At 43.4% G+C, this 121896-nt stretch overlaps 4 protein-coding genes across 4 annotated transcripts; all 4 read right to left on the reverse strand.

Moving 5' to 3' along the window:
* Positions 1-31093: 31093 nt before the first annotated feature.
* Positions 31094-45442, reverse strand: LOC136044279 (transmembrane protein 182-like). Its single transcript, XM_065729514.1, has 5 exons — positions 45248-45442; positions 42501-42618; positions 40848-40946; positions 38788-38925; positions 31094-33855 (listed from the first exon to the last, which is right to left on the reverse strand). The coding sequence occupies exons 1-5, from the start codon at positions 45398-45400 to the stop codon at positions 33626-33628; spliced, it is 738 nt and encodes a 245-aa protein (XP_065585586.1). The 5' UTR covers positions 45401-45442; the 3' UTR covers positions 31094-33625.
* A 5963-nt stretch (positions 45443-51405) lies between these two features.
* On the reverse strand, positions 51406-77038 carry LOC136044446 (sodium/hydrogen exchanger 2-like). Its single transcript, XM_065729773.1, has 12 exons — positions 76765-77038; positions 75110-75573; positions 74761-75011; positions 70987-71204; positions 68194-68390; positions 63581-63670; positions 61583-61653; positions 60470-60634; positions 59086-59200; positions 57797-57931; positions 53015-53081; positions 51406-51521 (listed from the first exon to the last, which is right to left on the reverse strand). Exons 1-12 carry the CDS (start codon positions 77036-77038, stop codon positions 51406-51408), a joined length of 2163 nt encoding a protein of 720 aa, XP_065585845.1.
* Positions 77039-86463: 9425 nt separating this feature from the next.
* Positions 86464-89750, reverse strand: LOC136044447 (TLR adapter interacting with SLC15A4 on the lysosome-like). The gene is made up of 2 exons (XM_065729774.1): positions 89249-89750; positions 86464-87976 (listed from the first exon to the last, which is right to left on the reverse strand). The coding sequence occupies exon 2, from the start codon at positions 87921-87923 to the stop codon at positions 86937-86939; it is 987 nt and encodes a 328-aa protein (XP_065585846.1). The 5' UTR covers positions 87924-87976; positions 89249-89750; the 3' UTR covers positions 86464-86936.
* Positions 89751-91037: 1287 nt separating this feature from the next.
* On the reverse strand, positions 91038-120939 carry SH3BGRL (SH3 domain binding glutamate rich protein like). The gene is made up of 4 exons (XM_065729515.1): positions 120787-120939; positions 99984-100169; positions 97233-97313; positions 91038-93863 (listed from the first exon to the last, which is right to left on the reverse strand). The coding sequence occupies exons 1-4, from the start codon at positions 120829-120831 to the stop codon at positions 93831-93833; spliced, it is 345 nt and encodes a 114-aa protein (XP_065585587.1). The 5' UTR covers positions 120832-120939; the 3' UTR covers positions 91038-93830.
* Between the last annotated feature and the right edge of the window lie 957 nt (positions 120940-121896).

Genomic DNA, 121896 nt, shown 5'->3' on the forward strand with positions numbered 1-121896 from the left:
AAAGCAGGTGAAGCCATTATAGAGTGGCATGCCTTGATCTAATCTTCTACTCCCTCTGAGCATTATCTAATCTCTAGCAGCAAATATAGGTTAACTTCAATATGCAAATCAGCTTTCTCATCCGCTAGCCAAAGCATGCTTTGGGCTAAATGTTGCTACTAGGTTGTGCCATTTTCTTGTTCAGAAAGGCTCTACCATCATTGGCAAGATAATCTCACTACAGGCTACTGCACTCTTCTTTGGGACTTCCAACAAAAAGAATCCTCTGCTTCTCCTTTGTTCTCCTTGCTGTAGCCGTTCAGGTTTTATCCAGGTACTTGTTGCTCTCTGTTGACCATGAAATCAATACACTTTTAGCAGGGCAAGGAGCATGTCTCAGGCGTGATACGTGCTCTGCAGTCACTCCCAGTCTTGTGCTACATCTGCTTCCTGAAGTCATCTAGGATAGCAGGCTCTCAAACACTAACCATTTTCAGGTGGCATGGCAATGTGTTCTGCACATGGTCTAAATTGGGGCTTTTCTCATAGCCATCACATTTGCTTAGGGAGAAAGTTCCTTTCCAGAGCAGAAACAAAACATTGCCCTTTCCAGTTCCATCTGGTAAGAATAAACTGCTGCAGAGAAAAACTATTGTCCCTCCATGTCCAAGCAAAAGTTCCCACCTTATTGCGCCTGAAAACATGTCTCCTGTAATGGCCATCAAATAGATTTCAAACACGTGAGGACAAGCCAGTAAGTGTTATTTTGATTCCATGGTAACTTGAGAAAAGAGTAAAGGAATTGGACAAAGAGGGAAGATGATCTTACTAGCAACATGCATATTGGAAAGGAGGGTAAATATATCCCATAAAGCAGATGGAGGTGGACTGTGAAAATACTGGACTTGAATCTGCATCCATGGCTTTTCAGCCTTGTGGTTTGGTGGATAAGAAACATTTCTGCTCCTCCCCCAGTATTTTTACTCCCAAAATAAAATTATTTCTCAGTATTATTGCATCTAAGATAATCATATTCCTGTCCCCAGGTACTTAGCACTGCAGTCTCAAATGATTGTGACCGAACCTTAAACATTTTTTGGTTAAACTCTTCTAAACATCTTCCATCCTAGATGGTATTCTTAGCTGGAATTCCTGATGTCGAAATTTAATCATATTTAATCATATTTACACCTGGTAGTCTCAATGTTCAACCTGCAAGAGTCCAGCAGTGATGCTGAATCCCCAGATGTTCTGCTTCTGACAGCAATGGAGAGGGATTCATACAGCAAGCTGGGTCTCACACAGCGTCCCATCCCCAGTACCTGCAGAATGCCAGGGAGAAATGCAGCCCTTCCCTTGCCAGCACCATGCAGCCCTAGAGAGGTGTGGAGAAACGCCCCAGGTACTGCTGCATCATTAAGACAGAGAACAGAATAATGCTAGCAGCAAATGCCTGAAAGTTAGAATTAGAAATGGAATTAAAGAATGCGTGTTTATTAATCCCAGTTGTTCAAATGAAAGTCCAGCTCAGATAACGTCTCTTCCTATGAGCTAGGATTTTAAAGCTAAAACTCCTCTTTCAGAATATTTTTCTATTACTTAGTTGCTCATGCTGAGCTATTGATTTGTTTTCTTGGCTGTAATCAAATGTTATTGCTTTCTCTTAATTTAGTTTTATAGCTGTTTAATGAATGCTGTTCCCAAATGGAGGGAAAAATTCAGAGGATTTAGGGAGCTAGATAGCCCCTGGAAATTGATTTGTTGTGTATTTTGGATAGGAGGAGGCCCTGTTGCTCACTCCCCCTCCTTGATAAACCTATGCAGAACCACAGACGAGATCATTTAGTCAGTTAAAAATCATTCTGAAGTGAAACAACTTCCAGATGTTTCTCTAATTTTGTGGGACATGGAACTTCGAACAGTCGTTAAACTTTATCCCTTTTGCTTCCTGAGTTTTCAGAGAGAGAAACAGATAAAAGAATGTGGAGAAAAAGAAAAAATTGTTCCACTGCTGAGCAATGCTTGTGTAAGGGAAGACTCTGGACTAAATATGCTTATTGTGGGTATTGCCAAAAAGCACAGGAGTTTGCAAATGGAAGTTTTCGGTTGTGAAGGATGAAATTAGCACAAAGTGGGGGAGTATGGGAAAAGTTCCACTTTTCCCCATGAAAAAACAGTGAAACCTGTTAGCTGAAAGGCTGTGGCTCAAAGCTCTGAAGAGACCTGCACAGCACTGCAGGTCATTGATGCACCTCAGGCATGGGGCCCTGTTTGCCAGGCTCAGTGCAAGAGCAAATCCTTCTGATACTTGAAGGGAGCTTATAAGCATGAGAGGGAGTGACATTTAACATGGCCTGACAGAGACTGAAAAAGGGGGAATGGCTTCAAACTAAAAACCAGGAAAATTAGATTAGGTGTTCAGAATACATTCTTTACTTAGGAAGTGGTGAGGCCGTGGTACTGCTGCCCAGTGAGCTGTGAGATCCCCACTCCTGGAGGTGCTCGAGGCCAGGTGGGATGCAGCCCTGGGCAGTCTGGGCTGGTGGAGGCAGCCAGCCCACAGCAGGGGCTGAGGCTAGGGAGGCTGTAAGGTCTCTTGCTACCTGTTATGGTTTTGTGATTTTTGTTGTATTGTTGATATTCCACATCATAACATCATGTGGTGTATTGGGAGTTAAGTAGAGGGAGATAAGGTCCCTGTAGTACATGTGAAGAACATGTTGGGAAAAGCGGTTTGGGTTCTTCCAGCTTCTGGAGAGGGCAAACCTCTCTGTGGAACTGTTTTTGCTCAGGGACCTGGGTCTACCTGGTGGGTGATGCAGAAGAATGGGGATGTTCAATGTGTACCACAAGGGAATTTGATGTGGGGAGAGCATCCTCAGTTAATGCTGTGCTGTAGTGGTTAGGAGCTGGTGCTTGCACGGCCGCAGCCCGGTTCGATTCCCGGTCAGGTATACCCAGAACAGAGCTAGAGCATTAACTCTTTAACTCCCAATATACCACATGATGTTATGATGTGGAATATCAACAATACAACAAAAATCACAAAACCATAACACTACCCAACTGTTCTCTGATTCTATGAAATCCTGGGAGTCACAGCACTGCATTGAAGAGCAACACTGGATGTGTGTCTTACAGAAGCTTGGTACTGGTAAAGTTAACCATTAGGAGCCTTCCTGGACAGATGCATTTATTAAATGACTATTCCTTTCCCTATGGCTGGCTCTGGTTGAGATTGTGAGACAGAGATCATAAGAAATATTTTCAGCAGAACATTTTTTTGCTTTTAAAATCAAATTTTACTTGCTGAAGAACAAGCTTCTGAGTAGCATTTCTTTCTAACCCTGCATATCTACAGTGATACTTGAGTGTATTTTCTGCAGTTGTCAAGACTATGAATTAAATCTTCCATAAAATTTTTATAAAGATCTTGAAGCTTCAACTTCAAGTATGTACTTATTAAAACTCCTCTTACTAGCTGTTTAATATAATATTGACATCCAGTAATTAATTTATCCATGATAGCATTCAGTTTTTTTCTGCCAATTAATGCTGCAGTATTCACTTTCGCCTGTCTTAGAAATAAATGAAGATACTATTAGATCTCTTACTCTCTTACTTTTTATGTGGCTTTCACTTTTCCATTCATTCAGTGCTGGATGTTGTACTAAGCTGTGGAAATTCACCATTTGCCACAGCAAATGCCCTGCAACAGCCTTTATGTGAGTGCTGCATCACAGGTGGCTTATGAGATGTGTTCCTCTCATCTCACCCACTCTTCCCATTCACCAGCGCACTTGTCTGGGACAAGGAATGGGGACATGCACAAGCCTCCAGAACCTCCAGTGCTGGGAAATGCAGGTTCTGCAGTGCCACTTCTCTGGTGTTGCCGTGTATTTGGTGGTGCCGGGTATTTCAGTGCCCCCTGTTCCCATAGCTGGGATGGATGCAGCACTTGGGAGAACTGTTCTCTCACCTACCCAGATGGTGCTGCCTGAAAATCGTGTGTGCTCAGTTCAAGAAACTCGCTGTTCAATTCTTTTCACTGCTTGGATTTCTCATGTGATTGTTGAATAGAAAACCAAGTAGATTTTTACCATCTCTAATTTGTATTTAGCAATTAAACACCAACACGATCTGTTCATGTGGTTGCAATACTGCTTGGAAAAGACCCAGTGCAGCCTTTTTCTATACTTTCCCTGTAAATGGTGTCATTTTGCATTAACACGGGCTCTGTTTCTGTTGAAGCAGCTCCTGTGCTTTTTGTTGGTTCTTTGGATTAGACTGGCTGTTATGAATTTGACAACAGTTATCAAATCTCCCCTGCAGCGGACTGACTGTCAAGGATATGATGGTCAAATGTTTCACATATTGCAATCAAACCATTTCTGTTTGGTTTGAAGAATTCCAAAAGAAAGCTGTCAGCTAAGAAATGAAGTCGAAGTAGCCTGAAGCTTTTGGAGCATGTTGATCCAATTATGATGATCCACTCATATCCTTCAGCTTTTTTCAAAATCAATTTTCATTTTAGCTCAGGGACGGGGTTTTTTGTTAGTAGTGCAGGGAAACATCTGTAAGGGTATTTCAGATGTGTTGTTTCAGGAAATTTCTTTTTTTGTGCAAGAGAGCATTGAACTCTACATGTATTTTGTAAGTGTCTTTTGTCTCCAGTGCACAAATATACACTTGTATTGTATGTTGTCTGCCTGTGCATTTGCCTGTCTGTATATATACACACAAAAAATGAATAATAATCTGAAAATGAATTTTAAATTTATTTACAAGTGTCTGATCCAGTTGCTTGAACCTGATGGGAGAAAACCACAGCAAAATCCCGAAGGAAGAGAAGTGTATAGAAAATAGGATGTAAAGAAACATCAGCCGTAGGTGTTGTGGACCAGATGCTCAGCTGTTTTTTAACATCATACCTGTTTGTCACCAGCAGGGTTGTATCCTGCCGGGACACTGCTGCATGATGTTGACATAAGTGAGTGGTCAGCTCCTTCCTTTCTTTCCTTTAGCTCTCAGATAATGTGTGAAGGTGCCTAATATTTATTATTCTGCTGCCACAGTGTTGTTGATGTCTCTGTACCCAATGCAAACTGAGACTGAAGCCAGTGAGGGATGTGGTTGAGTACCAAAGCCCACACTCACCCACCAGGGATCATCAAGCATACAGCATTTATGAGTTAGGACAGCAGATTTGATCCAAGATCTGTGTGCTGTTCTCATTCTGAATAATGCATTGTCGTCATGTTGTTTATGTACTAGATATGTGGCAAGAATTCAATAAATTTAATTAGATGAGGAGACATTTTAAGCCTTTTACCGTGGTAATAAGAACTAGAAATTTGGGTTCCTCACTCTAGATGCCACTCTTGGGAAGGCGAACTCTCCAGTGTCCAAAACAAAAAAATCTAGTCTCCATGGCTGTGAGGGGAGTGAGAAGCAAAGCTCTGTCCTGTCGCTAACATTCCTGTTAGCCCCAGTTCTGCTAATGGTGCCCATGGCTGGGTATAACACCAGCACCTCCAGTCTGGCTCTTTCCTGATCAGGAGATTTTTGTATTCTTCTAACAATTATTTCCCAAATGGTCCAGACACCCAGTAAGCTGTGAGTCCAGTTACCTTTCAGAGATCCATAAATGCTACTTGGAAACCACCTGTATAGTATTTTGATCATAACCCTACAGTAAGAAATATATAAGTTCCCAAATTCTCTAGGAAGTGAGATTTGACCTTTTTTCTATGATTCATCTTCAGCCTTTAATGACAATTCTCCTGTTAGAATACAGGACAGCGAGGGGAGGAGCGGGAGCCTGTCTGTAGCAGCAAGAAATGTTTCCAAATTCAGCATTCGTATGCTTAGAGGAGAAGTCAGTCACAGATAGGAGTGGAGGTAGTAGCTTTCAGTTGTACCAGGGGAGGCTCAAGTTGACTATTATGAAAAATTTATTCTCTGAAAGACTAGTGAGACGCTGGCACAGGCTGACCAGGGAGGTGGGGGGAGTCACCATCCCTGGAGGTGTTCAAGGCCCGTGGAGATGTGGCACTGAGGGACATGGGTTAGAGCAGTCACAGGTATGGGTTGATGACTGGATGATCTTGGTGGTCTTTCAAACCTTAATAATTCTGTGATGTAGTAGGCCTGGTAAAGGCTTGGTAGGGCCCGATTTGCCAAAGAACAAAGAAAACTATTCAGTACAATTTGGTTTATTAAGGATTTTAATTTCTTAAATGAGACATTTATAAAGAAATTCATCTTCTTGGCCTTATGCCAACATACCTAGAGCTGAAGTATATATACAACCTCTTTTTCAGCAGTATTTTCAGGTTAAATCAAGATAGTAACTGAATTGCTTATATTTTCTGTGGCATGGTATAAGCCAAGACATAGCTGATGATACTTAAGTGTCTTTGCACCTTGCAATGCAGAGTTTTAAGAATGATTTTGACAAATGTTGGCTTTCAGTAGGAACCAGATTTATTTTTATTTGGCTTGAAGTCTTGGCATTTCTCAAGGAAATGAAGAGTTTATTTAAAAAACTCCCCAAACCCAAGAACAAATTACAAGCACTGACTTTGGTGGAATGATGCTGGTTTGCACCACTTGGAACTCTCACCTCTTTCTGTCCTACTTCATCCACAAATTTGCAGTAAGACAGCACTAACTTCACTTACGATTTTACTAAAAGTGCATCAGCCCCATCAAGGCAGTTTTCTAGGAAGGAACAGACTGAGATACCGAATACCTTGCCGAGTAGTTTTATGAACTCATGGTGGAGAACTACACTAAGATCAGAGATCACTTTTCAAACGTTTTGGCTGAATGGACTTTATCTTGGACAGAAAATACAGCTGAGAAACACTGAAGTTAGAAAACGAAGGAGTTAGTTAAATTTTGGAGTCCACTCATCACACAGTAGAGCTGCTGTTCAAAAGCACTATTCAAAAAGCATTTAAGGTTTTATTTAACTGTAAATATTTATTGTTCATCAAAGGAAGGAAGCCCCAGAGATAGGCTTGAAATCCAGCTGGCAGGTTTTCAACAGAATGTTAAATTTTGTACACTCATCTCCAAGCTGTGCAGTTAGTAAGTGTCAGGAGATGTTGAAGACAGGGTCTACAGCAAAGGCCAAGAGTAAGGGCAAGCTTCTCAAAGATAAAACACAATGGGCTATATTCTGCTCACAGATGGATTTATCCTGTCTTTTCTCCTCCCCCACCCCCAAACCAAAGGACTGATTTAATTATGAGCATTTTTCTCTATTCAGAGCAAAGCATTTTGCTTCATTTTCAACTCCTGCATCTTTCATTATAAAATCTTTCACTAATCTATGTAATCTTAAAAAATATTTTATTTTTATTTTATAATAGGAATGGAAGTCAGCATTTCACACTCCTTGAGGAGTTACCTTTGTGTTTGCCAATGTGATGACAGAACTGCACAGATGTTTCAGACAACCCTGGGCCTGCATAAACACTGCAAAAAGCCTGTCCAATCTCTCCAGATACTGAATTGTACAAGGAGTAAAGCATGCAAAATTAATACAGCTCATGATATTGAAATAAGGAAAATGCCAATCAAAATCCCCAAGTGCTGATATGAAGTATCCTAGGAAGACAGGATTTCAACTAAAACCTGTGTCAGCCCCTGACTCCCTTACAGAATGGTGCTATTAGTTATTTTGTAGTATGACATCATGAGGAGCACTGGCTATGGCCTGGGTCAGATCTGTGTAACTGCTGCACGAAAGCCAGATTCAGTATGAGATGGAACGCAGGGCTGCAGATGGCATGGTGGTATTTTGCACGGTGACCTGGTACTCATGTATCAGGTTGGAGAAGAAATGATCCCAGGGACTGAATGCCCCCCTGGAAGGACAGAAGGACAGAATGAGAGAGATGGGGCTGTTCAGCTTGCAGAAGGGAAGGCTCCTTGGAGGTCTGAGAGCGGCCTGTCAGTGAGGGGCTGTGGGAAAGAAGGGGACAGACGCCTTAGCAGGGTCTGTGGTGTTAGGACAAGGGGAAATGGTTTCAAACTGAAAGAGAGGAGATTTACACTGGACATAAGGAAGGTTTTTTCAACCAGAGTGGTGACACGCTGTCACAGGTTGCTCGGGTGCTCCATCTATGGAGACACTCAAGGTCCGACTGGATCGGGCTGTAAGCATGTGATGGGGCTGAAGGTGTGTGTGCTCATTGCAGGGGAGTTGGATGAGGTGATCTTTAAAAGGGCCCTTTCCAACTCAAACGGATGATTTTTTGAAAAGATCTACAGGAGGGCAATGAGGGGAAGGAAGGGAAGAAAAACTGAGATTGCGGTGGTCCTACCTTTACCCGCACCACCTGAGGCTCAGCCTCTGGGTGCGTGTTTTGCACTGCACCATGGAGTATTAGAGCAAATGCTGTGGGGCTATATTGTTGTCTGTTTTAACAGTGCAGGAAGATCTCTAATATCACCAATACCCTTGACCCTTTGTACTTTCTGCTTTGAGCACAAAGCACATATCAAATTCATGCATAAATGCTGTAAAATTTCTGGAGTTGTCTTTAGCTGCTTAAATTTCAAACATGAGCAAACAGAATAATTTTATTTATTTTTTCTTTTTTACCATGAGCTGCTGCTCAGGGGCAAATACATGAAGATGATGCATTTCAAAATTGAAGCTTTAGACTCAAAGTTTAGCAGAGTCATTAGTCATGTCATACATGCCAAGTCTGGTGGAATTTGGCATAGCTGTTTAAATTTTAACAAGGGGTAAATTAAATGAACCTTTACCTAAGATATACTGCTGAGGACAGAATGCCTACGGTTATGATACAGATGCTAATTTATCAAGAACTGTTGAGTTCTCAGCTTCATATTAAAATACAAGTGTCAGGCAGGACCAATCCCTACAAATCAGCCAAGAAAGATACAATTTGGATCAAATAATAACATTTTTAGTTAGGCTGCATAGACACAGTTTGGCTCTGATGTATTTTCCTGGGTGAATTATAAAAGCAGGATTTGGAGATTCTTCCATCTCGGGAATTAAATGCTCAGAACTATTGGCTGTCAACTTGAAAAATGTTAGATCTGCATCTCTCCACAATTGTCTTAAGTTCCTTGGAATTCAGCCCAGCTATTAGCAGGGGGTAAATAAGACAAAAATTGACAACAATGTGCATTATAGGGTGAAGCGTTGAAGGATGAGTTTTCGATGTGAACAGTTAATGGATTTCTTAGAAGTGCAGTATTTGATTTGAGGCTTACTATGTTTTTGAAGCAGGTTCACCTCACTTGCTCTCTAAAAAATTCAAAAATATATCTTCATTCCTTTTGAAGCACCACAAAAATGTGGAATAGTGTTTATTAGAAACGTAGTTTAAATATGCAGCATTGGAAGTTTGAAGTCTGCTGGATTGAGTTCAGCTGTTGGTATAAATCACTGCAGTAAAACAGAAACTACTCTAAGAAATGAGGGTGAAGTGGCTATTATTTCCAAGTGCATTCACATTGCTTCCAAACTCCTCATGTTGTTTTCACAGTGTATGGTGCCAGTCTGACTCAGGGCAGTACTGTCAGGCTCGGAGTGATTCTGCTGTTTCATAGAAATGTTTTTTCTACTTAATTTTTGCTAATTTTGTGTCTCAGATCATAAGAATACTTATTCTCTTCTATGGTCTAGGCTTTCCATCCTACATCACCATGACTCGGAGTGAAAAGTCCCATGAAATAAGTGATGATTTTACCACAGTGAATGCTGTTCACTGTGTGTAGTGCAATTAATACATGCGATCATGTAAAACATTTCATTTCAACAGGGTTTTTGCTCTGTGTGATGAGCAATAATACCACAAAACCTGATACAAGTCCCAAGCAGTGTGAACAAATACATGTTAAATCTTAGTTCAGCAAGGTGTTTGTGCCTGACGTTATTTTAACATGATGCCATCCTACTACAGTTAATGGCAATACTACGCCAAGGTGACCATTGGTAAGCAAAACTAAGCCTTGATTCTCTCTATTTCACTGTTGAAAAGAATGAGTGATTTTTCTTTGTCTCTATGGACTTCCTTTCTTAGTAAAATATTTCCAATAACAATTTTCTTTAGTTTCTGGACGTGGTTCTGGAGAATAGTGAGTTCCTATGTCCTGCCCCAACTTGTGTCCACAAAATTTCTCTTCATTTCAGATAAATTCTGAGTAGAAATCTAACTAAATCTGTGGGCAGTAATGATGAAAAACACAGAATGGACATAGTGCCTTTAAAATTGAAAATCACCCCAGCCCTGTCCTGTCTTTGTTGCTGCGTCCCTTGAACCACATTTTGTATCTAGAATTTTTTTAATTTCCCATATATGTAAGCAACTCTTTATTTTCTAAGGAAGGAGAGGAAAGTTTCTTTTTTTATGGTTTTTATGTCCATGATTACATGCTATATGGAATTTGGCAGGTCACAACTTCTGTTTACATATCATTGATGTCTGTAGGTCATGATGTGCCACAGAGAAACTTCCAAATAATTAGTCACAGCATGGCTTTAGTGAGAAACAGGAGCACAAGCCTGAGGTGTTCCATTTGGTGAGACCATACAACTAAAAAGAGTGACTTGGTGTATTTATCGAGACACCACCCACTTGGGACTAATAAGTTCAAGAAATGCAAGGCAATAGCCCATACTTGGTAGCTGCAATATCATTAGGTCTCCAGGTTAAAGAAAATACCATAAAATGGGAATTATTCAGAGTGTCATAGAATAATTAAGGTTGGAAAAGACTGCTCAGATCATCTAGACCAACTATCAAGCCACAAAACCACGTCCCTCATTGCCGCAGTGTCCCTCTGAGTTCCTATAGGGCACAGAAAGGAACAGCTCAGGTGCAGCGTTCCAGCTTTGGCAGGGTTCCTGTGAATTAGGAGTTCATAAGCTCCCATTGATCATTCCTTTTTGCAACATGTGTATAAAAGAGCAACCTGAAGTTCCAGGAGTGTCATGTCAGGATGATGAGTCCATCAATTTTCTTTGGTTGTAGGTTTCCCTTCAGTGGCTGGAACGTAAATTATGAGAAGCTGAAGGAGAAAGCTGCAAATTATTGGGCACTGTCAACTTCAATATCCTCAGTCTGATGGATCTGTGCTTTGACAACAATCTGCTTGTCAGTCACTCTTGCAAAATATTAACACGCTCGATTATCAGATGTGTTAGCCAACTGTTCACTCTTTAACAGTGAGCGCAGTCAGAAGTCCAGGGACACCGTGGCTCGCTAAGGCTGCTCACACTCGTGTTGCAGAGCATCTGCCAGAACTCAGGGGCTGCTCAGCTGCTCATTGCTGGCCTGTGACAGCTGAGTTGTTTAGAGGTTTGGTGCTCTCTAGGAAATCCTCGCTGAGAGACTTGTCTGTTTTTATGAGAGAAGCAGAAAGTAGAGAATTGTTGTCTAACTGGAAGGAGATGGGACCATAGGGAAGAGACTACCAGGCAGTGGTAGCATCCCTTGGCAATGGGAACAGGCTCTTGGCATTGGGAAGAAATCTGCAGTGCAGTAAGGGAGGGTTGTCCATTCTCTCTTCCAAACAAAACAAAAATAATTTTAAGAATATTTTTTGTTAATGATGGAGGATAACACCTCTAGCATTACAGCATAAAATGAAAGAGGTATGTGATGACACCTCTGCTTGTAGAGCTGCAGTAGCTAGGTGGGTGGAAATACCTACTAACAGGAGCGCCTATCCTTAATAACCACTGTTAGCTTAATTGCCCCCATTACAGACGTTAGCAGCAGCAGGAAGAAGAAAGGGATCACCTGTCAAGTGGAGTGGGAGCACCAGGACAGCCACCGATGCAGACTGCTGCACTCTGCTGAATGCATAATGAAACTGCCAACCAGCACAGGCAAGAAATTATGAACTTAAGCTGTAAAGCCTCTTCAGAAATTCTTGTGGCTTTTTTTTTTTTGTGTGTGTGTGTGTGTGTGCGTGTGACTGGTATGCAAGTCTTCATAATAAATAAATAAAACATGCCTGCAGAGCTGGCACCAGCTGTTGGCTTAGAAATCTGCAAGGTACTTTCCTACCAATTGGTCTTGGCAAGCTTTTATAGATGAAGTATTGATCAATTATTAGGTTTAATTGCTTGTATGGATTTTTTTTTAAGTTGTAGCTTTAAGCACACTGGTCTGCCTTAGAAAATGATGATAAGCATTCATCTGTGTGATGCTGTAAGTTGGGATGGGCTGCTCTGTGTATGAACGTTGTGCTGAACATTAAGAACAGTCACCTGGAAACAAATGAAAGTATGAGTACCAACCAAATGTAAATATATCCCCCATACATAATGTGCTAGTAAATGCTGACATTCGTGGGCAGAGAAGTACAGGAAGAGGGTGCTGGTTTTTGCAATTACAGTCACAATCCATTCTAAAAGATTAAAGTTTTACACAGTGGTTGTTCTCAGGAAATTTGCTGAATCCTAATATTTGAGATGAAAGCATAATAAAGGGTGGGTTTTTTTTTTAAAGAATTGGCTGATAGATTTGATTTGCCAGTTCTCACTGAAGCAAAACTTTCTACTGACTTCAATTATCAGTAAATTGTGTTGACCTCAATAAGGATTTTTGCAGAACTGGGCCCATAGCATGAATAGGCTGTTCTGTGCAGAAAAGGGACTGCATGAAAATGGCATCTTCTTACTCATCAGTTCTGCCTCCTGGGGGCATACTGAGCTGCAGCATCTGACTTTAATGATAAAAATGAGGTTATGCTGCTCTTTCCTCCTGCAAAACCAGACTGAGAGTTTGTATGAGAGCAACAGGATTTGAAGCTGGAGTTGCAGCATGCAAAAGAGTGGTGAGGCACTGGTGTGGGCTGCCGAGGGTGGTGGGGCAATCACCATTCCTGGAAGTGTTTAAGAATCGTGGTGACGAGACTAAGGGACGTGGTATAGTGGGCAGTGTTTTTTTGATAGTTGGATGGTTGGACTAGATGATCTTAGAGGTCTTTTCCAGCCTTAATGATTCTGTGATTCTATGATTCTACACTGCTTCTTGGTGACTGTGCCCCAGTATCAGGGAACACAAAACTGCTTGCTTTCAGGTGCTAGGTTGCATCTGTGTAGTAACACTTGAAAAAAAAAAATCCTTTGGTTTAAAAGACAAGAAAATATGGTATGACAACACTGAGAGAGGACAAACAGAGAATTCCAACCCCCTGATAGCTTGGTTGCCCTCCTTTGATAGTTCAACCTGTCTGTGATTTGTGTTACTCAATGTTGTCCTGTCCAAAGGACAAGGGGAAATGGTTTTAAACTAAAGGATGGGAGCTTTAGATTAAATGTCAGGAGGAATTTCTTCACAGAGGGCAATGAGGCCTTGACTCAGGCTGACCAGAGAGGTAGTGGGTCCCCATCTCTGACCCCATCCCAAGGCCTGGCTAGATGGGGTTCTGGGCAGCCTGAGCTGGTAAGGGGCAGCCAGCCCACAGAATAACACTGCCTTTGAGGTCACTTCCCACCCAAGCCATTCTATGATTTCAGACCCCCCTTATTTCAACAGCAGGCTCTGGGTGGTGGTGTTAGCTTGGCTGGAGGGGTGGACAGTGGTGGTCCCTAGCCCTGCTTTGCATGCAACAATGAATCACACTGTTGTTTTCCCACTGGTCTATTCCAGTCAGGGAGCTTTAAATGCTCTCTGTTTGACATCCTCCTGATTTATTGCATTTGTAAAGGTGACCTTAAATATTTTAATGGTAATAATTCTTTCAAGGGCTTGAATCTGTAAATGTGCTATGTTCATATTTTGGCATTATATACTGTAGGCAATTTAATCCATATAAGCAGTTTCAGTGATATTAACACTGTAGGCAAACTGATACTAAAGTTTAAATGTCAGAGAGAGTTTCATATTAGATCTAGTGCAAACAAAGCATTTTTTCTTCAAGTACTGAGGCATAAAATACCAGGAGATAGTAAAGACAGAGAGCACCAATGAATCTGAAATAAAATGGTGGTGAAATTTATAGTATTTTCAAATATGTGCCCTATCCAAGGACTACTGCAGCTGCACAGATCTATAAAATTGGAGATAAGAGAAAAACCTTGTAGTGCTTCACAATAAATGCACCTCCACTGGGGTATCTATCTGGGTTCCTGTAACTCCTTGGAGATTTACTATTTTACCTTGGATTTATTACCCCACTGTGCATGCTGCGGATGGCATTTTATGTTTCCTTCACCGCCCTGTTCATTATGTGATGGCAGGTCCCAGCTATAATCACGGTGAGGAACACACTGCTGAACCCTCGCCTGCCCGTTGCCAATGGGGGTGGTGAGCACAGAAACTCCTGGATTAGGCTGTCATTATTCATCCAGTGATGCTATAGGAACTGTGGGACTGGGAATGTTCCCAGTCCATGTTTCTGAGGTGCCCTCTTGCACACATGATGGTCAGCATCTAATTTAATGGGGGGAAAAAAGCATGGGCTGGAGAACAGAGGGATGTTTTAGTGTTTCTAGGCTAGCAATGAGGTGCCGGGTGTTACCCCCACTGAGGTGCTTGAGCTGACATAACACTTGATGGTACTAGTCCATAAAATCTGTGAGAAATGGTCAAAAGTTTATTGTCCATGTACAGTTGCCTACCACCACATAAAGCACCAATGGTAACAGGTGTGAAAGTACGGGCTGTTGGTTAGGGTGTTTTCTTGTTTAATAACCTGACCCACTCTGAAATCTCATAGTTGGCATCCTGTGGCCAAAAAGAGGAGTCTGTAGGGAGCATGACCCTAAATATAAGCAGCCAATGTGCATACTCTTCTTTCTTTTATATTAGGATATATAAAAGATATATTCTAAAGACCAAGGAAAACCTTACCTTGACTTCAAGCCCTGTTTTTCATGCAGATTATTAAGATGACTTAATCTTAACAGAGATTGTTAAGATGACTGTCTGATGTCCATAGGACATCATGCTAGTGTTATCTTCCATGAGCCATGGACGTCTCCCTTTTGTCACATAAGGCTCTTCTAGCTTTATCTGCCCTGGGCTGATCATCCTTGTTGCTTCAGCCTTGGAAAGGCCTTAATCTTCATCTTTCTCCTACGTTTTCCTGCAGAAGAATTGTACATACAAGCACAAGGGGACTAATGGAAAAATCTTATCCCTCTAGCAGTGCTGACTGGCATCATTTGCTTCACTCTGCTAACACCAAGGAGATGGGCTCCTTCTCCAGGTTTCCAGTCAAGGAGTAGAACATGTACTTTGAAACAATTTATACATCTTTCTGAAGCTTAATCATATTTCAATACAATGCATCACAATTTCCTGAACTGTAACTACAGGAGTTCCTGAGCTCAGACTGACACACAATGCAAGATGGTGGCTGAATAACAAAATTTGGGTGCGTGGTGTAAATGTTTGTTCATAATCAGCCTGCATTGTGAAGGGTGTATTTTTCTCCTTTCTTCAACACTTTGCCAATCACCATTATGACACTTGGCACAATTGTTAATCAGATTCTTTAGAAATGGGACAAAGCTGGCAATCTTTCTCCATCACTAAGTACACAAAGTGGTGTGGAGAAAATGTGGGTTTTGTTGGAGAACAACAGGAGGACTCAGGAAAGACAGTTTTTGAACCATTTCTCTGGGCTACCCAAGGTCACAAAATCACAGGAGAAGGAAGCATGAGTGCTGTTACACGAGGGATGAGGGCAGGAAGGGAGAGACCAGTGGGAATTAAAATATATGAGCTGATGATGTTCCTTTATTTGAGGATTATGTCCTTTCTGTTGAACATGGAAGGTTTAAACCCACTGAAGGTTCAGCACAGCTGTGCTACCCACTGGCATGTTCACTGCTGTTGCTTAATTACATGGGACCACATCATTGGACATGGCAGTACCCCTTTCCTTTTGGGATAGCGAAGTTCCTGGGATGACTTTAGACATGTATACTCAAGGAGTCCAGCCAGCCTATTCTGGGGCAGGAAAAATGCTCCACAGCCTCTGTTCTTCTGTCCCTTACAGTCTCCCAAGCCCTGCTTGACCCTGCTGATTTTTCCCAGACCAGAAACAAAAGGAGCTCAAAAATCCTCAAAATGCCACGAGTGAGAAGGAGTAGACCGCATCTGCCATAAGCAGTTTCTTTAACTTCTCAGAAAACTGGGGCATAAATAAGGTTATCTCAGCACTGTAACTGTGTCAAGGTGAACTTATCATTTGTTCCTTAGCAATTGTAAGCTGAAGGACTCATCTGGAACAGTGCTTCCTTCAGGAGCTCCCGACAGCAGATGTGGCTGTCGCCTTTTCTTGCCACAGCACTTGGTTAAACAAGCGACCCGTGCACAGCTTGCAATCAACAAAGCCTCAAAAATCAATGAGAAAATGAATGTGCTCAAAAGCTGGTTATGAATTTCAGTCTCTTGCTGAATCAGAGCCAAGATCTTTAATTAATATTCAGATCTCTAATCAATATTTAAAGAAAATCAAATTATAAAGATCAACCTGTGTATTTGTGCTTTTGTTCTAATTGCAGTGTTCAAGTGCTGACAAGTTCAGGCTTCTTTAATTTTATGTTCTAATGAGTGTTAGAGGAACCCAATTTTAGTTGCCTCTCTGCACCTTTTATAGCCAAACGCAATTCCTTAGCTTTATTTATCCTCTTTAAATTGACAAACTGTAAATAAGGTGTTATCATGGCTTGTTTCTCCACAGAAGACGTTATCGTCATGTTTAAAAACATATATAGAGTGACTTGTGATAATTGCTACTGCATCAATAGATGATAAACCAATAAATTAAAGTAATGATGCATAAAGTGATGAATTCTGATAGACTTAAGGCAGTATAAAATAATTGGAGACTTTATTGCTCTTTCCATTTTTAATGGGGTGCTAAGGCAGTACATTCTTGCAGTGGGGGCGGAGAGGTAAATTAATCTTTATGCATCATCATCAAGCAGTGTAAACATGGCCAAACTTAATTACGATATAATAGATTGTTAAGTGTCTGCCCCACAGAGGTGTGATTGCTCTCATGCAAGTGATTACAGCGGAGATGTCTACCAGACAAGGTCCTCTTTCCAGGGCTGCTGGTAGCTTTTGCCTCTGACAATAAATCCAATTGGAAAGCCATGCCAGCAAGGCAGCTTTCCATGGTGCCAGCTGTGGCAGAGCTGTGTGTGGGAGACAAACACAAATTTACAGCAGAGTGTTAATGACACATGGTCTGAAATTGCGGTACTTTGCCAAGAAAAACTCTTGTTTTGCTACAAAAACATGATGGGCATTTTCCCAGCAGGGCTGTGGCACTGGACACCCCTTTGTGTGCTCAACATGCTGAGCTGGTGTACTGTCCCAGTGCACATAGGGATGGCAAAACATGGAGGACCTCTGGCCCCATGTTCTTGCACAGCAAAAAATAATCTTGACATATTGTCTTCTGGAAATTATAGCACATTAAGGAGAAAAATGCAACACAACATGCATTTTCTGCTTCTGTCTCCAATATTGTTTTCTGTCATTAGCAGCACAGTTCATGACACAGATGTGTGATTTTATGAGCCCATTGTACTATTACTTTTCTTTCCTTGGTAGCAATTTAATTTACACTTACATATATAAGTATATATTTATCCATAGTAGACATACTCTGCAGTGAACTTGCTTCCTTAATGGACTAAGTTCATTGAAAGAACACAGGGTAATGATTTATACTTTAAATGTAGCTGCAAAATGTAGTTCATAAATCTCACATTACAGAATATTTGTGAAAAATTGCTGGGAACTAATTCTGAGAAAGGAATATGTTTTACTGAATTCTTGCAAGCAGTCTGGATCTGATGTCTGTAAAATGTGTTTAGCAGAAAATTCAGGTTAGAGAATATCTGCTGAATACATCTGCTTTAAAACTCATGGTGTCAATTAAGTAGTTGTGTTTCATGTTTGAACGTCGGGATGCTGACACTGGCATGAACTGGTCAGGTGTGGAGTGGCAGGTTTCTTCCATGATGCCAGGTACTGAAAGATGCATTAGTAAGTGAAAATCAAGCAAAAGTGTGTAATCCCTTCATTACTTCGAATGGTTTTTAATGATTTTAAATGATTACTTTAAATGATTTTTTGGACTTCGAAATACTTGTGTTTGTTCTCTGATGGTTGTGCTTAGTTCACTGTTGCTAAACTGCTTCAGGAGTTCACACAAATGTGCATGGGAACCTCTTCACAGTGCAGTGATGGAGCACTGGCACAGGCTGCACGGAGAGGTGGTGGAGTCTCCTCTGGAGACGTTCAGGACCCACCTGGGCACCTACCTGTGCAACCTGGGCTAGGGAGCTGCTTTGGCAGGGGGGTTGGACTAGATGATCTCTAGAGGTCTCTTCCTACCCCTACAATTCTGTGAATTAGGGTCTGCTTTGAAGAAGGACTTCCCTGCTAGAACATCTCACACATCTCCAGAACTGAGAGTATCTCTTGTGATGGAAATTGTTGTAGCTGGTGTGTGAGAAGGGCAAAAAATGTTGCAGAGCCATGGCAGTGGTCCCCTTCAGTTAATCAAGGAGGCCAGCTGGATTCTTTTTGGCAATCAGAGAAAAACAGCAGGGAAAACACAAAATCTTAAGATCCCAAGTGTATGAGGTAACTAGTGTACTTTGCAGAGAGCCTCTCTCTACTTTAATTTTTATTTTAATTCTTTAATTCTCAGTTATTATGCAACTTTGCTCATTGTTTGCACCATCTAAATCTAATCCAGTGTTATCCAGTGTGGGCCTTCACAAACACCCCAAAGTCAATCGCATCTCTGAATCTTGCTTTTACATTCCCACTCTTTGATAATGGCTTTTACTAACAGCCCAGTTTAAATTCTTAATTTTTATCTAATTCCTCTAAATGCACAATGATTCTTCAACTGGAAAGGAAACGGAGTAGCTCTGAATGATCCATATGTTGAAGTACTGTATTTTCATCATTTAAATGATAAACTTCCCATCAAATATCCACAAACGTACATTCATGGTTCCCATCCAATGATCTATTGGCCAGAGGCACATACATTGTTTTAATTTATTTTGGAGTAAAGGTGCTTTCCTGCCGAGTTTGAATAAGCTTGCTATGTACAAAACAGATGTTCAATAAAAGAGACTTTACTGAATATGACATATAAACACAGGGAAAGAGGATGAAGAAAGGAAAATAACAGGAAGTGTGGATTCCTGGTTCATCAAACAATAGGCCACAGTTCTAATCAGGATCCTTTTAGAGATGGAGCAGTAATGAAACAGGAGTGGGGATGTCTTGGGAGAAGGTAACATCTATGCAGTGCTTTTGGTGGAATTGGTTTCCTTTGCAGTAGTGTGATGGCTTCTGTAGTTGCTGAGCTTTTTCCTCATATCATGAAATATAATTTTTTTTTTTTAATAAAAATCAGTTGCATTATCTGGGTGAGTTGCAGTGCCCAGAGGTGGGCACCTGAGGGTTTCTCCCACTTGCATGAAATACCTAATGTTGCTCTTGCCAGGGAAACTCTTGCATCTATTCAAACCTTCTCATCATGGTGAGAGTGAGGTTGGCCTGATACAGCACCACTGATGGGAGATCAGAGAGGGAATGCTGCCTTTGAGATAAGCAGGCTTGGCTTTGAAGGGCTTCTCCTTTGTACAAGAGTTGTGTGGTGGGATATCCACCTGCTGGGGGATGTATCCCTGGTGTGTCACCTCCCAAGAGGGACACCAAAGGGAAAAGCCCCCACTGTCTGCTCTCAGAGAGTTTTGTGGGGAAATGGCTGCATCTGTGGATGCATGTGTCAGTGTGAAACTTTGTGCCAGATCTGTCATGTCTGGATCTGGCACAGAAGAAATTTGCTGTGTTTGTCCACAGGCAGTCCATAAACAGTTTCTCTCACTCTGCTTTCCAGTACTTAGGAGTCAAGGTGGAAAAATCTTTTCATACTTTAATACAGTTGTGGGACTTCAGTAAAATCTGATGATACAGAAGGCAGACTGGCTTCTGGAGATCAGCTCTCCCCATTTGCATCATTTAATACAATCAAAATCAATCCTAAGAACAGGGGTGATGTCCTGGCACACAGAGAAGGCTGCTTTAGGCTGCTGAGGGTTTCCACAGAAGGATAACAAAATCAGTTTGTGCTGGAACTTCAGAACTCTCAGAACAAACCATAAATTTACAGCATCCCGAAGGCAAAAGGAAGGCTGTGATGAATATCTTGGTAGGTTTCTTCTGTTTTGGCTTTTTAGCGTAGCCTTCTTGCAAGTCTCATTAGCAGTTCAAGGCACAGAATATATTTTCTGATTTTCTGGTGTCTTAGGTGTACAAATGAATGCAACTGCATCCCAAGGAGAAGAAGCATGTACATGGTGCAAGCTGTTTTGGTGGGGTCTGTAAACCAGTGCTGGCAAATAGATTTCCATTTGGGATCACAAGTGTCAAGCCTAAAATTGCACTGATGACACCAATCAGCCTCACCAAAGATATTTTAATTCCATCTTACATGACAAAGAGGAGTATATTTCAAACAGCTGGTGCTGAGAAGCACCCAACAATTCCTGAGATTCTCAAGAGCATTATTGAAGTTTGGTGGCTTGCTGCTGCTTCTTCCCAAAGGTCAAGTTGCTATCAGTAGTTATTAAGGTGAATCTTCTTATGTGTTACTCAGATGGGAACATACAGCCACTTTCAATGGCAAACTTTCTTTCAGCAAGTTCTCAGTTATAAAAGGAAAGTTTCCATCTCTCCCACAGGCAGAGTATTCTGAGCCTTTCTTAACACTCCCACATTCACTTAAAAAAAATACCTTTCCGCTACCTACAAAAAGTGCATTTTCATTTTGACACGTGCAAAATGATTATTGCATATGGAGGCTCTGCACCTCTCAGCTTATCAGCTGCAGGTATGAAAATCCATGGATTTCAAGGAACTGAGCATAAAATGAAACATCTTCATTTGTAAGCAGACTAAATGCATTTCTTCTTTCGCCTTTATTTCACATGCCTCTCTAGAACAAAAAAGAAAAATGCTATTTCAGGCAAAATGTCATTGCATGTGCACGTGTTGGTCCCAGCCATTACCACAGAGGGCTTGGGGCCTGGTTGCTACAGGGCAAATATATCATTGCTACAGGGCAAACTTCGCAGTGTAATGGGGTTGGGTAGAGTGCTGGGAAATCAGTATTGTGGGATCCAGCACAAACTTCAAGTTCAGCCACTGAGAAACACATTCGCTTTTCCATTCCGCTCAGGAAAGCTCTTGAGTTACTTATCATGAAGGTCAAACAATGCAAATGTTGGAGCACTGTCTAGGTGTGAATTCAGGACACAAAATAAGTGAATCATAGAGTCATTAAGGTTGGAAAAGACCACTGAGATCCTCTAGTCCAACCACTGACTCATCAACACTAAACCATGTTGCTGCAGATCTCAGCACACTGCAGTGCTCTATGAGTTGGCAGTCCCACTTGGAGTCGTGTTCAGGTGATGAGCAGAGGAGGAACTGCACCAAGCCTATCCCAAAAACTGAGCCAGACTGTTAGGCTGTAGTGCTAGGAGGGCAAAACACGGCAAAAGTGGAAAAACACCAAACCTGGGTGATATTTTGTACAAGATGCTCTGGTGGTCTTAGTAGTTCCCCAATTACAAACACATGTAATGAGCCCTTGATGAGAAAGGTCTGATTACAAATAACCTGCATAGAGATGAAAGTTCGCTTTTAATATGGTTTGTTTGGTTTTTCTTAAATCTGTTTTAGACTTTAAAGAGGCTTCAAAAGAAGGCAAAGGCTTGAAAACAGTTTGATTTAATACTGTTAGATGTGTGAAATAAAATGCTGGACAATAAGAGATGTAAAACAGTCAACAAGTGCAAATGACTTGAATCAAATTAAAGAGCTAATTGAAAATAATGGAATTAAAACCTTTTTTTGTTGTTTTTAGTCATTTGCTTTACATCCCTTTTTGCAACAGCATTTTTTTTTAATCTTTTTTACTTTGAAGAACAAACTTTTCTCACTATAAAAGGCAGTGATTTTAATCAGTATATGAAGTGTCATTCCATGGGGATGAAGATGCTACGTGCCAGGCAGAATTACAAACCAGCAGGGCCATCAGGCAGCCATAGGCTTTTGTCTGTGGTGCTCTCTGAGACAACATCATGGTACCAGGTTGTTTTATCTTTCATTGCCTCATTGGCACTTCTTTACTTCCATTCTCTACCCTAGATGAAGAACATAGTTCTGAGAAGGGTCTTTGCTCAAATCACCCAATACGTATTTCTGATCTTAAAAAAGGCTATCAGGACCTTTTAGTACAATCTTCTATTAAGAAGAATGAGGGAAAAGCCAATGGAGGAACCATGAGAACTATTTCCCTGTCCACGGGAACGCTATTTTTTAAACAGAATTGTTTCCCTTATGTACTGATTTCACTACAGGCAGAGGGAAAGTGAATGTCTGCTCTGTGCCAGAGATGGCATAAAGAAATCACATACGAGACTGAAACACAAACCATCACTACTCATGACTCTCTAAGTTTGGTAAAATAACCAATCAGTCTCAGTGGGATTTTTCAGGAAAAGGAGTTAAGACCAAAAAAAAAAAAAGGAAAAAGGAAAAGTCAAGAGAGAAAGCCTTCTAACCCCAATGCGTTCCCATAATGATGGGTCTAAAAATGCCCCACTCATTGATGCAAAATTACAGTTATTGTTTATCCTCCGTCTACTTCACACAGTTTTATACAATACACACCAGGAAAAATACAAGCAAACAACCACCACATTAGTTAAGAGACCTTCCATTTTACTTTGGCAGTTCACGATAATGGAATTTAATTGTGGAAAAAGCTGAATAATTTTAGCTGAATGTCATTTGGTTCATTCAAACTGGGAATCAGGGACATTTTTAACAAAGGTTTTCAAACTTCTTTTGAAATCAGGAAGCTGCTGTGCACAGATAAGGGGAGAGGTTTGAGGATTCTCTATCAGAAATTTCAAGGTTTTTTCCATCTGCTTTTTCACATTAACTGGTAATTATCCAGAAAGGCACATAATAGTGCAGAAATGACAGAAGCTGACAAAGGTTTTCCTAAGATATGTAAATTGTCAGTGATAGGCAAGGTGCAACAGAAAGGCTTTCTACAGCACAATTATTTATGCCAGTTTCATTTGCTTTTAGGTAGCACTGATGGCATACTGCACGGCCACGCTTATCGCACATGCTGCACATTCCCTCCACCACCAGCAGCCGCACGTACCGCGCTCCCAGCATGTTGGGCTCCTCTGGCTCCAGCGTTTCACGCCATGCCCACCTGCATGCAGATGTTGCTGAGAACTCTCCTCCTCGTTAGAATTCCCACCTTCATTTCTTGCAAATAAACAGGTGACACCCTTCCCGTCGGAGCAGCCTCATTGGTGGTAGGGCTGTCATACACAACGCTAGCGCACGTGGCACAGCACTGTCCCAGCAGTCACCAGGGCTGTGTAGGGCTTCGCAGGGTGAGCTAGGTCTGTGCCATACAAGCACAAGGACATAGAGTGGACAGTTGATTAATATCCCCTTTCAAAATTAGAATGTGAGATTCCTAGTCCTCCTTGGAGGTCAGTCCTTGGTTTAAGCAAAGCTTAAGAGGATGCACCGTGCTTTGCACAGGAGAAATTCCTGCCTGACCCCAGCCATGTTTAACTCACACCAGAGTTATGGGCTTTAATTAACCTTTTCTGGGAACAGGACTTTATGTGTAACTACATATTTAATGAGAGAAGTTCCGTAGTGGATGAGAGAACTTTACCTCCTGGGCCCTGATGTAGCAGTACCAGAGGTATTATGGTGGTATAACTACTTTACATAACTGTGTGAGTGATGGCAAATTACACTGATGAGGGCGTTGCTATGAGGTGGGGAGAGGGGTGGGATTAATTTCCTTGAAGGTAATAGTAAATTAATGGGAGCTGTGAGAAGGTAAACAGGAAAGCAGCACAAGAGATTTATATATATTAAGAAGTCTGATACGTTGCGTTTGAAAGTCAATGGGTTTAGCTATCAGCTGTGAGGATCTTGTCTCCTTGCTCAAGTTTTGTGTCTGCAAGTCAGGAGACCAGTGCTTTTGTAAGGGGCTTTGCATCTTCATTGCAGGTTTGGCTAAGCAGTCACACCAACATAAACCAAACATACTCATTTTTTTAAGGGAAAGCTGATATATTTTTAACTGCAATTAGTGGTCTGGTGCCTCAGGGAGAAGCTTAGGCACACACCTGCCAGCAAAGAATGCAGTCTGGAAAGTGCCCTCCATGCACTCATAAGTGAAAAGCTTGGTACTGATGGCCGTTCTGTTGACTTGGAGTCAGCCATCATTTGATCGACTCAGAAGTCACTGAATCCCTTGATTCTGCTCAGGTATCAGCCCCAGCAATGCTGCTAATGGGGCTTTCCCCCACATTTAAATTAGAGAAAACCCTTGTGTCTGTCAGGACTGTGAAAAGGACTTTTGGTGGTCTGTGCATGGTGGGGCTAATGACTTCATTTTCTTCTCAAGGATAGACATGAGGTTAGGGGTGCAACTTGTGGGCAGTCGTACTTACCAGAAAAGCTTACATTAAATAATTGTGGCAAAATGCTCAACACCTATGTACAGCCAGAGAACTGTTTACTGAAGCTATTCAGTAAATAGTTGTGAACAATGGTTCTGTCACAGCAAATTGTGTGCTGAAAACAAGGTGAAATCCAGTGGATGAATTATTCCCTTCAATTTATTTGTTCATCCAATGTAGTAAAGAGTTGAAATATAAACTTCAAAAGGCCTGAGCAGACACAGGGGCTGTGTGAAATGACAGAAGGGAAAGTGGCCCCAGGGCTGGGGAGGAACTTGCTTACTTGTGATGCCTCCAAGAGCCAGGCTGAACTTTTGGTTGTAGGTATGCATGTGTTCCATGACGTACAGCTTATGTGCCTTTTATGTACTTTCTGGTGCTTGGTAATGAGATGGGGAGGCCAGCATGTTTCCAAGTCATCTCCTTGAAGCCATGTTACATTGTAAGCATGTAAGTCTGTTTGGCTCAACTACATCAGTTTTGTTTTCAGTGAGCAAAGTGACCCAAAGAGGTGTGTGGTGTTGGTTTCTCTGTTATGGGATTTCACTCCTCAGACCTCCAGTTTCATGTATCTGATGAGCTTCATGTTAAAAGAGGATGAATTTAAAGAACATGAAAAGCTTTGATGAAGTAATGAGCAAGAGAAACAGCTGTCCTTTTTGGAGACAATGTCGCTTTGCTAAAGCACTGTCACCTATAAAATACCCACTCAGAATCCCTTGCTTCTGCTGAAATCAGAAGCTCTGAATTTTATAAATATTTCTGATTTATCCAGTGGGACAGTGAAATGTTCAAAGTCAGAAGGGATCTCTCATGCTACCGTATTTTGCTTGCAAGTCCTTCGCTGTAAAATTTGGATGTGCTCACGTTCCTGATACATCTCTCTTAGGGATGCTGAAAATCATTTATAACTGGTCACTGGGAACAGTAGCTTAGATATGAGGGAAAAATCTATTCTCCAAAAGAATGGTTGGGCACTGAATAGTCTGCCCAGGAAGGTGGTGGAGTCACCATCCCTAGGGATCTTCAAGAAGTGTGGAGTTATGGTGCTTAGGGACAAGGTTTAGTGGGCAATATTGGTGATAGGTGGATGGTTGGATCAGATGATCTTAGAAGTCTTTTCCAACCTTAATAATTCTATGATTCTTTCTCTCTAGGTCATAAAAAAAATCTAAACGGAGCATTGTAGAGAAAAATATTTAAAGCAAATTTTCATTGACCAAAGCCAGCTTAAGTGAAGACAAAGCTTCCAAATGCAATACCCAGCATTTTGGGGGCAAGAATCAGAATGGGAAACTGTGGGGTTCTAAGTGCACAGAGATGGTCTGAATTATACTGTCCAGATTATCTGTTTGGTTTTTTGTTGTTTCGTTGTTTTTTTTCCTGCTGCCTCTTGCCACACTTCGTAAGAAAAAAAAAATTAAACATATTTCAGAGTCATTGAACTGTGCTCACATTAACTTACACTAAAATTATTTTTAATTAAATGAACTTCCCCTGTTTGTAGCTGGAAGGTACTTATGTGAGATAAAAACTCCATTCTAATAAGGCTGAGCCTCACTGCCACTTAATTAGTGCCAGGACTGATGGCAGAGGCAGCGGGCGGGGGCTGCCAGGTCTGGGGGAGCTGCCCCCTCCCCAGCAGCCCCGGCCGCGCGGCACGCCGGGAGCGGAGCGCGACCAGTGTTTGACACAGTTTATGGCAAAAGCAATTATAATTAACATTATATTAAATATTAAGTCAAGATCATAAAATGTTGATTGGTGCTGATTAGCTGTATAATCCATAATTAGAAATCACTGCACCCTTCACCAGGTAGTGTAGTGCTTCGCTTATGATTTCACTGCTAAATTAAATGTCTGATTCAGCTTTTGCACTGAGTTTTATTATAATTTAGGTCAGAACCACATTCCAGTGAAGCAAGACACAAGCCCTCTTCCTGCTGAAGATGCTCCCAGCACTCCACCCCAAGCTCAGCTCCCCATTTTATGTCTTTGCAGCTGTTTTTTCAATGATGGCCTTGGCTGGAGACTTGTCCACAAGTTTCCACATAATTTTTGAATGAATTTTTTGTATTTCCATAGAATGTTCTTTGCCAAAATCTGCTGTAGCCTGGCCATTGGCAGAATGTGAAGCACAGCAGCTCCCTGCAGCACTGCAGGCACAGCTTTTCCAGGTGGACTTTCACAGGCTGAATTCCTGCTGCCAAACCCAGGGCAAGGAGGAGGAAGCACCTAGAATGTTTTTCCTTTTCTGGGGGCACTTCTAGGAGCCCTGTCAAAGAAACCTTTTCGTTCTCCCAACAGTGAAAGCTTTTGTAGTTATCTTTTCTAGATATTAACATTGCCCAGGGGTTCAGACTTGAGTCTGGGCAGAGCCCAGCACTCGCAATCAATGAAATCAATGCAGTTGTGATGCTCCACTGATTCAAACTAACCAATGATTTGGTTAAATGACAGAGTAAGCAGCCTTGCAAAGGGCGTGGAGCTAGGAGGTAACAGGGCTGCCAGCCAGGCCTAGAGAAATGCAAGATTCCCTGCAGCTGGCATCACAGGATGCCCCCACCAGCTCAGGCTGCTCAGGGCCCCATCCAATCTGGCCTTGAGCACCTCCAGGGATGGGGCACCCATACTGCTCTATATCAGTGGTTATATTTTGATGTAAATCATAGTGTTAAACTTGAATTGCTTTTCTGCTCCTTTTATAGGCTGGGATGGGGCAGTTTGACTCTAGTGTGAAAAAAGAAAAGCAGAATTTCCTCCCTGTGTATTGCCATTACGTAGGCATCATGGGATGCTGCATCCCAGTATAAAACTGCATTCATATCCATAGCTCAGCTCTCTTCTGCCTCTGATGTGCAGAGGATCCTTCCATCCAGCAGACAGCTTTGTGGCTCATCTCAGAGCAGAGCTGTCTATTTTTGCCTGCAGAACCAATGCATTAGCATGGAGGAGTGGCATCAACAGGAATGGTTGGAGCTGCTGCCCAGCGCCCAGTCCCCTATTTCTCCTTCAAATCTTTTCTTTCTTTATTTTTTTTTCCCAATTAAATTAATTTAAAATGAATGAAAAAATGCGTCATGCCCTAAGATCCTGAAAGCTCTGGTGTCAGCTGAAAGCAGCATTCCTGCTCCCAGCCGCAGCCCTCGCTGCAGGCACCTCTGCTTTGAAGCCTTTGAAGTGGCTGTGGCACAGGCAAGGCTCTCTGCTGAGGAAGACAGCCATTTTATATATATTTAATGTGTAAAGTGCGGGTGTTTGTGTTAGCATAACCAATTCTCACAATGCACAGAGAATGCTGTGGAAGAGTTCTTGACCTGCAGAACCAAATTGCAAGAAAATCCCCCAAGGGTCATGGTAGGATGGGTTCTTTCCACTCCAGGGTGTGTAAATTGGGTGAGTGATGCCAGACAGCTGCAGATGAAAGCATGAAAAGTGCTTCTTTGGTGCTCATTTTATAGATGAATTTATTGTTTATAAGAGTGAGAGACTGAAACATTTCTCCCAGCGTTGGGATTTATTCCTAGTGGAAAGAGCGCTGTTGGGATGTGATGCAAGAACAGTGCAATAAATGTGATTAACGGTTGGGTTTTGGAGCTAATTACTGGGCTCACTTGGTAATGACCTTGATCCTAGGAGCGCTGTGTGTGGTTTGGGAGGCAGACTCTGTGTGAGAGATAATCTGATATATTGTATGTGAGTGAAGGATCCACCTCAGCAATCACTGGGACTAATTCAGTGGGTGATTTGTCTAAATTGATGGATTTCCCTACTTTTTTTTCTTTTCTTTTCCAAGGAGAGATTCAAAATTGATGCTTCAGGTTCAGAATAAACCCCATTTATTCACCACACACCACAATCATTCCAGCCTGTAAATGACCAGGTTTCAGCTCCAGCTCCTCAGGCAGCTCACTGCATACCATCTGAGCAGCAGTGTCATGTGCTCTGGTGAATGACTTCTGCCACAGTCTGTTTTTTAACCCAGAGATAAGTACAAAAGATTACTAAAAGCATCTGAAATTGAGAAACAGTTGTGTTCTGTAAAAAGACTTCTAAGAACGGGAAATATATTTTCCAGGGTAATGTCCCTATTCTGGGGGTGGCTCTTTCTTCTCAGCATTTGTTGAGAAGTGAAATATTGGAAAATGGATAAGGAAAATATAATTAACCCTGTGTCTTTCACACAGATGCTCTTTATGCTCTTTTATTTTTATTTTTTTTCTTGCTTTCATGAAGCCATTATTAATCTGCTCAGCAGAGATCAGGCAAGAATACTTTTTCTTCTTCACAGACCCTAACGCTTACCAAACTTCAGTCTACTCTTCCATAACCAAATGTTCCATATCTACTGTTGGGTTAATTAGAGTGCATCCTTTACAGCTCTGATAACAATCGCTCTTGCACCATCACAGCATCTTTTGGATTCAGGCAAGAGTTCATGCAACTAAGAAATTCCAAGTTCTAGAAGATGAGAGCATCACATGCACTAATTACAACTCCCAAGCTAAATGCAGCACCTTGGATACACCTTAAAATAGATAATTGTTTTGAAGAGGTGGATAAAGTATTCATGGGAAAGAGATGAGAAGATCCTCTCAATACACAGTGTTGATGTGGAGAAAGGCTCAGCCAAGCAGGGTGGAAAGGAGCCTTCCCTGATCCTTTCATTGCATGGTGACTGGGCTCTGTGTCCCAAGAGAAAGAGTGGTGAGTGAATGAAGAAACAAATACATTTCTGTAAGTAAAGTATTTTTTTCAATTCAGATGTTTTTAAGGAAGTAGGGGAAAAAAAAAAAGTACTTCTCAAATGTCAAGTACTTGAAAGACTAAAAATAGATCACCGGAATAAATAAATTAACCCAGAAGAGAGGACTGACGCTCTGCAGGCATCAGGGATTAAATAAATTCACTAAATTCAAAGTGGTATTCCAGATAAGAGCCCTTTGTGCTGAAGCATGTACAGCTTATTGATTATAGGATTGAGGTGCTGTGCACTCTTGTAAAATGTACTCTGGCTGATACAACTTAATCCTGTGGTAATGTACAGCTCTGCTCACCAAGCATGGAGCTAGCTTATATTTTCTTGTTTATTTTAATTTTGTTCCTGCCTTCATTTGCCACACCACATCTGTGCCCTCTTCCACCTGCATCACACCAGCACGTTCCCAGGCAGTGCTCAGTGGGAGTGCTAAGGTGCCTCCAAACATGCTGACTCAGCAGGATGAGAGCTGTGCTGCCAAGCAGGAGCTGGTGGGGCAGTGTCTGTGGAAACCTCCTCCTGTCACATCCCCAACCAGAGGGAGATAAAGCCCAAGCACCTTGTTCTTCCCTTGCGTGCCATGGGCTGGCTGCAAGGTTCGGTCCCCGAGCACTGGTGATGCCCAGTTGATGCCATTGGTCTCATCTTGCATCACATCCCCTGCTGAGACCACAAACCCCAACCCTGGCAGTTGGGCAGAACAGGAGAGGAAAGGAAGGATGCAGCATAGCATTGCCTGTGATGGGCCCTAGCTCATAGGGGAACTTGTGGTTGATGTCAAAGCCCCACACCCTCACTCTCAGAATGGAGACTCTCTTGATGGGAAATTGTCCACGTTCATATCTGTTTTCAAAAGAAGACAACAGCTGTTTCTGAAGGAGAGAAACCACTCTCACCTTCTTGTCCAGATGTGGAACATCCAAGAAAGATGTCCTGCCTCTGCTGCTCAGACCAGATCTTTGCAGGTTGCCCAAAGAGCTGCAGACCTCTCTGTACGTGGAGTTTACACAGAATTTGTCAAGAGAGATTAAACAATACCAGTTATGTCAAAAAGGAGCAGGGCACAGCAGTGCTATTGTCATGCTGCAGAGATCTCCTGACTCATCCCTTCTTGAGGTCATGGCCCCTCACCGAACACCTTACCTTAGGGAATCCCTGGATGCTAGTTTTCTTAGTCCTCAGTAGAAGTGTGGATCTGACCAAGAAAAAAACCTATTATCATTATTTTTTTGCCTCCCCTGGGAGAAAGTGATGCAGAGGAACAATTTGAATGAGAGAGCTGCAGAGACTTCATCTTTGGGTAGCATCCCAAATCTCCATGTCTCCCACCTACTTGACAAATCTGCCATTATCTTACTTCACCAAAGTCAAGTCTCTTAATCTCAAGGCATATAGTGTCTACTGTGTAACACTGCCTGTGTGCATGATCCACAAGGCCTGCACTTTAACACCCAAGATTCATTAATATTTCCTGCAGAGTGCTCAGTAAGTAGCAAATAAAGCAGGAAGTGTCCCAGATGTTGGAAAGAAAAAATGGAATAATTCATTGCTTACTAACGTCAAATGCTAATGTGAGAAAAGCATCCTTGAAGAAATCCTTGACTAAAATTCATCAGTGATGTGAAATCACTGTTTTAATTATGCATTTTTGAATGTATTTATTAGTCTCAGTACTGATCTGACTTACAGATGTTTAACAGTGATAAGAGTCTACTGCAGTCTCTGGAATTACTCATGATTTATAATGACAAAACTTGGATCAGAATTAGGTCCTTGTCAGTACTCTATAATATCCTTTCATCAGACTTCTTCACATTCAACAGATGAAAGAGGCTGTGGTTTCCACAATTTCAAGCCTTGCTGCTGAGTCCATCAAATTATTTTTTTAAACTTCTCCAGAAATAATGATTCTCACACAAAATTTTGTCTGTGTAAGGTATACTTGCCACAAGAAAAACATGGGTCCAAAGGAATCGGATGTTTTAGTCCGCCAGCATGGTGTATCTGGTTCACGCTTGTGCTGACTATAATCTTGCATTTTATTGTAGGTGCTAATTAATTGTGCCAGTCTACAGTCTCATTTTCTGTATCCTCTCTGTTGTGATTATTACAATCTGCTCAATGCTTGAGTTTAAACAAAAAACACACCCTTCATTCAGGAATGATTCAAAGTCATGATTTCGAAAAGAATGATTGAGTTTTAAACTATTGCTTGTTCTAGAGCTGATCCAGAAGGAGCAAGTCTCCAGGGATGGTTTACTCCCTAAGGCATGAATGCATGATTAAGCTAAATGTATTCCATAAATGCCTTGATGACATTAAACTAAATTTTTTAAAGAACAGATGGAGAAAGTTAATAAATATTTCATTCTGTAATATAAAACTCACTTCTATATTCACAACTTCAGGGATCCTCAGCTTCACAGATATCAATAAGTCTGATGGATTTCTTGCTGCATTCTCATACTTCTGCCCTGGTGTCTCTTATGGGATCATCATTCCTGCATGCTTGGATTGTTTTATGGGATCAGTGAAAGGCAAGTGACTGTAAATCTTGACCTCTTCTGCTGCTGGATTATATACTTTTATTCTTTGTGACCGTAAGTGTTCATCTCTACACTGAATAGATAATTACATGACAAAAATTATTCAAAGAGAATTTATAGTGAGAAATTATCACTGGAAGTACTGATGGGGCACAGGCATAACCCAAAGAGACAGAATGATTTTTTTTTTAAATAAAACAGTTTAAAAATTCCAGCTAAAACACTGAAATATCAGTGTGTTTGTAAATGTCATGAAACATCTATTCACTGGGGAAAAAATGCATGATTTTTACCTGTTTATAACAATTCTAGTCAAATGAAATTTCCATTAATGGAAATTAGTGTGAATTTTACTTAAGAACCATAGAACAAGCCTGTTATTCATATGAAAGAACTAATCATTACATGTGGGAATTACAATTTCTCACTCTATGTATGCCGTGTATCTTGTAAAAGAGTAATTAGAAGTTGCTCCAAAAGGAAAGAAATGCCAGACTTGAATAATATTTTAGGAAGAGCATTAACAAACATTTTTATACTGCCAACAGTCTTCGCTGCTTTCTAGAAGAGGTTTACATTACATTACTAATTAAACATACTGAGTCAACAGTATGACATAAAGCTTTGGAAATATATGTTTACCATAAACTTTGACATCCATGAGAAGAGCATGTATTTTTAGTAAGTTTAATTTAAAATTTATGCAGATGAATTCAGCAAGCAGGGGCCCAACAAACTACTTCAAAGTAGCAAGATCTTGACTGAGAAACACAAGATCAACTCTTTGTCATTTCTCAAGTGTCTACAAACCTTCACGTACACAGGATAAATGACATCACCTCCTGAATTTAGATCATTTTGTATAGCATTAGCATGCATTACTCTTACTGGGACCACTTTAACCTGTCAGACAATGTACACTTGAGCTATTGCAAGAATTAAAAAATATATAAATTGTATATAATGAGTCTTTTCAGAGTTGGCTCTTTTGCTAGGTGGAATACAACAGGGTCCCATGCTGAGCTGGCTGACAGGATCTACCATAAAAACAAGCAAACAAAAAGATCATAGTATCATTGTTCCCATTTTCTTTCCCTCTGCTCCAATTTTCAGTTTTGTATTGCATGTTTCCACAACTCTCTGTCCAGGGAAAATGTTAAATTGCATAGTAGCACAGTGCTTTAAAGAAATACTAATTAATACATCTCATGTTGAATACCATAGAAATCAGTTTAGTCATTATTACGAGTTAGGTTAGGTGCAGGTACATTTGTATCTTCAGAACTGGGGCTTTTAATGAAAAAAAAAAACTCGATGTTTCCCGACATTCCATTAAAACAGTTGTCCTTTGACGTCAATTAGAGCTAGATAAAAAAAAAAATCATCCTTAATTGCTTTTCAGAAAAAGACATCAGAGTGTACACCCTCACAACCACATTCAATTACCCCTTACAGAAAACGAGGATGCTGGGAACCTCCAGTGCTTCTGAACACGGATGGGGCCATGCTGGCAGCCATGGGGGCTGCCTGCCTCAGCAAAGACTGGTCCTCCCACCTCAAACTGCTGCACAGTCCAGAGAGATGCCAACAGGACTGAGAGCATTTGTATGCTCAGTGCTCCATGCCTGCCTCCACACAACACTGACTTTAATCATGCACCTACGCCAATAATTACAGCTACAAAAATGACATAATCTTCAAAACTTGTGTGCTCCTCACTGTAAGGAGCATCGACAGTTTTCTCCAAGGGTTTCTCAGCACCTTTTCTTACTCAAGGGACTCTGTCATTTCTCTGCCGATCAGGAAGAAAAGGAGCCCAGAGAGCAGTGAGAGGGGCACGCCGGCAGCAGCAAGGAAGAAGGACCAGCCATAGAACACGTGTACAGGAGTCCCCTGCAGGCACACCTCGCTCCGCTCCAGGAGGATGTACTTTTGGAAATCGGCCACCAACTCCTTCCACAGCACAAAGAGGAAAATGAGCAGGAGAAATAAACTTCCTGAGAAGAGAGACAAAGGTGGTTATTCTCCAATTATAGCCAGTGTGTGAAATACAGAAAGGTTAAAAGTGAGAAAAGATTGCAACAGGTTCCCATATATTTTTGCAGGCTAATGTTGCAGAACGGCAACATTTGTCAGGTTTTCCCTTACAAAGGAGGCAGGAAAAGAGGAAAAGAAAGATGCTTTTCCAATATCAGATCCTATTTCCAGCAGAAATACCAAGATCTGTGGACTGGTCCTACTGGTGACAAGCACTACCTGGTGCTGGACCCTTCTGCAAGCAGCCACTGCCCCAGAACTGCAAGCAGAGCCCTGCTGACTTTGGATGGTTATCCCAGCTCACAAAAGCACCTTTCCATATGGCCATGATATATCAACCTCAGGTGAATATCTCCATAGCAAAGTCAAACAGCTCATTTAATGAGGCCATGGAGTCTTTTTATGACCGAACATTGGCACGTGAGATCCTCCATGAACCAAGTGGTAAAGGACAGAGGGCACTCCAGACCTCAAGGTCAGCATTTCCCTCAGCAGCTCTCCCAGCAGTTCCAGTGCCTTGTATTTCTGTACGTATCTCTGCAGAAGGCTTTGGAGGTCAGTCCTCACATGTCTGAAAAGCACACAGAGAGCAGATACCTCGCCTGGCTGTCCCAACTGCAACACCCCAGAACTCACAGTGATGGGGATCTGCATGAAGCAGACAACAAAAAAGCAGAGTGGTTCCAGTGTTACTTGTTCCACTGTATTAAATAATATATATATAATACATTTAAAAGGCAACACTTAAATAACACTTAAATAACACTTAAATGGTGATGGCATGATGACAGATCAGAAGCTAGATCAGTAATATCACACCACTTCACAGCTAGAAGCCATTTTTAAATGGTGTTATATAACATATAGACAGATACATACACACACACGCATACATATATGAAAGAAAGACATCACAGATGATGGCATTTTCATAATAGAAGTGAACAGTTTGAAATGAATACAGTTGACAAGTCATTGCACAGTTCTGTGGATGTGCTTTGGCTTCTGCTGGATTTCATTCCTCCCCTCGCAATTTTTAAACCAAAGGTAGCTTGTACTATATTTAATTATTCCCCCCAGGAGCTTATGCACTACAAAATCCAGCTTTCATGCTAGGCAAAAGCTGCAGGTATGGCTTGACATTGATCTATCTCCTTAGCAATGAAGCTTAGTGAAACTTTGCTTGGAGGATACACAGCAGGGCTGTGTTCCTGCTCATCATGATACAAGCATGTATTGTTCCTATAACACCCTGCTTCACGTCTTGTAGCTTAGAATGAGGGTCCAAAACATTCCTCAATCCTCACTAGGCATTGTATAGAAGTTGAAGCTACTCAACCAAAGCTGTCATGTTTATTAAGCTGCCTCCTATCCATTTGTGTAACCATATCAATACACATCGCCACACTCTGCTATCTCAGACCATTCTGCCTCCCATAGAAAAGTCCTCACTGCAAAGGCAGGCTAGGAGTTAAACAGCAGCTGGTGTAACATTTGCATGTTCATTGAGATTGTGATACCACTTGAAATTACGTGCACAAATAAATATTTTACACTTAATATGATAGTTGTATGTTTAAAATACCAATTATTCTACTTTAAGAAAATGATTGAATGTTTAAATAGTCACATGTTCTTTACAAAATACAATATATTGATAAGAAGGCAATTAAGTCTTTATCGCTGATGTAATTTAAAATTAAATTAATTAGATAGCAACTGAACCTTGAAAAGTGCTCTTTTAAAGATCAATTTATATTTCATTAGCTTATAATACCTACCATAAGAGACACAAATAAAAAAGTAGTCCCAGAGGGACAGGGGACATGGGTATGGTAGTGTGTTTTGTTTTTTTTTTTCCAGAATTTTCTGTTTTTCTGTAAGTAACATTTTTGTTGTTGTTGTTGCTGCTTTATCCCTGGAAAAACCAGATTGTCTGAAGCTCATTTACTGGGGAAAGCAGACCAAATCCTACCTGCCCCTGTGCAGCTTGTGGGGAACCTTCAAAGAATGTCATTGCTTTGTCATTAAACAGGTGGTAGAGGTGATGGCATGGCCTCAGCCTTGGCACCAAAATTCAGAACATCAAGACAAGAAAATGCAAGGAAAGTGATTTCTTTCCTAGAATAATCACACTGGAGTTTCAAGGGGTCCCTGCAATTTATACAGTCTCTGTAGTGAGAAAGAGAAATCAAAAGCCACCACCATTGGATGCTTTTTGTAGCAGCTGTAGCAGAAAGACATTTTTGTTTCACACTGGCCCCAGATGGCTTCCTAAATGCAGAAAGTGATTTCTTGGAGTCTTGGTCAGCAAACTGAAAGAAAAACCTTTTTTTTTCGGTAAAGCAACAAACCCTGGCTCTGTTCATTAAGCAGGTACAGAAAAAATTAACTGCAAAACTCGGTCTCAAGGCTAATGGGGTCAGTAACATCTTGCAGAGAGGGGCAAATTGCAGGAAGACTGGAATGGGGCATTCAGTCTTCCTCCTCCACCCAGGGCTAACTACAAGCTCTCTGAGCCTGGGAGATCTGCACCCTAATGGTGGGTGAATGGGAGTCTGCCTCCTGCTTTCTTTCACTTCTCATCCTTGTGATACCATTATAGCTCTTAATTGTAGAGACAGGTGAGTGAACTCAGTCTTTAACTCTTATTCCATGGAAGCTCCTGAACTTGCATGTAATCTCTTAATTGCAAGAAAAATGAACTTTCACAGTAAGCAACTCATTTGCCTCCTCAGGATGTTCATAATAAGGGAATGGAGGGGTGACCTTCAGCTTCCTTTCCCCAGCCATCAGCTTCAGCTGCTCATGGGGAGCCTGAGACTTTTGGGGCAGGGGGTGCTGACGAACCAGCATGGGGACCACAGTGGCTGGAAGAGGCATAGATTGCATATTTACTGGTGTTTCTGCTTTTCCAGGGGAGCTGGTAAGGAGCTCCTGTTTGTGTTCCTTCACATCACCCAGGACACAGCAGTACAGTTCCTCCCTCCAGCAGCTGAGCTGCCCCAGAGTTGAGTGAAGCCTACACTTGCTTGTTAAGTGTGGCTGCTAAAACACCCAAAGGAAACTAAGGAGCACAAGGGAATGCAGCCCAGGAATTTCAGTACAGCTTCCAGAAGATGCAATGCAGTGTTCTCCAACGCCATCATGATGCTAGTTAGGAATATTGTCACCTGACAGTTTTTAGAAGGGGTGATGAGGAAATAATGAGGGGTGCATCCTGCATCCACTTGGATGTTGTTTTCTGACAGGATTCATAAGTTTGAGTTCAGGATCCAAAAAAAAATAATAAGTAAATCAACTGAAACCCTAAGCAAACTCTCCTCAAAAGACATTGCATTCTTCTAGCTTTCATTTAGATCAAAAACATATCTTGGGGAGGATTTGGGTGCTTGGGCCCCCTCTCAGCCACTTCAGCTCATGCACACATCAGATTGCCAGCACTGATGACCAGTCTAAGGCACTGGTACCTAACAGAGGTCTGAGGGCAAGATATCTTGCATTCCCAAATGAAATTTCTATGTGTACAACCGCATAAAATTTACCTTTAGAAAAAAAATTAAACCCAACTGAGCATTTATTAAACTGTATAAGAGAAAGATAAGCAGATACCCGCAGGTATGCTGGGCTTACTTCAGTAACCAAAGACCTGGAGGCAAATGGAAAATTGGACAAAACGCAAAGCAAATCAGCAGAGGCGGGTAGGGCCACATTGATTTACTGCCTTCCATATTTTTAGACAAATAGATGCCAACTAGCTTCATGTCAACAATCATCTCAGCTGGAATCACATGGTTAATTATTAGCACATCTGGAGGAGATGGGAGACTAGGAAAGAGCCTGTGAAGTGGAAAGGAAGCTAAATAACAGGGAGGGGAAAAAAGTAAAAGATTAATAAAGGGGAAGACACAATGAGATTGGAAGGAATTTGGGTGGAGTTCATCCAGGCTTCCTTTTGAGACCTCTCTTGTTAAGTTATTTTCATGAATGTTTTTTAATCCAAAAAGCCCAAAATGGGAGGAAAGACGCTGGCTTGTGTTTGATTCATTCAGTGCTTGAGGAATCAGAACCTGGTGTAGGGTCCATAATTAAACAAAATTAATTTCAGAGGAAGGCTTGAGTTCATTACAAAGTTCTTCACTTGACATGGCTCATCAGAGCTCCAACCTTTAACTGCTTCCATTACAGGAAAAAAAAAAAAGGTTTTTTTTCCAAGTTTGAGTCACAGTTATAAATTAAGGACTTCTCCAGTTATTCCCTCTCAAATACAGCAAAGGCCCAAGTGATAATTCAGTGGACTAATTTGTAACAGTAGTAGGAATAATGAATCAATGCCTATTTTTAATTCATTTTCCTGCTGTGACACTGCTTTATCTTTTCAGATTTTATTAAAAACTAGCCCTCCAGTTTTGAATTGCTGGGTATGCCTTTGATTGCATGGTGCTTTTCCAGGTTCTAGCAGAGCAAAGACAGAAGAGGCTCAAATATGAAGGCTGACAACTGAACAGTGTGGCTGATCACTGTCTGGGATTAATCAGCTACAGATGTTGCTAAAATAAAAAGGGTCTGGATATTGTGCAAGGCTGTAGAAGACAAATAGTATGTTTCCCAATTCCCAATTTCTCCTTAGGTTTAAGGACCATCTTTCTAAAGCTCGGCTGAACATAGAAGTTTATTTCTACCTGGGGAAAGGGAACATTTATTCAAATTCACCACTGCTCCCATCAGAAAACCAATCCCTCCCCAGCATCCCTGGGGACCACTGCCATCACTGTGTGCCAGCCATCACTGTGTGCCTCCCCATCATCAAGTATCACTCCATTCCCTCAAATGCAGTAGGCTGCGCACACTCCTTTCTGCCCTGTTGTGCCTAATTACCACTGTTCACTTACCTGAGGCTATCAGGAACCCTCCACCCACTTTGTAGGACCTGGCACTGACGAAGGGCACACCACACACCAGCAGTAGTCCTCCCACCAGGCCAGCAGCCACGGCCAGTATGATGAACGCCGTCCAGAAGCCTCTGTACACTGCACAGAAGCCAAAAAGAGGGAGTCAGAGGAAAAGGAGGGAGGGGAAGCCCAGCTAGGTCTTCAGAAGGCCATGTAGAACTCTTGCATCAATGGCAGACCAACAAAACAATGGAGAGCACTGGGGTCATGAGCCACTTCTCCAGCAGAGAGCTGCTGCTGGTGTTGAGCAGAGCTGTAGGCAGTATTAAGTTGTGTGGCTGCAGAATTCACCAACGGGTGCAAGTTCAAGCTGCATGTCATGATCTAAAACTGAGACTGGAATCAGAATATACAGTTGAAAGTGTTTGCAGGAAAACCACACCGTATGTGTGTGAGAGTATGTGAGAAGGGATGACAGCCCAGGTGTGGGTAATGAGGGGTGTTCAGGTAGAAACCCTCCAAACCTCCTCCCAGTTCCCCCAGTCTATATGGTCTGCTTAGTCCACCACCTCCACTGCTTCCATTGCCTTTTGTTGCTCAGAAGCACGGATAGAGAGATTTGATCTGAGCATGAGCAAACTGCAGTGCTGAAATGACTCACACTTGAAAGAAAAATGATACAGAGAAGATGTGTTTTGCTCATTTTAAGCCATTTTGTCAGGAGAGCCACTTAGGGAGAGATAAGTATCTTGAACTCTCCAAAACCACAGAATTCATTTTAATGTTTAACCTCCCATCACCCATTTCTCTCAGGGAGCCTAAGAGGATGCAGATAAGGCAGAATTATCTCTGGCACAGGTAATAGCTGGAGGACCCACTTATTGGTCAGCGTCCTGTTCTGTCATAATTGAGGCATTTGAGTATGGACTGGTTGGGAATAAAATAGAAGTGTATGGCAGAAAAGCCTGCTCCATGCAGATTTCCCAACGCTTTGTAGTGGGGTTGGTGCAGATCCCAATTGTAGAATGTGGGTGCCGAGATATCCCCATCTCCATACCAACACATCCCCATGTCCGTGCTGTCAGGTCCCCATCTTGTGCCAACGTGTCCCCATCTCCCTGGGGATGACGTCATCATGACCAGCTCAGCAGCAGGGCAGCAGCCCCAGCACCAGGGCTGTCCCCAAAAGGCATTTTGGAGGCAGCTGCAGTGGCTGCATAGCGCAGGCTGATGGGCAGCGACAGATGGCTCAAGGGCCCTTTATTTAGCACGGAAAAATCCGTGTGTTTACCATCGAGATCATTCAGAAACTGGAGTTGTACCACCCTCTCCTAAGCAGAAAAATAAGCTGACATTAGCCCGTGTGCCTGCCACACGCAGCCCATGATGGGCTTCTCATTCTGCCATCCATTTCACACTGCAGCTTGCTCCCCTAGGCGGGGATCCGACACAGCAAAAGGAGCTAGATGCTCTCCCTCGCATGCTCCTACAAATATATATTTTTTTAATTAATTTCTCATACAAAAAAGTATATAAAAAAAAAAAGGTACTGCTAAAGGCTAAGGAAAAGGTCAAGATGTTTGTTTGTGCAGTATGCCTGCCCCGGATCCCCAGAGGCAACGCAGAGTGATGCACACTATTTAAAGAAATCAATTCATTTCCAAAAAGATCATGGAATTAATTCTAGCTGCTGCCACCAATTTAGCAAATTAAAATTCCTAGCAGCAGCTGATTCATTAAAGGACTCTGAAAATACAGAGAAACATAAATAAAAAGGGAACCAGTTGAAAGGAGAGCTCTCCAACTGTGTCGTATTGGAGGTATTAAAAATAAGTGCGATGGATCTTCTGACAATTTGGTCTTTAACTGATTTTGCAGTGTTTGTTTATTTTGTCTTGCAACAAATCAGTGCTGGCACTCTCCCAGGAAGCCACGCGAGGCCACTTTGCAAGGAGCTTCTCTGGTCATGCTTGGCCACGAGGATTTACAATAGGGCACACATAGCACACAACGTGCTTCCCAGCCCTACGGCTTGGAAAAGGAGCTGGGAAGGGACCTACCTGCAGTTGTGTCATAGGAGGGATGTGGGAAAGGCCCCAGGACGATGGGCATGGGGAACAGGTAGCCATGCACGCAGTGCTTGGGGTGTGCTTGGCTGGCTGCAAAAGAAGGACAAAAAGTTTGCTTTACTTTCATTCAAATACATAGTTACAATGTTCAGATGGCAAATTGACACCAGTACTCCCATTGCTATTTTGTTCCAGAAACCGTCTGCAAGGGGCAAAGGGTTTGGGTACCAGAACCCTCCTGTTGGTGAGAAAGGAAAGCACAATTAGAGTGGACGTGCCCCATCAATATTAATACCACCGAGACTTATCGTGATTAACGGTAATAGAATGAACGTTAAATGAATTAATTAATGATTGGACACTTATTTAAATATGTTCCCCAGCTCAAAGGAACACTTTATAATAGGTGGACATTAGTTCATGCTAAATTGACTATGGAATACCTATTGAATTAATTATTACATCCATGAGAGCAGCAAATTAATTTGCCATGATCAATCCTATTATAATAAATACCTAAAGAAGTAATAAAAATTTGCCAGCTATCAGAAAGAGTCATTTTACTTCAGGTAACACTGCATTGTATAATGTATTCCTGTTTAATATAATTAGATAGCAAGCTCCCTCTCTCCAGTCTTTTTCATCAAAAAAATTCCATGTGAAAAACTCCACGCTGTTCTGCTGAACAGTGGCAGTAACTGTTTTAACAGAAAACAGAGGTCAGGGACTGAAGGACAGCAAAACCATCTGAAATTTTAACCACCGAGGAATAAACAGATTGTGGTAACCTGCATTATTTTCAGACATATCCCTCAGTAGGGCCATCCTGCTGTTCCATGAGCCTTTAAGCATCTCTGAGCAGAGCGAGCAGAGGGTCAGGGCCTTTGTGATGTTGAAAACCTTTGCAGAACTTAATATTTTTTTTCTTGATCTCTGAACATATTTCACCTCCTTTGATTTTTTTTAAACATGAACATGCTTTCAGAAAATAATGATTTTGCATCACTCTGCTTCTTTACAGTGAAATCCTCACACTTGTGACTTCTATGACCTTAAAAAGCAAAACAGGCAAGATCTGTAAGCAAAGGCCTCATGTGCCCAGGAGCACAATCCCACTTGGTTCCAGCTCTGTGTGGGCTACCCCTGCCCACTGCTAGGCACATCCTGACTTCCTCTGGCTTGAAAGCAGTGGAAGATGGAATGCCCAGCCAAAAGAGGAGCACCTGGAGGTGCTCGTGGTTGGATGGGGGCCTGGGCAGCCTGATCTTGTAGGGGCAACCAATTTTCTATGCAAAACAGGAATTGAAAAGCAGTGTTACAGGCAAGATGGGCATGGGTTCAAATTCATCACACCTTAGCTGGATACAAATATCATGGTGCACAGGGGCAAAGTTGAGCCTGCTGGTAGATGTCACCATCCTGTTTTCATAGATGGTATTTTAATTGGCACCAAGGGGTTCCTAAGTGATGATGTCCAATGAGAGCAAAATCCAAGCCCAAAAAAAAGAACCCAGGAAGAGTGCTTTAAGTTAGCTGTTAAGTAGAGAGATGAGGATGAGAATGAAAAAAAAATGGAACAAAACAGAGTGCAGAGGCATGAGTCTGGCAGCAGCACCAAGAGGCGCAGCATGGCCGGGTACTCACTGTACCAGAAGGTCCAGATGGTTGCAGAATGGCCCTCTCCAAAGAACCAGCACCGCCAGAAGAAGCCCTCGTGATGGAAAGTGAGGACCTGTGTCCCAGCCTCTGCCAGCCTTTCTGCCTGTGGGGAAAGAAGGACAAGCTGGTATGAGGATGGTCACAGCAATGGTAAGAAACATGTATGTTTAGCTCTGTTGGTTGTGTGTCCATTGCTGCTGTTTGAGTTGGTTTTGGAGGGGTCAAGGCACAGCTGCTGCCCTCAATTTTCTGACATACCACAGCTACAAAACAAATATCGTAGTCCCTTGAAGGGAGTACTATCATCACAGCTATCCTGATCAAAAAGATCCCACAGATTCTCAGACCACCTTCTCATCTCTCTTTAAAGCACTGATTGCCAGAGCTGGAAAGGCATGCCAGGGATACAGCTTCTTAAATAATTTCCCTCAGTAAGCAGTATTGCTGTTGTAACCAGTTGGAAGCAGGTGGATTACCAGGTAAGCAGTTTCAGAGGAGGCCAACACAACAGGTCAGATGCCCTTGCACTCTGCAGGATCCACACAAGGTGTCACCTAACCCCAGCAGGCAGCCCAGTGCTGTCACTCACACTGAGCCCCTACTCACCATCCCAAAAGTTTCCTGCTTTCTTCCTGCTGCTGAGCCTGCAGAGGTTATGTTAACCTGCTGTGAGATGGGAATTACTCTTTGACCCCCCCAGATTTCCCATGGCCCAGTTCAGGATGCTGACAAATGTTCCAGTTTTGGTCTAACTGCAACTCACAGACCAGACTGCAAGTGTAAGGTCTAGGTCTTCCCAGAAGGGAGACTATTGCAGTGCTGAGTCATAGACTAATTACTAAAAATCTTATTGAAACCGTATCTAAAATCCATGTTATCTTTCCCACACTCAGTTTGGTTAAGGAGACATGACTGTTAGAAAGTTCTATTTTGTGGAGGATGAAGAAACTCTGCAGAGGAATGGCTGTGCACTGGAAAAAGGAGATTGGACTCCGCAAGGAGGTGTTGGGAGGTGCCCCCTCACCTTGAGGTCCTTATACTCCACTTTCAGAGTTCTGATTCTCCTTTTGTTTTCAGGATAAAATGCCAGCTATGGCAGTGGTGCCATGCAGGCTGCACTGGCTCCCTAGCTGCTGACTTGGTGCACATTTAACTGCTACATGGCAATTAACCATCCTTATCCATCAGCAGTTGCCAATTTAGGAAAAGGCAGATAAGGTAAAACACACTGTAGGCAAACAGAGCCTGAACTAAGAATCATAGAAATTGTACCTGAAATAAAAATAAAAGAGCTCAGAGGGAAGAAGAAGAGCAGTACTTCTTCCTAGCACTACTGAAATCACCCTGCCTCAGCAACCAGAAAACCAACACACAGCCAAGAGTGTCCCCAACTCCTCTGAGGTGCCTGTGTCATGCTGCATGCCATCCCTGCCTGTCATCTAAAGGACAGCAGCACTAAAAAACTATGGAACAATTAATGCTGTCATTTTCTAAGCACAGAACTGGAGCTGCACTCCTCTGGCCATGGCTCTGTCTCCTTTGGGGTTCTATTGCACTGCTTTAGACATAAAAGACAGTGTCTTCTGCCAGGAAGTTTTATCTATCAATTTATTCTTTTTTTTTTTTTTTTTTAATAGAAAAAAGTCATTTGGAAACATGACTTAAGCAGTGCCCCACAAATGACAATGGGATTCTGAAATGACAGCATTTCTTGCTGGCATCATGATGCTTACCCAGCGTGACTCACCACACCAGAAAACATCAAACCTAATTGGATTGAACTTTGGAGTAACAAAAAGTCTGCACGCAACAAGGATCCTCCTGTCATTTTTTAATTGCAGCCACACATTGATCAGCTCCAAAATACTTGAGAAGAGCGGATGGCTCCAGGAACGCAGCTGGCTGCAATTGCTTGGGCAGGCAGACAGCACCAAGATCAGCTCACAGCACACTTTCAAAAGGATCTATAAACATGTGATAGGGGCACTGAGCACTAAAACACCTGTCATAAAAACAGGAAACATTCAAAATCGTCTTTCCTGCTAACAGAAACCCTACACAAATCCTAATTTGACAACAGACCTCTTCACGTGAGATGGGCAGGAACTGCTGCCGGCTCTGCCACGCACCTGCTGCTCACTCCTGTTTCCTGTCTGCACTGCAACTCTCTCACTTCAGATGTAAATGCTTGCCAAGCTCTACGCTTTAAAATATGAACTACTTTTAAATGAACAAATGAGGCAGAGAAATCTTTTAATAGAAAGTATCAGGAGATATCTTTTGTTTTTCATAGCAAAGGCTGTCAACAAGTAAAGCTCTTACATTTTTGCCTTTCATTCCTTAACATTCAAATCTGCCAGAATACAGAAGCACTGTTTTCTTGTTTTCTAGACATTTATACTGTCAGAACTTTCACAGAACCGTAGAACAGCTTGAGTTGGAAGGGACCTCATAGCCCACCCAGTCCCAACGCTGTGTCGTGGGCTGGCTGACCCGCTGCATCAGGCTGCCCCAGCCCCATGCAACCTGGCTCCAAGCACCTCCAGGGATGGGGCATCCAAGGGAGCTCTGGATTACTTTTTACTTCAACAGGTCACTTTAAATGAGCATAAATATCCCCATGGATCTGAAGCTGCCTGAATTGAAGGTAGTTTTGTCACTTTCTGACAGTTCTAGAGCAAATTATTTAAATGTGAGCTTTCTTCCCTAGAATAACCTGGTTGGGGATTTACCTCTCCGGCGTGGTGTGTGCTGTTCCCGTCCTCAATGACCCCGCACGTGTCTGCAGCCAGCAGCCAGTAGTCCGTCCCGAAGGCGAGCAGGAAGAGCAGCACAGCCGTGCTGCCCAGGACGCCCGCGGTCAGCGCGGCAACGCCAGCCCTCATGGCCCAGCAGAATTTGGGGAAAAAGGGGAAAACACCGGAGCTTCCCAGTCACTGAGGGAAGGGAAGGGAGAGAAGTGCTATTCTGGGATGCAGATCGGGATCTTCGGGCCGCCGGTGTGAGTTTCAGGGGGTGGCGGGAAAGGGACTAATAAAAGCAGATGACCTGGCGTAGCCAAACAGCTGTGGCATTAAGGGAACATGACAAACAGCTATTGAGACAGAGCAGGACAGCTTCCAAAAAAACACATGGCTGCTCACTTCAGCACGGTGAGCATGGGTCATGAGCACTCGTGGTGCAGAGCACAGTGAACTGAAGTGCTTAAAGCCTGCTGTGCATGGGGTGAGCAAACCTGAGCCCATGGCCCTGCAGTATCTTCAGTTGTGTTTGCCAAATAACCATGTAGAAGAAAACCCACACCAACCCCAAGGGTCCAAGGGATGGCATTAACCATCGGTGACCCTCTCAAAACCTCAGTGCTCTCAGAGAGATGTGATCATCCCACGCACACAGGGTTACATCAGCACGTCTGCATCCAGCAAGGTGAGGAGCATGGAGCTCAGCTGTCTGCACTTGCACATCCGTCCTGCACACCTGGAGCAGAGGGATCTCTGCTGCTGCACAGAAGCAGGCAATATATGGCACTAATTCCCCTTCCAGTATCTCACTGGGCACGAGGATAATCCTGCGCAGAATTCTGTTGCCATTCGGTTCCTAATGCTTTTGTCTGCTGCTGGAGCATCTGCTGTAGATCACTGCCAGCAACAGGATGCCAGACCAGGAAAACTGCAATTTCTGTAGGGCAATAACTATATTCCTGTGGCATGCCAGCAGTCTAGAGAAGGAAATTTAAACTACAGTGAAAATTCAAGTGCCAATTTTCAAACCTTTGCCTAAGCCACGACCTGATCTAAAAGGATAGAGGGGAATGTTGACTTCCTCAACCAAATTGCCAAATTAATTTCTAAAACAATGAAATGAAGGCAACTGTGCACATATGGGTATAACAGAGAAGCTGCCCACTGCTGATGGAACTGGAGAGAGTCAAGTGACCACAATTTTAAGCAACTGCTGGTGCACATGGACTGATGAACCTGAGTGTAATGGACTTTAAATTACAATAAGCAATTGTACCTTCTGTATTGCTCTTAAATATTGCAAGTTGGGGTGGCTGTTAAATAATACAGTGGGTCTCTCTTCCTCACAGTGGGTTAACAGCATACCACAACTACTACTTCTATTGAACACAAAACAGTTAATTAAAGGGCAATATATCTATCACCTAATTAATCTCCAATAAATGCAATTTCAATTGGTTTTCATTTAATAAACATGGAATACTGGTGAAACCTGTCTGGAGCAGACAAGAAAATTGGTTGCCCACTATTTTTGTGATGCACAGCACAGAGCTGAACCCAGCAGTGAGGACGTTCTGCCTGGGGGTGCCCCACGAAACCACAGCATGACGTACCAGCAGCAAGGACTGCTTGTAGATCATGGTGCAACTGCATGAAGTCACAAGGCCAAGTGGGCACTTGCGTATTCAAAGAAGAAAAAAAAAGGGATTAATGCCCACTTCCACGTTTAGGTGTGTGCTTTTTAGTCAGCTGTATTTGGCAGTGCTGCGTTTATGCTAATGCATATTTGCACATTAGCACGGTTTGCCATTTGGAAGGCATCCTGCACAATTCTCAGTCCCATTGGCAGGAAAATGCTGTGTGGCTGCAGCAGAGCATCGCCGTGCCCAGCCCTGGCTCCTGATGGGCTGCTGTGTGCCCAGCCAAACATTTTCCAAATTCTTCGGCTGTGGAGTAGGAGCAGAGTTTGCAAGGTCAGAGCACCTCTCCAGTGAGCTCCTTACTGCTTGGCTCAACCCCACGCACGTGCTCCTCACCTCTGCAGGAAAAGAAGAAGATAATATTTAAATTCTTATAAATAGGAATGTTTTGTTGTTGTTGTTATTGCTTTTTTAGTATTGTGAACTCGACTAATAGACAAAGTAGTGTTTTTACTCTCCAGGAAAAGCATCTTTATTAGTTTTAAGTTTCAGATCTGTTTTGGTGTCAAAGGGTAAATTTGGTTTTTGGTTTCCTTGTGTAGATGTATTTTGTTCATATTTTATACAATGCAACATACAGACTTGTGTTAAGGGGCAAGACACATGTACTCCACACTCTGTAAGGGTGAGAGCACCAGTGAGATGGTGGCTGGCCTTTCCAACTTGCTTTGGGATTTCTGGAGAAGCCCTGGTATGGACTGCAAGGAATAAATATTTGCATTGACATTTGCCCCTTTAATTCTGCATTAAGATCATAATCATCGTTTCGTCTCCATCCACGTCTACATTTCTTTTGAAAGAAGCACGTAAGCCCGGATGCTGAAAGATCTTTGGTGTTTCTGGGGATATCCCCAGTGCCTGATGGCAGGAGAGAAGAAAGCTCAGCTTGCCTCACCTGCTTCTTAGGAGTCACCAGTGCTTTCCAGGATTAAGCTGTTATAATCACCTTAAGCAGTCATGAAATAAAATAAACACAAGCATGATTTTCTGGTCAAAGTAAAAAAAGGAAAAAAAAAAAAGCCACATGCCAAATGCAAATTCTTTCTAGAGGAGTGAGAGTGATTTACAGCTCGCTTCTGAGTGTGGCTGATCTCTGTGCCCAGGTGCCAGTTTGGGCTCTCAGTTTGCCGCTGAGCTACACCACATCATTAGCAACTTTTGCCTGTTTTAACCTGAACTTTCAAAAGACTCCTGCAAACTTCCCAAGTGAGTGCAGAGCCATAACTCTCTGAACTACCAAAGGAATCAAGCTGATGCAATTTATTTCCACAGAAGCATGCAATATTCAATGATACAGTGAATCCATGTTTTAAACACTTTTTAAAGGACTAAAACCCTGCAAAGAATTAATTAGGCATGCTCTGAGGCCCAAGCATTTAACAGTTTTCCACTCAGTTGTTGAATTTTAAGACCACCAACACTGGATACTGGCACAGATTATCAAATGTATGCTAGGCTGAAATACACACTAGGCAGAAGGCTTGGCCACTAAGCAGCTGGAAAATACTTCATGAAAGCTTTGGCTGTGCTATTATATTTTGTAAAGAAACTTTAAAAAAAATCCATAGCATCTAGGAGGTTAAATTTGGGGCAGAGTGACTCATTGGGAAAGTATGTACTGTGCAGAATATTGTCTTCTCTGCAGATCAAGCAAATTGTTCGTACAGCAGAGAGGTATTTAGGGTCCCAGCACTGCAGAGCAGCTCTGGGAGGGATTAATGGGTTGGGAGGGGTTAATGTGCTGGGTGCATACCGATGCCTGGTTGTCCATTTTTTCATCATCAGAGAAAATTTGGGTAGTGCAAAGACCCCATTTTCTGGAAGCATCCTGCTTTTTCCAACCATTTTTATCATTTCCTACAGTATTACAAAGAAATCTAGACATGCAAAAGCAGCCACCATCCAATAAGGGCCTTGGTAACCCATAACAGTATTGCAGAGAACTCATTTTATACATGGGAAACTCAAGTGCAAAGAGATCGTTACCTAAGTACCCAATGCTTGGAAGCACAGTGGATGCTGTACAAGACAAAGCTGTACAGGTATTTATCCAGATATTCAAGCACAGAAACAATAAGACAGTTTAGGAAAAAGAAATGGACAGGAGATTCACGAAGTTTCTATCGTTGGTTTAAACACTTCTTTTAAAAGTCTTTGGCAAGAAACTCATCTCCTTTTCATTTTTGCTCTATAGCTACAGACTATAAAGTCCCCATCTTAGTAAATCCATAACTATTTACTATGCTGAATTTAAGCAGAAATGTTAGGCCTTGCAAGGGGAATTCCAACCTAAGGTAGCCAAGGACCAAGTACAGCATTGTGCTCCTCTTCTTGTGTGCAATTTCTTACACAAACAAGCAGGTCACTTTTTGTGCAGAGAAACAAACAAAGCAAAACTCTAGTTGAAGATGACAATTGAATGATACTACAATCAGTAAATATACACATACATCCTTAGGCATGCACAAAATACCAATGTAAGGCTGATTTTCATTTGCAATTAGATAAATTTACAGTATTGGGCAGTGAGAAGTAGACTTCAAGTAAAAATTAAATGTATCAGTTTATTCCAAGACACTGTACAAGAGTGTATCCCAATAAAAATGAGACCCTAACATCTCTGTAAAGCAAACACACACATTTTTGTGTTTTTAACTGTGAATTAATGCTGCAGAGTACCAGGCAGTGATCTCCTAATGAAGCACTCATGCACACAGGAGATTGGCACCAAAGTTCCAAAAATATCATGAACTATGCAAATTCCTATAATTTCTATTATTCTTAATTCAGAGTCTCTTTGGCCACTTGATCAGATTAAATCATAGAGACACTAAGGTTGAAAAAGACCTCTAAGATCATTGAGTCCAACCATCAGCCCACTCCCACCATGCCCACTAACCAGACCCCTTAGTGCCACACATCCTCACAGCTCCTGCACACCTCCAGGGATGGTGACTCCCCCACCTCTCTGGTCAGTCTGTGCAAATGCCACTTCACTCTTTCAGAGAATAAACTTTTCCTACTATCCAACCTGAACCTCCCCTGGCACAACTTAAAAATGCTCTTGAATTCATTGCAGAGGAAGAGAAAAAGAAAGAAAAACACTCATGTTTGCAATGCCAAACCTGAGACTGGGGACAAGAATTCAAAGGCTTGGTCACTTACCTTCAGCTTCAGACAAAATGACCCAAGTGTGGAAGTGTCTCTCATCCTCAGGTGCTATACTTGCAGCTCTGTACCTGCTTTAAAGGCAGGGATTGTGTATTTTCCAATAGCAGTGGGATAGGAACCTCTCTCTGTTTATTAGGCCACTAACTCAAGCTTCCTCCAACACTGTAAGTCTCAGTCATGGCAGCAGAAACCCTCTTAAAGCCTTTGCAGTCCTGCTCATGATGCAGGCACCACCCTTTGTGCTGGTTGGTGCCCGCTCTGGAGCAGATGTTGAAGACCCAACAGTGTCACAGCACCGTGCTTGAGGAGTGACCTCAGGTCAGTGACTGTCCCTCCTCCCCTTCCAGCACTGCTCTTTGTGCAAGAGTTTGCATGTTACTCATACTAGAGATCAAAACTGACAGGTTTCTCCATAGGACGTTTTATTTCCCAAAGTTAATCCTTAAATAAATTTTAAAAGAATATTTGCACTCCTTTGAACGCATCCGCAATAAGTTTTCCTTAAAAGACCCATGTGCTGGTGTGGGACATTCCATCCACCTGACTGAACAACACGGCTTGACTCAGGAATGCACATGATTAATGCTCACACTGAGGATTTACCAGTTCCTGAGGAGCAGCAGAGCTTTTTGCTCTTTCTGCTGTCATTCCTGCAGCATGCTCCACCGCCTAATAAAACTCTCCTTGAGATTACAAAGTTTCTCCTAACATAAAGTCTGAATGCTCCCTGCTGTTTATTCTATCCCTGCTGACTACTGAGAAGACTCAACATCTCATTTTATTAAACATTTTTTCTTACACTTGCTTGTTTGCACATCATTTCACAGAATCAGTCATTGCAGTTGGAAACCACTAAGATCATCTAGTCCACCATGCCTGTGACCACTCTAGACCACATCCCTCAGTGCCACATCTGCCCTTTTCTTGAACATCCCCAGGGATAGTGACTCCACCATCTCCTTTTTCTGAGAACAATTTTTTCCTAATATCCAATATTTGCCTTTTCTTTAGTTCCCTTTCAAAACATAGTTCTGCATAATGAGAGCATGATGCGATGCAGAATAGAACACTTGGGATTTTTTTTGCCCAGTCCATGCTGTCCTTCTCAATATGCATCTTATTTACACTAAGATCATGTTGCTGGTCATCATTACAAAAAAAAAAAAAAAAGAGAGAGAGAGAGAGAGAGAGAGAGAGAGAAAGAGAAAAAGAAAAGAAATCAGACTGTGTTATCGACACCCTCAAAGTAGTAAGATCCATGCTGCACAGCCAGTGGCATCACATATCCAAAGCCATCTCCTTCCCTGTTCCTTCCTGCTTTTTGTGGGCAGGGATCACACACACAGACTGCGACCGGTTCTGCTTCACAGCCCGAACCTTCTCTGCATCCTCAACTGCAAGAAGAGAAGAGCAGAGGCACGGGTGAGGGATGTTCTCCTTTGTGGGTCAGCAGTAATGAAGCAATACCAAGAGCCATTGAGATGACCACTGGCTCATTGGGGATGAGCTATGTCACTGCAAAGATCACTTTTCAATTCTGATACAGAAGACAAAGATCAGTGTCTGGGTAGAAGAGGGAGGGAAAAAAGCAGAATGAAAGCCCTACTTTGCACCTTGAAATATGCTGTGTGTCTGGATCAATGTAACCATGCCACGTTCTGTCTGGGTGCACACAGGCACAGCAGAAGGACTGCAGCACCGTCAGCCCTGTGCCCACATGTTCCCTGGGGAACAGCCGTGACGAGAGAGAATGTAATGAAAAATAAAACAAACAGAAAAAACCACCCAGAATTGCTGTATTTTTGTCATGCGGCTCTGGTTTACGCTTACGTTCTTCTTCAGGAACAGCACAGTTTAAACATTTGTAATAAACTATGAATTAAAACAGCTACATCCATTGCAGGTGGCCACACTGCAAACACAGGAATGCTACAGAATTGTGTTCCCTCTACCTGCTCGTGCAAAGCTGCAGTGAGGGACCCTTGTGCAGATAAAGCATCAGCTATACAACTCTACCTAATACGTTTGTAGTTTCAATTTTTAAATAGAACTGCAAAGAAAGAAAAATTAGAACCAAAAGGGCATAAAAATAACAAAAGGGAACAAAGATACCTTCTCTTTTCTTAAATATTTTTCAACTATTAAAGAAATTCTTTGTATCCTCAGACCCTTAGTCCAGGTCAGCCCACATTTGGAGGCAGTGAATCACAGAACCATGGAATCATAGAATCACTGAGGTTGGAAAGACCACTAAATCACCTAGTCCAACCATCAACCCATGCCAGCAATCACTTCAGACCACAGCCCTCAGCATGACATCTTCCCTTCCCTTGAAAGCCTCCAGGGAACCTCCTGCCACCTGCAGGATCGACAAACACAGCATCTTTCTAATCACCCTTACAGACGCGATAGTGCTGAAGGTCTTTGTTGACAGACACCGCACCCAAATCCCATGTGCAACCTCTCTGGTAGAGATGGAAACTGAATAACATTGTGATTCCAAGGCTAAAACAAAACCATCCACTACGTTTGGAGAGAGGCATTTTACAGTTTTGACCAGCTTGATAATAAAGCATTTGTTTAAAATGTGAAATCTAAGCTTCCACATGTCTAAAGAATGAGCTTGTGCATACAAAAACACATGAGGACCTGAACCACCAGCCCTTCTGTAACACAGATTCAAAACAGTGCTGATAACGGTTCATTTTAATAATACTCAGCAAACAAATGAAAAAAGTAAAAAATAAAAAAAATAAAACCCACCAAAGACATTAATTTTCAGAATCCTTTCTGCATGGCCTTCACATCTCAGAGCATTGCTCTCATCATCCCTTACTGAGATGTCCCCAGCACGGCAGGGTGAGAAGGGATCCCCATCCCCACTTACCAGTGAGGGAGCGGCACAGCCGGGGCTGCACATCGGAGTCGCCCCGCGCCAGGGAAGAGCCCTCCTTCTGTGATTAAGGAAGAAAAGTGCTTTAATGCATTTATGAAGATTGCTAGCAAGTCTGTTAATGACACTCATGCTTCATAAACAAGCCATTTGCAATCCCCAAGGACTCCGTTTCCATTTGTTTTACTTTTGCCAAGAAAAACAAAAAGAACTAGTTCTAAAAATAGACCCAGTGCATAGCAGGCGTTTCTAAGGGGGAAATATTTACAGACACCAATGCAGTTGGGTTGGTGGGAGCTCTCCAACAGTGCAATGCAGAAGGTGCTGACCAGGACGGGGTCACCAAGCCAATGCCCAGGACATGGACACAGCACGAAGAAGGCAGCGAGTCCATCACCACCTTTCTGAAACCAGCAGGTAGCACTGTCCTGCCCACATTGTTCAGTTTCCCTGTAAATTGGGAATAAGCCTCTTGTGCAGCTGTGATTCAGTATCCAGGGCCAGGAACCTGGACTGCCAAATAACTCTGGACATCTCCCAACCTGGCTTTCTGTTTTGTTTCCTTTCCCTTTCCCCCCTCCCTTAACAAGGGACCCAATGCCCTCTGCCCATTGTACGTGGTTTTATTGACCATTTTCATGACAATGCCTGCCGGGCTCAGCAGCAGCAGCTCAGCTCCCTGGAAAGCCATTCCCAGAGGCATTTAATGCCGCTCAGAGCATGCTCCATGAAAGGGCTCTGACATAATTACCAAAGGCAGTATGTCATTTACGCACACAGCTTATGGGCAGCTCCAAATAAGCTCTTTCTGGGGGAGTGCACTTGTGTTTTGGCAGAAGAAAAGAGAGCCAAGTTGCCTGGCTACAGGTGCAAGGATTTTCTGGGTGCTCCATGGTAAATAAAAGCTATCCCAGGTCTCAGAAAACACAGTGCCAAGGTACTTTGTGTTGGCTCCTTGCCTAAAACAAGGCAAGCCTAAAATACACACAGCACAGAGAGTGAATGTGATGCACAGCCACAGGAAGCAGTGGCCTTCAGGAGGAATTTTGTCCTTAGGCAGAGGAAGGCAAACTTTCTGTTGGAAATAGATAGTGCCTTGGAGTTAATCCTCTGGGCTGCGGTTCAGATCTGAAGTCACTTCTCAGCCTTGCCAAGATTTTTGTGCCCGGTGTAAGTCATCTGACTCACACCACTGGCTCGAAGGGATAAGGGTTGCTCATTCCTTGCTTCGCACCTATTCGCTTGTCAAACCCTTGGCATGGTTCCTAGAACAGCCAGGAGCCACCTCACACCAAAAGATTGACACCTGAAGGCAGGGAGGCAGGAGGGGATTGGTGCTGGCTGAGCCAAAGCTGAGCACTGGGCAGGAGAAGCTCCACTGCTGGTGTTTCTTGGGCTGGCGGTGGCCTACAAAAGGACACACTTCCATGCATCACTTATTTCTGTGTTGGTTGATACAGGAAGAAAGAAACCAGCCCCTAATAAAGTATGAGATTAACCTAATTGAGCTACAACAGCTTCATAATTTAATAGCAAAAGACCAATCAATTTAACTAAAAAAAGAAAAAGCCCTACATGTTGGCAGACACTGAGCAGGAAAAGCAGTGTTTCTATTGAGCCAAAGGGATTTTTTAATTATTTGCTCAGCTCATAACACATAATTGGTTGAAAGTACAGCAAAAGCTTATTTTCACATAGGCTGGAAAGGGAAGACAGCCCACACATTGCACCAACACTGGAGGGTTGCATGCCCCTTGGCTGAAAGTTTGATTTGGTTCCCTCATTTCCAGCCTGGTTTGCAAATACAGTTGTAATGCTTCCATCTTGTGGGGAAATGCAGAATAGAAAATTGTGCAGCACAGGGGTGAGGGGATTTTGCTGCTGACTCGAAGCCTGTGAGGCCAAACCCTTCTCTCAGGAACTACAATAGATGGAGTATGAAACAGAAAGCTCCCAGTACCAACCACCCTGGTGTTCCATTCACAGCTATTACACCATTACACTATATACACCATTGCTTGTCAATTTGGCATGAAATTCTAAATCTGAGTGGTTTATTTTTCTCCAATTCAAAATTTAAAATACTCAACTGTTTTAAATAATAAACCATTTTTTATCATAGTGCTTGTTTTTTCTGCTCTCTCTTTCCAGTGTTACAATCTTTTTTCTCTTACAGTGGGAGGCAATGGCATCACATACCTCCCTACTTCACACTGATATTCCAAGGCTCTTTTAGAATATTATCTCAACTTTTGGGGATGGTCTTACTTCTGTCCACATTACAATGAGGTAGATACTCTACAAGATAAAGTGCTGACCTCATCACATCCTTCTAACTTTTCGTTTTGGGCTCAGAGTGCTGCTTTTTTGAGCTGAGGTTCACCCTGGTGATGTCTCTCAGCATTTATACCTGCTTTATTTAGACAAGGGAGAAGTAAGTACTGTAAAGATGTGATTAGCACTTTCAGATGTCTCCTACAAGACATGGAATGGCTTAGGTTGGAAGGGTCCTTAAAGACCATCTACTTCCAATCCCCTGCCATGGGCTGGTTGCCACATACCAGATCAGGTTGCTGAGAGCTTCATCGAAGCTGGCCACGGGCACCTCCAGGAATAGGGGATCCTCAAATTATACAATCACAGAACCATTACGTTTGGAAAAGACCTCTAAGATCATCAAGTCCAACCATCAATCCATCCCCACCATGCTCACTAACTATGTCTATGATGCAACATCTACCCTTTCCTTGAACACCTGCAGGGATGGTGACTCCCTCTCCCCCCTGGCTACTCTTTTGGAGAAGAAATTCTTCCTAATATCCAACCTGACCCTTTCCCTGACCCAACCTGGCCATTCCTTCTAGTTCTATCACTAGTTATGTGGGAGAAGAGGCTGACCCCCCACCTCACCACAACTTCTTTTGAGTGAGTTGTAGAGGGCAATAACATCTCCTGAGTCTCCTTTTCTCTATACTAAACAGCCCTAGTTCCCTCAGCTGCTCCCCATAAGACCTGTGCCCCAGAACCTCCACAGTTCCACTTCCCTACTCTGAACACACCACAGTGCCTCAGTGTCTTTCTTGTAGTTAGAACCCCAGAACTGAACACAGCACTGAGGTACGGCCTCACCAGTGTCAAGCACAGAGGAATGATCACCTCCATAGTCTGCTGGCTGCAGCAATTTTTATATCTCTGACAGCTGCATTAAGCACCAACATAGCATTTTGCATAGCACCCATGTGCCCACTGTGCATCACTGAGATCAGCCGACAACTCCCATGCATGTGTCTAATGAGAAACATTCATAGAAATATTCTGTCCTTTGGGAGGACAGTTCTAAGTACTTAGAGGAATGGCAAATGTCTTCTTGAGGTGCCAGATTTTCCATCAAACATTACTGCTGGGAGCAGCAGAGTTCAGGAATGCAGCAGCACAAGGGTTAACAATCAAATGTCCTTAAAGTACATAATGTGCTCAAAATCAGCGCGAGTTTGATGTTGTTCTTTTGAAGTTTAATTATACCAAATGTTCTACAGGAACATGCCATGTTCCTCCCTATCTATTTTGAATTGTAAGTACCAATCAGCATGCAAATGATCAAATTAAATCTTTTAAGTTGTTTGCAAGAGCCAGAACACCTTTCTGTGCAAGGAGGGCTAAGAAGCAGTAGCATTTGGTGCATCACTGCAGCTCTCGGCAGGCTCCTCAGTGACTGGCATTTGAACAAAGAAATCAGAATGGAATAAAGCCCGCGGCAGCCTGGAGATCTTGTGTTGCTGTGGAAAATCACTATCTAAATAAAGAAAGATAAAGTATCTCTTTAAAAGGTCACTGTGTTCTCCTCAGTGATGGAGCCTCCAAGAAGGAGGTGAAATTTAGGATGGCTCAGCAGTTACTGATGCTGAGCTGGGGGCAAATTGTAGGGGCTCCATTGGATTTCCTGCAGATGAAGAGTTACAGAACACTTGGAGCAGCCAGGCGGGACTGAGCCCACTCCTTACATGCTGTTCCTTGGCCATTCTGCCTTTCCACAGGGAACATTTGCCCAGCTCCTTTCATTGATGGCAGAGCAGACAGCAGACGCCATGGGCACACAGACATTGCATTCACCTTGCTTCTCCCCTTGCTCAGAACCTGAGCTGGCAGAGAGTTATGCCAGCCAACCTGGGCTTCATGTGGCTCTCCAGCAATAACAATAACACAAAAACAATAACACTTCTGTCCTCTTAAAGGAGGGTTCCTTTGGGGGGTGGAAAAATACATTAATTTCAAATGTTTGCAGAACATCTGAACTTTTAACAATGGATGCACCCAACAACAACCTGCCATGAAATCTCCCAGAAAAGAAAACACGAGAAAAGTAGATCTCTAAATGTACAAAGTGAGGTTCAATTAACAACTTTTGCTCAGTCAATAACTTTCCTGGTAAGGATGGAAGCTTGGGCTCACAAAGAGCTGAACAGTGCTGCACATGGGATGGCTCATTTGTGTGTCAGGAATTGGGCAGGTTTCTTTCCCTACTCATTGGAATGCCATCTTGAATTGAAGATGACTTTTTGTTTTTGTTATGTGTGGGGGGGGCTTTTTGGTTGGTTTGGGTGTTTTTTGATTTTTTATTTTTTGTGTGTGTGATTTTTTTTAATATATAGGATTGGTCTATAAAAGAAAAGAGCAGGAAAGAGCCCTTTTCCTTGTGCTTGTAATACCCGTAGTCCCTCTGTCACTAAGGAGAGCAGTGCATGCACTGTTGCTGCAGGTGCATCTGCACTCCCTTACCTCCTTCCTGGGGCTGATCCCATCGCTCCCACTCGCATCCACCCTCAGGCTCCGGCGCCGCAGGATCAGGATCTCCTGGGCCTGCTCCACAGGCTCCGTCTCGCCGGGCAGCGTGTGCCTGCTGTACGCCGGGCCCTGCCATGAACCACAGAGCATTGTGAGCATGGGACAGCTCGGAGCTGTCCTCCAGCCACGGGGACACCCTGTCACCCAGTTCTTGAGATGGCCAGAGAGAATCATAGGATTGTTAATATTGGAAAAGATGACTAAGGTCACTAAGTCCAACCGTCAGCCCAACCCTACCATGCCACATCTCCACGCTTTTGAACAACTGCAGGGATGGTGGCTCCACTGCTTCCCTAGGCAGCCTGTGCCACCACCTCACCACTCTTTCAGAGCAGAAAGTTTCCTCATATCCAACCACAATCTGTCCTGGGGCAACTTAAGGCCATTAGGTCTTGACCTACTCACTATTACCTGGGAGAGGAGGCCAACCCCACCCTGCAATCACCTCCTTTGAGGGAGCTGTAGAGAGCATTCCACCATTTCTATAGGTTTCTGCCCAGCTTTATCTCATTGCTTCTCTCAGCTCAGCAAAGTGGCAGCAGGGGGTGTTTGTCCCCACCGTGCTGAGATGCCCAGCCACATCCCCAAGGACTCAGTATTTTGTACATAATCCACAAAACAAAGGCTTAGGTGGATTTTAAGGATAAGGCTCCATGTATCAGCACGTGAGCAGCAATCACAATGCACCTTCCTAGCTCTGTGTCAAACCTCAGAGGGATTATTTATAAGATATTCTGTAAACAGCAAGTGTTCTTATGCTACCCCCTGATGTACCAGCTTCATAGTAAAATTCATGGCATTTGTTTACTGTCTTGCTTTGAGGTCACAGCACACCAAGCTGAAATGGCCCAACGATGGGGCATGGGATGGCTATAATGCTGCAACCACACAGCACTGGTAAGCAGCTGGATGTGCTAACCTGGTGCCTGAGGATCCACGCGCTCCCCCCTTCTTGCTTCTGGTGCTGGGTGCTGATGCCTAAAATACCTCGTGAAATTACAGGCTGACTGGGGGAACCTTTCAAAAGCTGTCACACTCCAAACAGAAACGTGCCACTGACTTGGAAACTGGATCTGGCTTCACACAGCCAACTATTCTCTGCTCACAAAGCCACATCATTAGTAATTATGTAAATATTCACAACATCTGCTCAGGCTGCTGGGATAACAGAAATAACTTTTGTTATTGTACATATACAATATGGATCGAGAGAAGCGCTATACCGTTCTCCTGATTCGGTACAGGTTCCTTGCCAGTATTTCCTGTATGTCTTCCAGGCCATCCGGATGCACAGCATCTTCCAATTTCTTCTCTGTTATGACAGCCCTGTTGCTATTACTGCAAAGAAAACCAGAGCACCTTACTTCAGGAGGTGCACAGCTGGTGTGTCACCAATGCCCAGTGTCTCAGTTGGACACCACCGCAAGTGGGACAGGTAGATATGATCAATAGCAAGTCCCTGCAGATGGAGCCCACACATTCACCAGCCAGTTGTGAATATTCTCCTCCTAATCTTGAAATTGTGTTTACTTTGCATTGGTCCAGGGTATGCTGTTCCTTTCCATGCAACAGCCTGGCAGGGAAGACCAGAGGAGGCTGAGAAGTTTGCTAAGTACGTTCATAACCTTTCAATACTTAAAAGGAGCATATAAAAGAGGGAGAGCAACCTTTTCCATGGCCTGACAGTGACAGATAAGGGAAAACGGTTTTAAACTAAAAGAGGAAGATTCAGATTAAATGTCAGGAGAAAATTCTTAACTCTGAGGGTGGTGAAGCCCTGGTACTGCTGCCCAGAGAGCTGTTGGTGCCCCATCCCTGGAGGTACTCAAGGACAGGTGGGATTAGGCCCTGGGCAGCCTGAGCTGGTGCAGGGCAGGCAGCCCGTGCCAGGAGTTGAGCTAGGGAGGCTGCGAGGTCCCTTCCAACCCAACCATTCTGTGATCCTATGATTATGTGACAACTGTTCGTTCTGCTGGTAAGGATGTAGACAACAGCAGCCTTATGGTGTGCAGCACATCAGTCTATCTCATATTTATTCAGCATGTAGCTACAGAGCTGAGCAAGTTTCTTTCCATTGCAGATAACACTCCATGAAGGTGATATGTCAGAGACCATAATCTAGCTATCTGGAATCCAAATGCAAACCAAACTTCCACCTAATGTGATTTTGAAGGGCTCTAAAAGAAGGCTGATATCCCCAGTCATGTAGCCAATGACTAGGCAGTACTAAAATCTTTCCAGACAAAAGAACAATATCCTCAGCTGACTTTCTTGGCTATTTGGCACTATAGATTTCTTGCCTCTGACTCCGTATTAACACAACTTCAATCTATCAAAATTCTTGGAAAAACAGCACAGCAAAATAACACAACTGGAATACAACAATGAAGAAAAAATCTATTTTTGAAACTATATTGCAGAATCACAGAATTATATATATCTCTTTCTTAAGATTTCTTTCTGTGAGAAAACTTAACTCTCAGCCATGATTCTTTCCAGTGTATGACAGGAGGATAAACCCTACATGCTGGCTTTTCCAAACCAACACACAGCCTTATTGTAGCTTAGTGGCAATCTATTTGCAGAGAAAGGCCAGGAAGCACTTACAGCAAGGACGGGTGGGATGGGGCATGGCCCAGCTGCCCCGCTTCCGCCAGCTCGATGGCGTGCTTCCGCTCCAGCTTTTCATAGAGAAGCACAATGCTTGATTTGGGCTGGTCGTATTCTCGGAGCAGGAACTTCTGCAGGTATTTGCTATTGAAATACTCCAGCCTGTTGGAGAACAAAGCAAGGTGTTCTTAGCCTCCTGCTCCTTGCTCCCTAGAACTACTGCGGGCTTGAGCAAGCCAGCAGCTTCACAGTCCATGATTGCCCCATACTCTATTATATTTCATTTCCTGCTTTCCAGAAACCCATGGCCCAAGAGGCCAGTCCCTACTTATTTCTGTACATGAGCTAAGATATTAAAACATCTTCAAATACAATAAAAACTCCCAAAGTGCCAAATTTATTATGAAGACCAGTAAGTGCTACAAGTACATGCAGCAGCCCCAGGGATACAACAGGACTTAGCGATTTAAACACTTCCAGATCTCCTCTTGAGTCGTTTCCTCCCACTTTCCTCTTAAATGCAGCACAACATTTGGAAAAAACCTTGCTGGTATCAGACAGCAATGCTGTAGCTCAGCTGCGTGCAAACCCTCTTGTGAGGAGCAGCAGCAGTGCTTCCCATACCCTCTAGTGGCACTTTCAAGCACTGGTATTTCTAAGAAAATATCCATCAGCTGCCTCAATCTGAGCCATTGTCATGAAGTCAGCTGCCAACGAACTAAACCTGGTTGGACATTATTAGTATAGGTTAAGCTACTATTTAAAAATAGTAATTTCTTCTATGTGGACAATCTACCATGACATCTGCAGGTTTTCTGTTTCTAGTAAATTTCTTCAGACAAGGGGCAAACACTGTAGGAAGGGAGAAAGGGATCTTTTTAGGGCAAAGACATGCTGCCTGCAAGGAGGGAGAGAGGCTTTGCTCTGCTCAGCAGCAGTGCCCTGGGAGCCCGATCTCACCTTGCTGCAGATGGAGGAGCTGCCCCTTCCCATCTGCGTGGTGCCACAGGATGAATGAGGCTCAGCAGCCCGCAGCAGAAACTTACGGGATAGAAACCAGACTCATTTTTTTCTGCACATGTACACAGTTGTATTTTGGCAAATCCTTACTTGTCTTTCCAGTAATACTGTCCCCAGTGTCCAGATATATCTTCTATACCAGCCAGCAAGTGATCCAAGAACTAAACAGAAGAGAGGATTTTGCTATACACTGGTTGCATGTATTGCATACATGATGAACTCTGTCAGCAAACATCAAAAGCCAGCAGACAGAATGGGGGACATTTCCAGCAAGGTACACGGCTCCAGTAAACAAGAAGAGGGGCTGTCGGCCTAATTCCTCATTCAGCCCTACACGTGTATCCCTTGGTTCTGGAGCACAATGAGAGATTTGGCTGCTTTCTTTCAGGTCTGTGCAAGCACAGACTAATCGCTGAGGGACAGGGATCTGCTCTTTATGATACGTGCAGGTTGGGTAATGGCTGGCACGTCCTGCACACCAGGCCTCAACAATGCTCATGCCACGTGTTTCGAGGACAGCTTGTCTCAGGAGAACAGTATCTTCAGGATATAAACAGAGATAACGTACAAATGAATACTCCACTTGAATAATAAGTACTGCCTTCCCCCCAGGCACTTCCCACTAAATAAAATTGTTGACCATACCGTGCCTTTTTCAAAAACATTATTATTTTTAGAACACATTTTTAGAACATTATTATTTTTAATGAAAAATCCTGAGCTGGTTGATGAGCAAACGCGCAGCCACCACAGCTCCTGTGAGCACTGGGGGGCACCTCCCAGCCACAGCAGCACAAACAGGGCCCCACGCTGAACATCTCAGCTATCTGGGACTGAGAAATTATAGGACAAAAGCTGCTTCTGGTTCCCTGCATGCCTGCCTTCCAACTATCTGCATTGTTACCTTGTCTACTTAGCTTAATTGGTACATAGCCATTTTCAGCTCACATTTCCCAATAAACACATTTTCAGAGATGATTTACTATTCAGACACTAACAAAAGAAGAAAGTATTCTCTGTTCATTATAGGAAAAGCCTCTTCAGCCTATTGAACTGTTCTGTTAACCTCAGACAAAGCCCTGTAATACAACCTAATTGTGAGGATGCCAAACATTTTATAAATGTCCCCAGACCCAATGTCTCTATTTTGAGCTACTCAAAAAAGAAGACAAAAATATTCCCAAAGGATACATGCTTATGGAAGTGTGACTGGGCATAAGGAATTAGATTCAGAGAAGTACTTCACACTGGACATGCTGCATCATCAAATTAAACATCCCAGGCCACAGTTCTCTGTTGGTTTGTAAGCATCAAACTGAACAAGACCCAGTGCAAAATCTCTGTGAGTTGCTCCCCAGATTTCATTGGAGCTACAGTGGGATCCAACCACACTTCCCTTCAGCCATGTAGAGCCCTGGGGAAGGGTGCAGAAATCCCTCCTTTCTCCTGGAGTAGAATTAGTCTGCAATGAAGTCTTAGAGAGTCTCTCTCTTACAGAGAGTAAAAAGAAAGGGCCAACAACTGGATGGTGAGAACAAGGTGAACCAAACTGCACCTCTGGGCTATGGGGACTTCAGTGATTTTTCCCAGTATAGTGTTTGTCTTACTCTTTCTGAGTTTTAGTCTGTTTGGTTTTTTAAATATCCAGACTGGTGGTGCTGATGCAGGTGCCTCATCCCTGGAGGTGCCCAAGGCCAGGCTGAATGGGGCTCTGGGCAGCCTGACCCAATGGGGGCAACCAGCTCATGGCAGGGTTGGAGCTGAGCGACCAACCCAACTCACTCTATGATTCTCTGATAAGCTTTTGGTCACGTTACCATCTTTGTCTACCATGTTTGTGCATCATCTAGCATAACACTCAGTTGAGTAAAAGGTCACTATTGCAAAACAAATAATAACCCCTGGTTAGAAAGCTGCACAGGACTCTAAACTTAGAAAGGGGCTTACCTGCAGAGGACTCTGGCAAAATCAACAGGAGTTTGCAGGGCTGTAGAGCCCCGGAGGCACACTATTTTGCAGAATGACTCTATGCCCACCAGCAAAGCCCTTGAGAAGCTCGAGCCACATGTTGTTGGATTCCTCACTTACCCGAATGTGAATCTGCTCACCCACTGTGGGAGCACTCTCTCTTTGTCTCTTGACATGCAGCAAGTCTACAAGAGGGCGGATGGTCATTCCCTGCAGCAAATCCACAAAACCAAAAGTCAGGCTTTCTTCACATTTAGCATTCTGATGGTGCTTGCACTGTCTCTTTTGGAGTAAGTTCACAGGAATGTATATGAAGAATAGCTACCCCAGGCACTGCAGCAGGAGTAATGTTTTTGGTATAATGAGGCTGGCCAGCTTTTGAGCTAGTACCTCTATTTTAAGGCAGGATAAATGCCTGTAAAGCTTTGACAACATTGGAAACTCTACTATCCTACCTGTCAGCCAAACATTTTGTCTGCCTGCAGAAAGCCATGATGGTTGCTTGTCAACAGCAGCTCACATGCAGCCTCAAGATTGGGGTTGCAGAGAGGAGTAATGATCTCCTCCCCTCATCTGGCATCTCCAAGACCTCAAAAATTCAACCAATAACCTCAAGGTCAAGCCCACAGTTTGCTAAGATGGCAAGAGCTTCAAACATACAAATGCCTGAAGTGATGTCCACCCTAGAGATGTCCAAGAACACAGACCCAGACAGTGGTGGCCCAGACCAGAGTGGGGGATGTCTGTTCACTATTCAAGTGCCACAGACCATTACTCCAGTGATCTTTGATCATCAGCCAGTGGCTAACTTTACTAATCAAAGTATCCATCTGGTGGGAAGGTCAAGGGAAGAGTTTTAATGTCCTTTAAGCCTTGTGAGTGAACTTTGAAAATGCTGCTGTAATGCATTTCCTAGTCGGGCTTCCATATGAAACTCCTTCTCTAGGACATGTTTACAATAAAAATAATGGAGCAGTTGATATTTATGACTTCTGAATGTCACAAATAGCTAATAGCAGTTAAAATGCATAATCATTCAGAGTAATAAAAACATGAAATTCACAAACAAGATATAACAAAAATGAAGTAGAGACTGTACACTTCAGTCTCTTGCCTTCACTGGATAATCAGTTACATTTGTTTGCATTTTGAAGTGGTATTTTGGAGATTTGTGAGCAGAACTCCCAGATTTAGAAGCACCAACACACCTGGATTACTTTGGCCCTTCCTCACCACTGGAGAATTCTGAAAATCCCACATCTCAGGCTACCAGACCATGTCATGCCTGTAAGTCCCCTGTGACCTCCACCCACCAAGGACAAATCACCTAAAGAGCAATGTACAATGCTGACGGGAAGCCAACAGTACCATTAGCTGCATCAGCAGACAGATGTGAGGGGGTGGTACTGGATGGGCTCTGAAGTCCCTTCCACCCCACCAATACCATGATACGATTCTATGACATGATGGCTACAGCACAGCTCACACAATGATCTTCTACCAGAAGCAATCCAGTAGCTAATGGGTAAGTATATTCAGCAAACAAAAATACAAAAGTCTCTACACGAGGATTATATTTGCTGACTATTTCATCAAAGAGGTTAGAGGCCAAAAGGCTGAGGGTGAATTTTAAATGGAGAGAATGGTATTTAGTTTTTAAACCACACAAAGACAGAACAATGAGGGCCCTCTGTGGCATTCCAGATGAGCCCACAGCTCCTGGAAGGACTCTGGTTGGGTGGCACCGAGCCAGGCCCGCCTGCAAGCACTGAGAACTTGACAATTGCTCAGCCAACCTTCCCAAAATTATTAACCAAATCTCTTGGGGGAAGGGCCTTATGCAACTGAGTTAGAAAGCCCAAAATAGCCACATTTCCTGGGTTATATAAAGCACTGACAGACCCATGTATGGGCAAGCCCAGCTGTTTACACATCATTCTGCTTTCCAGACAGTGTGGAGGATCTTCAAGAAAATGAAGAGGATCTGTGCTCTGACAAGTTGCTTTGCTGGCCTTCACCAGGTTCTCCCTTGCTTTCTGTCCCCTACCTTCTGACTAGTCTTAACGCAGGACTAAGACCCACATCTCTACTGATATCACTGTAAATATATAACAAAAAGACATTACACAAAACAACAGCAACAAAACAAGTCAAGAGAATTTGTTTATAGACAATATTTCGCTTGCCCTTTCCACTCAAAGCAATATGAAGGATGTGAGGATACCGAAGATACTCACTTTTCAGTCCCACATCCACCAGTCTGCTGCAGCAGCGCTCAGACTTCGCAAGGACTCACATACAAACACAAGCTGCTGAAGGCTCACCCTAATACCTGCTTTTTCTTATTATCATTATTTTTACTGATGTTTTCCACGTGGCATTATAAAAATATTTTTCAGATTCAGCTTTGCAGCAAGTTTACTTACTCCCCAGTGTTCTCATGACTGCTCCAGCAAAGCCTGCTATGTTCCCAGTGCTCCCATAGGGATCCTGTCCACCTCCCACCCATCAGCACGGGAGTGACATCACCAGCCGAGCTTTCAGGTTACACAAAAGCCCTTTCCTGGTCTTGGGAAGGATTTCCTGAAGCCTTGGCAGAATGGAACTGCTGCCGTAGAACAATCTTTGTCTGAGCCTCAAGAGTGTCTCTGCATGAGTGGACGTGCCTAGTGACCGTATCTTTTCAATTTCTGACCCACATTTGCATCTTAAAACTTGTCACCCTCCACATAGCCATGTTGCCTACCCCTGGGCCCCCGCTGCCTCCTTTCAGCATGCAACAAGGCCCTGAAGCTTGCAAGTCCAGAAGAACATCACACTTGGTGAAGATTTTTTTCAGTTCCTGATGTGGATTAGGAAAGCAGATGGGCAGGAGGAGGAGGGTGGCAGGATGAAGGACATTGCACACCAGGGAGCTGTTCCAGCCCGTCCGCACACCAGCCCCACAGGGACCCGTTCACCTCCCCATCATCAGCTCTGCTCCCTTCGGGACCCAACGACCCCAGTGTCTCCCTTCACCACATCCTCTCTGGAACGCGGCAGCATTTGTAAAGAGAACTGGGAGGTGGTTCTCTGCGGAGAAACCCTGAAAGCATGTCCGAGGTGGCAGGCTCGTTCCTGGGGAGAGAAGAGCAGGGAGCAGCCCGACCCGCGTGCAGGGAGGCTTCCACCACTAGATGTCAGAGCAGTGCCTGGCGGAGGCAAACTGCCGAGCACCTGGAGGGGTGCTCCGAGAATGCGAGAAACCCAGCGGTCTGCTAGCAACGAGAGCAATCCTAGCAGGAGCACACCCTCAGGTGAAGTCCAGTACAGAAGGACTTCCTACAGAGGAAGTCTGTAGGAGCTCCTACAGACATCTGTTGGGAGCCCGTCAGCAAGACAGGCACGTGCCCATGCCCAGGACCCCCTCTGCCACACGAAAACAAAACCTTCATGTCAAACAGAGCTCATTGCAAACCCATGTCAGATGCTTGATAGGAAAGAAAACATTAATCTCATCTGCAGCACTGTATCTGTTAGGATACAGGGCACCAGCATATTCTGGATATTTTTGCATTCTCTCAGCAGTTAGAGAACACTGTCATAAATAAGTGGACTCAAAGCAGCAGTTTCTGTGCAAGATTTCCGTACTACAAACAAAGAAGCTGAAGGGCAGAACGGGAATGCAGGAAGCAAGCAGATTCAAACATGAGAAGGAAGGGGAGAGGAAAGGAAGGGGAGAGGAAAGGAAGGGGAGAGGAAAGGAAGGGGAGAGGAAAGGAAGGGGAGAGGAAAGGAAGGGGAGAGGAAAGGAAGGGGAGAGGAAAGGAAGGGGAGAGGAAAGGAAGGGGAGAGGAAAGGAAGGGGAGAGGAAAGGAAGGGGAGAGGAAAGGAAGGGGAGAGGAAAGGAAGGGGAGAGGAAAGGAAGGGGAGAGGAAAGGAAGGGGAGAGGAAAGGAAGGGGAGAGGAAAGGAAGGGGAGAGGAAAGGAAGGGGAGAGGAAAGGAAGGGGAGAGGAAAGGAAGGGGAGAGGAAAGGAAGGGGAGAGGAAAGGAAGGGGAGAGGAAAGGAAGGGGAGAGGAAAGGAAGGGGAGAGGAAAGGAAGGGGAGAGGAAAGGAAGGGGAGAGGAAAGGAAGGGGAGAGGAAAGGAAGGGGAGAGGAAAGGAAGGGGAGAGGAAAGGGAAAGAATAATTAGGGGCAAATAAATCAAGTGTGCTGTGACTTATTCTTTTGATTTTCCTTGCTTTTATAACAAGTAACACACCCACATTTTTTTCAGCAGAAGAGTTAGTGCAAGCCCCTTGCTGCTGAATCACCATAAAATAATTGCAGCTGCCATGCTGCACAAACATGAAAACTTCTCAGGTATACGTACACAACATTCTGATCAGTATCTAATTATTGATGTTGCTTCAGCTGTTGGATGCCCCAGTAAACTGGCACTCATTCTTAGAAAATTCTTCCCGATTTCCACCACTGCTGCCCCAGTGATGATGGATCAGATCAGGAATGGGACATTGTCACAGAAAGGCCTACAGCTTTAACTGAACAAATGCAACCAACCTCACAAATGCATCACACCTTCTGTCTCTTTCAGTATTAATTTTTTAAACTTTATCCACATGGACACCTTAATAAGCAATAAATTCTCATATCCATTAGCTCACACACCAGGTCTAACGCTTAGTTCTGGTTACTTGTCTGAAAGAAAGAAATCATCTGCTCATGACAGTCCTTGGGCTGAGCGCTGTTACCTGTGCGAACACAGTGAAGAGGATGACCACAGTGGTTGCTGCAATGAAGAGCTTCTTCCTGCGGAAGTCAGGAAGCAAGAAGACCAAAGAGAAGCAAATGGCACCGCGGAGTCCCCCGTAGGCAATGATGAATTGGTCCTTGCTGGTGACAGTGTTCACGTGAAATCTGTTCACAAAGAAAGTCAGCACCAGAACCCCTGAAAGCAGGAAAGAAGGTGGAGACACATCAAGCAAAAAGAAATCCGATGTATTCCCCATAAATGCATCTAATATATTAATTTTCCCAAACTTACAATTGTATGATACATTCTACAGTGACACATCACTGAACACTGATAGCTAGATCAAACATGGTACCTTCCCAAAGCCATTGGAACCACAGAGCCCTGGAGAAGGGCTTTTCTTCCAGCCCCAGTAATCTCTGGCTTGGAGGAATGCAACGAACACCACAAATCTTAAGAGATTTATACTGCTCAACTTCAAGATTGTGTAAGGTGACAGCAGTTGATGTAATTTTCAGTCATTCGTGAATAAAAAACAGATGCAGAAAGATACAAAAAGTCTGGCCTTAAAGCTCTAAACTGTGATCTTAATGCCAGCTGATAGAACAAACATTTTATTTCTTGAAGATAAATGGTGAAGAAGATATAGGGGAAGCCCCGTTCAGGATGAGATTTGCAGGATGATTTTCAGCCTTGGTTTTGCATGTTCTCATTTAAATCAGGGGGACTTTGAATATGAAGTTTTTTGCTGGTTGTAGCACTGAGCCCTTCTCTAATAATGTGTGGAGTAATTTGAGTGCAATCAGAATGGCTGTGTTGAGAGAGCCAGAGGATTTTGCCAGGTGCTTTGTAACATTACTATGTTCCTTACCTCTTGCAATGAAGAATTTTCAAACTAAATAGAAGTCAAAATAACTCAAAACTTCTTTTCATCTAAGCAAATAACTTAAAAGAAAAAAAATGTTTAATCATAATAAAACATTTGAACGTATGCATAACTAATAACCATGTTTCTAAGTGCATTTACAGTGCACAGTTATTAAAACAAACCTTGGCATGTATTAGCAGCAAGTAAAACAGATTCTGCTATGTCTTGCTAATCATGGCTTAGCCTATTTAAGCAATTTCTTGAAGTGCCTATCAAATTTGAGTTCAAGTAAATTACCATTCTGTTTGACTCAGTGGTTTGTAAACATAAATCCCATTGAATGTTTTGTAGCTATCAAATTTGCCCAAATGTGTGCTCTGCTGTATCTGCAGATATTGTTAATATATAAAAACACTCACAAATGAGGAAGATACAAAATGAAGAAGATGGCAACATATTGATGTCACAGAGTTCATCTTTATCATCTTTTCCTTTGAAAAAATTATCTGTACTATATTAGTACTGTTATATTCAGTGGACAAGGTAAGCACTCTGCACTCACTCACATCAGTGACAATAATACAGAAGGCAACAGAGAAAGAGCCTCTCAGAACACTGGATTAGTGTGAGATTCACCTGAGGACAACACTAAAACATTTATCTGGTCACGTACAAGACGTGAAAATCAGATCCCAGAGTCCTAACACCAGGACTCAGGTTCTCCTTGAACCTGACCTCAAAAAGATTACCTTTAGCCATGATTATCAGTAAAGTACAGCAGTCTTTCTTCAGCTGCCACTAAGTTTTGGTCTCTTTTTGACTGCGAGGGTGGTCAAGCACTGCAATAGCATTCCCATGGAGGATGTAGAGTCCCCTCCACGGAGAACCTGGGCAGCCCACTAACCCTGCTCAGCAGATTGGGTGGACTAAATCAGGACAACAGCAGCTGACAAGCTACAGCTTGCCTAGAACAGCTCATTTTCTGTGCCTTGGAGACTGGTTCTCAAACTGTATCAGGATGTCATTTTCCTACTAGCATTTCACAGTCATTCCCACAGAAGAAGACAGTGAAGTGTTGCTTCATGATGTTTCCTTTCCATGTCACAACACAAAGATTTGTTCTTTACATAATCCCCCCCGCCCTCCCCCCAAAAAATAAAAGCAGGGATAGCAGGATGTTGCTACATCCATCGCTACTTATATTCCTAAACATGGCAATTAAATATTAGTTACACAAATATCTTCATATTTTTGCCTGCTACACCTCCATTTTAGGTCCCAGTTCTCATCTACCCACAAATAATCTGTGTAAAGCATCTCCTTTGACAGCTGTCCAACAGTTCCTCCAGTTTTCCATTTAAGGATACTGCTGTACACAGAAGTTGTTATGAATTAAATCCCCTAAATCTCTGCAATTCAGGATATGCAGCCAGAGGCCCCAGGGTTTACGCAGTCCTGATGCCAGGTCTGTGCTTACACTTTTTTTCCTACTGTGAAGACAACAAGGAACCATGATACACTGAAATAGAAATGACCATGGTAATCAAAGAATGGTCTGAGATAGATGTATCTACAAACCGGATATCATGAGGATTTCTATTGTGCTGTCTGCGGTGATTGCACAAAGTAGGAAATTGCAGTAGGGTGCCTGATTTGCTTTTGATCCCCACAGCAGTGCTGGAGGGCTGCAGCCCATTTCAGCCCTTGTCCCTGTCCCCTTGTCCCTACTGCAGGGGAGATTGATTAGGTGGCCATTAGGAGTCCCTTCCAACTCAAACGATTCTGTGATTTACATCTGTAATAACCACACATACAGAGAAACTGGAGAAGTGATGGCAGGGGCAGAAGCATTCTCTCATTTAATAGAATCATAATGCTTCACTCAAATAACACCCACAACAAAAAAGCATAATTTCACCATACCTAGTGCTCTCCAAATCAGACAGAAAATGACAGTGAAGAAAATATATGGCCAGTTCCACTCGTGATTTTCTCCAATGGTAGACACACCAAGGAAGATGAAGATGAGGGTATCACTAACACTGCTCCACATCTTCATGAAGTATTTAACTGTCGTGTGAGACTTCAGAGAGATGTTGGCCTCCACGTAACGTTTCATACCCATGGCACAAGCAATGATGCTGGAAAAATTAAAATGAAACATTTTTCTTCATAAAGGTGCAATATTGACACGTTATTATTTAAAGAAAAAGAAAAATCAGCTTTATCAAGCATCAGATGTTTGCACTGCTAGTGATTCACTTCCTACAGTTCACTAACGTCAGCAGGACAACCAGGACAGTTAGATACCATAAAGGTTGACCAGACTGCCTGAATATTTTAACAGATAAACAATTTCATTCACCACATATATCACACAGCAACATTTCCCATCACCATACCCTGCTCTCAGCACTCTAACTGTATCCATCTCAAAGCATCTAGGCAGAAGAGTTTAATTCTTAGGATCTATTTCCCAGAATGGTAGAAAAACATTTGAGAGGAAGGGAGTGTGCAAACAGGACTATTTTGAAGTGCTTGCTATGTGGTCACTACAGCAGACTCTCGTAGGACTTCAAATCATAATGGCTTAAGAGCTGCTTGAATGGAAACATGAGCACAGAAAGGTACCTCACCCTGCACATTTCTAAGTCCACCCAGAGTTGCCCATTCTTTGGGCATAGATAGGAAGCCATCCAATATGCAACCAAAATACAACAAAATGCTCAAGCAGTAAAAAGAATCTTAATGAATGCTCATCAGGCTGCACAATGAGCCAAGAAATGGCTTCCCAGAGCACCGTTCCTTCTAAGTAAATTACGGAGCGTTGCTGGAGTCAGAACATTTGACTTCCTTGTATCACGTACCCAAGGTCACTTCAGAAGCACACAGCACCAATTAAAACTTCTGCCTTGCAATTTTTCATGGCTAATTGGTTCTTTAAGTTACAGGGTACATGTGGTTAGTCTAATTCATCAGCCTTACAAATCAATACATATTCAGGCCAGCAGTCTTAGAAGGTCAGAACAGCTGAGTGCTCAAAGAGTCGAAGCTCTATTTTTTATATTTTAGCCTGGACAGAAACATTTTGTTCTAAAAGTGGTACCAGGAAAATGGTTTTACATTTCTGAGATCTGATTTTCCTCAACATTTGGTAAGGCCATCCACATGGAGGATTACTGATAACAAATTCCTCTCCCAGGGGATTTCATGATTCCACTGTCCTTCACCTCAAATCTTTTTGAAAAAGCCTTTTTCAGATGAAGATGCACTTTTACCCACTGTGAGTTACTGATGATGACTTGGCAAACAAATGACAGCAGCAAATACACATATTTCCTTTTCTTTCTTCTTAAAATAATCATTTGTTTTCCTTTGCTGCTAATCAATAATCAAACCTGGAGTTAAGGGAAGGACCAGGAGTAAGGGCACAGGACACAGAAGGTCAGACACAAAACACCATGTTCTCAGTGGGGAAGGAAACCCTGTTTTACCCAGCAGCCTGAAGCAACATTCAAACATACTATTTTCATCCAATATCTGAGTTCGTATCTTTTATCTAATGAGAAAATGTATCACTATTTAAAAATATTCTGAAATTTTTTTTTTTACCTCTGAAACTTCTGAAATTTACTTCTGAAACTTTTTTTATTTACCTCTGTCAGACTGATCCAGTTTGCCCAAAGCACAGCGAAACTCAATAATCTTTCTGTGCTGTATCTGCCTCAATAAAGAGTGAATAAAATAGTTCCAAGTAAGAACTAAGAAATCCAACCAGGATTTATGGGCAACTGACTTCCAGAGCTATGGTTTGGAAATGCTTCTTGAAAAAAGTGTACGGGTTCAGATCATTCACAGAGAAAGAATAAATTTGATCTTTTTTCCTCACAGCTTCAAAGATGGACACTGACGCTGGGCTAAGGAGAAAAAAGTATGTGTGTGTACATATATACACAGATACATATGTAGGTATATAAAGCTGAAAAAAAACATTAACAGAAAAATTTAACAGAGTTGCACTCAAAAGGCTTTTGGACTATGTAGAATGTATTTATTTATTTTTGCAATCAGATTACTTTTCAAAGAAACTGCCAAGGTCTGTTTCTTATAATACAGTATTCCCTGATCACCAATGAATAGTTTGAAATCAAGATATACAGAAGAGGCATTTATAATTTGGCAATTGGAAGACTAGGACTGCAGGAATCAGCTGCCTTTGCAATTGTTTTGCTTTAGAAACAATACATTATTCAAAAGAATAGAAAATGGGCTCCATAATGGGTACAGTGGATTTTGATTGATAGAAAGAGACACCATTAGGATTGAATGTTTTCTGCTCCATAATGATTATGCAGCACATTTATTTCACTGTTCTGTCTTTCGCTCCTATAAATAGGCTTTCTCTTACCTATTCCCAGAGCTATAATTTTTGTCAGTAATGCCAGAATATTGCTTGTATTAAATGTCCAAGGAAACAAAATCTGCAAGATATAGGAACAGTTTACAGCCAAAGCAGTACCATTAGTTTTAAAATCGATCTCCTAGGCAGTCCTGTGTCTAGCTGGTATCTGACTTATATTGCTTATTTTCTTTTTATCTTATTATCAGATTTACAGTTGTTTACACTATAGCTCAAAGACTCAATGGAGTCTCTGTGTACTTTATTGTCTTTAGGGCAATATTAAATGGTCAGTTGTGATCCTGAGCAGCAGCTGACCTAGTTCAGGCTGTAGAACCAACTAACAAATTTCAGCCCACAGAAATCCAGAAGGATTGAATCACCCATGTTGTGTTTTTCACTTGTCCCTGCTTTCCAAGGCAAAGCTTCGGCTACTGTTAGGATTATTAGATTTATTTATTTTTATCAGCACCAGTTCCTCAGGTGAAGTTCACAATGAGGTAAGCATGAAGTCAATCATCAGTGTATGGAACTAACTGTGCTCTACTAAATTGCAAACAGTTTGGGTTTAGTACTTTTAAAACTGCTTTCTCACAACCTTGGCTGGATTTGGTCAGAAAATTTCAAATGCTATTAGAGACAGGGAGGTGATGGATTGGCCCACCCACACCAAGTACAGAAATGCAAGACAAACACATGAGCTTTGCCCGAAATCTTTTGGAGATCAGTCAGAACCTCCAAGTCAAATCTCCAGGCAGAGGATTCTGTTAGAGCCCTCCGCTCTCACACAGTAGGCATATTTCCAGGCTTCAGCTCTGTAAGGGATAAACAGCTGCCACCCATCACTTTGCTGTGCCACCACCATCTGGATACCAAGCCCCAGATAGCAACTGGTAGGGCACAATCAGGGATGAAGCTAGAACATACGTGCTGTAAACCTAACAACCACATTTTTCTGAGGTCATGAGGATTTGATTAAAGAATCCTTGCTGTTTTTCAAATGTTGATTTTGGCTGGGCCTAATTCCCATGGGGCTCAAGTAACCATTCCTCAATAGCCTACTTAAATGAATTGGACACTTGAAATTTGCCCAGCACTAGCGATCTGGATTGCTTGTGAGCTGCAGATTAGTGCTTACGTGCAGTTGTGTAATGTGTGGAATGGGGTTACACCTCTCAGCTATTTCATAGATTTTCATACTTTCTATTAGCAGATAGCTTCAAAAGAATTTTTTGATACCTTTTAGCAAATACAACCAAAAAACCTTCTGGAGAAAGGAGATGCTTGGGCAAACTTACGCCACGATGCCAGAGAGGTGAAACATCTCTGCAGTGAGGTAGGAAAGGTAACTGTACAGGAAGACAAAGAGCGGCTCGATGACGCGGATGTCCTTGGTGAATCGCGTGGTAAAGGCAGAGGTCATCCCAAAGGTAAGACCTACCACCACTCCCCCAATCCCAACCACAAAGAATTTTCCAACTCCAGCAAACACATCCGCTGTTTTGATGGCTGGCATTTCACAGAACGATCGAAATAGCTTGTAGAGCACCTGGGTGAAAAAGGAAAAGGCGAAAACAGCCATTAACAGCATTATCACCAGACACTGCCACCCAAACACCAGCTGCTCATGCAGAGCCTGCTCCTCACCACGGTCACCGCATCGTTCAGGAGCGACTCGCCGAAGACCAGGATGTGCAGCTTCTCATTGACGTGGATCTCCTCAAACACCGCCAGCACAGCCACGGGGTCGACCGCTGCGATCAGGCTGCCAAAGAGCAGGTTGTGAAGCAGCGACACGTCCCGCAGCCCGAAAGCTCTCACTTGGCAGATGCCATAGAGCGAAAAGCCAATCCCAAACACGTTCCATATCGTCCCCACCACCGCGTAGAGGAGAATGGTGCCGATGTTCTCAAAAAAAGGGCGGCTGGGCATGAAGTACCCTGCGTCAAGGACGATGGGTGGCAGCAGGTAGAGGAAAAAGATGTCGCTGTCCATTACAGGAGGCGACTTGTCGTTCAGGCCGTAGATGATGCCCCCCATGATAAGTCCCACAAATATCAATAAGCAGCTTTCTGGGACCACAGAAGGCAGCTTGTTGTATAGGTGAAATGCTGGAAGGGGACAAACAGAAAAAATCTGTTATCAGCATAAAGCTGCCAAGGAGCACCAGGTCCCCCTCGCAACGAGGAAGCTTCACAAGCTCCCACATTCAGCAAGCTTCACTTTGGAATACTGATACTAAATCAAAGCAAGGAAAATGAATAAATAATGATAATAAATTATGTTATTAAGGTAAAGCTACCCAATCAGAAACAGGCTAAGAAATCTAAAGGATATCTAACTTTCCATCTGCAATTCTTCATACCTAAAAATATAGCTTTAATGTTATGCTAATACACAAAGAGAAAATAAACTGAATAATCTGTATAAATAAAAATGTTTCTGGGGTAATGTAATCTAGTTAGCATGCCAACTTCAGCAATAAGAACATAAATAGCAACTGCTAATTTTAAACACAATACAGATTCCATACATACAAAAGGATTTTAAAAAATCTAATTTATTAAATAGTGTGAAAACTGCCACCACTTGTAGTTATCAACACAAAATTAAAGGTAACATGTTGAAAAGATCAAGCAATCAATCAGGCTAGCCTTGTGCAACGTCCAGTGCTTGCTATAGAAGAATCCTGGCAAGCACCGTAAATACTAGAGGTGGGTTATTAAAAGTAAGAAGGAAATTGAAACAAATTGAACTGGGACAGGAATAACAACATTAAAAAAGAAAAAAAGAAAAAACCTATGACAATTATTACTTCTTCATATTTATTGATAGAGTTGAGATCTCATTATGTAAGATGCACATCAACAAAAATAAAAGTCCATTTCTATCTTAAACAAATTAAATTCTGATCAAAATGAATCTCAGAGACTTTTCCTTTCTGAAGAGAAAAAAGATTAAAGAAAAAAAGTGCTAAAATAAATTACACAGCAGGAATTTCATAGAAGTGACTACAATTCCTGAGTGGGGGAGGAATTGAGAGTATATAAATTCTGCTCTCCTGTATCCTGTTCTGCAGATGAATACACATCTGCTTGTCTTACACATTTCTTTTGGCTTTATCTGGCTCACAGAAATTTCACAGCAGCTGATAACCTGTTTCACCCCAAAGAACTCTGATCTCCAAAGACAAAACACAACCTGTCCCATTTCCTCCTGATCCTACTTATAAATGGTGTCTCAGGAAGGAACTGCCCCTCCCTGCCCACCCCATCCCTCCTAGCCCTCCCAAGGTGCCTCACCTATTTTGGCCAAGGATGCAAGCATGATCCAGAGCGTGATTTCAAAGGGGACTTGGACATGCTGATAATCCAGAGAGAAAAATGCGTGCTCTGTGGACACGTTGCCCTGTGCTTCCTCAGCAGCCCAGCTGTCGTTCTCTGCCACCGGAGAACTGTGCAGGGCTCCCACCCTGGTGGCTTGCAGGAAGGAGGAGAGCAGGACAGCCAGGACATATGCCGTGCCCTTGCCCCCTGCCCTCTGCCTCTCCATCTGCCCTAATGCCATCCTCTGCATGGGTTTGGTCTCAGCTGCTCCTGCTCTCACCGCAGAGCTCAGCCTTCTGCCTGCTCTCCTCCCTGTCCATCAGCTCCCGGATGGAAGACCTGCTGGAGATCAGTGCCCTTTGGGGCCACGTGCTCAAATAAGCCGACCCTTCAGCTGCCTCGTGCATCGGGTGCAGCCCTCTGCAGCTCCCACATGGCACAGAGGCAGGCAGAAGCAGGCCCACCTTGCTGCATTTCACCAGACTCCTCATCTGGAGCTCAGTTTTGGTAGCAATGCTGCTGATAATCACCAATTCCAACCAATAAATCAAAGCAACCAGCTTTCTTATGCTGAATACAGAGCTGCAGTGCTGTGCTAGATGAGTGGAGGACACCTGAAAAAGAATAAATTGAAACAACTGCTTCAAAGCTTCTTCCTACAGCAAGAGCTAACAGAAGTTATCGTTGTTTCTCTTTGCTGCTTGAAAACGGCACTGAAAATTGAGTGAAGTTTGTTAGAAAAGCTGGACACACAGACAGACAGAAAAACCCGCCCAACCTCTCCATGCTGGGATGGCTTTGAGCCATGCCAAGGGACACAGAGTTCTGGTCTCAGGGGTTCTCAACAACCCCAAGCACCAACTCTCACATAAAGCCGAATGCCAGTTTGGGAAAAGATTTTTCAACAGAATTAGGTACAGGAATACCAAAGAGGGGAAAAAAAAAACCCACCCAACCACAGTGGGTCAAATTCCTCCATTGTGTAGTTTCATTTAAGTTAATAATGCTTCAACAGGGATGAATTGAGTCCAAAGCACACATGTAATTAAAACAGAAGCCCCAGGCTCTTGCTAGACTGATCGATGGCCTCTCTGCTTCTCTGCAGCTGCCTAAGTGACACCAAAATTGAGCTGCCAGCAAGATGCTGGCGACCCACTTTTCTGCAGGAAGCCAGAACCCGCCATCACGCAGACACAAACCCACAGCTCTCAGCGCCCTACGAGCTGCTCCTGAGCCGACCTGTAGCGATGAAGGTCAACTTTGGGGTACAAGGGAGATGCAGCGAAGCTCTCCTGCGTTAACTTTTTGAAGTCGCCACTGTTAATGTGTGTTAATCGCATGTCATTAGCACGCCTGCTGACTTTAAAGCAAAGTAACCGATCTCCCATTAGAGCCATCTTAGCAAACGAACCTTTTTAAATATACAAAGGAAAGCGGCATCAGATTTAAGAGGTCGGCAGAACTGCGGGACGGACACTTGGAGTGCAGAATTTCCATTCGCAATCATTGCATCCCACTGAGGCAGAGATGGGAGGAGACATGAGATCCCCCGTTGCTTTTAAGGAAGGACCTTCCTTCATTTTTACATGTTGTTTCACCCTAAAGTTCTGATTAAATCATCTCGTTATTTCCCTTGATTTTATGCATTATTTTTCATTATATACTGTTTCCAGTTTATTCATAACTAAACGGCAAAATGTTTTTTCCCAAGCACTTGCTATGATGACACAATACTTGTTGTCCCTGGTGTAATGGCTATTGATATTATTGAACCACTTTTTAATGTGAATACCATTTGATCATATGTTTACTGACATGGGGTTTGGGTGTTTTTTGTTTGTTTTATAGCATAATATACTTTCCCCATTTTTAGGTTTCAGAGCTAGATTCTGATCCCTATAATTCTATTGACTGGTCCCTGCTCCTGGTGCAAGGAATAGGCTTTGAGAAGATATTATGTAAAACAGTAATGGTGATGAGAATCAGGATCCTGTAACGAAAGAGTTCTGTTAGAAGTACAGTTTTAAAAGCTGATATTGTACTCCTTAACCAATAGCAACAAATTATTTTTCTTACTTCAAAATTGAAAGAAGTTTTATTTTACCTTCCTGTCTTGTTAGTATTTCTAATTAAACTTTAATGGCTTACTTTTTTTTTTTTTTTTTTTTTTTTTTTTTAAGCTACGGATGCATGCATCACTAAGTGAGAAAATAAATACAGTAAATTAAATCTCAATTTCCATTGCCTCCTGAAATTAATGTATCTGATACTGAAATTTATAAGAAAACTTGGAATATGCTTGTACCTTTGAGGAATGGAGGAGAACTAATTTGTGATGTACCTTTCAGCTGTGGTACCATGTGGGCCTAAAATGAGGAGATATTTCAGTAAGTATTTAAATAAATCTTAACTGTAAGTACTCAACATTTCAGAGCTTGTAGTCAATAATACAGGAAAATCCCATGTTGGATTGAGGCCGCCCAGACACACCAAGCACAGAGAATCTCATGTTATAATGGTAAGTAATTTGCCAAGCTGCAAACCCACCGAGTGGGTTCTGCTCAGGGCTGCATGCACAGGCACTGCAGCAGTTCCCAGTGCTGCGGGCTCCACCAATCTCCAGCCCTCAGCACAAGGCAGCTAATCTGCATAGATACATTTCTTCTTTAAAAAGCTTGAGATTATTACTCATCTGTAGTCACTCTAGCAAACATTTCACCCCAGGACACCTCAGAGCAAGGCTCTGCTGTAAGCCATGAGGCTTTGGTGCTTCACTTCTCCAGCCCTCACATCTCTTCTGTCTTTGGAGCTATGTCCTGCTGCTGCAAACCCCCCCATTCCTACTGATGTCAGAATGACAGCCATTTGCTTACACACGCAGTCTAAAATTTGAAGGCAGTTATTCCAACTTACAAATGCACAAAACCTTTTTCCCCATTGGAATGGAAGCTGCTCGTGTTTACACATGTACTCACCTTTTTTTTAATGCTTTCATTGCCCACAGTTCTGTTCCATTTCAATGTTCAGTGAAGACTACGCATGAACTACAGATCTTGAAGTGGCAGGGGTGGAAAAGTACATATTTTCATTCATATGCAAGCCTGCAAGCAAACAGAAAACACACCAAGCAGACGCGCAGTTTAGCAAGATTTAATCAAAACTGAAATTAAAACCAAGCCCTCATCACATTTATTGCTGAGATGGATCATGCTTGCAGCTTTTCTGGAAAGCAGAAATACAAAACCCCTGAACATTTAATTCATAACATGTTGTTTTTTGCTGCAGCATACCACAAAGCATCAATGCACTGGGAAACTGACTCGGTGCTGCAGGGAGCTGGGTGACAGGCTCACTAGAAGAGTCTGAGTAGGAAGGGACCTTTAGGATCTTCATAATCAAGTTCCAACCCCCTGCTATAGGCAACACCCACAAACTGATTTGCTGCAGCCCACATCTCCCAGGAAGGAGCACACACCTAACAGCAAGTTTGTGAATCTGCCGTACTGCAAACACCCTGACCTGTGTCACTCCGAGCAGCACTGCTATACACTGACTGCAACACAACCTCAAGTTTAACAACTTCCCAATTAACGTGATCTTAATGAATTCCTATAGGGCAACTACAGGCTGAGTACACTTTAATCATTTTGGCACCGACTTCTGTTTGGATTTTGCTTTTGTAAATAAGAGCTCAAGCACTCTGAGCAACTGCTTTAATGACAAGTAAGCTGAATGGTCTTCAATATACTTCTTCATTCTATCTAGAGAAGCCTGTAGCTTTACTGTTAATGTTTCTCTGCTGCCATTTCAGCCTTTTTGCAGAGTCGGGTAGCAGATACAGCTGTGTGGGAAATGGAAGACCTCCCAGCCCACTGGGTTGCACCTCTTCACTCAGCTCTGTCTGTTCCCTGACCAAACCACAGATCACTCACCAGGAAAATACAGTCTAGACAAAGCAAATGCTGAAAATAACTGCTCTCCTGGTTCACCATCACGATAGTTCAGCAATCACAAAATAAAGCAAGAGCCAAAGAGGAAAACAAACATTTGAGATGTGTGCAGGCAATTGGAGCAGACGAGATGCAGCATCACTTGCACTAAAGCTCAGGACTGTAAATTAGTAGATCCAAGAACACACAGTAGCTCAAGACCATACAGCAGTATAGAAATTCTTCAATTCAGAGGCGTGGAGCACACTGTGTCTCCAGAAACCCATCTATTTACCAGTGAAATAATTAACCCATAGACTTCAGCGCCGGGGGGGACCAGCCCACACGGGTGGGCTCCCTGCCTGCCGTGCTGCTCCCCTGCCTGGGGACATACACTTCTGAGGTCCTGCAGCAGCTGGATGCAGCCCAGGGTTTATTCCTGGGGAATAAACATAAGCAGATGGCAACCTCTTAGGGTACATTTATTACCCAGAAACATTCAGCATGTCTGTCTGAGAGCCGGGTTAGTGCAGCAGCATTGCTGTGATCTGTGTTTCATGCTCCGGAGCTGAGTGGTGACTGGTTAGAAAAGGGAAATGGCACTGCGTCAGTTCCTTTCTGAGCACACAGCCAGTGCAGACATTCAGACACACTGTCCTACAGCCATCCTTGCGCAGTGTGTGTGTATGTGACATTTCTTGGAAAAGAAAGTGAGAACTGTAATTTTTCTTTAATTCAACTAAAAGGAAAGGAGAATAAAAGTGAAGAAATTCTGTTTATTTAAGACTTGAAGCCAGGACTCTTTTGGAAGTCAGTTTGCAGTTATGTTCCCAGTTCACAAATTTCCTCCATTTGAACCAAAGCAGAAATACATATCTTACAATACACAGAAAGGTGTGAGTGGGCACATCAATGATTTCTCTCACTCTTCCCACACAAAACAGAATTGGGGGTCTTAGCACAATGAAAAGATACGTCAGGATCAATGAACAGCTGCAGCAAAGTGAGGGAAGCACAGTGAAACAGAGCACTTCCCCAAAGCCTCAGAAAAAAACCCCGCCTGAATCTCAGCAGGCTTGTTCCTTGCTGCTCACCAGGCAAGGCAGCTATTCTGCTAGATCTTTATGCATGCAAGTCCAAGAAAGTAATGTTCAAGAACAGTATTTATATTATTTGTGGAGCGATATCTTAGTACCTTCATCAGGCACCAAGTGGGCAGTGTGGCACCCCGTGCTTACTCACAGGGACAGTCTGACAGAGCTTAACAACCTGGAACACATAATGAGATCAAAGCTTCCATCTGATAGCCTCAGCCTGCTCAGGACTCCATTAGCTTTCAGCACATCCCAAAGTAGTACGTAACTACAACAGCTTTATAAGCTTGATCAATGGAAAAAGCACTGAAGTAAGCCAGTGTCATAGCATGCGTGTAGAAATTCAGCGACAGAAAGCAGAAGTGTGTTGTCAGTACAGACGGGGAATAAGAACAAAGAAATATCAGCACAGCACATTAAGAAATTATATTATTGCACAAAACAAGAATCTTTTCTGAGGACCTCTAAAACGTAAGTCAGAACTTACACGTCAGCATCATCCCATGGTGTATTTAGAAGTATGGAGCTGTTTACTTGTGATACACTGTGCAAAAGTGTATTTGCACATACAATCCAACCAACCCTGCAATGGAGGACAAAAGCCTCCTGAGAACATAACTGCCCTCTGCTCTGAGCGCTCCAAGAACAACCAGCTTTGTCTTGCTTTGGTAAAGCAGCCATTTCCCATAACTTAAGGTATTATTATTTATGTGAAAGAAAACACTGCACTCTATACTGTGCCTTTGGACTTCTGGAGCCCTCTTTATGGGGTTTCCTACGCCTGGATACAGCAGAACCTGAGATGCTGCAGAAAAGACAGATAGAAAGGCCCGGGGAGTGAATTACAGCCATCGCAGATAATGCAAAGCAAAGAACTTCAGTGAATTAAGACTCACGTTCACAGCAGAGCTGGTGTTTCCAGCATCGTGTGTCCAGCAGAAGAAAAACAAAGCCCCCATCCTCCCAGAACTACACATTTCAACTTTTCACAATTAGTGCTGTCCTTAGAAAGGGTTCTGCTCCCACTCACCCCAAGGAGAAGCAGCACTGGAGAGAAGCAGAGAAAGCATGCAAGTCTCCCTGGCACTAACTGCAGGGCACTGAGTTAACGCTCATCAGGTGAAGCATCTCAGTCCACCTGTCAGCACTGAGCCAAACATCCATAAGTAAGGCCCAGGAGAAGCAGCAAGGTGCTGTGCGGCTTCTAAGAAATGGCAGCTTAACAAGATGGTAACAGCAGTGCCATGCTTTCCTCAAGGAATTAAAACCTCAAACAAAATACTGTCCTGATAGACACAGCCAACAAAAGAGAGCAGATATTTTTTTTTATTAGAGGGGTAATACCTACAGCCATTACATGGGACAGCATGCCAGTAGGAGAGCATTGAGAAGAAGGGCCTTCAAGCTCCTGGGACCCAAAGGGGTTGTCACAAATAAATTAACCTCACAGAGATACGTCAGGAATTCAGCAGCAAGTTCTTCTGGTATAGAAAAAATGAACTCAATTACATCAAATACATTTTGGAAACTTGTATGTAGAACAGGAGCAACATGTGTAGTAAAAAACCAGACCTTCAGGGTCACAGCACTTGATGAGCACTTCTCTGCGGGAACACAGAATGAGATCTGGAAACGAAAGCTGCAAATTCCCTGCCAGTATTTCTTCTTCCAGTTCAGATTTTCTGGCACACACATAAACAGAGCTGCCAGCCAGAATGTGGCCCCATGTGTGTGACCTGTAAAATAAGGCACTGCTTTCATTGGTAATGAAATCCATCTGCTGTCCTCCAGCAGTCTGGAAAAGCACACCTTGTAAGTGATTTTCCTGTGTAATTGGAGTTCACGGAGCCATTTTTCCTGTTAGTGAAAACAGGCAGAGCTCCAGTGCAGCTGATGGAGATTTACTTGTTTAAATCTAGAATGTGATTCAATATCTTTAAAAAAAGAAAAAAAAAAATTGAAGTATGCCATGAATTAAAATGTATCACTTAAAATAAAATGGAGCTAAGGATGGTATCTAAGTGAATTGAAAGATTGTCTCATCTTTCTTGAAATTACACAATATTTTTCCTAAAATGTATTCTGCAGCAACACCACAGATCTCTTTCTTCATAAGTAAGTCACAGTTCTGAGAAATTATTTACATTTTGTATTAAATCCGAGTGAGAAATATCAGAAAAACTACACAGACAATACTCTTCCATGGGCAGAATTGTATAACATCAATAACAAAATGTACTCCATGGCAATGTATGTTAACAATGCGCATTTACCCACAAGTTTACGTGCAATGCTAAACCATGGCATGGCATGGAGTAGCTACATAAATAAGCTGAAAATGCATTTTACCTTTCCACCATCTATCTTGTTTATTTAAATTCTAAAAAAAAAAAAAAAGATCTTATATTTTGCTGTTTGAAATACAAAACTGAAAAGCCCTGCTGCTGCAGTTCCTGGCACCGCAGCTGCTGCTGCTGCCACCATTGGATTGGAGCTGCAGTGAGCTGAAGATGCAGGGTCCGGATCCTGAGTCTGGCAGGAACCATTTCCCAGGGCTGGGAAGGACAGAGAACACCATGACCTGGACCTCAGCTTTAGACTCTGACTTGCACACATCCTGAGGAAGAACCTCGTGGAATTAACTTCCTTTCAAGAGGTTGGACTGAACTATAAATATGTCCCAGGGAGAACTAAGGATGAGGCCAGGGCAGCACAAATGCCATGGAGCACTTCCATGGTTAACTGCGAACCTGTCTGAATATTTTTCACCTCAGCTTCAGTTTACTTACTTTTTTTTTTTTTTTATAACACTGAAGAGTGAAAATTAGGCATTCAAGACTGGACACAAAGTGCAGGAATAGGATTTATTTTCAAAGGCAGCTTAGGGAAATGTATGCCCAGTGACTAAGGCAATTTGAGAGAAGCAAAATGTCTGTCTTCCTATAAATCCAAGCCCTAAACACCTCACAAGCAGGGATATTCACCCCACTGATTCTGAATGGGCCTGATGCTCACTCAGATGATCAGAGGGAGCAGCCTTGTCTGCCAGTTACTTGTCTGTTTTATTTTGGAGCTTTGAGGTTTGGTCTCAGATTTGAACGCACGTATCCTATTAAATCCAAGTGCTTACTTCTGAATGCGTGCTAGATCTTATGTACAGAAATTCACTTTCCTGAAAGAGATTGAAAGGTATCAGCATGGGTTAAAATCTTGGCATACATGAAAGGTTTGTAGCTCCCTTTCCATAACATATGCTGCTATGTTTAGCAGACTGTCTGACATCACATGCAATGACTGCCCTCATGTTTTCATGCTACCTCTACAAAAAGCCCCATGCCATGAAAGTGCAATCTTTGTAAACACAGAGCTTGTGAAAGGTCCAGTATACTTCTTTTTTTCCTACAAATTTCTTTTTCTGTATAGGCCAAAACAGGTACAGTTTTAACTCTAAGCCCCAACACACAGTTTCTATTCCAGTAAATGCAACTAATAAAGGTAAATTACTTGAATTCAAGAGCTCCAAGATGAACCCCTTGTGAATGAAGAGCTCCAAGGTGAATTCCTTGCGGATGCAGATCTTCTCAATGTTCCAGGGTATTCTTTCATGCTCACTGATATTTTCATTATAAAATCCAGCACTCCATTTTTAAAAAGGCCAAGAACTGAAGAAGCTGGATGAAAAAAAAAAAGAAAAAACAACTTTGATCTCTTCAAAGGAATGATCAGATGTCAAGGGCCTTGATTTACAAACACAAATATGTTTGCATTTGATGTATTATTACCTAGAGATCACAAGATCTTTCATATCTCTTCAAGGGTTGAAAATGTTAAAAAATGTACATTATGCATCAGAGTTTAAGAGATGTGTCTCAAAAACAAAGATGGTTTTGGCTTACATCAGCTGTTTGATGGCAAGCTCTGCTGTGTAACTCATCCCACACGGACGCACTGAGTGCCACCACGAACCGGATGAAGTGACTGAACTAGAACATCAGCAGATGTTTTGGAAGCTTACAGTTCTATAAATACAGTCTGTTGGTATATTTTGGAATTGTGTTTCATGATCACAAACCCAGAACTGCAGGTGTGTCAAATCACAGTGTACGTGAAGACGTTTCCTTACAAGAAGAAAATTTCTGCAAACAAATTATTAGTTTGATTAATTTCCCATTATATAATGGTGACAGTTATTAGTTTCCAGTTGTAATGTTTACCAAGAAGAAATGAAAGAAAAAAAAGAAAGAAAAAGTAAATAGGTTTGAATGCTAAGTAATGACATTTTCAAATCAAAAGGTAAATTTAAGTTTCCAGATGAAGATGAAGGAAGCTTTTTGGGAATGTTGCAGTAGTGTTAGCTTGCTGAGGTTGCACCAGCTTCATTTACAAAGAAATAGAGAAATAGAGACCACTTACCAGAAATGCAAACCGAATATATAATACACTAAAGGAAAGCTGATTGGATTTCATCATTGGTAAAACTTTATTTAAAAGAAAAACATTTTTATAGAAAATATTTTTAAATTCTTGGTCAGCTATCTCACCTAGAGTTTCACTGTAACATCCTCTTGTCTATGCAGTATGAACATACATATGCAATGAGTGTCATGATTGATGTTTCATGTTGATACATTTCCTGTGTATGATTCCAGAGTCCTGAACATCACCATCTGCTAACAAGATATGCAAACCAAAGAAATATTTTCTCAGCCACTGTGATCAAGCTTTGCAGAAGCAAAACTTGAACATCCAAAACCTGAGCTTCAACTCTAAGCCTAATCCAAAGTCCAGCAAAGACATCTGACTCTTAATTAGAGGTGGCTAGATCAGTCTCTTAGGTAAAAGTTTCAGCAGCACTTCTGCCTTGATTGATTACTCTTGCAGGAGTACATCCAATGAAACAGGAGTACATTACTCATACAGCCAGAGTCTTACAAGGAGGTCGTACACATTTTTACAAGGAAATCAAATAGCATTTGAGAGATGAATGTATTTCCAATTCTGCATGAGAAAAAAAGAAAACAGTGACCTTTGCTTCCTCTACTAATGATCATCGTAGACAAAGTATGGCTTAAGCACTAAAATATTTGAAAAATTCTGCAGTGTATACACGCTTTCATTTCCCAATCTAATTCTTAGAGTGAAACATTATTATCTGATCTGTGTTCATCTCTTCAGCTGAGCAGTTCAGACATGATGTAAACCACGTCCTGCAGCCTTTTTTCACACCTGCTAGGTTTGAGATTTGCAAGTTTGGAGTACTGAACTCAGAGCTACTTCTATCGGTAGTGCTGTGCAAACTAAACAAAGCTAAAGACTGTAAGAGCACTTCTCTGGCTTTTGATGTTTCTATATTCTGCTCTTGGGATATCTGAAAACTTATCTGATCCAGGTTACTTCTTATGAAACTGCAAGTGGGGAGGTTTCTTACAGAACCACACCTGGTCAAGATTTCTTCAAAAAGCTGCTTATATAGCTCTGCCACTTTTGCTTCCATATAGTTGTTGAGCAGAGAGTTTGAAAGAGGCTCCTCACAGAACATCATGCTCCTCTCTCCAGCTTCGTCTCCAGACAGGAAATTTATACCTGGCTTTTCGGGATGCTCACACAGCAGGGACTGACCAAGAGGAATATCTACAGACAGTATAACAGGGCCATCAGAAAGTTCATCGCACACGTGGTCCAGAACACAACCTGAATCACATGGATGGTCTCCCACATGGTCTCCCCCAATATGTAAGTCGGGGTAGTTTTGATAAATGCTGTTGCAAGACCAAGATCGACACAAATCCATCCGTTCATTACTTTGTTCTGTTCTGGGGATATGCAAAGCTCCTGATGCAGTTCTCCTAACCACTGTATTTTGATTCTTTGCAGGTAACTCTATCGTGGATCTCTGTTGAAGACCATTCTTTTTTTCAATGTTGTTACTTTCAGCAGAGATCTTGTCCGGATTCTCAAGTCCATCATCGGATCCTTTAATTTTTGGGCTGTCTACAAGTTTCTCTCTCCAGATTCCCTCTTGATCCTTTTTGGCTGCATGAGATTTGTGAGGCTTATCTTGATGACAGATATCTTTATATACGAGCCTAGTTAAGATGCCTTCTGCCAACATGATGACAAGTGTGAGTAACAGTCTAATCACCAGAGTTCCATTTAGTCCTGTGACTGAAAGAAAAATACGCTCATTTGGAAAAATATTAATTACAATCTTTCTGTACAATATAAAATGAACAATGTACATTTCATAAAAAGACAGACTGTGATTTTTCTATTTCTCTAAAAATATCTATTTCAATGATAAGCAAATTGTTTTTCTAGGAATCTAATCTATGCTCAGGTGGGGAGATACAGGAAGGGCATTTACTGGGTCGTTCACCTCTAGTAACTCACTTCTGTGCCTAGGTATCTCTTCTGCATTGTGGCTAGCTGAGAGAGGTGATACTCAAGAGTCGTTAGTGGGTAAGGATTAACATAAATACCAGCAAAGTGATTTCACTTGATGGCTACATCATTACTATCACTTATACAACAACTTTTTCCATTGGAAGACAGTTTCTTAGAGCTCAAGAGCTGACACAAGAAGGAAATAAAAATCAAATTTGGACTTAAAAGGTTGATTCTCAATTCACAGATTTACAAAATGCACAGAAATAATCGAGTTAGCCAATAGGTTTCAAAAAAAAATCCAACACGTTATGATTATTTATCACTGCTTTTCAATTCACCTACTGTTAAAATCAATGGGAAATTTTGCATTTAGAGCTGACCTAAGTTCACTGAAAGATCATAACCACTTTTATTACAGAAGAATGGCAATCATAATAAAATTCCATGTGCTTCAAATGTCTTTTTAATTTCTGCATATTTAAAGCACCCTCATACATCCCTCATGTGCTGTGTGGGATTTTTAGCTTAAATTGCATTGATTCCAACCAAAAGTTAAAAAGTTAGTGCTGGAATTGTGAAATGTTTCCAAGAGAGACCAAAGCAAACAAGACAGACAGTACACCCTGCCTTCTTCTGGCTACATAAGCATAACTGTTTAGTTCATCTCCAGAATCATTCACATATGTAAAAAACAAGAAAACATGTTCTTAAGCTCTTAAGGGACTTAGGAAACTAAGTATTGTTTTCAAAAGAGACAAGCGTACTTGGCAATCTAAAGCTTGTTGAACATCAGTGGTATCTGGAATACTGCATGCCACATCTGTATCTGAGAAACAGGACACAGCTAGCCAGAAATGCTTAAAAATGTTGCTGTATGGCTTTGAAAATGCTCACAGTGCTAATATAGAAGCTAAAATATGGTAAATGTAGAAAAAATGTTGTTTTTTTTTTAATTATCAGTCCCTTCATTCTAGTACAAAATTGGGGGGTGGGGGGGGAGGGGAGGGCGAGGGAGGGGAGAATAAAAACATAAAAATACAACAAGCTTACCAATTCCAGAAGAGTAAGAAAGGCAGATTGTTACATAGCCAGTAAGTCTCTGACTACAGCTGCTCTAAGAGAACACGCTCTCCCAATACTTTTACTGCTGTATGAGCAATAACTGGAGTACATGTGATTCAGTTCCCCACTTTGTTTTCCTTTAAAACAGAAGTGATCCCACTGGAAAAAGCACGCAGTCTTTGAGTACAGAATGGCAGCAAACCCGAAAGAGGATGTCATAAACATGAACTGAGATGTTTCTGACTGAGGTGCAGTGCTGCTCAGACAGTAAGTACCAAAACGCACCACTGAAATTCAACGAAGATTACTAAAAGGTCAGGGTGTCTGTGTGTCATCAGGCTGTTCCAAACTGAAACTGAATTCCAATGAATGCTTCTAAGTTATTTATATCACTTCCCTTTTTTAAACCAACAGCTAAATCTGTAGTCTTGTGAACTCTTCCTCGTGGAAAGAAATCGACAACTTAATGAAGCAGCTTCAACAAAACACCAAAGTAAGGGAGAGGGAAGAGAAATAACTGAAGTTAGGTCATTTAGTCAGGAGTTACTGAAACAAGTCATCCTTTGTTTCAGTTCTACCCTGGGGCTGGAAATCTGTATCTTTATCAATCAGAGCATCTTACACTAAAAAACGTTGTATTTTAAACTCAAAATAAGAACAAGATACAACAAAACCTGTTTCAGAAGTTGGATGCAGATCGCCATCAGGAGAATCAGAGTCAACAAGACAGATGTGTCTTAATCTCAAGGCTAAATGTAAACTAAAACGATTACAGGACACAACTACAAAATTACAAGGGCTGCACTGAAAGTAATGCCTCCTATGTTATGATGTTGTCCCACAATGCCAGAGGCGGATGCTGGTGGGATGGCAGAGGGAGCTGAACCTCTCTGCCCATATCCCATGACATCATGTTACCGTGAGACAGAGAGCAGCAGAGGGGCAGTCTGACAGAGTGGATGTGATATGGAAGAGTGTATGAAGCAAAGAGGCGGAATTAAATTCCTCCATGAGGAACATGGCACGCACTGGCATCCACCGACACTTGATTTCTGGAGGCAGCGGATGTAGCACAGCGAGGCGGTGGGTGCTGCATTTCAGTAGCACTGACCGCGGCAGTGGTGACCTCCGCTGGAGCAGTTTGTGTGAGTGTGCCACGCACGCCTTGTTCACCGCAGCTGGTGGTGGGGACTGCCGTTTTGTAGCCGAGAGCGTGCTCTACCTAAGTGTTACCGCGCCCTTTGTTACAGGGAAGCAGTACGACTGGACAGGCCGCGCGCAGCCCCACAGCGCGGGCGCCGCTTCGTCCCTGCGCCGCCGCCGCGCTGCCGCCAGGGGGCGCTGCCGCGGTGACTCAGGGGCAGAAGATGGCTCCGCAGCGGCCCTGGGGCGCTCGGTGAAGAAGCGCGGCTCCCAGAGCTGTAACGACCAGCGCACCGCCGCCATTCCGCTCGGCTCGGGCACTGAGGGCTGTCAGGGCAACGTCCAATCGCAACGGCGGGGCTGGTCGCCGTGGCAACGGCACGAGGCGAGCGGCGCACGGAGACGGTGAAAATGGATAAAGGAAACATGTCGTACACCGCCCTCTCTGGCAGCGCGACAGTACAACAGCAGTCCCGCCGCTGCGACCGGCACAAAGCTCATTCAGTACGCATTTTCCCATTTTCAAGTGCAGCATCTGTACAACGCAACTGTATTGTACGAATCTTGTATTTCTGCTTCTTTCACCTTACCGGTCCGCCTCGAACCATAAAGCATGCAAAAAAAGTCAACAGTGTGAGAAAGCATTCTAAAACAGATTTATTGGAATGATACAGGAGTGGTTAGTAATACAGGTTAAATCCTCATTGCCTGCCATCTACATAGTAAAACAGAAAATGAGAAATGAACAAATTCGGTTCTTGTGCCCATCATTGACTCAGGTATGCGAAGTAGAAACATAGCACAGAGGCAACACGTTCCCAGCACCCCCAAATTCAAACAAGACGTCTGCATCGAAATTAAGCGTCACGCACAGTCCCACAACGAAGATATTTTAGGTATTTTTCAGTTTGCGTTGGTGCCTTGTTCCCTGGACAAAGGAGTAATTCAGTCTGTCTCAACAGAGCTTTCTTAGGAATGCTGATACAGTTTGAATGCTACCATATGGCAAGGATGGGGGACCAGACGAGGAAAGTGACTTCGCTTTCTTAACCTGGTAATTCTCTTGACCGTTAGAAACGAAGATTGACCTCATTTCAGAATGTTCTGGGTCGCTGAACTGACAGAATTTGGCAGTGACTTTCAATTACAGCTTCTTCAAAATAATGGCTGTAATTCACAAAACTTACTTTCCTTACACAGGAAACACAGGAGAGTGGAATGAGGATAGTGACTTGCGTGTCAAATTCCTCTTTCTTCACAAGGCTTCACTTCATTTGGTATTCTTAAATGCTTTCTCAAAATCTTGCCCTTCAGTTTAGACGCAGAAAAGGGTTACACAAATATGAAGAAAGAAAAATCACCTCCGTTTTGAAAGATGAAATTACAGTGAACAAAAATGAGACACTAAACTTGAAACAATGCTTCCACACTCAAAAGATCTTAAAAATAAATTTCACAGACATTCAGTAATTACTGATAAAGCCTGTTAGTAAAAAAAAAAAAGCACAAACGTGTGTAAATGCTGAAGGTAAGGCAACATTGATCTATCCATGTGTAATTCGATAGCGTGCTTGCATTTTTAAGCACAGGCCTCAAGCCAACTTGCTGGCTCCCAAATCAGAAAGGATGAAACATGAAATAAATGTAACTGTAACCAACTTGGCTCCGTGCTAGATCCTGCTCTCTCTGACATCTGTAGAGGTTTCAGTGTGAACTCTCCAGAAGCAGAGCGACTCTCCAACCAAAGCAAGTCGCTGCATTTCTGTTTTAACAGATGTTGACAAAATCATCAGTTTCAGTGAACAAACAAAAGCCACAAAGAAATGTCAGTGAAGGAAGTATCCAATTACTGCACTTTTCACTATCTTTGTAAGCCTAAATTTTTACTTCTATCCTGTTCCTAATGGGGGACTTTAAAACTATGAACTGTAAACCGTTTTGTAAAGACTCTGGAAAGCACTGCATACATTTCACAGCATAAATGTAAAATAACTGGGATGGTACACTGCAGTCTTTTGCTGAACTGTACCACTGGTTTCTTCACAAAGCAAAGAAAAGCAAAATATGTGAATATGTGTACGCAGAGCTATTAGAATGATCCTCTAAGTATAGCATGGACTAATTACCTTTCTGTATTGTGATGCTTCGAGGGGATAAGTACATTATGTGGTGCATAATGCATTCTAAATTACTCACACATTTTTTAAACCTGTTTCTTATCCTTCAGGGCACTTGTAATTATCCGCATTTTTGCAGAACGTGGCCACGAAATTCAGGCTATCTCACGAGCAGTGGGAAAACAGACAGGTTAATATTGCACATGGTAAATTCACCAATACAAGACACTTTAATGGGTTCACGATTCCTGTAATAGCTTTATGATATGGCAACAGCAATGGAAATAAGCTTTTAAACCTTAAAAAAAATCTTGAATAATTACAATAGTTCTCGCTATTCAAACATTTAACTTTACTCATTTGAAAAAATACCATATGAATCCAATGACTACTTGAACATGCATTAAGATGCCTAATACTATAAGCAGTGTGAACTGGTATTTTTGTAGAGAAATACATTAAAGGCGTTCACCCTTACATAGGTAAGGAAATGCCACTTCTGGCCATTTTGGCTTAATTGCAACATTGCCTGGGAATCAGCATGTATTTCTTTGAGGTACACTGTATCTTGCACATAAACATGTAATCAAGTCATGCTTAGGCAGCTGTGTGATGAGCTTGCCAACAAAAAGGCTGTCCAGTGCCCAAATCTCCTTTTCTTTGTCAAAAGAGCCCACACAAATCACTTAAATGAGAAATACATGACTTTTTTTATCATCTGTACAGTGTGTTACAATACAAATCTTAAATATCCATCCTACAAAAGAACAAACGTAACTTTCAACAGTGACTACAATGGTTATAATACACACCACCACCTACAATTTCATCTGAAACCAGAATTTAAAGACACTGAAAAAATGTGTACTTCTGTAACATTTTTGAGGCAACTCAGGCACTAAAGCTAGTATCTCACAAGGTATTAGATACTGTTGCTTTTTTTTTTCCCCTCTATTTTAAATAATTGGATTCCTAGGTATAACCACATCTGTATTATTAGTATTAAAATAGCTTCTTGAAGTTTACACAAAATGGACAAATTGACAAGACAATTTAAACTATCTGAAAACTATTCATGTCCAATTGCTTCGGTTTCCTATGCTTACATCTTTGTACTCGTACACTCCATGCTTTCTACCTTTATGTTCACATTTTCATCTTGTGTTCAAATTTGCATTATGTATGGTGAATGCTGCAAGCACCAATCAAATGTTAGAAATCACATCTACATTTCTTGAAGCAGAGATAGTTTTACTATTTTATAAAAAGCTGTGGAAATTCCCTTTACAGAACATTAAGGCAGTTGAAATTCATGCTTGTTGCTTTGCCAGTGCTTCAGCTTCCTGAAACAAGAGGACAGAAATATATGTATTAATACATCATGAAAGATAACAATTTACACATTCCTATGTATGTGTAAGTCAAAGAGAAGGAGACACGCAGGTGAGCTCCATCCCAGGGCTGGCAGCAGCCCTGTCCTGGCACCAGGACTGCTGAGCAATCCTAGCTCCCCACGGCAGGGAATCGAGCTAGTGGGGACGTGCTTCCTCAGGACCTGCTGCTGCTTCTCACCTGCTCCTTGCACACTGGGCTCCCAGCCCATGGCTCTGGGAGGGACCTGGCATGGAGCTCTAGCCCCCAAGTTGCATGAGAACATCCCTATGAAGCTGGCCCTAGGGTCCCTATAGAATCACATTAAGACCTCTAAGATCATTGAGTCCAACCATCAAACCATCCCCACCATGCCCACTAACTACGTCCCTTGGTGTCACACCCGCGCATTTCTTGAACACCTCCAGGGACACTGACTCCCCCACATCCCTGGGCGGCCCATTCCAGTGCCTCACCACTCTCACAGAGAATAAATTTTTCCTAAAATCCAACCTGAACCTCCCCTGGTGTAACTTGAGGCCATCAGCACTCGTACTATCACTGTTACCTAGGATGATCAAGGAGCATCTGAAGCAGTCAGAAGGCATACATTCAGCTCTAACATTTATTATTACACATCAGGAGGATCATTAAAAAACAACTGACTACATTTTTCAGTCTTTGTTTTTTTGTAAGGTCATCACAGAAGTGAGAGAACAGTTTCTGCTAGTGTACTTCTGAGTGAAGATTAATTTAATTACCTGCTAACTGCAACATGGCCTACAGAATGATGAACAGAGTCACTGAGCTCTCACTTCAGGGTGGAGTGTGTGGTTAATTTTAAAGGAAATCTGCTAAACGTAGCTTTTATGTAATGGAGTCATCTGCTTTGGTGGCTGCACAGAAATACTAGATGACAGACTCTACAGTAGCATTGTTAAAATGAGACAGTATGCTAAACAAATAAATAAATAAACTTTTTAAAAGGAGGAAGAACTACAGAAGGACTTTCTGAAAAGCCTGTAACACTAAGCCTGTAACACTCAGAGAGGGGACATGGGCAGCGACCCCAGCCTGCAGGACAGCAGTCCCACACTTATCTCCATTATCACACATGGGTTGTGCTGGCTCTGCTGGCTCACTGCCACACACATCCCAGCGTGCTGCCACCCACCCCGGCCCATGGGAACGGCCCCACTCCATGGCCTCGCTCTGTTCCTTTGCTCTGCTCCCTCCCCAGACACCAAGGGACAGAGTGGAGCTGGAATGTTAGCGAGCCATGGTACTCGTGGAAGGGCACCCATCAGCATGCAGCACAAAAAGCAGGTGAAAAAACTGGGAAGATTAGAAAGGACAACAAAAACTGGAAAAAAAAGGATGGTGTAAATTGTCTGGAATATGTGTGGCTCTTTGAATGGAAACAAGAGGAGACGGATCTCTTGGCTTCCTAACAACTCCATTAAAGCAGTCACTGTCAGTACAGAAATGGACTTTTTTTTTCAGGCAGTGCTAAGCTGGAGGGGACTCTGAGTATTTCTGTCATCTCCAAGAACAAACCACCAGGGCTCAGTAAGCAGTTACTTGCATTTCCTATGCTCACTTCTGAGCCTCTCTTAATTTTCTTTAGCATTAAGAATTGGAACTTGGTATTCAAACACCTTTCCAAATCTTTCTTAATACATGCAATGGAGCTTTGCTGCAGAGCCTTCTCTTGCTAGTACACATGTTGATCCCAGACTCCTTTCACTTTATCTAGCAACACAAGGTCATTAACTAAGTATTGCAGCCGTCCTGTAAATACCAACTGCAGCATCTACAAATCAGTTTCTCCTCTGTGGCACAGGCAATCAGCTTGATTTGACATCATGTAATTTTGAGATGGATACCAAAAGTCAGAGCGACTGCAGCATGCACATGGTACAAAGTCACTTATGGAAAGGTTATCTTCATCAGCTCGTATTTCAAGCTGTAGCAAATAATATGAGAATTCAGCAGTGTACAACTGCATTAACATTCCTCCTGTTTAAAACTTGTCTTTTCCCCTTAGGACAAATCAGAGCAACTAACAGCCACACAGACTGTTTCTGCCAAAACAACAATCTAGTAGGTTAGGTAAGAAGCACAGTCTGTTAACTGCTGTAGAGACAGGTGACCTGATTTGTTACGGCACCATCTGCATTTCCCAGAGCTCACATGTAAGAGGATATGCAAGGGCTTTCCTGCATGCCTTCTCTCACCTAGGTTCTATCCTGCTCACTCTTTTGTGCAACACTGTGCAGATGTTCTGAGAAATAAACAGATTGCACTGTGTGAGCTGGCCTTCTGCAGCCAGCAAAGCACCATGCTGGGGCACGTATCACAGGGTCTGCTCTCTGAAACTCCATACGAGGCAGAAGTTTTTCCTCACTACACTACTCATTAGTGGAATTAACCCTAGAAATTAGTTTGGTGTCCAAAACTGTCTCAGTCTGACCTGCAAGTTCTAATGCTTAATGCTAACTGATAACCATCCTCTCTTAAAATTAGGTCTCTGAGTGATGCGCACAGTGTGACCTTCAACTCTTACATGAATAAAGTTGAAAGGAAACGGCGTGTTTACCCATTGGAACAAGAAAACTGGATGTGACCTGGAGGATCCTGCTGCCCTCGTATAAAGCAGGCTTGTCCTATCCTATCAAAATCAAAAGGAGAATTCCAGCCCACTGAATCGGCAAAGCAGCAGCCCAGTTTGTAATTGGCAAGGAAAACAAGGCTTCGGATAACAAGGCAGAGAAAAAACTGCTCTGAAGTAAGAGCACATTATTTCACAAACAGTGATTCTGGTTTCATGGTATTTCCTAGTGCAAAGCAAAGCTTCACATGATTTAAGTTTTTCTTATTTTCTTTTACACCGCATTAGTTTATTTTCTGTGGCAGTACCTTTTCATCCAGATTACATGTGCATTCCTCAGTGCAAACATTAGCTGATCTTTCACTTTTTCCCCAGAGTGCATAATTTTTATTTTTTTTTCCAAAGCAATAAAAGCTTTTCCATTAAGGTGGAAAAGAGCAGGGTAGATCCACATTGAGGATACCAAAAGGACATCAGTGCTGAACACAGGTTTTCTGGTAGAAGGAGGAGCAGGAAGGTATCTCCAGGGAACACAGCACTCTCCAGATAAAGCAGCACATAATGTCAGTGTGTTGCTGTGATGCTGAAGCCTGAAAGCCAGTCTCTGGAGACTGAATATCAGTCCAGTATGTAGATTCATTGGGATGCTCTCAGAACACGTAAAATATCCTGCCAGGAGCAGAAAAGAACAAGATACAAAATACAGGTTGTGGTAAATGTACACACTTACCTTTGAACCAGGTGGCGCAGTCAAGCCTAAAAATGCATATACTGCATTGTTCTCTCGAGCTTCGAAGAAGGCTTCATAATCCTTCATGATGTGATTGAGGGATGGGGGGGAAAACAAAACAAAGTAGTATTACTTTTCAGAAATAATGAGAGCTACCCACCCCACACTGAGCAAACTGCTTCCTGTGGCCTCACAGACCTCAGTGTGTCACCTCCTACTTTTATCACTGGTACTGATGCTGCAGGGTTTGTACTGTCTGAAAAGTGACAGACTGGGAATTTCAGGATCTGTAGTGAAAGATGCTGCTGCAAGGTGCTTCAGCCTTTCCCAAAGGGACAACCTCCGTAGCTGCTGTCACAGGTCTGCCTCCTCCAGGACCAGGCTAAGCCCACTCTTTGTTGGCAGCAGAAGCACTGATATCCATGGCTGCCTCTACTAATTACTCACCAGTGATGACAACTGGGCAACTATGAACATTAACTCTCATACCTGTCGAAAGTTAAATTTAAACCTGTGAATTAAGCCTTCACCTTTTCTCCTCACACTCTGCCTTAATTGATTAGCCTATGCAAACAAATGAAGTCAGGTGAGACGGTTGTAAAACCAACCTACTTGCACACAGACAGATGTTGCTTCAGCATAAGCCCTGTCAGTGCATGAGCCTGGTAAAAACACAGCTCAGCCCTGTACTGTTTGGCACTGTATTAAAAAGTGCATTGTAGTTGCTCTAAATATGCACACAGCCACTTCCCAATAAAACCGAGGTAAAACAATGAAGCAATAAATGAGTATGCATGCTTCCTTCTCTACCTTTTTTCATATTTGAGATAGAATGCAGTTCCGTATGGAGTACAAACAACAGAGCTTAGTCAGGTGAGGAAATAGCAAGCAAAAACCCCACAGTGGCTCAGCAAGAGCCATTGCCAAACACCAACCAAAGGAAACCAGAATGTTGGTGCAAGCTCACTGCTATCCGATTACAACACGCTTCCCTCATTTCCAAATGCAGCACGTCTGATCTATGCCTTGCCTTTTCTTTTTTTAACAGAAACAACAGCACTGACTCTGTTCAGCTTTACTGGGGAATGTTTTGCTGCAGGAGTCCTGGCAGAGAACTTCACAGAGAAGCAGCAGTTCAGAGCAGGCTCAGTCAAGGGCTGAAGTCAGGGAGAGAGCTGCCATTAAGGGCAAGGTGCTCTGCACGCCTGCCTGGTCAAAACCTGAGAAACAGCAAATGTTGTAGGACTTGCAGTGTGCTCAGAGCTGGGGTGCTTCTCAACAGAGACTGTTGCAGCTGGAACAGAGGAACTACAGGGAACAGAGGGTGTGAAAAGCCTAGAGATCAGGGATCTCAAGTTATTGCTCAATTTGTACATGCAGCACTCAGGTGCTAGGTTGATAATAATGTGTATGAGTATGTTAAATCCTCCTGAGGCCCTTCTGTTGACACCACTTGTTATGTGCTGGGGATGCTTGATAAAAAAACAGCTATTTATCTTGTCTGTGCATAGTTCAGCAGGCTGCTTTGTAGCATCCACTAGGAAAGGAATGCCTGTGCCTAAGGAGCAGGGTTTGTGGCAACCTGAAATTACAGTCTCCCTGTCACACATGGGCCAGTAAAACTCAGCTTGCTCATACTGCTTTCAGTTATACTGCATCTGATGAAACAAACAGAGAAGTTCATGCTTGAGGAGAATCAGATAAAGACATAAAGATGTTCAAATATGTGTGCACAGAATTAACTTTTGCCTTTCTTAGAGCTCAACTATGAACTTGAATCCAGCTACACAAATTCAATGAACTTCAAAAATGACATCAGCCAAAACCTTGGGAATAAAATAAACACACAGGCCTGAAGCAAATACACCTCTTTCCTCAAAATTACTGCAAAACTGTCACAGGTTGCAGCTGGGGATACATAAAGAAGTATCTCCCATACACAAACATATACAAAGATTTTCAGCTCTTCATGACTAGCCCCTTCTCAGCTTTTGCAGACAACTATCAATCATTATGTTTGTCACTCCAAACCAAACTCTTTCCATGTCAAAACCAGTCAGTAAAATTTTGAAAGCCAAGTGGCACATAAACTCACCGGATGTAGCTTCAAGTTCTGCTTTTATCACAAGCAAGAAAAAATGGTGGTGCACTGAGAATCACTTCTTCCAGTGCCCAGAGGATTGCCTCTCAAAGGTTTGGCACTGGCAGATGTGAATGACAGATGCTGCAGCTCAGGACAAGGCAGCAAAATGGCTTAGAAATGAACACACAGCAGAGAGCAGTGCATACTGTGAGCTCTTTTCAGAAGATATTAGGTTTTAAAAATAAAATTAACAGTTAATCTAATAATCATTCAAGCGTGGCCTGCTGAGTAGAAGTGCTGCAGGGCAGCATACTTTTGATCAAGCATTAAAATAATTACAAGGAGGTATTCTATTCTCAATGTGATTTTTAATCTTTTCAAGGCACTGGAGTTAGTGGACTGCAGCTGCATTCATTTTGCAAACAGCACAGAAACTCATCCCAAGGATCACGAAGCTCGTGTGCTAACACGGGCTGCACCACTCCGTAGTCTTTTGGAAGAGGAACAGACTGCAGCTACCTGAAATCTACACGGACAGCTCTCTGAACTTGCTGCAGGTTGATGGATCACCACCAGACTCCTGCCAAGTGTTAGCGTGGTGAGGACAACAGCAGGGCACAGAGCGTGGCAGTGAGCACAAGGAAGGGGGACCAGAGGCTGTCCCTTACCCCGAGGTAGCGGCTGTCGTTGAAGAGCCGTGGTGGCAGCGGGTTCCCGCTGGCAGGCCGCCTGTCTTCAGGGACGTTCTCCCGCATCCACTTCCGATTCTCCTCGTTGGCAGCGATATCCTTTTCCTCAAATTCTATTTTATTGGCTTCCAGGAAGCCTAGAACATCTTGCTGTTGCTTTTTAATCTGTCACAAAGAAGGAAGGGAGGAAGAGAAAAATAAAATCAGTCAGCGATTCCTACTGCCATTACGCACTTCCTGGGTTCGATACAAAAACAAGGGAGTGCAAAACAGACTGAAAATGAAAACTGCACGAAAATTCTGAGCAAAAGAAAAGTTTCTCTTCATCACTTATCATCATCAGCTAAATTCACAGACCGGGTTTCTTTACAAGCAGCTCCTCACCTTGGCTCCTGTATGACCGAAAAGGCTGAAGTACAAAGGCTGCCTCTATACAAACAAGAACTGCCAATGTTAAGAGTATCCACCAAACCAAAGGTGCAGCAGCCCCTGTGCAGAGGCTGTGTTGGCTGAGCCTGACAACTAACTCAGGGAATGCCTGTGCAGGAGCAGTGAAGTTTGCTGAAGGGATATGTGAGGTGCAACCTGCTCCCTACATACCCCTAATCCACACATGTTCTGCCCGAGATCTCATCCCATCCTCATTAATAGAGAGATCTCAATGCAGCTCTGATTCACATTTCTCTAGACAAAATGCTCCAGCACAGGGAGCTCTGACCTGCATTCTGGCTGGAGGGCCCACATGGATGCAGCAGCACCTCGGCAAAAAGCAGGATTTGTGCATCAAAGATTGTGCTATTTACAGGAAAAGTGGTTTTTATTACTGACATGCTTGATTTATTAACTTCCTGATGCAGAGATGTTCTGTTGTGCTCTGTTCTTCCTCTGCATGACTTTACCACCAAAAAGGAAATTATAACCATGCACATCCTGGCAAACAATGTAAAAACGAAGATTAATGGGAAACCTGCTCCCTTCACATTGCTCCCTTCACTGCATAACAAGCTTAATCCCAGCAAGACTCCAGAGCAGCACCCCACACTGATGTAGTGCCACTGCCAGCTTGGTCACCAGCCACTCTGCATCCTGCACATGGGAGATGGCTGCAGGGAGGGAGCAGCATGCAGGAAGCAGAACCCTACGACCCCAATGAGGATGCACAGTGGAACTGCCCAGCATCCAGCACCCCTTTCCATGTACTTCTTCAGCAGAGTCATGATCTGTCCTAAAAAAGCCCACACAGCTCCTCCCAGAGTGGTCAGTGCACCCAATCTGAGTGCAAACTCTCAAGCAAAATTTTCATCATTGCTAAAAATAAATAAAATGGACAAGTTAATGCAGCCCCGAGGAGGTCATTCATGTTACATGCGATACGTAAGAACATTTCTAAGCAGACAGAGATTTACTGGTAAGAGATTTCCTCATTTGCCTTTAATTACAAGGGCCATAGCAGGAGGGAGCCGTCAGGGAAAGTTTTCTTCCATCACATTACAAAGGTCAAATTAAAAAGAGCCAGCACTTCCTCCATAAACTCTTCCACAGGACTAGAATATGGGAAAGGTCTTTGAAATTGTAAACTGCTCTGCCACTACTCAGTTTGTAAGGCCACATGCTGTCCTGTCAGTAAATTGAGGGGGTTCTTCTCCCTAATTACATTTCAATTAACCATTTCCCACCAGTTGTGAATTACAGATCAAGCCCACTCTCATTACTCTCAGTTCCTTAACTTGTGAACTATCCACCTCCGCTCATCCCCCCTGCTTTGTGCAGCTCTGGCAGGCTTGGGGCTGTGTTTCCAGCCACAGGTAGCACAGCAGGACCTGAGCCCAGGGCTCAGAAAGCTCCTGCAGCATGTGACCCTTCCTGCTGGCCTGAGAGCAGCTAGTAGAGCTGGCCATGCATTTATTCTGCTAAAAGTGCTGTGTGGGAGGCAAGGGCAACATTTTGGTCACTGCCCATCTATGGGCAAAGGAGACAATTCTCCTTCCACAGCAGCGGGAATGCCCTGAAAAGAATGAACTAGTGCTGACGCACATGGAAACCCTCATCTTTTGGCTGAAGAAATGAGTTAGAAGATTCACAGGACATCCCCCTCCCAGCTCCTCAGACACAAGGAACACAGAGCATTGAATGCTCCAGAAACACAGCACCCATGGCTGCCAGAGTGGCATTATTTACTGTGACTGTATTTAGAAAACGATTATTAATCTCAGACACTGGAGAAGCGCTGGGAGGGAAATGCTTGAAATAGAGCAGCAGGCGCCTGCTGCCGCTCCGGGCTGCTTTGTCTTACTCAGATGTGCACACACAGCACGGAGGACAGAAGCCTGGGGATGGTTCCTGCTGCCCAAGTTTGGGAAAGAGCACAGAGCTGTGGAAGCGCAGGCACCTTCTTCAGCAGTTACAACCCAACCATGAATTACCAACCTTTCAACAGAGAACATGCATGGAAATACATCATGAAAACAAGCGGCTTAGGACTGTGATCAAGTATTGTCCCTCCTCGGGATGCATGCCAGAAGTGAGTGTTTCTGTTCTAGGGTCCAGCTTGCAGCAGCCAATGCCATCAGTAACACAGAAACCACGTCAAGCTGCTGGGAGTGGAGGTGGGTGATGCTGTCCAACAAATGGCACTTCACCAAAAATGGAACTTTGACCCCAAAGGGGGCAACACTTCCCACACAATGCTGCAATACTTCAGTCTCAAAATATCTTTGTTTCTTCCCATTTTTTGCTCATTCACATACACATACAAAAAAAGTTGTAACTAAATAATCAGAAAGGAGACAAGGAGACAGGAGACAAGGAGACAGAGGACAAAGCTGGTTTAAGTCCTCAGGGAGCCTGCAGCACTACTGCTGCACTTCAAGCCAAACTCAGTTTCCTCCCAGTTTCTCAGCTCAGCTACTGAGCTGGTATCCAGCACTGCCCCCATCTCGGCTGAGCAAGGCACCTATCGATTTGTGAATCACGGCTATTTGGGTTTTTTTTACAAACTTCCAAATACAGTAAAAATATGTTCCCATTATTTTAGTTCACTTTTGAGGAAGTGATTTCAACTAAAACAATTTGTCCAGATCAGCAGACTTTTTGACAGGACCGGGCTAAGATGCTAACAAGCTGTCCAGAGGAGTTCAACAAAAGCAATTGCAGTGCCTGCAACAGCAGAAACAAAATGGAAGAATTTGGCATAAAACTGACCAGGATTGCTGGCACTTTCCTCCTGCAGGTCCTGCAGGAGCACAGGGCAAATCTTGAGGACCTCAGGCTCCAAACGCAGCACCACCCCACTGCAAGGAAACTGCTGTTGGAAACACATTACTGAGAAGAGCTTCAAAGAAATGTCTTATTTGGTATACAGAAGCATAGAGAACAGTCTTGTTTGCACTGCTGGCCAAGAAGGGTTTTGCTTTTAAGTCTTGGTATTTCTTCAGTTTATAAATAAACGCCCTGCTGGACAATAGATGTGTTTTGGAAATCTATTTCTGGACCAAAGGAACCCAAAGCAAGTTGACAGTCCGAGTGCTGCTGGTTCGGCCCCGTGCCGACCTTCCCACTGCTGCTGGCACGGCTGTGGCTGTGGCTCTGGCACACGGTGTGGGGTGTTCCTGGATCCCCACGTCCACATAAGGAAAACACATGCATACGTCTACATATATTTTCTGCAAAGTTACTTTTAATCAGTTCTTGCACTGTTGTGAGGATTTAAAGGAATTTAAACGTTTCCTTACAAAGTTCTCAGCCATGGTTCTGTCATCAGTTCCAGTCCTGATCTGCACTGCCCATGGGCCTGCTCTGCCCCTCTCTACCTCTCAGCTGCCTCATTGTTGTATTGGTTTTGAGGACTAGCACTATAACAGCAGAATACAAAGACATTGCAGTGAAACTAGATCCTGCACAATTCTCATTTTAGCTTAAAGATGAAAACCACTTTTAAAGTTTTTTTTACTATTTCCAATTCCAGCCTTTGGAGTTCTGCCAGAATTTGAGATAAGAAAAAGCAGTCAAAACTTGGAAGGGTTTGCATTTCAAGGCACTGCTGGTTTTAAACAAGCCACTTCATCATCGGAGGGGGGGCATTCCTTATATCCTACAGGACATCTGTTTGTGCAGAGAGGTGAAAAGTTCAACCCCCCAGGTGACATTCCCATCTGCAGTCAGACTTAACCACTAGATCTTCACACTGCCCGGTGCATTCTGAAGATGAAACTCAAATTCAGCTGTGAGCGGGAAAAGCACAGCGATGGAAGTGTTCAGCAAACAGCACACCTTTCCTCTAGCTCAGCCAAGGAGAAGGCACCTAGCTGCTGCTAGGACTTCCAACCTCACCTTCCCATACCACGCACCTGGCAGAAGCCAACCAGCAGGCAGCTCACCCAAGCACTTAAACACCAGGCAATCCTAGAAGCTTCCTCTCCGCACAGGACACTGCAGCAGGACCCCTTCCACAGACAGAATACTTCTGACCAGGCTCCTTCCTGGACTCCACCAGGTACTGTTACACTCAAGGGCTTTGTACAAAGCTTTTGTGTTGTGGGTTGTTGTTTTTTTTAATTATTATTATTTTCAGGAACAAGGCAGTTGTTCTTTTCCCTTATCAGCTTGGAAATCAGAGGTGCCTGCTGGGATGGTGCTGGTGGCCATCACTGCATCAGCTGTGGTGAGAGGATGGAAAACCGCGGGCACCAACAGCCCTGCAGTGCTCGCTGAGAGCTCTGCAGGATGTCTCTGAAGTGTCTCCCCATGGTTTGTCTCACACTTTCTCTCTGCCTGGTAGAACATCCACCTATTTTTAGGTCTGGGCAATTATCATTACAGAACTCAAACCACTTCTTGGCTCTAACTATTTTAAGCCAGGCGTGACACGTAGCAATGCCATCATTATCTTTTCCAATGCTCAGTTACTGGTCTGTGAGGAAGAAAACTGAGGACAGACACAGCAAAACCACCACGAACTTACATGACCTAAACCAAACACAGGAGGCTGGAAAAGCTCACACTGTACTCATGCTTCTTTTTTCTTTTTATTTGCAAAGTGAGGCAGCATCCAGATGGGCTCCACATCTACTCATTCTCTCATGCTGGGAAAGACCAGGGCACATCAATGTGTGTCCTGCACAGCTGCTGCAGTGGAGCTGCCTTCATGTGGTATGTCCCAGCAACTCAGAAGCCTCCTACATGGATGCTGCTCCCCATCAGCCACTTGCATGTTAGCCCCGAGCTTGACTGCAGCTCACCTCTGGGCTCCTGTTTCTCACCTGTGGCTCTGGAGGACACAAGATAAAAGTGGGAGAAAATCCAGAACTGAAAGGATGTAAAGCTACCACTCAGTGCAGGGCTGAGAGAAAAAACTGGGCTAATGAAATGTTTGTGCAACCTAATGTAGAGGTTGCATCACATCTGGAAGCAAGTCTGCTTGCAGCAGGGTGTGATCCAGGCATAAGGTACCATGCTACACAGCTGGCAGCCTCCACAAGCCAAGAACACAGCTTGAAGTGGGAGCTAAGTCCTTGCTTCCCAAAGCAAGATGACGACTTCCTCCAGAAACCATAGAAAATTATGTAAGGGGAAAAGCTGATTCATGAGAACAAAAATAAAAGCTTCTTTTATGGATTATACTGCCATTTTAAGTGCACTCGTTCAATAACCCAGTGCCTAAATATTGCTAAATCCCACAACAACAAAACCCAAGCCAAAAGGCTCCAGTGCATCTCACAGCTTTATTACTCTCCACATAGAGTGAGATACCAACACAAGCATCACCTCTGTGCCGTGGAGTCCTGGAGCCTGGGATTCCCAGCAGGGCCCAAGGCACCCTGGGACACACTACATTTTATTCATCCTTTGATGCAGAGTGCTGAGGTCATATTGCCCCCAGCAGGAGCCTGGCTGGAGCACATTAAGCAGACCCTAATTGTGCAACGGGCAGCTGACAGAAGGGAAGCTGGAAGATGGGTGCATTTGTCAGCACTGCACAGAATCAGCAGTCAAACCATTTGGAGCCAAATGGCACCACCCCTTTCATTTAAATGCACACAAGATTTGAGCTTCACACTGTAGCAGGATTTCCAAGTATCACTATTTTTGAATCAGAAAGAAAACAGTTCTACTATCACATTCTAATAACAAAGACCCCAAAATGCCATAAACACATCAGAAGGGATTTGCTGTATCACATCAGAGATCTGCTCAGTCCCTTCCTCCAGCAATGGCCCACAGCAGATTCCTCCACCCATTACTTAAGTGCAAGGACAAGTAACATTTCCTTATTTATATCTCCTCAGCTGCTAGCAAGCAGCTGCAGAAACACTGCCTAATGAAGCCTTGATTACTTTTTAATGTGTTTTAAGCTTACTCTCTATGAAGGCACCTTACGGATTAATACATTAATGCATCCTGCACAAAATTCTGTTCTTAACAAATAGTATTCAAGCACTTGCAGAGCAGGCAGAGAATTAATTTGTCCTTTTATACCTGCTTTCATAAGGCTGTTGTGTTACTGCTGGGTTTCTGACACATAGAACATCCCATCATCAGAAAGGCCTGAAGACAACTTATAAAGTACCATTTAATAAACTTCAGAGTTTGCTCCAGGACATGAAAATGACCTCTGTCTGAGAAAAACCCAACTCTTTTCCCCCTGAAGCCACCACATTCAGAAGCAAATCCTGCTCCTCTTTTCTTGGCTTCAAGGAAAAGAAGGATGACATTGTGCATATTCCTTCCACTCTCCCCTCACTTGCTGCCACACAGGGTTTACTGGCCTCTAGTCTCATGCTCCCTGTCCTGCCACGGCCCATCGCTTGCTTTACATGCATCTGTTCATCCATAAAGGGCTTAAAGAGTCACAATTGCCAAATGGGAGCAACGCAAAAGTCAGGATGTCAAACACTCTTCTCTTTAGCAGCCACAGCCTGTTAAAATACTACAAGAAAAACATTACTTCAAGGTTTTACAATAATCTGATTCGTATTTGTGGTGTTACATTTCTCTGAGGTGTTTCACTTTTTTAATGGAAGTTTTCCCTAGTTAAAGGCTGGGCAGCCACAGGTAACACAGTCCAGAGGAAGGACCTAAATGGCGCAATCTGAAAGCTTCAGTACAGCAGAATTAATTTACTGCCGTGATCAGAGATGCTCGCTCCATTTTCAGAGAAGAAGGGATACAGCAGCTGCATTAACACAGAAGAGCACTGGGAGTTGAGGTTTCTGGTATCAGAAGAGGCCCCAAACCCCAGCACGTGTGTGCTGTTGTTAGAAAGCCTGTCAGCCTGAGAAGAGAAAAACAGTGACATGCAAATTAAGCTGAATATTGTGTGAGGCAGTTCTGATGTGAAAAGGTGTTAGACTTGCACTTCTCTCAAAAAGGAGATCTGGAAAACAGGGGATGCCCCAGCATTGCTCAGTCCCCTGCTCAGCACTGCATGCCCAGCGGGCACTCCCCACCTATGACTTGTACCAGCAGTCCCAGTGGCACAGTGGGGATGTCTGGTGATTCAGTGCAGCTCCCCATGCTTGCAGTAGCACAGAGCAGAGAGGAAAATGAGCCAGGGGACATGGCAGCATCTTGTCCCACAGCAACACGCACAATACACTGTGGCCTCAGGTCATCCTCATCTCTGCCCTTTGCTCTGGTTGGTGCTAATCTTCACATATCACAACTGAGCAGAAAGTTGAAGTTGGCCAAAATGAATACATTCTGCAAAGCCAAGCTGCCAGGCCTAAGCCTCCCCTTCTCTTGCTTTAGATGAGAATGTAAAGGAACATCAATGTATTATTGCAGAGCCAGAGCATCAACTGTGTGCACTAGCACCTTTCACAAATCACTGCAGCACTCAGAGCTGTCCTCTTCAAAACAAAAACACCACCATCACAGTACAAAACAAATTGACCTTCAGCAATTTTCTAAGTCAGTTCTGTGGCATTTGACTTTTATAAGACTGAAAACTGCTTGCCTGGTCCAAAACCAACAGACAGACAGCTTCCTACTGCAGGAATACAGGCTCCATTATGTTGGTTATCCGTTAATGCAGCATAAGCAAAGGCACAATGTGAACTCCTCATTTATTACATGCAGTTGTTTTGTGTTGCAGACTTGGAAGCTGGCAGACTGTACTCTCCTGAACATCTACATGCCCCTGGTAACAGCATCCAAGTTCCACATGGGGTTAAAGGAAAGAAAAACAGCTCTGCTCCTCCCAAAAAAGGGTATAAAACCAACTTAACTGCTGCACATCTCAACGCGTCAGAGCTGTGAGGATGCCAGGGAGAGCAGACAGATGCACTCAGTGCCCACTGCAGTGCTCTGCAGTGATCAGCAGCTTCCAAGGCTGCCCAGGAGGAGGAAACGCCTGCTTAAAAAAAAAACCTCAAGTGCCCAGAGTCTGGAACAAGCTCGTGATGCTTCAGCCAGAACATCTCCAGCAGTCTCACTGATCTGACCAATTTATGGTTTGCAAGAAAGCAGAAGTCTAAAAACAAACCTGTTGTCACAGCTTCTGAATTTTCCTTCATTAATCATTGCTTTTGTTTGCAGTCATATGTCTGGCACAACAGCACGGAGCTACAAGCTTTGAGTGGGAAAGCCTTGCCTGTGCGTAGCTTTCCCACTTGGACATGGATGAAGCATTCCAGGCGAATCAATATGAATCCTTCAGCTGGAAATGTGCTTGTTGGTGCCTTGGGGAGGCTGGAGGAGACCCAGGCCCCCCACATCCTCCTCCCAGCCCATCCTCCAGCCCTGGAAGCAGTGGAGCCCACCTTGCTCACTCAGTCCAGGGTGTCCGGGCAGCCCTGAGAAGGTGCAAGCAGGCAGCCTGCAGGTCCTGCTCCTCCTGGCACTTCTTGGAGCACTGCCCACATCTCTGCAGCCTCGGCTCCTGGCCTTGGCCTCTCTATGTTACCTGCAGCTCAGCATGCTGTCAGGAGATAGGAAATTCTGCAATAAGGAAAAGAAAAAACCTCTTCAGGCTAAGTTACCTCCGTCACATGCTCCTCAAATAACTCTGAATGCAGCTTTTGTATCTCAAAGCTTCCTCTCCTAAGCTGATCGTCTGCATTTTTTTTTTCAAATCACTGCTTATTCCATATGATAAATGGGGGTAGGGTTCATTTTGGCTGTTTCTACAAGGTAGTAGAATATTACCACATGCACCACAGTCCAGTCTCACTGACAGGCTGCACGCATCGACCATAGTGCAATTTAGCACACACAGGACTTACCTACCTCTAATGAGACTGTCAGGCTCAGCATGACATGAGCTGCAGAAAACCCCCTGGAACATGACTAATAGCTAGGCTAGGTTCTGGAAAGTACTCAATGTGGATGAGAAAAATGAGGGAAAATGCACTGTGGGTACTATTGAAAACTGACTCTTTGCTCCAGGAACTTGGACAAGGACTTCAGTACTGCAAATCTGGATCTCACCACCATCAGCTCCCGAGATGTTTGTTGTTTTCAGCCTACCTCCCTGAAAGCCAAAACACTCCTTCTTTATGTATCTTTTCACAGAGGGCTCCAGGACAGGCTGTAGAAGCTCACCGAATGTTGGCAGCAGCCACAACTGTGGTTCCCCCACCACACAAGACTGCTGTCTGCAGCATCCCACCAGGTACAACAGCCAGGTCACACATCATTGAGCTCCAAATCTTGTGTCTGCGCAGTGCTGGGATTTGCTGGAGAAGCAGCCTGAAAAGACAGCCTGAGGGCCAGCACCATGAGCAGAAGGTGGTTTCAGTTTGGGCTGCTTATTGAAACAGCTGCTAATGTAATTATTTTTTTTGAATCAGTGGATTTGTGGTGGTGATGAGGAGCCCTCCATGGCAAACAGAAGAGAGAAGAAAAACATTTGACATTTCGTTTGTCTGACTAGAGCAGAACTCTGGTTAGCAAATGAGTTAAGAGCACAGAGAAGCACTGCATGAGGCTCCTGTGGCTTGCAGTAAAAGGAAGGTTTATTTCCTGTACAGCTTAGCACACAGGGAAACTAAATTAACTGACAAGACTAAAAGTTTACAGCATTAATTGCTGCTTCACTGCCTTTATACTGCCAGGTATTCATTATTTTTAAATAAAGCTTACTTCAAGAAGACATACAGCACGACCTTAGGGATCCTACTCTAAATCCAGGTGCTTCTGTTCTGTATTACTTTCTGTCTGCAAAGAGCTCACATACCAGAGGCACCATTTAGCAGAGAAATCTTTTGGATGACTTCTATCAAAATAGCTATATTCAAATAAATATATTTTTCCAAGACAAGCAAGCAGTTTTTTTCCCCTGAACTAAAATATCAAACTATCAGAATAGAAAGGAAGAGGGGATTAAGTGAAAAGCTATGGATTAAAGATAAGTTTTCTTCATCTCTGCAAAGAGTCAGGCTACTCTGAAACAGAACAGCAGTTGGGTGCATCCACACCAAAACATCCAAAAGGCAAAAGATTTGGCAAACAAATGCCTGTGTTGGTACCAGCCCTTTGTGCTGCTAGTTTGCGGCTTGTTTTTGAGAACTTATCAACCCAAGGCCTACAATCCCCTCTTTATTCTAGGGCAGATTTGCACAAAATATTGTAACTTTAGAACCTGTCTTGAAGCATGGTGAGAGGGGGATAAACAGAAAGCTCACACAGAACAGCACTGCAGCTCTCAAAGCAGTGCAGCACTTGGCCAACTTCTGCTGCCATCACCTGCAGGTTTGCCTTCCAGGGGACTGCTCAGGTGACATTCTCCAGTCACCCTTTACAGGAATGCAAAAAACTGAGCATTTTTTCAACACAGTCTTTCCACCAAGCAGCTACTGCTAGCCACTGAAAGTACTGCACGCTGATGGGGGCCGTCACCTCCAGCCCACACCTAATACTGCTCATGCCATGCAGCCATGGCCACCAGCAAAGCCATGGCCACACTCCGGGCCATCTCCCAGCCTCCTGCTCTGCCTACCCTAGGGTTTTAGAGCCTTCCTGTCACTGTGGTATTGGCCTTTTTATTTAAAAAGAAAACAAAACAAGGTTCCTTCTGCCGATGTGCAAGATAGCATTTGCATACCACAAGCAAACATGAAGAAAAATACAAACTGCATTTATTTTTTGAAAGACTAAGTGTCCCAGCTGTTATTTGCTGTAGGATGGAGTTCTTCAGACCGAGGCAAGCAGCCAGAATAGCTTCATTCCCCTGCCGTTCTTCAGCCTCAGCCTCACGCTCAGCTGCTGGCACTGGGAAGCGATGGCTATCCTAATGCCTTTCATGCTGCTAATTTTGGTCTCAAATCGTTAAAGGGAAGACATAGCTGTCAGTCCAGCTGCTCCTCAGTTTATATAGGTGTGAATCCCTAGAGGAAGCAGATCCTGGGGGAGCCCTGTGGATGGACTTCCATATTTTCACAGCATGTACAGCTCAAACCTTGGCCCTCTGTCAACACAATGAAGGCTCTTGTGGCTAACTCTGGATACACTCTAAGTTGGTGAAAGGAAACAGAAATTTAGAAAAAGATTGCTCAACTGACATGATGAAAGGAAACAAATTTAGAGAAAGATTGCTCAAGCACAAAGGTTTCATGGACTTAGCCATCAGGACCATGAGACATGCTTATCTGCATTACAGGGCAGAAAGGAATTTCCAGTTTCTAATCAGGATTATCAGGTCACTAACATACAAGTTTGCAAACCTACCCCTTTTATTGTGCCTCCTTTGTTCCCCTACATATATATATTGCATTTCCCACCTAAGGAAAAAAATATCCTACATTTATTATCAATAAATGACTTCTAGAGGATCTTCTATCCATGTCCGTTGAAAAAGTTTGGGGATAGATTTTTAATTCACCCACCGAATTATTCTGCTCCTTTCCCATTTTGGCATTTGCTCTGGAGCTGCTGCTGTGGCTGACTAAACTCTCACAGAATTGCAGGGGTTGGAAGGGACCACTAGAGATCATGGGAGTCCAAACCTCTGCAAAGCAGGCTCCCTACAGCAGGCTGCACCATGTGCACGGGACTGACCTCAGATAAGCAGCATTAAGGATTTCCTAAGGTAAAATCTCGCCTCACTGTATCCATGGCAAGCCTCCCCATGCCATTAACACAGCAAGATGGTCATCCCATGAGGTGAGTACAGATGTGCTGTTTAAACCTGCCTGGAAACTCCTATTCTCATAACAATGTGGTTTTATGTGAAAACTACTACTGTTTTCCCCAGGGGCTGCCTGTTTTCTGTTTACATGGGGTCTGCCAATTTATCCTGACCTACAGCAGTGGGGATTTCTGATAAACCTACCTTACTGCCTAGGTCTGAAAATGATGTATATCAGCATCTGCTGTTCATGCTGCAAAATCATGATGGTTTTGGAATCCCCTGCTGTCTGTATCATCAAACACTGATGTTTCCTGTGTAAGAAATGCTGGGATAGTGACCACAACAAGACAAGGTGAACAGCCATGTTCTCCTGTAAGCTCCTGTGCACGTTTTGGGTAGCTGAAAGGCACAACTCCGTGCCTACTCGAGAGCCCAGGAAAGGAGACATTCTAGCTTTGATCATGGAAAGCTTCCCCCAGTCCCACTAGGTACTATGCAAAACCTCACTGGGAAGGTGGAACTAGATGACTGTTAACGTCCCTTTCATTTCAAATCAAGCATTCTGTAATTCAGTGACACCTCAGTGCCCAGTTGTGACTTGGATCCCATGAAGCATTTCACTGGAACATAACGTAGAAGCCCTAACAGCAAACCTTCCCAACGCACAGTCCTTCCCAGCACCCAAGTACTGAGATTGCAGTGTCTTCCCACAGCCAGCACATAACCAATAGCTCTGTGCCATGTTTCTTACAGCCCTAACCTCAGCTGCTGAGCTGGACTGCAGGTCTTCAGAAGAAAACCAAGAAGAGATTTATCATTAAACATCCACTATTTTCTTTCTGGTTCCTAGGATACAAGGGACAAACACAGTTAAAAGTTCCTCCCATATCTACAGTCTCTCAAAGCATCTCAGTGTCTCCAAAGCAGAAAGAGGTAAGACCTTAATCACAGTGATATGGCTGAGTATAAAGCATACAAAATCCCTTTACAACTCAAAGGATATTTCTATTTACACTTAAATATCCAGAGTCTTCCCATACTTTTAGACTCACAGCCTTTGTAGTAACCACCAAATCAAAAACAAATCAAGACATTCCAAACAAAGACATATATTTTCTTGCACCAAACATTTTTTCCTGGACGATGCATTCTTTGATACTTCAAATGAAAACAACGTAATTTTGGGAGCAGAGCCAATTTCATTCAAGAACAGAACAGCTTCGCTGGGTCAGATCCAATGCTTGTCTGCCCCAATATCCTGCTTCCTCCAGGGAGAGGCACACCAAAAGACAGAGCACACAGGGCAACACCACGTTGTACTTTCCCAGTCACAAATAACACATTGAGTCAGAGGTGTAGTAATTAAGGGCTATTAGGCTTAATCTGTAATAGATTTTCCCCCTTAATTTGTCTCATTGCTTCCTGAACCTGTGCAGTTTTTGCCATATACATTCTCTGGCAATGAGTTTCTCTGGTGAACTGCACGTTGTCAGCACGGCACGCAGTTAACCACTGCAGCTCATTTATCCTGATCCTGCCACCTGCAAGTCTCCTTTGCTCTCGCCCAGTTTTGTCATGTCACAAAGTTACGTAGCATCACTTCCTCATTGCTCTCTTACGCCAGATGTGATTTTATCTCTATATAACCTTTTCAGTCCTCTCTCAGCTACAGAATTCTCCCTTATTTGGTTGTTCCTCATACAGTGACCTCATTACCTTTCCCATTTTCCCTTTTGTTTTATTGTTTAATGGCAACTGTTCCAGTCTAATAGAGATACATACTCACCTTAGGCTTCTACAGTGTTACTGTTTTACACTTTGCTTTCTCTAGTATTTTGTTTGTTTGTTTTATGACCACTAATATGGTATTTTTGTAGAACTACCCAACTGAGCTCCAAGACTTCTGTGCTAAGCAGTATCAGTTAAAGCTCAGCACTGCACGGCACTGTGCTCACGTATCTTTGATGACCAAGGACAGGCACATGAGGCTGACGTGGTACAGTGCAGCTTCACCAGCAGCCTCCCTCCCCTGGCTTTCTCTTTCTGCCTCTGATTAGGCTGATCAGTGCAGATCTCTGCAGGACCCCCTCCTATTTTCTGTATATTGCAAGAGCTGCCTGTATGTTGCAAATTCGATTGCTACCTGCTTTATATAACTGGTGTGTAATCAATTATGTAAGCCAAAAAAAATCCTTTCCTCTTATCCTCTGGTGGCTTGGTTTCTTTATGGAAAGGGATTCTTAATCTGACCAAAGTTTGTCCAAAACTCTCTGGAAGCCCAGAGATTCGATATTAAATGATCACCCTTACTCACTTGCTCAACAGAATCTCCAAGGAACCCAGCAGCATGGTTTTTCCCTCCCTGTGTTGCATCTGTCCACACATCTGCTGGGAAAGTCTAACAGATAACATCAGTTTGTCCAGCTCCAAAAGGTGTTTGTAGCTCCCAGACTTTCCTGAGGTCCTTTTTAAAATCCTGCTGCCTTTGGCACCTCAAACAGCAGATTCTTCAGCAGGCAATAGCTAAAATTTCACACCTGGACACATTCAGTATTTCAAGTGTGGCAGTACTCATGCAAGCAAAAGGGGTCCCAATACATGAAATTTTCAGATAAGTAATTAAAGCAATCCACACACCTACTTCTCACAGGGTAAACTAAGCCCAACAAGAAGCTGTGAGATGCTGCATGGAGCCTACCTCAGCTATACTCAGTCAGCATCACCTCTGCCTCAGATTGATGTTGATTCCTTGACAATAACTTCAATCTCATCTCCATACATTCTGAATTTCTTAAAGTGGTTTCAGCAGCCTCTTCAGTTGGCATCCTGAAAACAGTGTGCTCCTGAGTATCATGAAGGTCAGTCAACATGATGAACGCAGCCTGGTGCCAGGTCAGCACCAAGAGCTCAGAGCAGAGCTGCAGAGCTGCAGAGCTCAGGCTGGGGACTCTCAGAGCAGCCCCAAAAAGCAGAGCTCACTCCTCTCCTGCTGTGACGACTTACCCTTAAACCTTCTCCTCATCATATAGGGAGAATAATTCTGTTCTGATTTCATCTTTAACAGCTGATCTCTATCAATGCTTGCTCAGTTCCATTTGTCTCCTTCTTTCCCCAATTCCCCCTGTTCTGGGAGAAATAAGCTGTAATAACAGTGTTGCAGAGACTCTTTGGCATCCTCCACCCATTGTATGCATGCCAATTCACTGACTTCTACAGGAATTTTCTGAGTGTAACCTTAATGACTCAGGACAAGAGATGTTTCTTGTTCAGCTCTGCAAATATTTCCTAAAAAAGCGCAAGTGCTCAGCACTGACCTGTGGCTGCCTGGATCCTACCCGGGGCACTGAGCCCCTGGAGCCAGCACAGCCAGTGCAGCCTGCCCAGGGACAGCAAAATCCCTACACACTGCCCCAGCATAAACACTGTCATCCTGACATATACAGCCACATGCAGTCTTAACAAAAAGCCTTTTCCAGCCACAACTGCAGAACATCATTTCAATCTGCCTCACACTGTCAGAAAACCCTTTTATTTAAGCACAGTAGAATGGTTTTAATTTCGATACATTAACACTTTTGCCACAACTGCCATCAATTTAATCTTTGGCTCTATTAAAGATTTGAATGCAATCTTTTAAGAAAAATGTTTGACTTTTCTAGAGTTTAGAACAGTGACTTTAAAAAAAAAAAAAGAAAGAGACAGCCGGGAGGCAGATGGAAGGCATCCTAGCTGACTGCCTAGATTCATGTTACATATTTTGCCTTCTACCCTGAAAGCTCTAACTCAGAACAATTCATACCATTCATTTAGAGGGAGAGATTAAGTGTGGTACCACTGGATATAAAAAAATGTACTTCAAGCATATAATGTTCACACAAGAGAGGGGTTTAATACCAAGCCTAATAACAATACAGTTCTCACCCACAGTGCACAAACTGTGCAAAGTATCACAAGCCTCTGTGTACCCTAGCACACAGTGTATTTTCCCATGCTAAATGGCTTTACCTGAACTTGCACATTACATTACACAACTATTTATAAAAGATCCCTATCAGCACTCACTAACAGCAGTGATACACGCCAAGCATTTAGACAGACATTCTCCAGCCATTCCTGTATGCGCACTCCAGATGCTCGCAGCTTCTGGGCTGACAAATGCACCCATATGCAGCAGAGCTCTGATGACACCTTTGCAATCATGAACACAAGTGCAGCAGGAGGTATGCTTACTTCACCCAGTGCTGAAATGCTGGGTGCAAGCAATGCCAGTGCCGTGGCTGTGGCACCACTCTACTCATGAGCCAAAAAGCAGCAGAACAGTGCAGGAACAGAAAGCACACAGCTTTCATTCATCTTCTCTTAGGGCAGTAGTACCTGCATTTATTGAGATAAGAAGAAAGGCCCGAGAGAGATTTAAATGCAAAATACACATCTTTGTATAAGCTCCGTTTCTCCATTTATTACTTTCTGTGGACTGTTTCAGAAGAATGATGCAGCTTCACAAGCCATCCCACAGCCCTGAGATGCTGAGCACAAACAGGGGCAAGAGCTGCTGGCTGCAGCTCTGCTCATTTCCAGTCACTCTCACACACAGTTGCTCTGCCTCAAACCACCCGCTGCCAGCTACACGTCCCAGCACTGCCAGAAGGTGCTTCTGTGCCTTGTTAGGTTGCATGGGAGAAAAGAAGAGCAGTCACCATTGCTAGCAAGCACTTGTGCTCCACACCACAGGCCACATTCCTCTCCATTTCCTGGCGGGCGAAGAGGAGAAGACCTCAGTCTGTTCCCAAAGAAGAAAACAATATGAAACACAAAACCCTACACCCTCTCATCCCCTCCTCTGAGAATGAAAAAATAAACTCAAGCTTCCTTTCCTCTTTAAAGCAATGCTTAACAGTGGGAGTCCATGATATAACACGGAACTGATTCTAGAGCAATCTCTTGGTTTGGCTATGTGCTCAGTCGTGGCCCACTGCAAGTGAGAAGAAACAGCCACATGCCATCAAAAATGCATCTGGCAGTGGCGTACCCTATGAACAGACACAATCCTCCTGGACACATTCTGCACCATGAGCAATGCTGGCAGTTACTGGCAACAAATGTGCGTCTGTAAGAGCGAGAGGAATTTCAACAGCTGGCTCCTTTCCACCCAAGATCAATAAAAATGGTAAGGCAGCTGCCTTCAGGAAGAAATATGCAAGCTCTTTTGGTACTGGGGGAGAGATGGGGCAATCTCATACAAAAAAGAATGAGAAACCCAAATGGAGAAAATCACAGGCTGATGCAATTCAGCCTCTTCAATCCCTATATGCGACTTCTTTGCAGAGCTAGAATGCCAATCACTCCTTGGCCTCTCCTCCTTTTGTTTCTTGAAGGATTTGAATAGGAGTCTATTGCCACATTCAGACTCACAGCCTGCTTGAGTCTCAATGCTTGTGCGCTCCTGAATGTGACATTTTTGTCTGCCATTTCACATTTGTGGCCTCCAACACTGGCTCACATTAGGTAATGCTGTTCACTCTGGCTGCACGCCACTGAGAGCTGCTGGACAGGAGCTGCACGCGCACATTCCCACATTGGTGCCTACAGCTCATCGTCATAATTACAGCCACCCATGCTCCATCGCCCCGCTTGTGGTGCAGACCAAGAAAGATCAAAGGAGAAGGCCACCTTTCAGCTGAAGACTCAGACTACAAACTTCAGGTACATTCAGTTATCTCTGCCTCTGAGAGGCACAGCACCGAACCACAACAAACACAAAGTCACCTTTACCATACAGGGTATACAGCAAAACCTATGATCAAACACAAACACAGGGCTTAGCAACCGATGAATCACAGCAGAGATAAAGCTGTGTACTCACCAACTCCTCGTGTTGGAGAACAGGCAGCTCAGCACCCACCCTTGGGGCTGTGGCACCCGTACTGAAGCAGCACCACAACGCACAGGTACAGAGGAATTAACCAGCAGAGTGTACATCACTGGAAATCCCTCAACACGTACCTGTGATATGCCCCTGCTTAGACATCAACAGCATATGGTGTGTTTTCCTCACAAAAACATATTATTGAATAAAAATATTACAGAGAACCGTGCCTTGGGGGAACAGTTACACAGTGATGTGGAAAACTGACTGCAGCACAAAGTATTACTTTGCCAGTAAAAGACCACAAAACTTGGGCACTCTCCCAGACTGACAGCCCAAGGCTGCAAGGTGCAAAGCTGCCTCAATCCCTTTTCCCTGCAGCAGACATAATACTTCCAGAGACTCACAAATGCTCCACCAATTTTCAGAAATGGGTCAGTCATTTTCTGGAATGGAGGTGATTTTCTACCTATTTCTGGTTTTTACTCAAGGAAACCAAGTATCAGTGCACGGGGTGCTGCTGGCAATATAAAGCCATCTCAGCAAAATGGAGCTGGCTTACAGGGCCAGTGTTAGCAGCTAGCAACAACTCTGACTCGGTTCTACTCCTCTGTAGCGTGACGTGGGCCCTCCGATCCACTCCCTGAGAATCCCTGGTAAGACTCCTCTGGCCCTCCAAGCAGAGTCTGACCCACCAACAGCTCATTTTAAGACAGAAAAAATAACTCATTCCCCTTGGGCTCATTTCACATGAGTCAGAAACTTTCCCTTCAGTTAGGTGCCCCTCTGCTTTGCTTTAAGTTGAAGCATCAATTAAAATTCTTATAGCAGAAAGAAAACAGCCACCCAGTGAGGTACGTGGCTGAGCCCTGCCAACAGAAACACCCTCAGTGCACTCAGCAAACCAGGAACATGCAAGTCCTGCTCACTGCTCGACATCACTTCAGCTGCAGTCACTTTAGACCTGGGTATACGTACGTAATAAAATTGGTATTTATGAGTCTGTTACACTCACATTCCATGAACACAAACCACACCAATGCTGAGATCCAAATTCCAGGGTCGAGATGCATGAGGGACCCTAAAACCTGGGACAAAGTTAGCACATGAGTCTCATGACATATACAGTTCACACAATGACAAGGCAACATCGCAGAAACCACTAAGCCAATAATTAAAAACCTATTTTAAAAAGAGGAAAATGCAGCTGAGATCAAGATCAGTGGCCATGTCCCTGGAGCTTAGTACCACTACACAAACCAAAAATCAATAACTGACATTAAGAGGTCACTGATAAGAATCTACAGCAGCAAAACCTGTCAACCGGAAAGCTCTTAACAGCTGTATTAGAAGAAAAGAATTACTTCTTCTATTTGCTAATGACCGTTTTTTTCCCTCTATACAATTATTTTGTATAAAGCCAGCAGAAATTCCTTTTGATTCACCTGCTCAGGATGTCAAGTCTCTTTCAAGATATGCATCTGATGATTATGAGCTTTCCATCATCAGCGTGTCGATGTTAGCAGTGACATCAAGAGTAACAAAAACAACAGAGGCTGTCAGCACAGGGTCACCTGAGGCATGAGCTTCTCTGCCCTCTTCTGTGGCAAGGCTCAGCCATTGACCAACCACAGCTCACCAGCATGGTATTTCGTCTGCTGAAGGCCACAGATCAACAATTGCACTGAACCAGAAAAGGAGGATTTGGTGAAATGGGCAGGGGTCTTCCTTTCTCCTATACACCACTGGCCTCTAAAAGTTTAGGAGCCTGCCTAACAGCTAACTCAATGCTTAGATTCTATCTACATGCAGCAAAAGTCACTGTTCGTTTACTGCATTCACTGGTATTTTGCAAGTCTTTTGTATATTCAAGCAATGCAACAAAATCCCCTGGATTTTAGGCTCCAAGTCTCTTTCTTAAAGGTCAGACAGAAGAAATCAGACAACTTTTTGGATGCTGCTGCTGAGGTATATCTGAGGCAAAGACTCCCACCTTTTTTCTTTCATTCACTTAGCTTTGGAAAAACACAATCTTCTGACTGAGCTCTGCCGACAGCACGATGGGGCTGCAGAAAGCAAAACTCAGTACTCCCACAGGGCAAGAGGCTGCAGCTGCTCGGACAGCAGCAACACACACCCACCTTCATTAACCGCATGGTGCGAGAGCATCAGAACACAACACTGACATAATGGATGGCACAATTCAGAAATAAACCTCATGAACAAAACCAAAACAAACTATACCCAATACATTTGTTCACTTTGCCTTTCCAGAGCAGAACAGAGCAAAAGCGTGCTATCCACTTGCATCTGTTAAAAATAGTCCAGCAGTGGGTGTGGGAAGCGTCACGCAAGAAGTCACAGAACAAGCCACTAAATCGCGAAGGAAATGACCTGTTATTTCTGAGGACCGGCTGCAGTAAACACATCTCCTTCCCAGGGCAGGATGCTGCGGCGGGGACAAGGGCTGAAGAGGATGTGGGTTTTGCTGCAGCTAGGAGACCAGTTCTCCCCTGAGGAGCTCTGCAAACTCGGGGTGGCTCACATCCTCAGCGAGCTCCAACCCAAACGCCAGCCTTTAACGAAGCCCAGACCCAACGCTAACTAGTCCCCAGTCCCAACCGGTCCCCAGCCTTTACGAGCAGCCCTAACTGGCCCCCAGCCTTAACTGAGCCCAGCCCCAGCCCCGACAGCCCGAGGCAGGGTCACCCCACGGAGCCTCGCCGTCCCCACTCCGAGCTCAGCCCCCTCCCTCAGCCCGCGGCTCCCCGCCGTCCGTCACACGACGGCCGCGGACGGAGGCGGCGGGCCCCCTGAGCCCGTTGCAACTTTCCCGGCTCGCCGCTCACCGCCGTGGAGCCGGAGGAGGAGGCGATGTACACCTTGATGACCATGCTGGCGTGCAGCGGCGGGACGCGGAGCCGGGCGGGGGTGTGTGCGGCGCGGCGCAAACTGGCGCTCAGCGGGCGGCGGGAGGGCGGGCGCTGGGAGGCCGCTCCCGGGCTCGGCTCGCCCCGCCTCGCCGCTCTCACTGGGCTGCCGGCAGCACCGCCCGGCCCGGAAGAGGGGAAAATGGTTACAAATAAATAAATAAAAAGGGAAGAAAGAAAGGAAGAAAGGGGCGAGGCGAATTCTCGACGAACCACGCGAGACGTGCTCGGAGGAGGGGGCTGCACGGGGGCACGCGGCCGTGCTGAGGCGGGACGCGGGGAGCCGGGAGCGATGAGCTACGAGCCGCGAGCTGAAGCCATGAACCATGGCGGCCGCACCGCCACAGCAGCTTCGCGAGCTGAAAGCCTCGAAGAGGGGCTGGGGCCGCGCCGACATGGGCGGCGAAGCAAAAATCGTCCCGTTGTACAGAGTCTGGGCTCGCTGCAGGAAAAGGCCCTCTAAAGGAAAACGGATAATGAGTTGTATGCGTATGCTCCGAGTGCAAATACAGGAGCTTAGATCTGAGGCTGCCTGACAATGGGAGGGATCGGTGGAGCTGAAGTTAAGGCTGTGGAAGAGAAGAGCGTGTAGGAAGATGCTCTTGTTAGGAACTTTATTTTGGGAGTGAGAGGAGGGAAGAGACGGGAGGGCAGGAGGGGAGAAGCGCAGATGCAGAGCGGGTTAGGTTCCAGCATCAAGTGATGGCCACTGCCCTCATCCTGGCAGGAGATGCCCCGTTCCTCAGCTTTCTGTTGGCATGAGAGCAGCACCTTGTGATTCCAGCACCGAGCTTCCTGCCTGGGGGCACCCAAAGGTGTTGCAGTGGTTGGACTGTCACTTGGACAGGTGAGAAGAGGTGAGTGGGATTGGTAGGTGTTACTGTTTGATAGCACTGAAGTGCCTTTTAAAACTTACTTCATTGTAAAAGTTGCTGTCCAAGGGAATTGTTGGCCCCTGCCAAAATAAAGGCAGCCTGAGCATATAGTAGAGCTCAGAGGTTCTGTTCCTTGGCTTCCCAGAATTATTGC

This window comes from Cyrtonyx montezumae, unplaced genomic scaffold (genome assembly GCF_038088225.1).
Source record: "Cyrtonyx montezumae isolate F1298 unplaced genomic scaffold, pur_monq_1.0 scaffold_11, whole genome shotgun sequence".
Lineage (NCBI taxonomy): Eukaryota > Metazoa > Chordata > Aves > Galliformes > Odontophoridae > Cyrtonyx > Cyrtonyx montezumae.

Coding starts and splice junctions, on each gene's coding strand:
- LOC136044279 (XM_065729514.1), bottom strand. CDS start 45,400: ATGAGGGCTGGCGTTGCCGCGCTGACCGCGGGCGTCCTGGGCAGCACG. Junction 40,947..42,500: donor CATCTGGACCTTCTGGTACA/GTGAGTACCCGG, acceptor CTTCTTTTGCAG/CCAGCCAAGCACACCCCAAG. Junction 33,856..38,787: donor AGGGTTCCTGATAGCCTCAG/GTAAGTGAACAG, acceptor CTCTCTTCTCAG/GAAGTTTATTTCTCCTGCTC.
- SH3BGRL (XM_065729515.1), bottom strand. CDS start 120,831: ATGGTCATCAAGGTGTACATCGCCTCCTCCTCCGGCTCCACGGCG. Junction 100,170..120,786: donor CCTCCTCCGGCTCCACGGCG/GTGAGCGGCGAG, acceptor TCTTTGTGACAG/ATTAAAAAGCAACAGCAAGA. Junction 97,314..99,983: donor ACGACAGCCGCTACCTCGGG/GTAAGGGACAGC, acceptor CACATCATGAAG/GATTATGAAGCCTTCTTCGA.
- LOC136044447 (XM_065729774.1), bottom strand. CDS start 87,923: ATGTTGGCAGAAGGCATCTTAACTAGGCTCGTATATAAAGATATCTGT.
- LOC136044446 (XM_065729773.1), bottom strand. CDS start 77,038: ATGCAGAGGATGGCATTAGGGCAGATGGAGAGGCAGAGGGCAGGGGGC. Junction 75,012..75,109: donor TGAACGATGCGGTGACCGTG/GTGAGGAGCAGG, acceptor TTTTTCACCCAG/GTGCTCTACAAGCTATTTCG. Junction 60,635..61,582: donor CAGTATTACTGGAAAGACAA/GTAAGGATTTGC, acceptor GTTCTCCAACAG/GCTGGAGTATTTCAATAGCA.